The sequence below is a fragment of the Stigmatopora nigra genome, chromosome 3, assembly GCF_051989575.1.
Source record: "Stigmatopora nigra isolate UIUO_SnigA chromosome 3, RoL_Snig_1.1, whole genome shotgun sequence".
Taxonomy (NCBI): domain Eukaryota; kingdom Metazoa; phylum Chordata; class Actinopteri; order Syngnathiformes; family Syngnathidae; genus Stigmatopora; species Stigmatopora nigra.
This window is the reverse complement of record NC_135510.1, coordinates 12,472,670-12,616,848: the sequence shown is the minus strand read 5'-3', so window position 1 is coordinate 12,616,848 and position 144,179 is coordinate 12,472,670. Positions and strand designations below refer to the sequence as shown.

General features: G+C 38.5%; 6 protein-coding genes and 1 long non-coding RNA gene across 13 annotated transcripts; 3 read left to right on the top strand and 4 right to left on the bottom strand.

Moving 5' to 3' along the window:
* The first annotated feature begins 9,959 nt into the window (after positions 1–9,959).
* On the top strand, positions 9,960–30,920 carry dhodh (dihydroorotate dehydrogenase). The gene is made up of 13 exons (XM_077712819.1): positions 9,960–10,046; positions 10,890–11,102; positions 11,173–11,372; positions 12,292–12,374; positions 12,563–12,750; positions 13,768–13,881; positions 14,349–14,502; positions 14,574–14,733; positions 14,924–15,004; positions 21,294–21,402; positions 21,781–21,861; positions 25,837–28,384; positions 30,778–30,920. The coding sequence occupies exons 1-12, from the start codon at positions 10,029–10,031 to the stop codon at positions 25,993–25,995; spliced, it is 1,560 nt and encodes a 519-aa protein (XP_077568945.1). The 5' UTR covers positions 9,960–10,028; the 3' UTR covers positions 25,996–28,384; positions 30,778–30,920.
* On the bottom strand, positions 27,979–31,513 carry LOC144194053 (uncharacterized). The gene is made up of 3 exons (XR_013325820.1): positions 29,769–31,513; positions 29,477–29,577; positions 27,979–28,878 (listed from the first exon to the last, which is right to left on the bottom strand). It is a non-coding gene; the product is annotated as an uncharacterized LOC144194053 (long non-coding RNA).
* Positions 30,833–42,199, top strand: dpep1 (dipeptidase 1). 3 transcript variants are annotated; one of them, XM_077712818.1, is made up of 10 exons: positions 30,833–30,980; positions 33,587–33,647; positions 33,881–34,007; positions 35,074–35,206; positions 35,274–35,424; positions 36,135–36,204; positions 36,452–36,628; positions 37,210–37,294; positions 40,438–40,513; positions 40,599–41,917. In XM_077712818.1, exons 2-10 carry the CDS (start codon positions 33,622–33,624, stop codon positions 40,924–40,926), a joined length of 1,173 nt encoding a protein of 390 aa, XP_077568944.1. In that variant the 5' UTR covers positions 30,833–30,980; positions 33,587–33,621; the 3' UTR covers positions 40,927–41,917. The 3 variants fall into 3 exon arrangements, with proteins under 3 accessions (XP_077568944.1, XP_077568942.1, XP_077568943.1); XM_077712817.1 differs by lacking the exon at positions 30,833–30,980 and adding an exon at positions 41,945–42,199 and having other exon boundaries at positions 32,744–33,647; positions 40,599–40,734; XM_077712816.1 differs by lacking the exon at positions 30,833–30,980 and having other exon boundaries at positions 32,741–33,647.
* On the bottom strand, positions 41,052–49,955 carry slc22a31 (solute carrier family 22 member 31). 2 transcript variants are annotated; one of them, XM_077712815.1, is made up of 9 exons: positions 49,436–49,955; positions 46,956–47,059; positions 46,725–46,879; positions 45,375–45,543; positions 44,972–45,117; positions 44,474–44,582; positions 44,152–44,366; positions 43,960–44,071; positions 41,052–41,651 (listed from the first exon to the last, which is right to left on the bottom strand). In XM_077712815.1, exons 1-9 carry the CDS (start codon positions 49,823–49,825, stop codon positions 41,561–41,563), a joined length of 1,491 nt encoding a protein of 496 aa, XP_077568941.1. In that variant the 5' UTR covers positions 49,826–49,955; the 3' UTR covers positions 41,052–41,560. The 2 variants fall into 2 exon arrangements, with proteins under 2 accessions (XP_077568941.1, XP_077568940.1); XM_077712814.1 differs by lacking the exon at positions 41,052–41,651 and adding an exon at positions 42,469–43,730 and having other exon boundaries at positions 49,436–49,954.
* A 1,468-nt stretch (positions 49,956–51,423) lies between these two features.
* ankrd11 (ankyrin repeat domain 11) lies at positions 51,424–108,843 on the bottom strand. Of its 4 annotated transcripts, none has more exons than XM_077712579.1 (15): positions 108,412–108,843; positions 97,603–97,684; positions 72,454–72,599; positions 70,739–70,933; positions 70,015–70,147; positions 65,104–65,277; positions 64,191–64,391; positions 63,930–64,072; positions 63,536–63,683; positions 59,053–63,430; positions 56,316–58,974; positions 55,711–55,809; positions 55,355–55,498; positions 55,180–55,272; positions 51,424–54,946 (listed from the first exon to the last, which is right to left on the bottom strand). In XM_077712579.1, exons 3-15 carry the CDS (start codon positions 72,538–72,540, stop codon positions 54,761–54,763), a joined length of 8,640 nt encoding a protein of 2,879 aa, XP_077568705.1. In that variant the 5' UTR covers positions 72,541–72,599; positions 97,603–97,684; positions 108,412–108,843; the 3' UTR covers positions 51,424–54,760. The 4 variants fall into 4 exon arrangements, with proteins under 4 accessions (XP_077568705.1, XP_077568707.1, XP_077568706.1 ...); XM_077712581.1 differs by having other exon boundaries at positions 56,316–58,971; XM_077712580.1 differs by lacking the exon at positions 108,412–108,843 and adding an exon at positions 103,653–103,820.
* Positions 108,844–110,064: 1,221 nt separating this feature from the next.
* Positions 110,065–116,376, top strand: spg7 (SPG7 matrix AAA peptidase subunit, paraplegin). The gene is made up of 17 exons (XM_077713788.1): positions 110,065–110,382; positions 110,854–110,956; positions 111,056–111,145; positions 111,237–111,478; positions 111,580–111,719; positions 111,837–111,939; positions 112,036–112,161; positions 112,245–112,407; positions 113,244–113,417; positions 113,521–113,645; positions 113,766–113,868; positions 113,940–114,050; positions 114,185–114,300; positions 114,432–114,588; positions 115,245–115,408; positions 115,534–115,611; positions 115,693–116,376. The coding sequence occupies exons 1-17, from the start codon at positions 110,179–110,181 to the stop codon at positions 115,897–115,899; spliced, it is 2,406 nt and encodes an 801-aa protein (XP_077569914.1). The 5' UTR covers positions 110,065–110,178; the 3' UTR covers positions 115,900–116,376.
* A 3,502-nt stretch (positions 116,377–119,878) lies between these two features.
* cdh15 (cadherin 15, type 1, M-cadherin (myotubule)) lies at positions 119,879–133,541 on the bottom strand. Its single transcript, XM_077713453.1, has 15 exons — positions 133,254–133,541; positions 133,094–133,153; positions 127,045–127,197; positions 126,209–126,364; positions 125,662–125,806; positions 125,398–125,579; positions 124,271–124,399; positions 123,977–124,159; positions 123,493–123,737; positions 123,277–123,413; positions 122,629–122,859; positions 122,282–122,521; positions 121,935–122,083; positions 121,393–121,584; positions 119,879–120,639 (listed from the first exon to the last, which is right to left on the bottom strand). Exons 2-15 carry the CDS (start codon positions 133,142–133,144, stop codon positions 120,439–120,441), a joined length of 2,394 nt encoding a protein of 797 aa, XP_077569579.1. The 5' UTR covers positions 133,145–133,153; positions 133,254–133,541; the 3' UTR covers positions 119,879–120,438.
* Between the last annotated feature and the right edge of the window lie 10,638 nt (positions 133,542–144,179).

Below are 144,179 nucleotides of genomic sequence, written 5' to 3'. Positions count from 1 at the left end.
GAGGAGATATGCAGAAGTGCTCCATAATATTGCCTATTCAACAAGTATTACTAGTATTTCCTCTGGGGATTTTCTGACCATAATTGTGAGCAATGACATTGTCCAAAGTAAATGCCAAGGACAGACTTAATATTAATAATTGCTCACTGCAAATTATAATGGAAAACTATCTATAAAAAAATTGTCAAAAATAAAGGAATTTAGATAGATTACAATCACAACTTTAGAATATATTGATCTGGAAAATTCCCATTTTTTTCAAGCAGCACACCGTCACAGACTTGTGTTAAAATCATTATCACTTTCAGTCTCAGGAAAGCAGGCTCCCAAATTCCCTATGGACAATAATCAATAATTGCCTGTCTGTGGTCACCATTATTGTTGCATTTGAAATTATTGATTTCTGCCACGTGTATTTATTTGAGGATTTCATGGACTGCAAAACCCAAATTGTTGGAAAAACACTGTAAACCTGTCTGCATGTACACACTGTACACCACCAAACCCGCTGTTTAGCAAATTTAGTGTCAATGTCAGCATATTTTACGAGACACAACAACAAGGCACGAATAAATGGCAAAAACAAGGTGGAAAGCAGTTAAGTAGATTAGGGTTTGACCACATTTTGTCTGCCTGAACACAAGTCACAGTCAATAGAAGATGGGGGGAAGAGACACAATTAGCTCAAAAGATTAAAAGAGCAGTGAAGACACAGTTCTTGAGGGTATCCTCAGCCATATGGTGACTCCTCTTTTCATCCTTGGCCGCCACAATGTTGACCTTTGAAAGATTTACTGGTTAATTAGTCCTCTGAGTTCAGCGTTTTAAAGACTTTCTGCTTGGATTCACCCAATCACACTCTGATCACTGATACATATCGAATAGTTATTGTTTTGAGAGAGATAAATATATATATATTTTAATAAAACCCTGCTGAAGGCTTTGTAAAATTTTACGTTCAACTGTTTAGACATCATACTATTTAAATTTTGGCTCCAAAATATTTAGATGCTTAACAAAATAATTCGTAAAATGAGTTATACAGAAACTTTGTATCCAAATTTTTAAAAAAGTACAAATATTTCAAAAAGTTGTGTCATATCAGGGACCATTGGGAAGAAAAAAACGGGAATAATAATTCTCTTGTATTTAATGGTCCTCGTTTCTTCCATTTTGGAGCCTCTGGAGATATTTAATATACTGCAATCATTTCCCTAATATTGGCTGACCATGCCTTTTAATATCCTAGACACATGAATGATGATAGAACTGATTTATTATTTATGATAATCGTAGGGTTAGGTTAGGGTTATAATAGCTTTGCAATCATTTGTTTTCATACATTAAATTTCAGGACCATACTCAAAACACCAAGAAATGTATGGTTTGCTTATCGACTCAAAAATAAATATGCATCTTTTTGACTGAATATTCTGTCCTTTAACAAGCAGAATTTTGACACGAGACAGGAACGATGTCTTTGTTAATGAACGTAAGCGGAGGAAAAGAGCGACAGCGGTGAGCAGCGTTTTTACTAGTGAAGACATGCTTACATGAGCATGCCATAGATTACCTCTCCCAAGACAAATAGATTAGACGAGCGCAGTCTAATATTAGGATTCAAAGGATGATTAGAGGAGCAGTGTTATGTAATCATACCAGATTCATATCAGACTTTTTAAAACAGCACCAACACTTTGCCATCAATAATTTCCATTTTGAGTTTTCATGTTGTTTGAGGCACCAGACCGCGATACTTTTATAATATTAATACTGACCTTGAGACCTTTTTGGTCTTTTCCAATGGGAAATTGTGACATTTGCCATTTTTTTTCCACTTGCATGGACAGGAATTGGTGATTAACTGACTAATCTTCTTATTTCTTTTCGTGGTTGATTGAAAATTTTTATTTTTCTTGAATTATATTATGATTATAATCATTATGAATACATTTCATAAATATGTTGGCTAACATAATCAGCTACTATAGATTCAAATCGTGGAATTATTTTATTCTATTGTTCTTTAAATGACCGAGAAAGTCAAATTGTGTTGAGCATGTACATGAACTAAAGGTAATTTAGGCTTGGCTTTACCAAATTTGGGGAAGACAAATATTATTTCTGATTTAGCTGAGCTTGTTTGTTTGAACAAATGGTTCTCACTCCCATGTCAATTTTAGACAGCTCTTTCCCCTTTCCTTAGATACCATAATTTAGAATGATCCGTAAAATATTCCGAAACATTGCGTATTGTGAATCAATTTCAGTCTCATGTTAAACTTTTAAAAGCAGCAACGATTGTTTTTCACTAAGTTTGATCTATTTAATTAGATAAGAACTTTTTTTGTCCTACAATGATTTCTCATGGTATTGTTGTGTTATATATACACTAAGGCCCACCAAGCTTATGGTATTCATTTTGAGCACCTTAATATACAACAAATATAATAAGGGTGGCCAACTAGCAACTATCTCAAAAAGTTACATGGCAGATAAAAGGTGGCTTGTCCACCACATCCCAAGACATTACTACATCAATTCTTCCCAAGAGACTCCCAATCTGGCACACAGGAGTGTTACCATGGATCATGGAGGGAATTCAAGGATGATTGTGTAGAGATAAAGCGGGAGTTAAATCTGATCTGACCAGTGCTGACGGCAGCATTGTGACAGCAGCCTTCGATCAGCCCTGCCTTGAGAGTGTGTATCTGCACACGTGTGTGTGTGTGTGTGTGTGTGTGTGTGTGTGTGTGTGTGTGTGTGTGTGTGTATGTATGTATGTGTGTATTATATAACACTATGATAAATCTGTCTTTGGGATCTGACTGTGGAAACTGAGCTTCTTACCTGTACACCAAGTGTGTCTGAGAGCAGATCTTAATCTTACACATCAATCGACTCGGTGCCTGTTTACAAAAACAGAAATGTTTTATTTTATATTTTGATTTGTTTATTGTATTTCATGAGATCTGTCTCGTGTTGTAGAGGTTCACATGGCTGACTTCAATGTGAGCAGGTGTGGGCTCAATTCCTATACCGGCGGCGATATGATTGGGAGTGCGGGTGGTTGTTTGTCTCTCTGTGTGCCCTACAATTGACTGGCGATCGGTCTAAAAATTGTTGTTCATATTTAGTTCAGTAATGTTGCTTGGAGGCAGCCCAGTTCTAAGGTTCGATCCCGCTGAGTGGAGTTTGCATGTTCTCCATGAGGTTGCATGGGTTTTCTCTGGGTACTCCAGTTTCCTCCCACATCCGAAAAACATGCAGAGTAGGCTCTCTTTACGTGCCCTTAGATATGAGTGTGAGCATGAAAGGTTGTCCGTGTCCTTGTGCCCTGCGATTGGCTGGCCCCCGATTCAGGGTGTCCCTCGTCTTGTGCTTGTAGTTGGGTGGGATAGGTTCCAGCATCCCCCTTGACGCTAAAACGAATGAAGGTTTTTTGGCTCACTTCCAGCTCTGGGCCCCTCGACCATTAAGCTGCTCACAATAGTGCCAAGGGCCACCGTGTTTGTGTGTCAACTGTTGGCAGTGAAGTAGGCTTGGCTTTTGTGACCATCTCTTCCCGTTCTGACCTAGATTTTTGATAGTAAACAGCTGCTTGCTAAAGTGATGCCACCATGCTGCCATCAGCAGTAAAGTCAAGAGAGATACATGTCAGATTAGAGCATCGTTGTGCCTCGTGATTCAGATTTGTGCCTTGTGATTTGTTTAGGCCAGTGTTTGCACACACTTTTGAGCTGAAGCACAATTTTTGCAAAAATCTTAAAATCCACCACCATCCACCCAAAAAAGATTTCAATATCTAATTTTTCCACACCGACCTTATGTCGCCAGAGGAGGAAGTCCATTAACCCCAAATGTTTACATGATAAAAAGTCAAAATAAGTAATGTTTTAATATTGTATTTTTTCACTTTTTCTTCCAAGATGGCCTAATTGCACTGGAAAAGCAGTTTTGTGGTCACCCAAAAAAGTTTTGCATCGCCAAAAGTTAATGACCGTAAAACCAAACAACTTCCGATTCACTTTATGTTAAAATGAAGCAACAAAACCACTTAAATCTTGTAGCATTCCAATATGGACCTATTGTTTGTTATGTTTCAATTTTAATCTCGTAATTTTTTTCCAAGTTTTCTATTTTTGTTACACTGATTTTAGGATTTTTTTTATTCTAAAGGTATAGCACCAATTTCTGGACTCAATGCCAGTCGGCCCCTAATCCATGGCAGTGTGTGAGGATATATAATCATAATAAAGGTAATTGATAATAAGTTATAATTCATGGGTTAAAACAAATGTTCGGAAGAGTTATTAATGTTATGGATGACAACGTATACTGCACGTGTTAAATCCTCTGTGGTTAAAATGTCAATCATCTTAAATCGGTTTAGATAATCCTTTGAATGCCAAGTGTTAGGAAAGAGTCGGATTATGACTGCTAGGTTTGCTTATACATTTGCAAAGAGATCATGTTTCCAATTGTGCTTTTTTTCTATTGTTCCTTTGTGACTTGTGTGATCTGAACTTATTGATAGTAGGAATGAAGAAGAAAATCATGAACATTGGGTGCAAATTATAAATATAAATGTTGTAACATAACGCGGGACAAGTGTTCCAGCCCAAAAAAAGTAAAATAGGTTAGATGAAATACGAATTCATACATTTTTTGGCACAATTTTAAGCAATTCTGTCTGATCTGTTCGTCACCTCTATCCACACCACAGACTAATTACAATGTATGGCAGATGGCAATCACTCCAAAACCTAATTTACTACCTCAACCACTGCCACCACTGTTGCTGCTGTGGATTAGCACCAATGACTTCATATTGGGAACGAGCGCTGTTGAAATGCTGCATAATAACAAAAGTATATTCACTTATGGACATGTTTTCCAGTCAACAAAACATGGATGTTTTGGAATGTGAAAGGCATCTCTCTCAGTTGATGATTGGCTACGGAAGGTTCCATCCATCCATCTCTTTTTAACTCCTTCACTGCTATTGAAGCGATAGACGTTCCGTCCATTTTGACAAGCGGTGCACTCCCAAATTCAAATGAATGGGATCTCGCTAATCGTCAAAGGAAGCCAATGAGTTACAATTGAGATCCCGACCACATCAACATTGCTGTAATATGCATCCACCTGCCTCACCCCCCACCACCACCCTCTGGCTCATCTAGTGACTGCTGACACAGCCATTACTCGCCAGTTTAAAGCAGCTCTTTGGCTGTGCAGCTCAGCCGCTTCGTTAAGGTTTTTGGGGAGGGGTTGAGTGCAAAGGGTCAGGCCACTGGGCATCTGGGATTACCCCCAGCCACCATCTGCCATCCACATAATAATAATCAGCATGAGGAAATCAATTGCTTGAGTAAATATAGGCATTAAAATAGTTTGATGTCAAAACTGACCAGCTAATTACAGTGATGTTTCTGAATTCCATTTTTATCTTATCGAGGAAGTGAGCATCTCTTCAAACATATTTTTACCAATTGGTGATAAATTAGATATTGAACATGTGATAATAGTGGAAAAGGGAGATAATTAACAAGTCGGGAAGCAGACATTTTCCCATACTTACATTTAGATAACTATTAATAATCATTTCAATAAAATGGAAAATAGAGGGGGATATTTATTATTCCTTTGTTTACAATTCATTAAGGCACAATTAAACTTTGTTTCACACAATTTTCGGTCAGTCAATCCTTTTTTCCATTTTAACAAAAGCTAAAAAAATATCGGTATATAATATGTGTTCACGTCACCCCCTCCTCCTATTTTGAGGATAAGCAGTACTGAAAATGAATGAATGAATGAATGTCAATCCCATGAAGATAATCCTCCTCAAACTAGAATAACCATATAAAATGACATTTTGTTAGATTAAAATATAAATTGTCTTTCATCATTCATGGTAGATTGACCAATAATGATTCCAAATGGTCAGATGTGCTTTAAGAGGAGGCAGATGCTCCTCCATCTGATTCAAAAGTTTATAGCCAGTAATTGAAACAGATGCTCTGCCTAGGCACACTTTTCCCCCGTTTTTTTTTCTACTTAACAAGTCCAATACATTGTTAAATAATCGGCTCAAGGTTCATCACAGTAGTATTTCCACTGTTTTTGGCTGCAACTGTCTGAATCCTGCATTGAAAAATGTGCTTTAACACCGGTGGTATGCCAAAATGGGTCATTTTTGTACTAGAATTTGGATGGGAGTTAAAAAAATAAATAAAAAGATCCCTATATGATGGAAGGAGAACAAACCCGTCTATCCAAAGTGATTTCAATAGTAATTTATTGTCTGGATACAACGTCTAATGTTCGACAGAGGTATCAGAGAAGGATTAGCAAGTACCAGCACATGTTAGGGAGTGAGAGTGTGGGCCAAAGCGTGCGCAATAGGGCCCTTGTCATGGAGACCGTAGCCGGTGACACACGTCTAAGCACGCTTTGTTGAGACTCAAAGCAGACAGATTATGATTCCACAAAGACAGGCACATGAAACTGTAATCTGTGCGCATGTGACGGTGACTTGATTACACAGCAAACAACACGAGATGGTAATTAGACAATCTGTCATTTAAAGTGAACAACAAATAAAGCCGACACTTTTTCACGAGATGAACTCAAAGAAGCAAATCACCATTTCTCCCATAAATATTTTGCACAAATTTGTCTAAACCTGTTCTACTGATCTCTTTTCCTTGGCTGAGATCCATCCAACTGCACAATTGCGTGTACAAGAACTGTATATACATATTTTGAGGTATAATCATGATGCAACATGAATGAAAATAGAAATTGAGGAACTCTTTACAATACAAAATAGCAAAAATATAGAAACCGTGGTAAAATGGAGAACAATAAGCTCAATTGTTGTCTCTTAAAATAACCGTTTTTCACATAACAATAGCCTAAAAAAGGACAATACATGCATCGTTGATTAGAGAGGGAAAAAAACCCTATATAAGTTGCACTTTAGTTTTAGTCGCAGGCCTCGCCAAACTATGAAAAACATGCGACTAGTCCAGTAAATATACATACACATATATGTTTTTATTACTGTATTTGTGCCATGTTTATTTGCTAAAAAAGACCCATGTTTAATTCTAACGTTTCTTTGATTCTGAAACCTGTAAAATTACCCTAAAATCCCTTGAGATGAGACACTGATGTGTATACATTTCTCTCCCAATGCCGTATTTCAGGACCTCCATAACGCACTGTAAGTGTCATGGGTTTGTCATCTTCACCAGATATAAAATTTAGACATAATTGTTGGATTTTTAAAGCATTCATTGATCATTCATCTGTGATCTGAACATCCTTCCTTCAATTTGAATGCTACAAAAACACAGTGAACTTTCGGTGAAAAGCTAGCAGGGACACTACCAAGCAAGAATTGAACCTTGTCTCATTTTGCACTAAAATTCTCCTTCGTTTAATGGCTCAACCTTGAAACTGAAATCCATTGACCTTTGTTTTTGCTCTAAAGCCATTTGAATCATCAATTCAAAGCATTGCAGTTGAGCAGAAAGTGTCCTGATGGGCAGGAGTGCAAGATCCTGCCACATAATCAGGTAGGGAACATGAGCTGTTTTTCAGCGGGTTGGCGTGGGCCCACTCATTATCTTATCTTCTATTGTAACCCGCTGTAATTCCCCCTCTCATGATTGAGGATGTCGCTGTCTGATTACACCAAGACAAAACACTGCCACGATCACCTTTCGGCCTTGAATGCAGTTTAACAGACGCCATGAGGTCCGCCGTGGAAGGCTGTGTCATGTGGACTCCAGCAAAGAAACTACGATGGTCACAATCATGGTGAAGTAATTTAGAATCAGGAAGGGGATTTACAATGGTCTTTATCTCAAGGTCACCTCAAGAGAATTCAGGACATAGAAAAGCATCATTGAACATGTGATGAACTGAAAGGAACAATACCTCTTGTGGAAAAGAGTTTATTAGACTAATTTAATCAATGTTTACTACTCCTTGGATAAATAGTCATTAAAAAAGGGCCCGCTTTAAGGTCTTTGGAATGTGTCTGTGGCCTGTCAGCCCTCTAATAAATCACTTGTGCTGTTACTGTAACTTTTTCCATTCAGATAGTGAGCCTTGCTTCTCTATGAAGTACATGTAGACAGATGCCTCATTATCCATGCCAAAGAAGACAAAACGTGTCTTAGTGCTGATGCCCCCCACTGCTGCTGGCATTTGGTTTCAAGCGGACTAACACAAGGCAACCGGCACCAGCACCGCTCATCTCTGACCTCAACTCGCAGGTCGCTCACAGAGTCACATTAAACATGCAGCCCATCCAAAGGTCCCCACTGGCAGTGTTAACAGAAGCATTGTCCTGCCTCTACCTGAGTCAACTCACATGTAACAAAGCACCATCCAAGTGGTCACTGAAGACTCAGATAAAATAACACCCTTCAAATCCATTCGAAAGAGTCATTAGCAGACAACGCATTACTGTAATAAAAAAACCTTTTTTTCTCAGTAGCGATGAGGAATTGCTACTGTGAAATAAGACAAAATTGGAATTTTACCAGCTTCCACCAAATGAAAATATATATGTATGTATACAAGTGTATATATATGTATGTGTGTGTGTGTGTGTGTGTGTATGTATATGTATGTGTGTGTGTGTGTGTGTATATATATATATATATATATATATATATATATATATATATATATATATATATATATATATATATATATATATATATATATATATATATATATATATATATATATATATATATATATATATATATATATATATATATATATATATATATATATATATATATATATATATATATATATATATATATATATATATATATACACACACACACACACACATACACATCTATTCAATTCCTCTCTTTTAAACTTATGCAGACTGACATTTCAATATTACGATTTTAAAATATTAATAATACCATTCTATGAAATATAAGTCAATTATTGTTCTTACTGTAAGAAAAATATACTCCCTCAAATACCACCCCCACCGGACATCTTGGCTATAAATGCATCATACTTGTGACATCTGTTTCAAACAATAACTGCACCCACTGCCACAACTGATCACCAACTGTTAAAATACTATCATATAATAATTATCTGGGATTTAATACATTGTTGTTATTTGCTTCTTCTTTTGGGGAGCAATTAAACGTGTTCCAGATTGGATGAGATAATTTTGTTCATCTTTGCTAGAGCCATAACATGGATTACATTAACATGGAGATGTATGGAGGCACTTTAATTATTGGTGAATTTAATTCTTTTTTAACCAATTTATAGTCCACAATAAGAAACTAGACTATTTAAAGTGGGACTAAGAAAGTGAGCGCAAATGGAGCGCCTGCCTCTCTCTAGTGATGAAACTGTGAACTTCGCTAGTCAGATGTTACACAATATCGATTTCAAATGTTGTTTTTCAAGGTAGCAATAACTTTCAAACAGCAAATTGGTTACAAATATTTTGGGTGATTTAGGATGGATTTAGGAAAAAAAATGTTGATTTTAATAAAATTCTAACTGGCCAAACAACATATATTATCTATTCCATAGCCATTTACTTCTTGACTTCTTTATTAATGAAATGATGGTCTTTTTTCTAACTTAAAAAAATCATTACATATTGTAAATGTATTTTTTCAGAAATAGCATTATTCCACTGTGGTTTTAAAACTATATTTTCTTAATTTTCACACGCCTTTATGTTTCTTCAGACCTCCAGTTGGTGGTGCTAGTGCACCAAAAAGTCCCAATGAAAAATAATATGTGGAAATTTTTGACAGGTTGGCCAAAGTACCTGGTAAAAATAATACAAGTTTATTTTAAGATATAAAAACAAATAAAAAAAATCCCAAAACTATAGATACATTAAAGTATAGCGCATGCGCAATCCATCGCCCATTACGAAACACAAACTACGGCATTTACAGTTGGACAAAATTCACGTGACTTCTGAAGGACGGTTTGATTGGTGACACATGGCGAACGTTTTGAAGGTAAACTAAGCATCTTTTACATTTGCAATTCACTGAGAGGCTCACATAATCGCCAGACTTGAAATAAATCAGCATTTGTAAGACTTCATCTGACTATGCTGGTGTCGTTCTCAGTGGTTAGAATTCATGTGTTCTTGATTTGGTGTTCGTGCAGAAAGTACACATTCCATTTCAAATGAGTAAGTGAAGATTTTTTTTCCAAGCCTTAATAATTAAATGCTGCAATTCAATGAAGATTATGTAATTGAAGGAAAAATGCAATTGTGTAAAACGACAGTGTAAAAAAAAGAGACCAGAATATCCATTCATTCATTTTCTGAACTGCTTCATAGTCACTTGGTTCGCAGGGGGTGCTGGAGCTTAACCCAGCTGACTATGGGGACACCCTGAATCGTTGGCCAGCCAATCATAGGGCACGAAAAGACAGACAACCAACAACTCACACTCATACCTGGGGACAATTTGTCCAACCAGCCTACCATTCATGTTTTTTGGGAATGTGGGAGGAAACTGGAGTACCCGGAGAAAACCCTTGCACATCAATAGGAGCATCACATCGGTTCAGTGCGGTTGACATTACCTCTAGCACGTTTTTTAAATCATTTTTTTCATTAGACTCTTCTGCATACATACTGCATAAAAATTGTTCAAAATACACTTTTTATTCCTTTAAAAGTGGTTAAATGACCAAAAAAATGCACACATTTTCATACATTTATACTCTGAGTATGGCTCTCAAAGAATAATATTTGAAAATATGAATAGTTTATGGCTCTTTTTTGTCAAAAAGGTTCCTGACCCCTGATCTACAGCCCTGTTATCTTTTCTCCTGTTTTTGAACAGAAGCAACTGAAAGAGGCGGTAAAGATAATTGGCTCAGGTAGCCTCCTCTTTGCCTCTTACCTCACACTGGTGGGAGATGAGAATTTCTATGCCCACCATCTGATGCCCCTACTCCAAAAGGTCGTGGCGGCAGAGACCGCACACGTTCTGGCGGTCAAAATGATGAGTCTGGGTTTGGTTCCAATCAATCGCTATAAGGACCCCGAGTCACTGGTGAGTGCATCAACCTCTTTACCACCTCACAAGATGACAATGTCCCAAAACACTCTTCTGTTCTTATCAGGGCGTTAACGTTCTGGGTTTAAAGTTCAAAAACCCCATCGGGATCGCGGCGGGCTTCGACAAGCATGGAGAAGCGGTGGATGGCTTGTATAAGATAGGCTTTGGCTTCGTAGAAGTCGGAACTATCACTCCCCAACCGCAAGAAGGCAATCCCAAGCCACGTGTTTTCCGACTGGGCGCAGACCACGCCATCATTAACAGGTACTTTTGTCACTAAAGAACATCATTTCTTGGTGCATCAATATTCATGATAAGATTCACATTAAGACCATTTCAACTAAAAGAGTTTACATTGGATGGGTTAAAAAAAACTAAGGATTATTCAAGATGGTTCATTTTGAAGCTAAAACTGATTAATTCCAGTCCACACAAACTTTAATGAAAAAAACGTATTACCTGTTGTATTTTCTTGATATGAAGATGGCAAGTTGCCCACCAAGACTTGACACTGCCACATGAGGGGAGTTAAAGATTCATGCTCAAGAGGAGGCATGTTTACTTCATTTTTTTTATTTCCAATATATATACATATACATATTTTGATGTCTGTGGGCCTACGTGTTAACTGCAATGGTATTTTTGTTCCTTTTTATGACTCTGTTTCTCATGAGTTGGGTGCTTTCAAACTTATTTTTATTTGTACTCATTTTCAATGTTTTGCTGCACCAAGTCCTAAGTCCTCCTATATCATGGGTCGGAACCTTTTTGACAGAGACAGCCATAAACAATTCATATTTTCCAGTATTATTTCTTGAGAGACATTCTCAGAATGTATGAAGTAAAAATACATGAAAATGTGTGATTTATTTTTGTTATTTCACCACTTTTAAAGTACAAAAAGTCTGAATTCTTTTGACAACACTGTTATGCTTTTGCTAGTATATCAGTATCAATTATATCATTCCTGCAAAAGGGTAATAAAAAAAAATCTGATTAAAATTTTGGTAGAGGTAGTGTCAACACCACAGTGACGCTCTTATTAGTACGTTGGTGATTCAGCTCTCTCACCAGTGATTTCCATATTTTACCTTGCATTGGGGAGACTTCCTTTATTGCCAGTCTCTGTATAATGTGGTGTTGCAATAATTAAGTAGTGAGAATTCTTTCTTTCTCTGTCCAGGTATGGTTTCAACAGTTGTGGGGTGCAAGAAGCACAGCACAGGTTAAAGGCCCGGGAAGCAGCTCAGCACGAGCAGACTCAAGGTTAGCCATTCTTTTGTTTTAGTCACTTTTTTTGCATTTTTATTTTACATATTCTTGACTTTCGAGTATCTGAATATTTTATGATGTGCACATAGCACAGACTTCTTATTTAGGCTCATTAAGAGCGCCTGACCTGATGGAGTCACATGTAATCATGCAAATTTTTGTTTTTTTTCCCCCCTTTCTAGCCGGATGTCCTCTGGGCATCAACCTGGGGAAGAACAAGCAGACCCACGATGCCCAAGCAGATTACTTGGAAGGAATGAGAGTGCTTGGTCCGCTAGCTGATTATCTTGTGGTCAATGTCAGCAGTCCCAATACGCCGGGTCTTCGTGACCTACAAGGCAAAGCTGAGCTCCGACGACTCCTACATACAGTAAGTTGAAACATAACTCGATGATCCTATTTTCCGTACTTTAAATCGAACCAGCCAAACAATCCACAATGACGAGGAGAGATACATATACAGTGGTACCTTGAGATACAAACTTAATGTGTTCCGGGACTACTGAGCTTGTATGTCAATTTTACTCGTATCTCAAATCAACATTTACCATAGAAATAAACTAAAAACAATTCATTCCAACCTTCTGAAAAAACACCAAAAAAACAGGATATTGGAATGGAAAACATTTTTATTTGTTCTAATTCACCATCCATTAACCGAGTCATTATTAACTAGTGGTTATGGTGTTTAACAGTACAGGATTTTGCGGAGGAGACAGAGAGACAGAGTGAAGGGGAGAGAGAGATTTTTTGCTTCAACGCGCTCGTAACATAACAATTCAATTTAAATGAACTTGGATTGCGATACAGACACACTCATATTCTAACCTTGCTCTAAACTCAATTCTAATTTTGTATTAAATTTTACACCTTTCGTCTCTTGGCTCTATTTGCCCCGCCTCCTGACTTTCAGCTGCAACCTATCGAGGGTTGTTTGCTTTTGTCTTCCCTTCAAAATATTCCGAAAATGATGTACACAATTGTCCTCAGAATTGGATAACGCACGACCACTTGCCAATGAGAAGAAGTATACTCCTCTCGTATTAGCGAGAAGCTCCGCCATTCTGCACTAATGGAAAAATAAACACTGGAAGAAAAGCAACGCTCCGCCCAGTACTCGTAGAGATATTACATGAAGGAGTTACGTCGGTAAACATAGTGCCCATGGTGTTTTTATGAGCAGCCTCTCGTGTCTGCTGTATGCTCGTATATCAAAATTTTACTCTTATCTCAACTTGCTCGTATGTCGAGGCACTCGCATATCGAGGTATTACTGTGCTTTATTTATTTTAAGACATTAATACATAATAAAACACCGTTTTAATCAGGTATAATTTGTTGATATCACTTCTCGTCCGGTGATTCTTATGCTCTCAATAATTGGCAGGTATTAAAAGAGCGGGATGGGACAGCTGGAGGACATAAAACCCCAATCCTGGTCAAAATTGCACCTGACCTCACTGCACAGGACAAACAGGACATTGCCGATGTCGTTACTGAGGTCAGAAGTTTGATTTCAATCTAATGGTGTTGAGATAGAGCTTATTTCATTCATTGAATTCTCCTGACTGAAGAATCCATTCTTTTGATTCAACTCTCTCCAACTGGCCCTTCAAAATCTAAAATAGTACATGATGGTCTTTTCTTGCTCCACTGTGCCAAAAGTGCAACAGTTGACTAAACAATAATCTGCAGTCACAACTGCTAACATTGTCAACAGGTTATATAAAAATTGACCTATACACTGTGACCTCAGCACTACTTCTGGAAGTCTGTTTACTAAGTACACAGCCATGTTCTTGTGCTCAGCGGAGCGCAGAGAAGACAAACCTTAATGGAAGAAGCATTAGGAATGTCATATATTTTTACCGCACTATTTTTCTTTTTTTTTTTTTGGGAGGGCAGGTAAAGGGAGAAGTTGTGTATTACATCCACAGACAGTCTCACACTTGTCTATTGTTTTTCCAGCTTGGAGTGGATGGTCTAATGGTGTCCAACACCACCGTGTCACGACCAGACATACTCCAAGATCCTCACAAGTGTGAGTCCGGTGGCCTGAGTGGGCAGCCTCTAAAAGACATGTCTACAAACACGGTCAGAGAAATGTACAGCCTGACTAAAGGTACGTGCCCCTGCCCGGTCGGTGATCCCTAGCAAATGACAGCCCATCTGGGTGTGATTGTGTTGTCCTAGGCAAAGTGACAATCGTTGGAATTGGCGGCGTAGCCAGCGGAAAGGACGCCATGGATAAAATCCGGGCTGGTGCATCATTAGTTCAGCTTTATACAGCTTTAGCCTACCAAGGGCCACCCGTAGTCAACAAGATAAAACGGGAATTGGAACAGCTTCTGAAGTGAGTGCTTTTCCCTTTTCTGCTTTACGCTAAATGCTCGCATTAACTGTTTACCAACTTTGACAGAAATACAGGTTAACATTCTTCCATTTGTCTTGGATCAAAAGAGAAAAGGCATACTCGTTTAGCCAAACAAAAATATAGGAATTATTTATTATCACATTGCTCTCATACTGGATCTCATTTGCAGAGAACAAGGATTTAGCAACGTTTCTGAGGCCGTCGGCGCAGACCACAGGGGATTGGATGTCTCCAGTCACAAACAAAGCCGGTTTGTAAATGCAAGCTGATACTCTATCTTGATCACATCGACACCAGTAAATCCTCCAAATGGACATATATTAATTTTTGGTTACAGTGTAACAGTTGTCCGCACAATGCTTGGGTATATATTTTTCTTCATATATATGGTACACATGGGACATTCTGCCTGCCCCGCCCGGTCTGGTGTCTTGGAGACATCCATACAGAACACAAGTTGTATACCCTTGAGGAAGCCAATCCCATGAGACTTTGGCTAATAAGTGCAATAAAGCCCATCCATCAAAGTCTTGACACATTAAGTTACTTTCACACACGTGTTGTTGTTCTTGGTTAGTTTTAAAAAAAAATCTTTGGCAGAAAACCAGGGTTACAAAGTAACACATTGTATTTCTCCTTTTAAGTGTACTTAAGTTTTGGAGTGTGTTTACACCCTGATTTGGTAGCCATCAAAACCAGACAACCCGCTCATGCCTAAGGGCAATTTAGAGTCTTTAACCAGCACTACCGTGGATATTTTTGGGATGCGGGAGGAAACCAGAATACCCGAAGCAAACCCATGCAAGCTCCACAGTGAGCGCCGACCTGGGATCAAAACCTCGACCCCTAAACTTTGAGTCAGACTTGTTCACAAATGGCTTAACGGGCCCCCGTAAAATATTACTAAGTAAATGATTTTATTAGACATCATGTTTATTACTGATAACCAGGATATGAATCACATCAGTACTTATTAATATTGCTTTTGTATTCAATGTCAAAAGATGAGTGCAAAATTGCCCATAATACTTGGTGCGTTTGATAATTTTAGCATCAGTACGGCCCCCTGACCGTCTCAACCCCCCCTCAAGCCATCTGTGCCTTTGCCCTCACTTGAGCCAAAAACAGCGCTCAGCCACAGGTGGTCACTACATTTTATTGGTTGTGACACGTCTCTTGCCCTAAGTGCTTGGAGAGACAATTAAAAATGCAACAGTACGTTGCAATGAGAGGACACACAGCAGACAAAAATATGTAACCTTGCTGAGGCTATGACCTCTTATCCACAGGCTTTTGTGTTGCCTTCTGGAGTCAGTCCCGTATTTTCCGAACTATAAGTCGCAATTTTTTAAAAACATTTTATATAGTTTGGCCAAACCAGCGACTTATATATATATATTTTTTTCTCTCTGTCTCTGTCCACTGACAACCTGTAATGTTTTTGTTTTAGGGTATAGTTATCTGAAAAACTTCTATATTAACAAATGTCTAGCTACCCTGTTGTTCTCCATTTTACTATTGTTACTTTAGTAAATGTTTGTCTTGGTCAGGTGTGATATACAGCCCAAAAAATACAGTATATGCGCCCATTAGGTAGGCACTTCATTGTTTTGTCATCGTTTACAGGAAACAAACTATAAACTACCATGAAATACACTGACTTTATGAACCCTATGATGCAACACTCTCAAAGAGAGGAGAGAGTTTTTGCAGCGTTCTCCTTCACCACTTTCACTTTGAAAAGCAGTATTTTTGACACCTCTGCAATGATTGTTGCACACAAAAATCCTCTTGGTCCTGGTGAAGGTCATCCAACGTTAGCACTTCAATTTAATGGAAAAAAAAAACCTATTTCCTCTGACTGAATACAAAAGCATATTGTGCTTAAGATTTTTAATAGTTGGAATTTCACAGTTCTGAAGGTCTATTTTTTTTTTGCTTCCTTTCCTTTCCATTTATTATTATTATTTTTCTTTTACCGCTTGGGTCAAATTAAATTCTTCACAGCTGGCTTTGAGGAGAAGCTTGGCTGGGCACTGTGCTTGTCCCCACTAGACCACATAAAAGCAACATTTGCAATTTAGAGTCTTCTAATTAAGATACCATGCCATATTTTTTAGGGTGTAACGAAGGCAAAGTAAACCGAATGCTGCTGATAATATTAATTTCCCAAACCTTTTCTAAAAACACAAGACTTCTGTTCATTTAGGATTTTGAAACACAAAATGACTACTTATTAATTTAGTATTCTCTGTTATTCTTATTTATTGACTATTATTTGTGCACTTTATGGTGAAGATTTAAATCTCATTATACTTTAATAAGGACAAGAAAAACATTCAATTCTATTTTTAAAAGTCAGTAATACACATGAAATAAAACACCAAAGATATTCAAGTCCCACCGACACAGTTTTCCTTGTGGACATCACATATTAGTCAGGCGTGCTCACAAGTGGGGGTCATTGATGGGTCACAGTGTACACTTTTCTCACCCCTCATTACTACTCACATGTCATTCTGTGCATGTTAGGTAACACACCATTTCCCTCAAAATAGAAGCTAAATGACAATCAGGGCCACTTGCCACACTAAGCAAATTTAGGTTGACTCTAATTATGTGGAAAATTATTATGCTTAGGTGCAATGTGTGAAAAAATATTTTAAGTCATGTTTCTAACATGACAGATATGAGCTTTGTGTGGATTGATCCTAAAATGTAGGGATTCCTTGTTAATTTGACCCTATGTGCATACTCCCACTTTTTTTTCTTATTCAATCCAAAGGCTGTCATTGGACCAGCATTTTAGTCATGAATATAAAGAAAAAGAGCTAGACATTCAGATTTTTTTTCTTCTTAAACCCCCATTCAAATTTTCCAGTTTAAAAGCTTTCACACAAAGATTTTAAGCAGGAAAATTCAGCAGTTTGCTCGAGGATTTCTTTTTTTTTTGTTGTAAACTGGGATCCCACTATTATAAAAACTACAGTAAATATGTTGTATAGTATAGCTAGGGGAAAAGGGACTTGGTGCGTGAACAGGAGAATCTTGTCATATTTGCACAACTTTAAAAATAAATCTCTAAACATCAGCCTTAAATTCTGTGAATAAAATAGAGGGTGTCCATAAAGTCTTTTCACCACTTCCAAAATGTAATAAAAGAGCAATTGATTTGATATTTTATTCAGATTTGTTCTATTATATTTAATGTTTCTGTTTGTGAAAGAGGTGATTGTGAATGAACCCCCTACAAAATGGCTATGCCTCAAGACAAGGCGCAATGTGTCTCATGGTTTATTGAAACAAAATCGGATAAGGCAGACTCAGCGAAACTACAGAAATAAGTATGGAAGAGTTCCACATCACGCCCGTCAATTCATGCATGGCACAATAAATTTATGGAGACCAGGACAGGGTTAGATAAAGGAAGGAGTGGGCGACCAAGACCATCAATCTTCCTTTATCTAACACTGTCCCTGTCCCCATAAATTTATTTTGTCATGCACGAATCGACAGACGTCATGGTGGATCTCTTCCCTACTTCGTTCTGCAGTTTCGTTGGGTGTTGCCTATCCCATTTTGTTTTAATAAACTGTAAGACAGATCGCGCCTTCTCGTGAGGCGTAGCCAATTTTGTAGGGGTTCATTCAACATCACCTTTTCCATAAACAGAATCCCTGAAACACACAAATGCAGTGTGATAAAAACTTTAATAATCACTGAATACAATTGAACAAATCTGAATAAAATAAAATCTAAGCAATTGCATTTTTAATACATTTTTTGAAATGGTAAAGATACTTTATGAACACCCTGTGAAAGGCCATTTCTCCAAATGCCAACTGTAATCACCGCCAAGTGTCAAACTTCATTAACATCAACAGTGAAATATCCAATTATCCGATTTCTATTTTGGCTACAAATTAAGATAGAATCCATCAATTAGTTTTTCACGATCTAATTAGGGGCATAAGTATAAGAAGATGAACAGTAAATTTCCTCATAAGAACAATATTTAAAATAGAATCTGTACAAATGTGAATTCATGTGATATGTTCAACTTCAACTTTTAAAGTATTTTATTATAAACTGGGCAGTGTACTTCGATTGAACCTAGTTTACATTGTCTGTTATGCTCCAATATTCAACTTAAACAGTTATGTGTTCTTTTTCCTGAGAGATGTTCATAACAACACTCTAATTCACATAATTTATATATAATATTTTTCAGTCTTACCGGCTAGAGCACTAAAAAAGGTCACAAATATAACATCCAAACACACCAAACATTTATTTCCATCAAAATTCTGTACAATAACGAATATGGATGCTGTATATTTTCATTCATGCATTGTAATCACAGACATTATTACATGCCGAATGATAACTACAATAAGGTAGTTCTTGAATTAGGTACTTTTTCACATCCGAGAACTAAATAGAAAATTGCTTGCCGTCTTTACAACAAAAGGTAATCACCATGACTACTGTTCTGTACCCTGTGACCTGTTGGAGCCCAACTATTTCTTAAAAAGCTATTTTTCATTTTTTTTTATCCTTATTATGGCTTTTAATACAAAATTGTTACCCTGGTGACTTTTACAAGTCCAGAAAGAGCAAAAGAAAAAAGTCGGGCTGATTAAAACCATGGTGGAAAAGGAAAACAAATATTTTTACTTATCCAGTTTTACAATGCTAAATATCACTTAGAAAACAGGATAGAAAAAAATAGATTTCTTACTCTATGCTGCATGAGGTCTGAGCATTTACAGTACAGTTTTACAATATTACAGTATGTATGACTGGGGCTTTTAGCTAATTTTCAAGCCAAAAACTTTACCTTTCCTAGGACAAATGTTTTGAAAGTAGATTTCCTTGTGACAACAAGTGGTAGGTTTTGTTTGTGTGAGTGTGTGTGGAACCTGGCCAACAAATTATTTCCCAACAGAACTTAGAGAATCAAGACGTAACCTTCAAATGTTGAGCTGAATACGCCTTTTGAATTTGAGGGGGAAATACGGTTAAATCGTTTCTTCGACGTCTACGGGATGAAAAACAAAACTCACTGTTTGTGCAAGTCAAACCTGTACTCATGGGCTCATGGTTGCCAAGAAGCAGTCCATTCATAATCAATTACCATTGTGAGGGAATGTAGCTAATCCTTTTCTTTGAAGGGAGTATTCAAAGACCCCGTTTGGTAAATTTTCTTGCTGTGGCCTTGCAAGAATTTCCTACCTTAAATTGGATAACGTAACTAAAACTTCCCGTTGAAAGACTTCAGACACCCAGAAACAAACATAGTCAACCAAGATATCAACTACGCTGGTTGTCATTACTAAAATGCACATCTGAAATATTCCAGAGCAATCGAGTCCAGTTTACTCAACGAGTTCCTCAAGTTTTCTCCTCCTGCGGGGGGCAGTGATCTCGCTGAAAGAGCAGGGCCACCCCCTTTCGAAAGCGATGGTCCCTGACACTGTAGATGATCACGTTGCAGCAGCTGTTTGCCGTTAGAATCCAAAAGGCAACAAAAGAGAAATTGCACCAGGTGTACCCCACCACATTCCCCAGGACAAACACTGCAATGGGTGAGAAAGACGCGGTGAACGCGAACGTTAATATACTGATGGTCTTTGCGGCCTTAATGTCTGAAAATGAGGGTCTGTGAGGGCATGACCCCCCTCCGCTGTCACTTCCCCCTTCTCCGTGGCTCAAACTCCCCGCCGAGAGGAGTTTGCGTCTTCTCGAGTACTGCTTAATGCTGGTGAAAGACATGATATTGATGGCTAATGTCCCCCCGAGAAGAGTGAAATCAAACACCGGGAATAACAGCAGAATGTTAGCGTCACGCGGTAGCCTGTTGCCCAGCATCACCGGGGAGTAGTTGCACATACGGCTGCACTCGTTGTACTCTAAAGTGAAGTTACTGCTGAACACGAGGGGCACGAGCGCCAGGAGAAAGCTGGCGGCCCACGAGAGCAGGATGAGGAGCAGAGTTCTCCTTCGTGTCACCAAAGCGTCCTTGTGGAGCGGCCACAGGATTGCCACGCTTCGTTCCACGGTCATCAAGAAGATGGTGCTGATGGACACGAAGGTACAGCCGGCAAACACCGGTCCAATCAGCATGCAGGGTTGCCAGCGGTTCCTCTGGCCACTTACTAGAGATGCCACGCCCCCCTGATACCAGACGGGGGGCAAGTAAGTTACCATCAAGGAAACTTCGGTGTAAACTGAGAAAGGGACCACGAGTATGCCCACCATCATGTCAGCAATGGCCAGAGAGACTGTAAACAGAGACAGTTGATGTTCATTAGAACCATTTAACATGAACATTTTGTGCAGCTTGCTAAATTAACATTTCTGTACCACTCAAGGAAAGATAACGAATTGCATAAATCAGACATTTGTGAGATTTTTAAAAATACTAATAAATATAATTTGTATAAAACTTACTGTTGACAACTAATATAACAAATATGTTGCTGTCATTTTTTTTAACAAATGATATACAAGGCCATGTTGGATTTATTACCTTTCAGGTATCCTTGCGGTGTCCTGGACTGTCTCGTCTGCACGAATACAATCAGAGTGATGACATTCCCGACCACAATCGCGAAAGCCAAGCTGACCATGAACACGACTGCAAAGGTACGATTGAGAAAGCCGCAGCAGCAGACACTGCACAGAGGAGCCATGGACTGCTCTGACACAACTTCCGCCCGTTGATCTGGAGGAGTCAGGTTAAACTGAGGCTCGGCGGTCGCCAATAGAACCGCTGGATGGACGGCGGAATCGTTTTCGTTCGGCAGAGCACTCATGGTCTCGACTGGTGTTGATTATCTGGTAGGGTCAATAAGGAGATCATGTCCTGATTTCCGACAACAGCCTGTTGGGGGGGAAACATGAATTTGTCATCAACAACATGAAAATGTTAAGGGGTCACCATCTCCGCTCGTGGATTACCTAAATCAGATGATCAACTTCTCCGGAAGCCTGATAAGAATCCTAATTATGTATTTGTTTCAGGTGTTTTTTGCGGAAGAGCCATATGGAAAACAGACTGGATCGGAACCTCGGGGACCAGAGTTGGTGACCCCTGCACTAAAGGTCTGTGAACTATTTTAAAACCACCCCGCAATCCTTTCACTCATTTATTTTCTGAACTGCTTTATCCTCACTATGGTCGTGGGGGGTGCTGGAATTTATCCCAGCTGTCTTCGGGTCAGAGGAGGGGGACAACACTCTATATCGTTGGCCATCCAATCACAGGGCACGAGGAGACTTAAAACTATTCACGCTCATACTTGTACATAGGGGCAATTTAGAGTGTTCTGCCCGCCTACCATGCATGTTTTTGGGAATGTGGGAGGAAATCAGAGTACCCAGAGAAAACCCACACTGGTCCTGGGAGAAAATGCAAACTCCACACAGGTGGACCGATATTGATTTGAAACCAGGACCCCAGAGCCGTGAGACTGACGTGTCACCCATCATGCAAACATTTCAAGATATTTTTTCGTAATTGTGGAAACAGTTTTCGGTACTTTGTGGTGCTCGGAGTGCTTCTTATCGGTGACTATATTCATCTTGACCAGAATTACAGCTGACTGTATAATGCAGTATAATCAACACAAAATGTTGTTTATGCCTGTATATACAATACCGTCTGCAGATCTATTATCCTACTTTTAGAATATTTTGATGAAGGGCCCACAGAGATCAAAGATTAGTATTATCAATGCAGGCTGGGTATGCGCCACAGTGGAGCACGTGCACCTCAGTGCTGTCAGATTGCATTCGAAACAATTCTGCTCTCTGACCTGACAACAATGTGCACAGGTCCTTCAATCATTTATGACATTTGCTGGTCTGGAGAGCAGAAAGGGGTACACAAACAACAAAACAAACGGTAAGTCGAAGGGACACATTCAGACTCCTGACAATAAAAGTGGTTTATTCTCAAATCACAAACTTCATCATTCTATATCAAGGTTGGCCAAGGCCGGTCCTCGAGAGCCTCTATCCAGTCTGTTTTCCACGTCTCCCTGCACCAACACACCTGAATCAAGTCAACGGGATCGTTGACAAGCTTCTGGACAGCTTGCTGATGAGTTGGATCGTTTGATTCAGGTGTGGTAGGGGAGGGAGATATTGAAAACAGATTGGATAGGGGCTCTTGAGGAGCGGACTTGGCAACCCCTGCCCTATATAGTCTGTGAACCTGAGTGTTGAAAGGGAGTCTTTTTTCAAACCTAATATGCTTGATATGAATGAAATCAAAAGATTATTTTCCATAGATTCATAAAAGGGTGGCCCGGGGGCACGCGTGGGTTTCCTCCGAGTACTCTGGTTTCCTCCCACATTCCAAAAACAAGCATGGCAGGCTGATTGGACCCTCTAAATTGCCCCTGCTATGGGTGCGATTCAGTGTGTCCCCCGCCTCTGGGGGTTCTGAGTTAGCTGGGATAGGCTCCAGCCCCCCCTTCAACCCTAACGAGGATAAAGCCATTCAGAAAATGAGATGAGATTGGAGATGCATAAAAGTGCCAGTAAATTAAAAATGATTCATAGCTACAGTGTGCAGCCGAAAGAATGAAATTGAAATTTATCATATTGATCCCGCCCGGTCAAGGCCGACAGTCTTCACTTATATACATGTTACATAACAGTGCACAATGGAAAGACGCAATATAGTATGTGTCATATCTCATCGTTTCTATGCTGCTTTCTATTCTTCTATCCTCTATTGTCTTATTGGCTTTATCTTCAACCTGAACATGAAGATGTTCATTAATATGTATTGTCCCTTTATTAAATAGATCAAATTCAAAACATATATTGCATAAGATGAAATGACAGAGTAAAGGCAATACCCAACCTTATAATAGCCATACTCATTAAGGGGCTGGTTACCTTTAATGAAGACGACAGGCTAAAGTCCACCCTTTGGCTAGACCCCCAGTGCAGGGAAATCAGCAGCTGACACCCCACAAAACCCTCCTAATCCCCCACACACATGTAGTTTTAATAATACTGTATTTACTCGTGTTTAGATCAATTGAAATTCCGTTCACACAGTTCAATTTTCCCTATTGCGGTGTGTATAGTGTGACTTAACAACAGACCTTGGAAGGAGGGGGGGGGGTGTATAATCCCCATGTTGCCACACATCACTTCTTCACTTAGCTCATTTTTATTTTGCTTTTTTTATGAATATGGTTTGGAATGAAATGCCTGTTTAATACTAAAAACATAATCCTGTAATTGCCTGTTAATAGTTGAAAGTGTAAATATGCCAGAGAAGAAAATACTTGGACAATGTTAAAAAGTCATCTCAAAAATTGACTAGATTTTTTGATAATAATGAAAAATGGAAAACATATGTTCAACAGCTGTTGTCTAAACCTGGTAAATGACAAATTTTGAGGCAATAAAATAATTAGTTATGGTGATTTAACGTTATAGTCAGACTTTCCACAACCCAAACAAAAATTGACTATTGCCCAAAATACAAGGTTGGAGACGTATCCTATGGCGGCCCGGTGGAGAGAGTGGTTAGCAATTCCGCCTCACAGTGTGGAGTTTGTTTTCTCGGTGGGTTTTCTCCGGGTACTCTGGTTTCCTCCCACATTCCAAAGACATGCATGGTAGGCGGATTGGACACTCTAAATTTCCCTTATGTATGAATGTGAGCATGGTTGATTGTCTCCTTGTCCCCCTGCGATTGGCTGGCCACCAATCCAGGGTGCCCCGCCCCAAGTCAACAGGGATAGCTGCGACCCTAATGAGGATGAAGCGGTTCATAAAATGATATGAGATGAGGCATCCCTTCTACATGCTAATTTGACACCTTTCTTCCCAATTGGTGATTTTTCATCATAAAGGAAAGTGGCTCCGAACAAATGCAACAAAAATAAAATATCAAGGGTTTCTATGATGAGAAAATGAGGAGGAAAAGATGCTACTTCAAAAAATGAGATGCAAATTTCAAAGTAGCTGTAGACAGAAAAACATCTCACAGCCACTGTAGCACATTTAAGGACATATTGTCATCTTAATGTTGGCCACCCATCTTTTTCCATACCAACCTCATTGATGTGAATGCCTTTTATGGACTTTTTTACTATTGGGGAAAGTCAAGCTGCATTTTTAAAATGTAATATACAATTAAAATAGCTATAAGAATTGTATTTCATGGAACTTTTATGTTGGTTGCACATTCGATTTAGTATATGTGACTGAGGTCTCCTGCTCACTGACTGTGATTGACAGATTTGGTGTGTCAGGGTTGCAAAGCAGGGCCATGTTTTCTAATAATATCACATGTGAGGAACACAATTTCATTCCCTGTTGCAAACCTCTTCTATTGTTTCGACATGTGTCACAGGCTAAATTGAATCTGTGTTTAGGCTGCAGTGAAAATCGAAGACTACCAATGCATTATAAGGAATGATGTGCTAAAGCACAGGTCTTAAAACAGGACAATGGTTCAAATACAGCCAAAAAAGCAATGACAGAAGCACAACATTGGTCAGATTGAGGTGCAGTGCCTTCAATCTAATTCCTGTCAAAGGTTGGTAGATGCAGGTTCAAAATACCATATAACGAAGAGACCTGTCACATTTGTGACAAATGGAGAAATTGATCATTATAACTAGACAGTTATGAAAACTAAAAGTTGCTAGGCAAATACATTGATCATTTTATGCTCTCATTCTATAAAATAGTTTGATACACTTGATTTAGTGCACTGTGTACTTCATTCATCATTAAATGGCTGAATGGGCAAATACATCATTTCCCCCCAAAAAACTTGTAACATGATTTGAAAGCCCATTTAAGGTTCCTTTTTTAAGAATAAATACTAAATTTAAAAAAATACATGAAACAAAAAAAATGAAGACTTTCTTTCTTACCTGCCCTTATGAAGCTGGTGATCAAAGATTGAATAGGAAACGTAATCCAACAAAAGACGCTTGACTGTGTAACCTGGATTGATTATCAGTGAAACTACTGCTGTGAAGCAGGAAGTGGAAATGTTGCTTTGGAGAAGCATTCCCCATTCTCTCGCTCTCTCCTCAGTCCATCCTGGCTCGCTCTAAAGAGTGCTGGATGCGCTCTGCGGACGTCTTTCAGCTTCTGCATGGACGCACTCTTATAACACAGCAAGTTCCCAGCAGTCACAAGTTCCACCTCCGCAGCCTTCTTATCTTCCTCCTCTTCTGCCTCATCTGTTTGTAACCTTCGAGCTTTGTCAAATATTGAGGAAAAAAACTGCCTTAATGAAATCAATAACTGCATGATCTTATATCATTGAATCTTGATTTCACAAAAAAAACTTATTTTTTTTCTACCATTTTACCTATCAAACTACCCACCCACATTCCTACCCACCCACATACACTTGGCGACCTACCAACCCACACACCTACTTACCTACCTAACCACCTACTATTGGTGTGGCGTCAGGGCCTTCAAGGCCTTCTCTGCTGGCCTAAGAAATATCTCAATCATATATTATATTTTGTCCATCAATACTAGGGGCAGACAGGGTTCAAATCCCAGTTGGTAATCATTTTCCCTTAAATAAAAACAAACCTGCACACCACGAATTAGCTACAATTTCTTCTATCAATATTGGAAGGTCTTGACTACAAAAATATAGAAAAAACTAAGGGAAAATGTTTCTCAACCGGGATTTGAACCCCAGCCTCCTACATCGCAGTCAGTTAAGTGAACTTCTAAACCACGAATTGGCCACACCTTACTTTGTCATTATTGAAAGGTCTTGACCGCCACTCAAGGAGACAATGGCCAATCATGCACACTTACACCCATACTTTGGGGCAATTTAGAGTGTCCAATCAGCCTACCATGCATGTTTTTGGAAAGTGGGAGTAGACCGGAGCACCCGGAGAAAACCCACGCAGGCCTCAGGAGAACATGTAAATCCAAGACTCAAGAGCTGTAACGCCGACGGGCTAACGATTCACAGAATTAAACACTTTTAATTTAATTATTAAAAAGTAATTAAAATAGAAATATTATGTAAAAAAATCAAGCAATACCCGGTTTAACTATAATTTAAAAAAAAAGACTAAGACTTAGAAATTACAATTGAATTAACCCATTTTAAAAGGGAGAAAAATGGTTAAAGCCGAATCGTGGCAACAACTGTCTCCAGTCTATAATTTCTTGCTCTGTGGATCCTTTTTTTCCTGCATAAAAATACATTTAATATGTATGTCAATGATTATCTCAATCAATAGACATAATAACCTTTTTCATTTTTATCAGTGTGAGAAAATTACTATTTGAAACGCTGAATGTCATCCTGGGGGAGAGGCTTTTTCAGATAATGACCTATTGTCCTTCATAGGCGGAGAAAGTGAATGTTTCCAAAAAATGTTGTGAATAGCTAAACAAATTAGGGTTAAAAAAAATAAAAAGAATAAAGAGATGAATATATCTTTTGCCGCACATGCTGTACATGAACAAGTTGTCCTTTTACCTTCAGTCACCTAAACACTTGGCTTCTTGTGCACACTTGATTTGAATACAACCACTCTTAGAATTCTTGATAACGTGCTTAAACGGACGCTCCTCTGCAGGCACACCGATGGCTGTGTTAGATCCTTTTGGAAAATGACTACCATTCAATCAGCCTTGTTCAGTGTCGCAAGACTGACTCACTGCTTCTAGCTGTTGTACGTTTTCTGCATTCAAATTTCTATAGTGGCTGTTCAAATGCAACCCTGGGATAATTTGCATGTTATCATAAAAGTAGAGGTGCCATAAAGAGGCAGAGTGAAGCAAGGAACATCTGAAAGGAGTTCAAAAAGGGAAATTACATTATGTCAAACAATCGCTCAATCTGACAATATTAGTGACTCCCATATATATTACAGTGACATATTGGCAACGTCATGAAAAAGGCTAAGTTGATTTCATTGTGCAAGTCAAATATTCACTATAATTGCAGAATTAGATATGTTCTTTTTCATCATCCTGCTTTCCATTTGGAGGCTGTCTACATGGTCAAATTGCCACTAGTTGTTGGAATACATGGTCAGATAATTCAGTTTGGTCAGGGTCAGTCAGCACTTAATTGGAATAGCGGCTTACCTCCCAAAAATATACACATTTTTTCATTGAATATATAGCTTTTGAGCTAGAAGAGAATTTCTAATTTACAGTTCCAAAAACGACGAGGGTCAAAAGTAAGTCAAGCAAAATGTGGGAATGCAAACACAACTTTAATCGCAACTTTCCAGGTACGTTAAGGACTGATAAGACACCATTTTTCTATTAAATCCAAACATAAAGTAACGTGAGAAAGGTTCTCCTCTAGAAAAGCAATTTCTTGAGGAAATTATTGTGATTTAAATCATTTGTGTTTTAAAGCCCTTGTTCTTGTTTGCAGGGAAACTGAATTTTACCCCACCAGGCAGAGTAAACATTGAATTGGTAAACAGACAGACAGCCTTTCACTTTTGCACCTACGGCTTGTTTAGAGCCTTTGCTTCACCTAAGATGCATAATTTAGGAAGTTGAGATGAAAGAAGAGAAAACCCAACAAACCCGGTGGAGACTGCAGTTCCATAACCGAGATTTGCACTCCACATTGCAGGTAGAAATAATAACCACTCTGCATGCTCCCCACTTCTCGAGACTTTTCCACTTAGATGAGTTTCTATAAATGTAAAGGCTGCAAAAATAGCATACACCTACCTGTCAGTGTAATGACATAAAATGCCCAAATGTGCCGTGGAAATGATCCAAATTGACAACTTTTTAGTTGCCAAATTCAGAAGACAATGATTGCATAATTGGAACATTGACATATACAGGATACCCCAAAAGCTATTCACTTGCAGAAAGGATACAAAGAATGTTGGTCTATTTTGGTTATCCGTTGCTAGAACCCAAAAAAAAAGGAGCAGCTGGCTTTTAAAGAAGTCCTCTTTTAGCAGCTCAGCATCAGGGTGCAAGAGGGTTCGCCTACGTGGTCTCTAAAATATGAATATCCCTGTCAAAGCCATTACTTTCAAACAGTCTGAGAGTGGACTTTGGTGGCTCCATCACTCCTTTAGCACGCCTGATGCCGACAGTCTCGTTCTGCTGCTGAAAGCAGAATTATGTTTCGTATGCTTACAAGCGTCTTGTAAATAACTCAAACTTACATTTGGAAAGTTGTACTGTTTCACAAAACAAGAAAGTTAGTATACATTTCTGTAAAAATCAATTAAGTTATTCAATGGGAAACTAATTTTTACTATTTTTTGGATTTTCTCTACATACACTTAAGGAAAATGGTTATTTTAATCATCTGTTTAAACTATAGTCAAAAATGACCCATGATATTATGGAATGAATGTCTCACTTAGGCTTTGTTAAAACAAAACTTCAAAATAAAAAGGTTCAAACCCTTAGATCTTCCTTTAAGAAAGTGAAGGGATTACAAGCTCAGGGTAAAATGTATATATTCTGTAAATGCACGTATTTATTCCTTACACCTCCAGTTGTGGCCCTGTGTAGGAGAGTTATCCACACAATATTGCTATAAAAATCAACATCAGACCAGTTCAAGTGTGTTTTCATTCAAAACATGAATGTAACATTTTTTTTTAAAGCTGATTTAGCAAAGCCTTGAATACGGAACCCTGTCATTGAATTTTTTACACAAATAGATAAAATAGAAACCATTTAGAAAATGACTCACTTTACTGACAAACATTTTGTTATTGCGTCAACAAGCTGCTCTTTTTTGGGCGTTTTGGCCAAATTCTTGATGTTTCCCAGCAGTTTGTAGTCTTTGAGGAACTGAAAGACACGATGGAATGATTTCTTATTAAACATAAAGAGCTATAGGTAACGCAATGTAGCCAATTGCAAACATTTTTTGCTCTCCATCCACGTGGGGCTATAGCACATGATAGAAGGAAGCATGCTTCCGTCAAAAATCACTCTTAAAATGAAAACTGGGGCTTCAAAATCCCCAAATGACAACTTACCGAATGCCCTGCTTTATCAGGTATTTCTCCGATAAATCCTCACTTCTGAGCGGCTCTGCAGTCCACTACCGTACTGGCTGCTGGCTCGTCCGCCATTTTGAAGATTGGTGGCGGCCAATTTGAACTGTGACCTCGGTCATGCATATTAAAAATAGACACAAAATATCATTGTTTTCATGATAACGTGCATTTAAATCTGCAACCATATCCATTTCTTCTCCTCCACTATCAAATCAACACAACAATATATTTGCCTGTGCAGCTCGCTACAGATAGTTTGTTAGCTCTGGGTAGTCCGCTCTATCGCTAGCTAATCATAATTTGTGAAAGTGATGACACATCCCTACGCCTAAGAGAAACTGGTTTCGCCAACTCGAAATCTGATTGGTTAAAGCAACAGTTTAATGGACGCTTATTTTATACTGCAGGGCCTGCAGAACTGATTGCGAAGGCTTATCAGGTAAATTTCTAACCCTGGCAACAAATGATGGCTGAAATGTGATTGGTTAAATGCTTTAATATGAAAACACACATTTGGAAAAAGTGCAACCAGGGGAAAAAAATGAAAGGAATCTGACAGACAATTTGGAATGATTTCAGGGCCAAAATATAATTAACATCAGTCTGTGATTCCGATATTTTTTAGGCCAGCAGAGAATGACTTGCAGGCCCTTATGGTCCACCAATTTAACTAGCATGAGTTAATAGGCAAGTGATCTAGAAAAATAGAAGAAAAAGTTGCAGCGAACTCTATTTAAAGAAGCTCGAGAGTAATTTTCCAATTTTTAAACAGTTGTATGAATTGAAATGAAAGTGAGCTCTGGGCGAAGTGTGTTTCCTGTGAAGTTTTAATTTGATTGCAATCAGGTTATCCAGTAAAATTGTTCTGCAAAGGCTTTGGAATTGGGCATGGACTCGCAATGTGACGTCACAGCATGCCTTATTATATGATTCACAGCCCCCTGTAGTGGAATTATTAATCATCTAATCTTTCCACATATTCATCTAGCTCTGGTGAGGACTACATTCCACTACGATAGTTTTCTGAACCGCTTATCCAAGGGGGATGCCAGAGTTTGTCCCAGCTAACTTCGGGCACCGGGCTGAGGACACCCTGAATCGGTGGAAAACCAGAGTACCCGGAGAAAACCCAAGCTAGCCCGGGGAAAACATGCAAACTCCACGTGGGTTCAAAACTTCAACTCCAGAACGGTGAGGCCGACACGCTAACATACACATATGATTGCATCCTAAAACATAAGTAAAAAAAAAAAGTATTGAACAACAACTAAGAATAACTTTAACATTTTCAACAGTAATAAAAGAGGCTTACCATGCATCAATTCTTTTTCTTGCTTTTGTTTTTTAATGAAATTGTAATGTTGAAATCTCCGATAAGCGAGAGAAAATGAGTCCAGATGTTGCAAATACTCAGCATGTTTTACAAAGCCTCGTTTATTAATAGAACGTCACTTTTGCAAGTATAACAATGACAAATATAAAAGAAAAAAAAATACCTAACTGAGTTGTAACTGTCCTGGTGAGGACCGTGGGTCACTTCCATGAATCACACCTTGGACTTTGCTGTGAATGAAATGTTCTTTTTTCTATTCAATTCCTCCAATGGTGAGCGTACGCCAGCTGCAATCTGACTTGCATTGAACTTCAATTAAAGCAAACTAAGCCGACAATCTAAATAAAACACAAGGTGCTCTCTCTCTCTCTCTCTCTCTCTCTCTCTCTCTCTCTCTCTCTCTCTCTCTCTCTCTCTCTCTCTCTCTCTCTCTCTCTCTCTCTCTTTCTCCCTCTCTCTCTCTCCTTCTCTCTCTCCTTCTCTCTCCCTCTCCTTCTCTCTCTCCCTCTCCTTCTCTCTCTCTCTTGCTCTCTGTTACTCTCCCCGTTTCTCTCTCTCCCTCTCCTTCTCTCTCTCTCTTGCTCTCTGTTACTCTCCCCGTTTCTCTCTCTCCCTGTTTCTCTCTCCCCTTCTCTCTCTCGCTGTTTCTCTCTCCCCTTCTCTCTCTCCCTGTTTCTCTCTCCCTGTTTCTCTCTCTCTCCTTCTCTCTCTTTACCTCTCACTCTCCATCTCTCTTTCCTTCTCTCCCTCTCCCATTCCCCCCTCCCTTTCTCTCTCTCTCCCCCTCCTTCCCTCTCTCCCTCTCTCCTTCCCTCTCCCCTTCCCCCCTCCCTTTCTCTCTCTCTCCCCCTCTCTCTCTCTTTCCCTCTCTTTATCTCTCTATCTCTCCCTCCCCCCCCCTCTCGCCCCTCTCTCATCGTCTATCTCTGTCTCCCCCAGTCTCTCCCTCTCCCCACCTTTCCCAAACACTCCCTTTCTCGCTCGCACACTCTCTGACAATCAACAGCAACACAAGCTTCACCCTTTTGTGCCCTTCCCTTCAACACAAGCTGATAAATTGCAAGGTGCTAAGTGGCTTTGCACATAGTGTCGTGTCTTTCAATTGCCTGTGTACGTGTGTGGTGTTCTGGATAAGTGTAGTCTTATATTCACTTGTGAGAAAGCATATTCTTACACATTATGCACACAATACAAATTTTTAAAAAGTTAGCATATGTATATACAAATATATACAAATACACAATAAACATGAACTATAGAAAATATATACTTTTCTCTGGTTTCATATTTTTTTTCATTCATTTTTGTACCGCCGCAACACTAGTAAATATGAGCGTTAATGAACTGAATGAAGAAATGTTTTTTTTGGAGAAATACTGATAAAATTTCTGTTAACTGTGTTTGTGAAAATTTCAATCAGGATCAGACTCCAAGCAATTTAAACGGTGGGTCCTGGTTTGTTACCATAGTGACCGGGAACTGACCCTGAATTTTAAATAATTTTGGGATGCCCGAGCACATTCATAGAAGCGCGTGAACTAACGGAAGCAGTTACTTATTTGCAATGTTGTTTGCATATCGCGGATGGGAACACAAACAAAAACAAATAAAGTGGCTAAATTGACAAATGAATGGATGTTCGTTATACACTTGAACATAGTGTAGTGCAGACATTGACAAACTACGGCCCGCGGGCCACATACGGCTCGCTAGGCTATTTAATCCGGCCCAGCGACATTTAATGTAAATGACATTTAATGTCAATGACATTGAAGATTTGGGGGTTATCATCCTGTGGCATTCACACATGAACTCTGGATTTATTTAATCTGATAACAGAAATAAGCAATCATGCACCTTGGGAGTAAAAAAAATCTCATCATAAAACAGCTCTGAATGGAATTTGTACAGTCCCTATTTCATAGCAATCAATGTAATGACCTTTATGTTGACTTTCTGGCTACCCAAGCATATTCCAAATGAAAAAAGTGTCACGGGACTCATTAAAGTTACCATATGCACAAGGAGGGCCAGGGATTTGTGTTGCATTGGTAGGCAAATGAGGGTCTTTAGTCCCCCAAATACTTGGTTACAATCTGTTGGAACTAAATCAGAAGCATTGCTTTTTGAAGATTCTTTACGATGACAGTTTCACGACAACATTAACCAACATCTATTGTTTTATGGCTGTAGAAAGGTCTACATAGTTAAACTGCTATGCACTTTACGACAAACAACACTATAATGAGAAACATGAGAGAGGAGGGGCTCTACATTGAAGTTGGATAGAGATTTGACAAAGACTACAGAGGTTACACGACAGCTCTTGAGAACCACTTGTTGAGTAGTATTTACTTAGTTGACAAGGGGACGCACGTTTAGTTTGTTAATAAGTTTGCTCTGTTTTGCAAAATGTTGCAAGGTCTGTCTTTGCTTTTTTTCGCATGTTGGTCCATCTCTTCAGCCAAGGACTCGTACATCAGCAGAGCTTTGAAGTTGATGTCTGAGACGCCGCTCATTGACGGGTGAAATATTTCCTCTTGTTCTTCACTTCATGAGAAATCTTTTGACTTTGACGCTCTTTGCTTTTCAATACTGCTAAACATTTAATCACTTTTTTTTTAACCTCACTTCATTTTTATTGTATATAAATCTTTTTATGACTTCTTATGTGTGCACTTTAAAGTGAAGCTTTAAATCATATTGTAATTGTATAATGCTAATAAAGGCATTCCATTCAATTCAATGATCTTTTCAGCCACAATGATCTGCCTTGGCAATTGCGTATACAATTCAACAACCAACTCAACAAAGTGGATCTAAACACCTTGGAGAAAACACATACCAATATACCAAAGATTAAGATGGGTCGTCTGGGAGCGCAGGTAATACTTATGTATGTTTTGACTGATTCATTTCAATCTGTACATTTGCAAAATTGAATGAGAGCCACTTCAATGGCTGACAATGCTGAAATGATTAACGTGAAGATTTTTGAACAATAAATTGTACAAAAAATTAAGTCGATTTTTAAAGATGATGAGCACAACTGAGTCTATGGCGGCCAGAAGCTATGAAGTTTTCATACAAATCTCGATTTGGAAATAGAAACCTCAAAAAAAAAAAGGTCTACCAATGAAAATTCCATGTTTACTTATTTTGTTAAATTACAAAGTGCTACCATTAAGGATGCAAGGAAATCAAATATTTATTTGCAAGAGGCTCAAAGATAAACATGTAAACAAATTTTAGGTAAGCATTGTTTCAGAAAACAATTTATGGACTGCCAAATTAGATGTTGCTTGGTTGGAAAACCAATTAGTAGTTGTAATTTAGTGGTTTAAACATTGCAGCCTGAGTGTTTTTTGTGAATGTTTCTGATATGTTAATTACTCTAACATTGTTTTTGAGTCCTGTTCAGTGTTCTTTGCTGACTGCATGATGACACTCTTAACTAATAACTACTACTATTAGACTTTCTGATTGTCCTGTTTGGATTCAACATTATCCATTTCACCCTTTCCTTTATATCATCATCCCCAACACTTTCATGTTCTCCCCGGGCCTGCGTGGGTTTCCTCCGGGTACTCTGATATCCTCCCACATTCCAAAAACATGCATGGTAGGCTGATTGGACACTCTAAATTACCCCTAGGTATGAGTATGAGCGTGAATGGTTGTCCTTTGTCTCCTTGTACCCTGCGATCGGCTGGCCACGGATTCAATGTGCCCCCCCCCTCCGGCCTGGAGTCAGCTGGGATAGGCTCCAGCAACCCCCGCGACCCTAATGAGGATAAAACGGTTGAGAAAATGAAACACCTTGAAAAAATATCAAAATTTTTTACCTTGCTGTATTGCTTCACGTAGTCAAGCTTTTCCAATGCAGAAAAAAAATACTATTACTATTAACATGCATGTTTTTCCAGTTTATTCCTCTTCCTTCCTTTTCAGTTCTGGTCAGCCTATGTGCCATGTGAGTCCCAGTACAAAGATGCAGTACGACAAACTCTGGAGCAGATTGATGTGATTCACAGAATGTGTCAGAAATACCCCGACGTATTCATGTTTGCCAAAAGCAGCAGAGGTCAGGTGACATTTTAGAACATTTTTTTTAAATATCTGCTCAAGTGGTCCTTTCCTATTTTACACAGACATCATTGACGCGTTTGCCCAAAATAAGACGGCCAGCCTGATTGGTGTAGAAGGAGGTCATTCTATTGACAGCAGTCTCGGGACACTTCGCACAATGTACCAGCTGGGAGTCCGTTACCTTACACTCACCCACTCGTGCAACACACCCTGGTAGGTAGTACATGTGTACACAAAAGTACACCCCCAACAATATACCCACCAATGATGATAAATAATACTATGATAAGGCAAGCAAAATAAATTCCTACAAACTTTGGCTCAAAAATATAACATTGAAAGGAATAACCGGTTAGTGCTGAACTCTATTGACTACTAGTAAAAATAAAAACAACAACAAAAAGGATAACTACCTTTGCTGGGGCTGGTATTTCTTGAAGTTAGCAAAACTGAAACAAGACCTGCATGCAAGCAAAGATGGGTGGAGTTCTAAATTTAAAAAAAACCCATTATTGTTCCAATTGCATTTCATTTGCAGATTACAGTATTACTCATGATAACCCTAAACATATACAGTGTTCCCTCGCTACTTCGCGGCTCAGCCACTGCGTACTCAGAGCTTTGCGGATTCTTTGGGGGAAAAAATAAAAATACAAATATTACATTGAGACAACATATTTTACTGTTTTTGTTTTTTGTTATAACATGAATTTCACTCCCTCTACTCGTATTCTATATGGTGTACTGTATACAGGGGGGTAAAAAAAATAAAATAAAATAAAATAATTTTTGGAATTAAATTCAAATTAAGCATTTTTGAAGGGGAATCCCTACTTGGCGGAAATTCCCTTATCGCGGGTGGTCCCGGTCCTCATTACCCGCTATGACCGAGGGAACACTACTTCATACGATTTCTTCATCAGGGCTGACAACTGGCTTGTGGACACTGGATCGGAACCATCTGAACACAACGGCCTGTCTCCTTTTGGCGAGGTAAGTTACCATGTTCATAAAACCATTAACTGAGTTACATGATTTCAAACTAAAAGTCCAAATTTACCACCCATGATGAAGTAGCAAATGTGGGTTGATCTGCCCGTCTTGAATTTCGTTGCCAAACTGCATATCCAGCAATATTTTAATCAACATTTCAAATTTGACAGCAACACCAAAATAATGGATGGACATGATGTACGTACTGTGTTGAGAATGAACATTCAATTATTTTACCCCACTTCAGCAATTGATTGAAGAAATGAACCGTATCGGGATGCTGATCGACTTGTCCCATGTGCCCGTGAGCGTGATGCATGAGGTGTTGTACATTTCCAAAGCCCCTGTCATCTTCAGCCACTCATCCGCTTTTGCGGTCTGTCCACATAAAAGAAATGTGCCCGATGAAGTCCTCAAGAGAGTGGTGAGTGCGAAAGTCCACGTTATACACTCAAAAGATGAATTACAGCATAGATTAAGATGAGGTTTAGCTGTGTGCTCATTCAACAATAGTAACTTCACTTAGATTAGATTAGAATTTTATTTCATCCCGTATTCGGGAAATTTCTCGGTTGCAGTAGCAAGACATACACAAGACACACAAGACATTGTAGATCTAGCTAAGAAACTGGAGCTACACACAGGAAGTCCACAAGGTGGGGACCATCACTAGATTGAGGTTACCACACAGTCCCCCAGTAGTCTGGCGATTTTAAAGATCATCACCTTCCCTGTGTTTTTCACGACAAAACACCCATCCAAAAAAAGACCTATTATTGTAAAAGTCTTTCCAGAATAGTTGATAGGAAGCTCAACAAAAAAAAATAACCATGCATTTTGAATTCCTCATTGCATTTCACAACGTAGACATGCCTTTAGATGACAAACATTCTTTTCAGTTCAGCAAACCAGCACATACTGTAGCAGTATATTACATTTTTATGGGCTTTTATGTGCATTATTAAATTTTTACTTTTGAGTGACGTTCCTTATATGCCTGCACAGAATGAAACGGGAGGAATTGTCATGATCAACTTCTTCAACGATTATGTGTCCTGCTCCCACACTGCCACAGTTGCCAATGTTGCCGGTAAGTTATTTCAACAGTCCTAGATTTTGGAATACACAAAGCTACTTGAGTTTGTGTACTAGTGCACTCTTTGTTTAAACCAGTAAGAAAACTGAGTGCACGGTCAGACTGACCAGTGCTTTGGTTTTGGCAGATCAACGTCATAATGCAAGGGGAACAATTACTGTATTTTCCTCACTATAAGGCACACTGGATTTTAAGATGCAGTTGTAATTGCGGTGGGAGTAGTATTATTGCTAAGGGATTGTGTTACAGTGTTCCCTCGCTACTTCGCGGTTCAGCTATCGCAGACTCAGAGCTTCGCGGTTTTTTTTGGAGAGAAAAAATACAAATATTACATTAAAACAACTTATTTTACAGTTTTTTTTTGTTAAAACACATTTTAAAAGCCTAACTATACATGGTTATTTAAAAAAAATCCCTTACTATACTTGGTCATTTCTAAGAAAAAAGGCCTTACTATACATTGTATAGGAAAGCTTTTTATCTTAAAAATGACCTAGTAATGGAATTTTATTGAAAAATGACCATGTATAGTAAGGCTTTTAAATAAAATTACCATGTATGGTAAGGCTTTTTTTCTTAAAAATGACCAAGTATAGTAAAGGAATATCTCTTAAAAAATGACCATATAAAGTAAGGCTTTTAAAAAAAAATATCACCATGTATAATATGGCTTTGTTTTTAAAATGACCATGTAGAATAAGGCTCTTTTTTTAAGACCTTTCTATATATTTGTAGTCAAGACCTTCCAATAATGAACAAAATAAAGTGTGACTGATTCGTGGTGTAGAGGTTAACTCGCGTGATTCCCATGTGAGAGGCTGGGGTTCGATTCCCAGTTGGGACACATTTTCACTTAGTTGTTTCTGTGTACTTCTTGTCAAAACACTCAAATGATTACCAAGGAAAGTCTAGTCACTTGGTGGCGTAGGGGTTTGTTCACTGGACTTCTGCCTGGGAGGCCTGGGTTCAAGTCCCGGTTGGAAAACTTTTTCACTTAGTTGTTTCTGTGGACTTCTTCTCAAGACACTCAAATGATGACAAAAGAAAGTGTAGTCACTTGGTGGCGCAGAGGTTTGTTCACTGGACTCCCGCCTTGGAGACATGGGTTCAATTCCCGGTTGGGACACTTTTTCACTTAGTTGTTTCTGTGGACTTCTTCTCAAGACACTCAAATGATTACAAAGAAAAGTGTAGCCAGATGGTGGCGCAGAGGTTAGATCACTGGACTCCCATCTGGGAGACCTGGGTTCGATTCCCGCTCTCGTTTGGCTGAAAATAACTGGAAAGAAGAATTGGTCAATGGAATAAGAAGAAGAAAAAAAAAAAGAAAAACCTTTTTAATTTATATTAAACACTTAGTCATATTTTTCAGCAAAAGGTTATATTCCGAACTGCCTTCGGCAGACAGTTGGAGGGACCTGTCTGTGCACAAGGCGTTCTCGGGTCGGCCTTCGGCCGACCCTCGACCGCTTGCTTGGTCAGTCAACCGGCGACACCGGGGATCGAACCTTCGGTCTCTCCGGTCGAAGGCGAGTGAGCAACCTACTACACCAACTCGTGCCCCACTTATACATAGGTGTTGAAACGTTTTATCCAGGGAAATGGGGTGAAACACTTAGTCATTTTTTTGACAAAATCTTTCATCCACCACTGAATACTTATACACTTAAACACTTAGGCATTAGAACTTGTTCTTTTAACTGAATAATATTGTGAAAATCTTTGCCTGCACTGGGATTTGAACCCAGGACCTCACAGGCGACAGACTGGTGACTTAGCCACTGGGCCACCACCCTGTGAGAGAAAGTAGTAATACTTATACTCTTGTCTCATTCATCTCCCTCAATAATATTGTGAAAATCTTTGCCTGCACTGGGATTTGAACCCAGGACCTCATAGGCGACAGACTGATGACTTAGCCACTGGGCTACCACCCTGTGAGAGAAAGTAGTAATACTTATATTTTTATCTCATTCATTTACCTGAATAATATTGTGAAAATCTTTGCCTGCACTGGGATTTGAACCTAGGACCTCATAGGCAACAGACTGGTGACTTAGCCACTGGGCCACCACCCTGTGAGACAAAGTAGTAATACTTATACTTTTGTCTCATTCATTTACCTGCATAATATTGTGAAAATCTTTGCATGCACTTGGATTTGAACCCAGGACCACTGGTGTGGGAGACTGACGACTTAACCACTGGGCCACCACCCTATGAGAGAAAGCAGTAGTACTTATACTTTTGTCTCATTCATTTACCTGAATAATATTGGGAAAATCCTTGCATGCACTGGGATTTGAACCCAAGACCAAAGAGGTGAGAAACTGATGACTTAGCCACTGGGCCACCACTCACAGGTCGAGGACGAGTGAGCAACCTACTACACCAACTCGTGCCCCACTTATACATGGGTGTTGAAACCTTTTATCCAAGGAAATGGGGTGAAACACTTAGTCATTTTTTGGACAAAATGCTTCATCCACCACTGAAGACTTATACGCTTAGACACTTAGGCATTAGAACTTATTCTTTTAACTGAATAATATTGTGAAAATCTTTGCCTGCACTGGGATTTGAACCAAGGGCCATAGAGGTGAGAGACAGATGACTTATCCACTGGGCCACCACCCTGTGAGAGAAAGCAGTAGTACTTGTAAATGTATCTCATTCATTTACCTGAACAATATTGGGAAATTTTTTGAAGGGGAATCCCTACTTCGCGGGAATTCACTTATCGCGGGTGGTCCCGGTCCCCATTAACCGCGATAACAGAGGGAACACTGTATATATCAACTAGACGGCGCTGGGAGTTTGGCGCTGGGAGCCATTGTTGATGTTTTGGATTTTTTTTGTATAAAATGTTGCAGTGGGGGAGGAGCTATATGATGGAAGATTTTGTAAACTAAGATGGTATCTGCATATTTAACAGTATTGTTTCAGTTCAGGCGTTTGTGTTTTTTTAATATCCGACAGTGGTGGTTTTTGGTTTTCTGTTTTTTCCACATATAAGGCGCACTGGATTATAAGGCGCACTGTCTATTTTGGAGAAAATTTAAGACTTTTAAGTACGCCATATTGTGTGGATTATTCTTTACAACTTCATGCAATTTCAAAAGTTTTTTTTACTTCAGATCATTTTGACCACATAAGGAAAGTGGCTGGAGTAAGGATTATTGGTTTTGGTGGTGACTATGATGGCGTCGATAGGTAATCCTTCAACACGAGTCGTGATCAATTTAATTGTTAAAGAAATGTAATGATCAATAAAATCTTTTTTTTCCTTTTGAGCCAGACTTCCAGAAGGTCTGGAGGACGTGTCCAAGGTCCCAAATCTGGTCGCTGAGCTGCTTAGACGAGGGTGGTCTGAACAAGAGATAAAAGCTGCTCTGAGTGAGAACTTGCTTCGTGTTTTCAAACAAGTGGAGGGGGTAAGTACCACAAACACAAAAGATATGCAGCCATTTCAAAATCTCCAAGTACAGAGTAAACAGGCTTTTTATATGGCACTGAAGTGCTGGCTCCCAGCTGGCAGCAGTAAGACACATGGCACAGCTGTGACTGGTCGCTATTCAAACACATGGACAAAGAAAGCCCTACATCCGCAAAATCTAATTTTATAACAAGTTTATATTTTTTGGATTGGGCCTGATTGAAAATGTATTAGATTAGAACCTTATTTCATCCCGTATTCAGAACATTTCAGACAAAAGACACAAGACATTGTAGAACTAGGTAAAAAAAACTGGAGCCACACACAGGAAGTCCACAAGGTGGGGACCTTCTGCAGACTGAGACTGAGTTTACCGCAAAGTCTCTCAGTAGTCTGGAGGTTTTTAAAGATTATCTTCCTTGCCTAGATCTCCTAACATGCAAAATTCCCACTGCGGCAACTCTGACTGATAATAACTCCAGTACTCCACTACGTTAGCCAATGCAAAAAAATCCCGTGTAAAAATGCAGTGCTCTGCAGTTTACTCCTGGTTGATAGTTTCATAAAAGTCTAAACAAGTCACAGGACCACATGCCTTGTGAAACTCTTGCATAAGATAAGATAAGTGCTCCAAGAGAATTATCTAAGGTGTGGAAGACTGTAAACATCAGAGTTGAAGGGTGATGAAACAGGAAAATATAAAATAGGTATTAAAGCAGATCCACCATGGCAGATGTTAAGACTTCCATCTTGAAATTGACGACCTCCAAGTTGTCTAATGGAAAAAAAAATCTATTTTGTTGGCTAATATGTTTGCCTCACAGTCAAGTAGTCGTAGGTTTTAAACTGGTTACATTTTCTAACACCCACACCCCAAGAACATCCTTGTACGCTTGATTGAAGAATGTAATTTGTCTGTGAGAGTAAAAAAAGGGGCTGGGTTAAACTATTCCACAAAGGGCTTTCGTGGGTTTACACTTTCATTCCAACAGGTCAAGGCGATATCTTTTCATCAATTTATGTTTTAGCATTATAATTGTCATCACTCAGCTGATTGCAGTCAAGCACTGCCTAATTAGATGAATTGTATGTGCTGGATTAGTTGAAACAAAAACATAGCAATATAACTTCTGATGACTGTTTTTTTACCGCCATTGGAATAAATAGACAATCGCCCTGCGAATGCCTGATTATTTATTTTTGGTCAGGTCGCAGAAAGTCTAAGCAAGCTGAGCCCAGATGATGTTCCCATCCCATACGATGAAGTGAAGAACCCATGCAGGACAAGTGTTGGATACTCCAATGATGGAATTTCTCCCCCACAACTCAGCAGTGCAGCTATTATTGTAATTCTGGCTCTTCAGAAACTCATTTTAATGGGTGTTGCATAAGAACTCTTCCATATCAAACAAATGTGTCAAATGTTACTAAATTGAAAAAGTTTATTAAATTAATCACCAATTCGTTTGGCTGACTTTGTCATTGCGAGATGCTCTCTCAATACATAGACAAAATATTTCAGTTAACTCGGTGACATGACAAAGACGAATGGTTGTATTTTAAAGACAAGGTCGCCATCTAAAGGATAGAATTATACACAGCTCACAGATGTTCTTTAGAAAAGTTATATTCATACTCATACACATATACACACACACGGTCACATACAACCAACCCAACACACACACACACACACACACACACACACACACACACACACACACACACACACACACACAAACAAAAGTACAAATAAAATAGTTTCTCCTGCTACTGTCATAAAGTCAGCCCAGAAATGTGGTGACATAAGTATATAAACACAGAAAATGGAGCATGAAAATTAATATATTCATTTTCAGTACAAGACACAAAAATCAGTGACTGGTCCAATTCCGAGCCTGAAGGACACATGAGGTAACATCCCAAGACATTCCTCCTCAGTTTAACTCTTCCAGAATGCCTCAGTCAAATCGAATCCGAAATACAAGTATGGTTTCAAGCCATTAGAGCGATCCTATGTAAACAACATACTATATTGGTGAAACCTTCAATGGATTAAAGAATATCTGACTTTTGCGTGTCATCTAACGTCCTCATGCAGCCACCAAAAATTCCAGACAATCATAAAACTGGCCAGGCCTCCACAACTATTCTAACCCCCTTAGTGTTCTCATTAGTTCAACATAAATCGTTTGATGGAAACGCAATGAGGCTGCAACGAAAACACTAGTGAGTCACACTGTCCGACTTAATGAAAAGTGCATGATTTGCTCACAAATGGACAAAGTGCTGCAACTCACATGACGGACAGCACGGACACTGTCCAAAATTCTTCAGCGGAGAGCACAAAAAGAACCTTTGCTGACACACAGATGTTATAGTATGTCATGTCACAGAATAGCCACAGCAAATACAAGGAGAGGTCAACTGGAATTTTTCCCCCTTGGAAAACAAACGCTGTGTTATTTCAATTTCAATAATTTGCTTCCACTGTACAGTATAAATTGGGCAGGCACAAAGATTCTTTCAAGCGTTATAAACAAGTGGACATGGCGGTCTTTAAAGATGACCACTCAATCTTAGGGCTCTTGCCTCAATGGTTCACTCTCCTCTCCCCGACGAGTCGGCACGGAGATTCTATAAGGAATGCTGTCTCTGGTCAGCATTTTCCTGGTGGCAGTGACAAGTCGGGAGTAGTTGTCAGGGTTGTACTCTGACAATTGCGTTCGGGGGCGAAGTAAGGGGAGATCCACCCGGTCCACCTGGGACGGGAAGAGCGGCGGCCGACGCTGGCTCTCGCCTTCCTTCAGCGAGTCGGGGAGTGGCTTACGTTTACTCTCAGGCAGCAGCATGATGCAGAGCACGGAGAGGACGGCGAAAGAGGCAAAGATTACGTGATGGAGGAAGTAGCCCCCGTTGTTCTGGAGTTCCATCAGGGAAGAGGCGGCCATGCCCACACAGCCCGCTGCCATCACCAGGCCGAGGCAACCGCCTCTGATGTGGATGCAGGAACAAAGATGCAATGAGGCCAGTCAAACAACATCTCCGTTACACTTTTGCCATTACGAATGAATGCAGACAAAAAGAAAAATGCAGATTTGGGGGAATTTGGAACTGCTAATTCACATATGGTACAGACTACACATTTCAACCAAACCATGGCAATCTTCTGACAAGGCCTATATTGGTAGCTATTTCGCTTGAATACAAATGGAAGACTTACCGCACGACAGTTGGCATCACCTCGCAAGCAAAGAAGACGCTGAGTGTGGCAAGCGCTTGAGAAAACAGCAGCCCCACAATAGAAATCACCAGCACCAGGCCTCCTTGCAAATCTGACAATGAGAGAAAAGATGCCGTATTGATTACTTTTACCCATAACATCTGTGATGGGAATAAGGATAAATGGACATACACTGAATGAGTGCCAGCAGAAGCAGCGATGACAGTCCAGTGATGATGGCGAAGAACAGAAGCATACCGCGACGACCGAAACGATTGACTGTGGCACAGATGAAGATACAGGCTAGCGTTCCAGTGGCGATTCTGACGAAATAGCTGAAGTAAAAGTTGTTGGTAGCCGTGTGCAGGTTTCTGGTGAAGCAGTACTGGATGCCTGTTCCAATTAAACTAGAACAGAAGGAAGGCAACAATCCTCTCAGTAATCCAAGATGTTAGCACAGAACTTTTCTAGTACATGACCCCCTCTCCTCGATCAGTCCAAAAACAAAACTTACAGGGTGAAGCTAAGGATGAGGCAGTTCTTCCAGATAACTCGGGTCCGACGCAGCTCCAAAATGGAATAATACTTTGGCTCACAATCTTCATTGAAAACCGATTCTATCTCTATGGGCAGAAGTACAAACAATATACTTCACTCTTGGCCACAAGAATAATGCGATGCGATTCAGGCGCTTTTGAAAATTCAGTCCTTACAACAAACAATAAGGCTCATTCAGTCCAAAAGCTATTACTTTTCTACTTTGCTGTATAGTATTGAGTTTAAAATTGAGGCAAATTATAGATTAGAAGCATCTGAAGAAAATCAATATCCTTAATATACTATAACTGAGGAAATATGAATTGTCTGCTGTATATTTGCAATAAACACTATATAGTGTGCCGAGTAAACATCCACATAGTTAGTTCATTTTTCACTATACTATTGTCAAGAAGATCTCATGGGGTAACTTGTTGATTTAGTGGCTCTGTCAATGGCGTGTGGGAGGTCTCACCTGATATTAATATTTCACCAGGAAAGAGCTCATCCGGCAAACACACGCCATTGCGAGTGGAAAACTCCTGGAGGCTCCTTTTCACTTCAGAGATCTGAGCTGTGGCCAATAGCCAACGAGGAGACTCAGGAAACAATGATGCACAGCTAAACAAGATAATTATGCTTCAATATATACATTGTGGTCACACAAGGCATGAAAAAACACAACACAGGTGCTTTGGCTTTTACATTGAATAATATAATTTGTGTGAGAATGAACTTATTTTAAGTTTTGTTATAAAAACCTTGTGTATTTCATGTTCTCACATGTTACAGATAGCTAAAATTCTCCCCAATATAAACATGTCGCAAAATTGTTTCCTACATTTCTGCCGAAACGTGGCTGTCCTTGTATGACTCACCACCAATAGGAAATGAGCAGGAGCAGTGGTAATGTGTTAACAGCCTGCAAAACCGGCCAATCACGACAGAGAATAGCGACACCTGGCAACAGGATCTCTGCAAAGATGGCGAAGAAGCCACTAACCATGGCAACCATAAGACGACGTGGGGTGTCGCACATCTCCAACCCTGCGAAAACAGATAATAAAAAATAAAAAAATAAAACACTTTAGAATTCGGAATAGATTTAACAGGAAATATAAAAATATTCAAACAAAGGTCTATAGGGGAGTTAATACAACAAATGGAAGTACCAAGAGGTTTTGCATATATGTTGGGTTTAAATGTGTTTTAAAAAAATGCAGTAAATGTTACAGTGTAATTCAAACAGCAACAATACAGAACATGTTCCTACCTGGGGATAAAAAAAAAAAAAAAAAAACATGTTCAGAGTAAACAACTAGGAAGTACAGGTTCGTCCATCAATGTCACCTTGAACTCTTTTGGACCAAGGCGGTTAAAAGAACAAAGAAAATTAGAAGTTCCCTTCCTGCTTACATTCTGGCTTTAGTGGTGGCCTTGCTATTGTTTCCACATCTCAGTGGAGACACTACACTACATCCGCAGGACATCAGCCATAAATGTTTCCCTAACACTAACACAACATGAGACTAAAGACTGACAAATGTGGAATCAGTGTAGAACTGACCTTCTAAGAATGAGGCGAGTATGTGTACAGCATGTCCAAAACAGAGATGGGTGTGGATAATAAAAAAGCACCACATCAATGATAAGCCCTTTAACTCCCCCAAATAGGAATGTAGAAAGACTAAAACATTTTCTACGTGAATGCCTGCAAGGCAGAGACATCTCTGAACGCTGATGCAATTCCCTGTTATGAAATATTACCATGTCTGTGAAATTATACTTATCATACACATGTGCAATTGTGTCAATTCATGTTCTTAATGTGGAATCATATAAACATTACATAGGGAAAAAATATAATAGAACATTCAATTGATTATATAATGATGGTACTTTTTTAAGTTAGTTAGTCTTAATCAAAAGCAGCAAAGATAGTACTATAATGTCCTGTATTTATGCTCCAGAATCCCCGTCGACCCTTGTAAGGGTAAGCTTTGAGAACCATGAATTTAAAAAAAAAAACTTTTCTGACCTTTCAGTGAGCAAAGAGTTCCCATAACTGATCGCAATTGAATATTTAAATGAATACCTTTTAAAACCACCCATTGCTTTTTAACTAAAGGGTTTGTATTGAGAGTTGCATTGCACCTGTCCTGCTTCTGCTACGTTGTGCCAACATAAGAAAATTACAGACTTTGTCGTGTCATGGAACGTATACTTACTGGCTACATATGAGGATAAAAAGATGCCAGCTAGCATGACACCTTGTGAGAGGCGTAGCAGCAGAAAAACTGCAGCACTGTTGGATATGCATACAGCCACTCCAAACAGACTTGACAAACTGACAGACACGAGAAAACCCCTTCGACGACCGACCCTGAAAAAGGAAGACATGTCATGTCGTTGACTTCAGCCAAAATCACAAGAGCACTAACGTAAGAATGAGCCTTTACCAGTCACACAAAGAACCGATGACGACGTAACCCACAATCCATCCTGTCATGAAGCAAATGTGTTGTAGAGGGATTTTCCAGTAGTCATTGCATACCAGGTTCCACTGTACACAAAACAAATCACACAAATAATTGGAAGATGATTAGTGATGAAAGTGAGACTAATTCTTGACTTGAAAAAAAGAAAACATTATTTCTGCAGTGGGAATTTTGGTGAAAATAAAAATGAAAGAATAGCTGAACATTTGAAATCATTACAGAATCTCAGTAACATAAACTAACTGCCTACAACATGTTTCATTAGACTTTAGCTTCATCAGAGCCCATCACAGGCTTCCTGTAAAGTCTCAACCACTGATGCGGGCAGGCGGGAATGTAGATCATGTTGTGCCTAATTGAATCAAGATGCCTGCTGACGGGCAGCATTATTACATTAAAATGAAGTAGAATTCAATATAAAGCCTGTCAAGACATTCTTTTCCATTCATCCTTTACCCTCCAATCTATTTGATAGATATTGTATCATCCTGTAACTGCTAGATGTACAGCATTGAAACTCCACTGATCAATATTTAACTCTGTATTAACTATTTTCCATGTTCTAAAACACTGCACATGGATCAACTTTGAGTACAGTTCAGTGAAATGTTGTATATTCTTATAGAATTGTTACAGAACATATTTTAAACACATTTGAAATGTTAATGAATAAACGTGGCATCATGGTAGTCTGCCTCAAAGTTCTGAGATCGAGTTTTCTGACCATTGTGTGCGAAGATTGCATGCTTTTTCCGTGGGTTTTCCCAGGGTACTCCCGTTTCCTTCCCCATCCCAAAACATGCATGGTAGGCTAGTTGAGGACCTCAAACTTAGTAAATGATAGACTGGATTAAAAATAATTTCATGGCATGGCACAGGAGCTCTATAAATGTAAACGACACTATCCTTTGTGTTGTAACTTGACATAAATTATGAGAAAACAACAGTTAAAAACCAGTCAAGCAATGTAGTCATGTTGCACCAGTACTATTTGCACTAGCAGAGAAAGCTAAAACTCAATGTCAATGTAAGAGTAATGACAAGTGCTGCCCAACAATAACTTTTCCAACTCATGTTTTTCAACATAGCATTCCAACACTTAAGGAAGGAAAACACTTTAAAATATAAACACGTGAAAACATTTACAACAGAGGATCCCGCTTTGCTTTTTTTTACTCTCCATCAGGTAGAAGACATTTTAATTAATATTTGCAGACTGGGATGGATCGTTATTTGTATTGCACACAACAAGATGAGGATAAACCTCAAAGCAAACCTACTATTCCACGAGCAACAAACCCACACTAACAATGTTTTCGCCTTTTGCAGCTGTATCCTTTTCGTCTCTTGACGGGTGTTGTGATATCTTGTGTAATTTCTGCGTAGATACTAGTAATACGACATGCATCTTAGCTCATTAGGTGCCATTGACAGTGGAAGACGTCCAATCCATGTTGACTGGGAGAGGCTGGCAGTGATCATTCACTGCCTGTCCTCCACATCAAAATGGAGTGTACGTCCAGTGCTATCAATGGCACTGTAACGTGAGCATTCACACACAGTCTTCCAATTGAAATTATTTTTGTCTGTGATTGTCAACAGCAGGCAATGAAAAATGAGCCAAGAGCCTAAGGAAATAGAAATCATTCAAAAATAGAATCAAATAAATGAAATAAAGAAAGAACCCTAAAAAAACTGTGTTGTTTTGATTAATATAGGTCTTGTAACCTCATAGTTTAACTCTGGCTGACATTGACACCATTGACTCTCTTTTACTACCTACCTAAACTAGTGATGTCCTGATCCAATTCTCAGTAGTATCGGTGCCAGATACGATTAATTTTGGGGGATCGGAAAGTATCCGATCTGCTCACAAGATTGGATTCTATCCTGCAGTATATAGCAAGTTTTTTTTCAGTGTTTATTGAGCTTTAAGGCTGGTGTATATCAAACGAATAGGCAAACATGTCCACTGACATCTCTTTAGAAAATAATGACAGAACATATCATGGTGTAATATCGTAAACAAAGCATTTCTTTGCTTGAAAACAAAGTTATTTATCATTTACTGGTTACATTTTGAATTTATTTTACTGGCCTAACAATAGTTGCAATGGTATCAGCAAAACTGTGAGAAATATCGGATGGGATTAGAAGTCAAAAAGTCAGTATTTGGATATGCTTAATATATTTATAATGACAAAGCAAAACAAAACAATTGCAATTGAGACCACATCGAATTGTTATATGGTGGATCATCTGTTTTTTTTTTTTTGTTCTTTTTTGTAAATTACAACTTGAACCGCGCACAAAACTTGAGTACATTTTTGGTAACTGCATTAATATAGCATTTAGTTAATTTAAAAAAAAGTTTAAAACGTCACCATTGCGTTACAATAAAAGAAAAAAAAACTTGAATATAATAAATATCAGCTGTTTACCTCCGTAACAAAGTTGCTCTGGAGCCCCGACATACCAGCATACTCCCAACCATCGGTGCAGCCCACCTTCTGCCGGGGGGCGCGTTCGGAAAAGTCCGATGAGTTCTCCCGGTACTTGTAAAGCTCGCAACGGCTAGGCCCGGTACCGTTGACCCACGGGATGGTCAGGTTCAGATAAGCCGACTTGGAGAAGTTAGCGAGCAGGAAATCGGAGGGAAGAAGCCGCGGGTCCGGTTTGCAGTGATACGCGTCCGGGATGGTGGTGTAAAAGACGTCGCTGAACAGGTTCAGCATGACGGCGAAGCTGGGGAACCAGCTGAACGCCACCACCGTTCGGTTGTAGCGTCCGTACCCGCCGCTGTGGGGAAAGACCTTGGCCTCGTAATCCATTCGGAGACGTTTAGGGGGCCGATAACCACCGACGCCACGGCGGCTCTGACCACGGCTCTGTGGAGCACAGCTGCAGCCAGTTGCTGCGAAAATACTTGCTCAAGTCAGAAACCACGCCAAAGTCTGACGTCACAGTTGAGGGCCTCCCTTCGTCGCACCACGTGCTCAAAACACACCTGGACTAACTCACACAAACACAAATGCATTTCTATCATTAGTCAAACTAATACACAGTATTTGTAATTTATTGATTTATTTGTGAATTTCATGGTAAATCTAATCTCATTTTCTGTACCACTTTATCCTCATTAAGGTCGCGGGGGGTGCTGGAGCCCATCCCAACAGACTTTAGGCCAGAGGCAGGGGACACCCTGAATTGATGGACAGCCAATCGGAGGGCACAAGGAGTTAAACAACCATTCACGCTCATACCTTGGGGCAATTCAGTGTCCAATAAGCCTACCATGCATGGTTTTGGAATGTGGGAGGAAACCGGAGTACCCAAAGAAAACCCCCACAAGCCAGGCAGAACATACAAACTCCACTCATGTGGACCACCCTGGATTTGAACCCAAAGTCTCCCACTGCGAGGCCCACACACTAACCACCCTCACACCGGGCCACCTTGACTACTTATGTAGTATTGATTATTTAAGGGTTATTTATGTTTATTTGTTCCCTGTGTGGTGAAGCTTCCAATCTTAATTATACTTGCATAATGACAATAAAAGCATTCAATTCAAATAAATAAAATTCCCACCGCAAAACACACTTTAAGACCAAATATTGTCCAAGAAGTTGCAATTTTGACCGTTGTCTAGCTAAATGGTCATTGGGGTTAAACAGGGAGAAGTGGGGCCATCTTTTTAGTGTTAAATTATACATCTAAAATATTCAAGTTATTTTTCTCCATCTCACTAACTCTTCTTCCATGGAGCCCCAAAACAAAGTGACTTGGGTGGGGGAGTTCCAGTAAGGGTTGGATTTCCACAGAAGCTAAAATTGGCAGCTATGTCAAAACAGCTATTTTAACCATAGTCAGCAGACCGTTTTAAGAACTAATTGCCTCTCTATTTTCTCTTCTATTATTGGCATAGGAGTTTAGAATCTATCTATAAAACAACCAAATCTTACACATGACAAACACAAAAGAAACGGTCACTGCCTTAATATTTCAAAATTTTATTAACGAACATAATCTCTGAGGAACAACAGCAGTTCTCGCGCTCTCTGTACATGCAACTGTAGAAAATAACAATTTTGAGTTTTTATTTTTCTATTTTAGTCTTATACCCACCCATCCTCATGATTCTCGCATTTGTTTTATTTCAGGAAATCATAAACAGCTAAAAGGAGAAAGTACTGGATTTCTATTACAGCACTGACATTAGCATCACCAAGCCCTCATAACCCCCCCCCCTTCCCCTGGCCCCCTCCCTTAGCTGCTCCAACAATATGTACACAAATTTCGTGGTACAAAAAAAAACAAAAACAAAATAAAATAAAACATTGTTACAGATCCACCTGCAGTGAGCATATTCTGCTCACTTCCATTAGAAGCCCACATTCTACACAACTTTTCAGACTAGTACAAAGAAGAGGGTGCAAAACGTCCTGGGAGGTTTTATTTACAGATCTATTTACAGTATGTCTCTTTCACGCATTACAAGGAGGAAAATTTACACAGCGGAGACCAACTTTGAGCAAAACATACCACAGGTGCCAGGAAAAGAAAAAAAAACAATAATAAATACGTTATTTCTCACCATTGAAAGAGTAGTTCTCAATGCTTTGTATTAGTCATTGTCCATTCTAAAAAAAAAAGGAACAAAGAAACAGCTACAATCTGGGTTTGAATTAAAAAAAAAAAATCGACAAAAAAAACTAGAAAAAAGGCTTGAAATCGTGACACCGTAGAAAAAAAGCAATTATATACCTACATCGATTGCGAAAACCGAAAGAAATCAAAATAATGAATGAACGTGAGTAGAGGTAATCTGTTGCTGACTGAGGTGGTGTCAGGCTAACTAACATCTGTATCACCACTGCCAAGTGCTCTACTGTGCATTGGACAATGGATGTGTGTGCACTCAAAAGGATGTGGGGGGGTCACATGGCATGGCTGATCGTTCAGGAAAATGAGGGGGGGGGGGTGTTGGAATCAACCTGATTTACTCTATTGCTCTGATGTGCAGGAGGCGCCGTCGGCCAACAGAAATATTTCCAATTAATTGCAGTGTGCCACGGTAGAAACCATCACCATTTCAAGCCTTTGTCGTTCATATCAGTGATTGATCACACGAGTAAAATCAAAGGCTGAAAAGGAAATTAAAACAGAGGATGTCTTGTAAACAATATCGAGGGTATCAGCGGACAGGGCATAGTAACGGGTTTACATTCTGCTTGATAAGCAATGTGATTGACATGCCACTGGTGTTAGACACAAAAACACCAATGTGATACATAACATTACACACAGAGTTAAAAAGACAACACACACATAAGAACTCCATGACCAAAACACAACCTCAACTTGAAAGAAACCAACACAAACCAAGAACACCAAAACCAAAGTGGGGGTTTAAAAAAAATAAAGCAATAATGAATGTCAATGTGTACCAACACGGTGGTGTGAAACCAATTTCTAGCCACTTTGTCTGCACAGTGTATTAGCGCTTGACTACATATCCCAAACAAAGCAATGACATGTTTGACTGACAGTATGCAGAAGGCCCTTGAGTGTAAAGTGTAATATGATGGCATTTTGGACAATGAATTGAAAAGCTAATCCATTTTACAGTTCAATTCCATGTGCGTGCTCTCGTGAAAGTAATAACATAAATCAGAGGAAGAAACCAAATTGTAAAGATGTTGATTAAACTCTTTGGCTGGACTGACTTATATATCAGAACCATTGCGATCCAAATCACCTGATGGTTGTGTGTGTGTGTGTGTGTAGGGGGGGGGGGGGATACACTAAAGGCCACATCCTGCACAAGAGTAGATACTTAGTGTTCTACCTCACTGATGCCATCCAATGGGTAAGTGTTGCAACGTGTAGGGTGACGGAGCAATGAGGAACAGAAGCGACATAAAACATTTCAAAAGGACAGCCAGGAACAACCTCTGCCTCTGCAGACTTACTCTTAATTTGGACATGCTTGAACATAATACGATGATCTCAATGTTTTCCGATGATAGTGGACGAGTAAAACATATTTCATGCCAATTATTGAAAATGAAAACACAAATACAGTTGGAAACATTAAACGTAACCACAATAGTGGATTACAAGAGTGACATCGCGTATGCTTTCATTTAAAACAATAAATATCTATGACTTTGCCTAACAATGAGTACATTAGTTTTCAGTTGAAAAGGCATTTTCTTGGTTTTGAGACTTCTCCGATATAGTTGTGTAGTAAAGCAATGAGTAATATTCCTCTATTTGTTAAATAAGTCCTCATCTAGTCTGCTACATGTGTGGAAACGTGTGGGTTGGCCTTTGGGGGCCTGTGAAATCCAAAAGTGGTGTCTGTCAGCCATTTGTGTAAATTATGGTGATGTCACTTTAGGTGGTAGTGATAAGTAGGACTAAACAACATTGCCTTTCCAATACTGACATATTTGAGTACATATTTGGCCCAAAGATATGAGGGAGGGAAAGTGCTGCCCAAAAGTGAACTGTACATAAAAAGATAATTTTTATTTCTTTTATGGTTTTCTTTACACTTACTTGAGTGATATTACAGTACATAAGTTATTTACAACTGTGCAGTAATGTGTGGCAAAATAAATTATCTAGAAGGCAGCAAGAATACATTGGTTAACGAATATAAAAACTGTACATAATTTACGGAATACAACTTTTTTTTATGTTTTCTTTCATTTCTTTTTTTTCCATTAAACTAATATTGGCTCTGTAGTGTTGTTTCAAGTCACTTTCTCAGAAACAATGAAATGCCCAAGTAAAGAAATAGACAAAAACAATAATTTTCCCCCCATCGCCTAACAAACCACAATTTGTCAATAGTCTCTTTGAATGTCAACATTCGTTATGTTTGTTGCTTCTTCTTGTCCTGTGGTGCTTTGGCAGTCCGAGGCGCTCTGATGCTTTTGTGGAGCGAGCGAGGTGGCTGAGAACACTCCGGTTTGACCTCAGGGACCCACCGCGCTCTCTCTGGTCTCTTTTGCATGGCTGAGAGGCGCACTGACAGTTACTTCTGCCGCCTTTTGATCCGTCTCAGATCTGGCCGCACTGTTAAGCCAAGCCTGGTGCAGTTTTAACAGTGTGTGTGTGTGTGCAGCCTAGATGGACCAGCACCAACGTCTGAGTCCTCTGGCAGTGGATTCTCACAAGATCCAGACATTGCACCGGGACTTTATTGACATCCTCTGGGGAAGCACCGACGAGTGCGCCCCTGGGCGCATCAGAGGGAGGATTCTTTTCAGTTCCTCGCATTGGTACCCAAGCACCAATGTTGTTGGGAGAGCCTCACTTTGACACTGCGCTCCAGTGTTAAGTCTTACGAAGCAAAGCCCCAAAAATGCAGAAAATATATCTCTATCTCTCACCTTGTCACAGGTGGGAACAAGGGAGTCATGGGCCAGTGCTGTGGAAAGCAAAAAACAAAAAAACAACAAAGGTTTTTGCTTTTCATGCTCTGATCAAAAAGGAGTAAAAACTTTTGAGAGTGAAAGTGCAAGTTTAGTATTTTCTTTCCCCCCCAGTAAAAATAAGTTTTCCTTCTTTGAGGAAGGGAACCAAGAGCTTTTTTTTCCTTTTTAAAATCTGCACTTGTCCACTCTACTTGCTTTCCTTTCAGAAGGCCCTTCTCAATTTTGCTAGCCCTTTCCATTTGTTCGGTTCAACAAATTCTCTTAGAGAAGAGGATTCGGATAAAGTTTGCTTCTTTATCACTGAGCCAAGAGCTGTCATGCCGGCAGAAGGACAAAGTCATCGTTGACATCGACCATTGGGACGTAGAAAGACGGCACTTCATTGACACAGAGGGACTTGTGTCCAGCAGGATCCAATTCCTGAACCTTTAACTGCCATTCCATCCTTTGTACCGCATTGAGGGCTGCTGCTTCGTGCTGTTGTCTCATCAACAGGCAAGTCTGGGAAGGAGAGAAAATGTACATTAATCCCAATAACTAAAACGTGGAACATCTATAGTGGTTGGTTCCTTAGAGTCGGATTCTCTCCGTAATCAAGCTCATTGATCAAATCAATTTAATCTCCAGTAAACTTACTTTATTAAAAATGGGAGGAAATGTCATGATGAGAAAATGGAGGCACTCCTGACACAATGTACTACTCCAAAAATAGGACCCGTTTACAAATGTTTTACCTTCATACGATCATATTTATCGTCGACGTCCTGAATCCAGGAGATGAATTGTCGTGCGTTGAAACGATCTCTGACCGATTTGTTTTCATCACCCTGGTCAAAGACACCACGTTAAGAGCAAAGTAAAACAGAATAATGCATCATTTTTCATTGTAAAAATCTGTATATGTCCTACCTGGCTTTCTGATGGCATATTGTATACTTCAGAGTCTAAAAGCATGGTGCAGGCACTAAATGGAACAGCCTGATTTGCTATTGTCCTTGCAGCTCTGCAGTGGACTCGTAAAACTTCTTGCTCACAAGAGACAATGAGCTTTTCCTGTGACAATGGAGTGAAAGAATCGGTAAACGAGATTTAAAAAAGAACAAAGGTGAATTCAATGCTTTCCAGTAGAGACTTAAACCTTCTACTAATAAAGCTCCCCGTGTGAATTTGGCCGCCTTAGTTAAAGAGTGTTTCTAAACACAACACATACAAAAATGCAATGGGAGAAATCATTGCTGGTATATCGAGATGAGGTTCTTTCTTACCCGCTCTATACTGTGCTGTAACCGCAGCTTTCCCCTCACTGCCTCCTGTTGTCTGAAGAGATCTTTTAGAGGCTCAGACAATGACGGTGGTGGGGCAATCTGTTTAAAAAAAAAAAAACATTTCAATAATCTGCAACCAATGACATGAGAAAACATTTTCATTCCCTAAACCAAAGACAGTGTAAAACTTTGTGAGTTGTCTCCTGCATACTACCCAATTAGGTGGGATTGGCTCCAGCACCCCCACAAACCTCGTAAGGATAAGCGGCATGGAAGATGAATGGATATACATAAGAAACCTGTGTCATTATATCAGGTTTCTAAGAAAAATTGTGATGAAGCTCAGGGTCTCCATTTTGAAGCTATTTTTGGTTTGTTTTTTTGCTTGCCTCTGCAGAGATATGATTGCTCATATTAAAACTTTGCGGTTCCATAAGCGTGTGGCTGTACAGCACAGTGTGAAACGACACCCTCACTGCTTTGATTTATTGTCATTTGTAGAATGATACGACTGTCGAGAGAGAGATGGCAAACTTCAACCAAGCCACCCGTGTTTTTATCCAGCATATGCAAGGAAACAAAAAGTTTAGTCTATTTTAACTTACCACAGGTATATGAAGCTTGCTGAGTGGCTTCCCATCCAACAGATATGAGCCAGTATACGTCACATACTCAGCATAGCACTGTGGCGCCTGCGGGGTGATGTAGCACAATATTTTCCTCTTTTCCTCAATCTTTTTCCTAATCTGAAGATAATCGAAATAAGGATTGGAACGGTCACTGTGGTAAGGCTCAATGTCATCCAACTTTATGGCATTGACAACCACGGCCAATGTTTGCTGAATCATTTCTCGAGTCTGTTGCATGGCCGTGTTCACCAGCTGCACTTGCACCTGTTGCCCCGTTGAACGTGGAAACTTTCTTTTACGTGGGTGCTGGGTCTGAGAATCATCATCTTCTGTCGGTAGTGGACGCCCTTTACTTGTTTTGCTCAGAACCACCGTAGGTGACGTGGTCAAAGAACTTGGTACAGATAGAGTCAGAGTTGAATTGGACGCAGGAGTTGAGATGCTAAGCAGAGAATCTTTTTCTTTCTTCAGGGATGAAAAGGCCAACACTGAAGTCGGAGTTGGTGTTCTCGTAGGAATAGGGTTAATAGTGACTACTGGACTAATGGTCACAGAAAGGGAAGTTGTTGAAGGTGTTATGCTGGGAGAAGGAACTACGGCAGAAGCATTGTTCTTGGCTCGGTTGCGTGTCATTCTCTGTGGGATTTCATCCACCTTTTTGGGAATATCTGTCAACACTGTGCTTTGGGGTACTGGAGCTGGCTTTTGTGTTATTTCTTGAGTGTCTAAATGCTCCGGGAAACTGGGAGGGGTAACGGCCACTGGGGGATGCGGAACAGGATCGTGCGGTAAAGATTCTATTGGGGGATCAGATATTTCCTCCTTTCTCTCCTCTGGTTTGTCAACTGACAGGTTTTCGTTTGATAACTGCAAAGACTCAGCCATGGGATGAATTTGGATGTGATGTAGCTGGCTGCTCTCAGATTTTACAGATGAAAACAAAATATCAGGCTCAGACTCATGCGAGGCGCCATACTGCATTTTAGTTTCCAATATGATGCTCTGTTGTGGAAAAGTCAAAGGGCTATTGACTGGAACACTCTGAGGCTCAGGGTCCAACTCCTGCTGAAAGTTGTCATGGGATGATGGTACAACTAAGTCTTGTCCAGTGGGTTCTCCAAGCCTCTGATCTTCACCGGGGCATCTATTGTCCATAAGACCTGAATGGTCCACCTGCATTAAATCATGATCATCAACATCCATAATTGTATGACGAATGTGAGATTGCACAGTCTTTGTAAGATCACAAAACTCAGATCCTCGATGATCAACTTCTTCTGACTTTTCTGGCAGCGGGAGGTCTGGTAATGAGAAAGGTCCAAGGTCATCTAGCTCATCTGCATCAGTAGAAAAGGGATCTGCCCAGGGCACAACTGGCTCAGGCGCAACAGCTGGAGTCAGGTGTCCCTCAGTGGTAGGGCAGAAGGTATGTGAGGTCTGCGTGGTACCTGGCTCGTCACAGGCAGGCTCAGGCTCCATCTCGTGAGTCATCTCAATATTTGATTTGTTGCAGTCTTGGAAAAAAGACTCAAGTCTTGTGGAGGATGAGGAAGTATTTAAATAACTGTTTTCAACCTCCAGAGCATTGTCAGGTCTCTCTGGGGAAGGAATGTCAGCCACAGCCTCTTTCTGCTCATCAAAATCCTCAGGGTCTTCTTCTTTGTGCCACCTATTCCAGGTGGCATAGGGAGGAGTAACAGATGGGTGGCCAGACAAGTGCTGCAGCTCATTGTCTGAATGAGAATAAGGACTGGTTATTTTAGACACTGCAGCTTCTATCTCCCCGTAAGTTCGGTGGGGAGATTTAAGGTCTACATCATGGTTCCAACTCATGCTGTGATCGAAACAGTTTTCCTCATGGTTGGGTTCTGAATGCTGTGGAGAAAAATGATGAACTACTGGATCTTGTTGATCTGGTGACTCAACATGCCAACTCTTTCTCAAGGGATCCTCAACTTGAACGGGGAATGATGATTCCTGTGTTTTTTGTGTCTCACCCACAGCACAATGGTCATCACTTGTTCTATCATCAAAATCAAGGTCTTCGCCTTCATCCTCCTCCTCATCTTCTTCATCCCTTTCCTCCATAACTGAAGGGAGATCTGAGAGAACCAAGTTGGGCTCACTGTGGTGAGGTTCAGCTATGTCATCAATATCCAGTGGAGGCAATGCTGCAGGCGCTGGTGTTGGTGGTGCAGCAATATCGAAGCAGGGCTCCTGTGGATCTGGCCTGTGAACTGGTGTTGATGGCTTAGGCAAGTAACTATTGTAAACACTATCAGGAAGATGCTCATTACTCTCTGCGCACGTTAGCATCGGTGTTGCCAGATCCGGCGTAGGCTGAATCGGCTCCTGCCGAGGAGACAGCAACCTGATCGGCGAAAAATAGGGCGAGGGCAAACGCTCGAGTCTATCCACTGAGGCCAATTTGTCTTCTAGAGAGTGTGAAGCAGTCGTAGGATCAAACTCAGCTGATGTATCACTATGCTGTCGCAAGAACTTGTCAGCCTCAATTTTAAACTCCTCCTCCAGAGGCCTGCGAACGTCAGAGGAAGCAGAGCGGCCGATGAGTGGTAACTGGAGATTCTTTGCCGGGGTTGGGCAAGTGCCTTCCTGAAAACCTTGAGAGTACCTACTGGTGGACATAAAAAAAGAAAGAACATTAGAACACAATTAAGGATAACAGTAGATAAACAACTAAGTGACAAAATACCTTTCAAAAAAGGATGGTGAGCATGCATTCATAGACATCGTCATTGCTGATGAGTTCTGGCAATCTAGACCATCAAGCATAATATCAGGGTAATCTTCGGCACTACAGGATGGGGTCCGTGGAGTCTGCATTACTTCCTCATAACTGGGGCAAGAGATGACAGATGTTGGTGTGGGGACACCAGTGGGCCTGTTTTGCTCGGATCTGGGAGAAGCTGGAAGATTCTCTTTCGTTTGATGGCCAGGTAGCCAGTCTTTTGAGTTGTGACTGTTGTCTGTAGGCTGTTGAAACTTCCTACTAGGGGACATCATTTGAGCGGGTTGACTAATGTCCTTCGACTTCTTCTCTTTAAGCCCAGACTCGACGCTGTTTGATTTCTTAGAGGACAGCTCACTGCGGTTCTTCCTCACTTCTTCAGTAGACTTTGTTTTGTCCTTAAGTTTGGGATCTCCTGACTTAGGTCTCAGCTTCTCCATTTGTTTCATTCTTTCTTTATGTCTTTTATGGCGCTCTTCGATTTCTTGATCCTTCAGACTCAACATCTGGCCAAAACTAGTCATTTGATAATCACCATCCACCAGGAGTTTTTCACGTGGACGGTTATCTTTCCGCCCTGTATCTTTGGACTGATTAAGCTTTTCATTTTCGTCTTTAATTTTGGGCTTTGTGTGATCTAACCTATTGTCTTTGTCGATTATATCCCGATTCCTTTCTTTTTTAATGTCAGATTTGGGGCTTTCTTCTCTTGATCTTTCTTTCAGAATGGTGATCTGAGGGCTATCTTTCATTGCTGACTTTGAGCCGTCAATATGCTTGTTTCTTTCATCCTTTATTTTATCTTTGTGCTTTTCCTTTTTCTTTTTGTCCTTAATTCGATCACTGATGACAGCTGTTGATTTGTCCTTTTTAGACATCTCTTTTTCAAATTCTAACGTTTTATCAAAGTCGTCTTCACCTTCCCCTTTACTACCATATGGGAAGGTATAAGGATCTGCCTCGAGGGGCATGGGCTCTTTCTCAAATGGTAAACTTTCCCTGCGACTGTACATGTCTCTGATTTCTTCAGCTTTATCACGTTTGTCCCCTTTGTCCTTTTTGATTCTTTCCTTATCTTTGTCGTGGCTTTTCTTGGAAGAGGACGAGGAAGAATGTCGATGTCTTTCCTTCTCTCGGAATTTATCCTGGGGTGTCGATATAGAGAGACAGTCTCTCCTGTCATCAGTTATATCTGCAAGGCTGATAGAGTCATAGTAACTTGTGAGGATGGGTTCTTGACCTCTGTCAGTGAAACTGTCCAGGGAAATGTCACTGTTCTTGTCATTGGAGTCATCCTTATAGTCATTCATAGCTTCTTCTTCCAATTTTTCAAGGAGGGACTTTTCATTCTCACCACTGCCCTTTGACAGTTTTCTTTCCTTGGGGTTATCCAGTTTGTCTTTGTATTTGCTTTTTGATTTATCATCACTGTTATCCCTTTTGTCCAAGAGCTTCTGTTTATTTTTCTTCTCTTGGTTTGAATCCATTGACATTCGGTCTTTTCTCTCCTTGTGTTTGACATCAGCAGATTCTTTCTTGTCTTTGTTGTGTTTCTCAAGGGAGCCCTTCCGCTCTTTACCTGTGTCAAATGTGGCCTTCTCCTTCTTCTTCTCTTTATGTTCTTTGTCTTTAGCCTTTTCAGCATTGTGTTTAGTCTCAGATGACATTTTCCTCACTTTGTCTGGTGTGAAGTGATCCAGATCATCCTGTTCAGGAGTTAAGTCTTTTCTGATAGTATCAGAAACTTGAGAAATAGAGCCATTGTAACTGTCCTCATCATCACTTTCATCAGTAAAAATGTCTGCTATCTTGTACCATGTTTTTTCCCTGATTTTCTCTGGCTTTTTCTCCTCTTTCTTCACCTCCAAGAAATCTTTCTCTCTGTCAGTATGTTTGTCATGGGAGGTTTTCTCTTTCTTGTCCTTTGCTTGTTCTGATGACATCTTTCGATCTTTGCCATGAGAGTCTTTGTGTTTGTCTTTTGCAGCCTCCTTCTTGTCTTTGGCTGTCCGATCAGGTTCTTTTTCCTTGGCAGATTTCTCGGTAGAGATTTTATCACTCTTATCCTTCTCTTGATCATTTCCTCTATCTTTAATTTTGTCTTTGTGCTTTTCAGTTTTTGTTTTTTCTCGCTTTTCTATTCCGTCAAACTTTTTTTCCTTCTCCTTACCAGCCTGGTTTCTTTCACGGATGTCAGCTGATTTGCAGACAACATCCATTTCTTTGAAGAAAGTATCATTGACATACTCATCTCTAATAAAATCTTGTTTTGTCTTTGTTTCCTTTCTCTCCTTCACAAAGTCATATGAATCTTTGCGATCGCGGCTGTTGTCCTGAGAATCTTTGTCCTTTTTGTCTTTACTAAGTTCCATCATTTCTTTACGCTTTTTATCTTTTTCAACAGAGTGACTTGAGTTTAGTTTTTGCTTTTCTGACCAATCTTTTTTCTTTTCGCTCGTCTTTTCTGAAGAATCTTTGTCTTTCTTTTTAGACTGGATATCTTTTTCTGACCTTTTCTCACTATGATCGGATTTCTTGTCTTTTATTTTCTCTTTTCTCCTCGTCTCCTCCTTGACTGTTTCAACAATCAGTTTAACAGAATTGTTGGCTTTGTATTCCTTGTATTCTTTAACTGGGGCATCCCAGCTGTCCTCTCCGTAGAGGGAAGAGTCCGACGACATCTCTGAACCCCATCTGTCATGATGGTCATCCGAGGCACTAAGCTTTGTGTCATCCAGGTTGAGGAAACGGTTATTGACATCATAGCTTTCATACTCTGACTCTTCCTTCAGAACTTTGTCCTTTTTACATTTCTCCTCCTTGGTGTTTTTGTCCTTATCAACCTTTATATGCTTTTCCTCTTTCTGCTCACTCTTTTTATCTGGTCTCGACTTCTCCTTGGATTTTTTCTTTTTCTCTTCTTTGTGGTTTTTTAGTTTCTCTTCCTTCGATTTTTCCTTGACAGATTTAACAGACTTTTCTCGCTCTTCCTTATTAGTTTTGTCTTTGGTGGAGTCCTTTGCTTTCTTATTTTTTTCCTTGTCTGCTGCCCTATGCATGTCTTTGCCAGATGACCAATTCTCCTCAGACTTGCTTTTTGAAAGCCTTTCCTCCTTTTTTGAATGGTCTTTTTCGTGTTTTGATAATTTGATCTTGCCTTCAGTTTGGGATTCTGACTCCACTATTACGGACTTTTGTCTTGAATCATCGAAATCAAATGAATAGCTTTTTACAAATTTTTCATTCATGTCTTGATTTAGCACAAGACTAGGTGCTTTATCCTTTTCTTTGCTTTTGTGCTTGTGCTTCACCTTATGCTTCTTGACAACTTTACCATCAATATCAGTTTTGGAGACTGTACTATCTGTATTGGTATTTTTGTAGATGTCTGAATTTTTCTTGTCAATCGTGTTGTTGTGTACATTGTTATTCTTCTTCTTGTTCTCTTGTCCTTTCCTCTTAACTTGCTTGACTGACTCAACACTAGACTCACCAGAGGAATAGTCAGATTCACTGGACAGTCTTGTTCTAACAGAGTCAGACAGAGAACTTACTTCGGACCAAGTTGGAGACGACACAGTCTTCCACCCATCAGTCCGCCACTGTTTTGGGTGTTGTTCCGCTAATGATGGCGCTTGTTTCTGGGAGTTCAAGTTTCCATGTGAGGAGGAGGACGTGTTGAATACCGTGGAATCTTTTACAATCAATGAAGAATCCTTAATGCAGTTTGATCCTTTATCGTCTTCACTCTCCATATCACCACAATCAGAATCAGACGTGCATAATTTGTCATTTATCTTACCAAACCGGACTTCTTTGCCAAGATTGTTTTTGCTTTCCTTCTTTCTCTTCTTTTTAACTTTATTCTTATCTTTTAGTTGTTTGGAACTAGGATTTCCAGAGTCTCTCGTCTTGGCATTTGTTTGAAGGGCTTGTTGTCGTGGTGTAGGTGCTGGTGTGAAACACAGCGTTCTATCATCCTCATCGGAACTGTTACTGTCCGAGATGATACGCCTGACGGCTTTCTTTGGTGTGAGTGAGTTGCTTTTGGAATAGGTTTTGACCTCCATCTTGGGTATGGAGATGAAGCTGTTGGCCTTGGTGACTGTTTCTTTGCGGAAGTCTTTTTTCAAAAGGTGCTTGTCGTCCACAGGGGGGATTCGCTCCTCTTCATCATCTTCGTCAAATTCGTACTCATCTTTAACAGGCGTGACAGCGGATTTAGCTTGGTCTAATGTTTTCCCTTTTAACTTCAAGCCTTTCTCAAACTCTGAGTCTGTATTATTGCCATCAACCGAGCTAGATGGGGCACATGAAGGTGCATCCTCCTCTTCTGAAGATTCTGTATGGAGAAAAGAAATTGAAGGAAATGTTAAATCATAATTAAATTTGAAAAAAAAGTACTAAAACACACTATTTTTTAATATTAACATTAAAAACTACATACCCGAGGAACTCTCTTCACTTGAGGTGTATGTGCCTTTCCCCAGCAACAAATTGAGCATGGTTGGAGAGTTGGCCACATTCAAAGGCGTTTCACCTCTTCGGTTGCTCTGCCGTGGGTCCCCTCCATACCGCAAAAGTAGCTTAACCACCTGGAGATACAAAAAATCAAAAATCTTATTCAGAATGAAAAAATAAATAGGAGAAAATGAGAATGAATAGTAACTTCCGGTAAAAACGAGAGTAAATTTCCATTTCTGCACTTACAAACGAGGGGTAACACAAGCTCATGAATGACTAAATAGCAAAGTTATGAAGCTTGACAAAATGATATGACAATAACACACAGGACGCGCATGCACATGTGGTGACATAGGAAGGTTAAAAAAACATCTTACCTTAAAATGTCCATTGTTAGATGCATCGTGGAGAGGGGTGTCATCATCTAAACCCTTGGTATTGACCTCCGCTCCGGCTGCCAGCAGCTGCTTGGCCACATCATAATACCCCCTGTTACATGCCTCATGCAATGCGGTCCAGCCTAAGTACAGCGGGAATGAAATATTTGTTATTCAACATCCTGAGAGTCACTTTTTTTATTAGACTAGTATATTAGTTTGTGAGCCAAAAGACAAAAAAGATCTTACAGAACAACTCACCAGCAAAGTCTTTAACATTCACATCAGCTCCCTCGTTGATGAGTTCCTTAATGCGGCGAACCTCACCACGGATTGCTGCCCTGTGCAGCCGTGTCTCTCCTCTCTCATTTCTTTTATTCACTTTATCTTTGGTTTTAGATGCAGAGTTTGGCGTTCCCTTCTGACCCAGACTAGACTGTGACTGGTGCTTTGGTGTTGTGTCTGTTGAAGGGAAAAGAACACATGATTCTCTCCTTTAAATAGAGCGTGTCTTGACGTAATAAAAATTCAATGCAATTCTGTTGCTAGTCTTTTTGCCATTGGGGGGCATCCTCACTCAAAGAATGGTTTTGAATGGATTTTTAAAACACTTGGTTTGATTTAAAAAAAAAAAAAGTTAGTTTGCCACCCACACACACATTGGAACATGATGTAGAATTGAACATTTAATTTGGTGATTTTTGATTTTTATGTGTGCAGCACTCAAAAGAGCCAGCATAGTAGCAACAAGGCTGGCTGACAAGGAAGGGAATTTGGAATGTCGTTCTTTGCCAATTCCAGAAAAAAAAAATATATGCATCCGGACATTAAGCAAATAGTTATAAAATCTACGCAAGTTCAATATTGCGGGCGAAGGGAAAATGACAAATTTCAGACCCGAAACACATGGCCACCAACTGTGACGATGCAGAATATATAGCTAGGTTTAACTAGACGCTGCATCAATGTTTCCACTATCACAAAGTATTTTGATCATAAAGCTTTTCTGATTCTCTGTTTATCTCAGTCCAAGTAATCATTTCTGGACTAAATGTTACATTAATAAGAAAAATACCAACTGGCCTCCCACCCAACTTTAACTGCCTTCAGCATTTCTCCTATGCCTCTTCCCTAGTGTGCAACAGAAGACGTGGTCTACATGGTAAGCACGCACCTGGACTGTTGACGGACTCCTCAGCAGTCATTTGCATGAGCAGGGCCACCTGCTGCCGTTCAGAGAGGGGGTACCCTGCCCGGATGCCGGGCATCCCCATTCCAAACGCCATGCCTGTCTTCCGGGTGTTTGTGGGCTCCTTTTTAATTCGCTTCCTCTCTGGACCTGGTTTCTCTGTGTTTCAAAAAAAGACAAGGACATTTAATTAAGAACAATTAAAATACATTAAGTTAATTAAATACATTAACCTCTCCGAGTTATGCCTGACGCCTTATGTCAAGCATGATGGAGGTAATATAATGGTTTGGGTTGCTTTGGTGCTGGAAAAGTAGGTTTGTACAGGTTTGAGGGCAAATCTATTCTTCTAATCATGATGGAGTGGCCATAACAGTCACCTGAACCAACTATTTTGGGAGCAGCTTTATCGAATGGTAGCAAGAAGTGCCCAGATAGCCAATCCAATGGATGGCATTTGAGGAAGTGTGGGAGGGAAAAATGCAAATTTTAAAAAAACATTATTTCTAACCTTGTCAAAGTCTTGACTATATGTTCTATTAATTTTGCTGTGTAATGTTGCTACTTAAAAAGTATGACCTTTTGGATTTCATGGAAAACAAAAAAAATGTCAGGTTGCCCCCAAACCATTGAACTGTAGTGTAGCATTTGAAAGGGAAGCCTCTACACTCCACCAGGCTGTGTTGTTTGTTTTCAAGCCAATCAGTTCAAGTAAGGAACAGGGTGTGACTTGGCAGACCTGCAGTTATTACAAAATAGTTGGTTCTCATTCAATTGGACACAGCCTTGCCAAGGTCACAAAATGCCTGCCTACCAGTCTGACTGGGGAGTGCGATGGGACAAAAGCAGCTGCTCTACAAAGGCACACCCAGCAATTATTTTGAGCAGCAACATACCATCTGATGACCCTTAGCTAGGCTACAGCTAGTCAATGATTGTGGCATCTGGCGTTTAAACAGATAATACAACACATTGAGAAATATGAACCGACCACAATGTCAGAAACATTTCAGTATTAAATACTCATCTATAAAAATGACAGTGAAAGAAGTTTTTTTCAGAATCTTCTTTGTTGTGCCACAGTAAAATTAAACCAGGGACAAATACCGGAGTGTTCAGGCTACGTAGGCATTCATACTTGGAACAAATACCGGTCACAAGTTAAAACTGATGAACTTTCAGCAACATCTGTGAACACTTTCAACTCGTGTCCCCACCCCCCTTTGATAAATCCCCGTATGCACGCCGCAGCATTTGCCATTTAGACACATTCCATCAGCAAAGACTTGAACAGGGAGAACCGCAGAAGCAGTCAAAACATGTTTTGGGAGCCGCGGAAGAAAGTGCTACCCTTGCACTTTCAAAGTATATTTACAAGTTGCTACAAAAAGCCTCAGAAATTACACAAATGGATAGAAGATAAGGGCATCAAACTAGCACAAAACTTTTTTAATTTCAAAATGTAAATGAGTAATCCAATTCTGCTCATATTCTGGATATGACTGCCATGAAATATTTGAACATAGTGTAAATCTACAGTAAATGTATAATATGAATCAGTTAACAGCATTTGCAGTGGCTTGGAAAGTGATTCAAATTGTATTATTTTTCTCTTATTCATTATTAAATGTATAACGTACTTTGTGTAATGTAAAACTTTAATGGCAAGGCATTTATAACAACCATACGTAACGCCGCAATGTAAAATGTGTACTGTATTTCCTAAGTCAAATTCCACAGGGCATAGAATTTGTACCCCAAGTATATAATTTCCATTATAGGGTACATTTTCGGTAACACAGGATAAGGAGCACCGTGAGTAATAATTGTAATAATTTCCCTTTTCCCCCCAATATATAAAAGCACATTAAACCTACTGTTAGTGTTTAACAGTTCATAACAAATTACATTCCTGATCAGTACAAACCTTTGTGACATGAAGAACTGCCATAACCAGCTTGACCACATACTACATGTTTGACCGTGGCGCTTCAGTGAAACAATGCTTGGGGAACTCACATTGTAAAAACAGGAAGTCAAAGCAGAAGAGACAGGAAATGGCTAACAGGATGTTTATGTCAATGTTTTGCACTGACTTTGCAGAGACTCATTTCACATAGAAATATACATCTAACCATGTGGTAAATGTTACTACAGCTTTTATCAGAGCAAGACCTTGGGAAACAGAAAAAAAATAATGTTTTTATGTCACAGGGGCGACTGGGCGGACTTAGCGCGTCAGCCTCGCGGTTCTGGGGTCAGGGGTTTGATGTTCTCCCCGGGCTTGTGTGGTTTTTTTTCCGGGTACTCCAGTTTCCACCCAAATCCCCAAAACATGCATTTAGGCTGGTTGAACACTCTAAATTGCCCCCAGGTATGAGTGCGAGCACGAATGGTTGTCCCCCCATTGGCTGGCCACCAATTCAGGGTGTCCCCTCGCCTGGTAACCGAAGACAGCTATGATAGGCTCCAGCACCCCGGAAACTCGTGAGGATAAGCGGTACCAAAAATGAATGAATAAATGTATACCACAAGCTTCTAAGGCAACGACGGCACTAGGAAAAAAAATATAAAGAGTATTTCACATCTAACACCAAACCTGGCAACTCTGGCCTTTGAGGAATGTGTAAGATATCCATCCCCACTGCTTCAAGATGTAACTATCATTTGCAGAGAGTACATACAAAAAGTAAAACAAGCGCAAAAGGAAGCCACCAGCCTTAGATGTTACGTCACTGTCATCGCGGTTAGCTCTGATCCGGAAAATTCATTCTCTAGCGGAAATTTCCCAAAAGAATGCGGAAGCTTATTCCTGCGATTTGGAGAGGGAACATACTGTAAACAATGGCCGTGGAAAAGAAATGACATTTCTTTGTGGACAGAAGAAGTGGTGTTGCTGTTACTCAAAGGAACAATTGACTATGACAAGCAATTCCAAATGTGAAATAAGGAGAAACAAGGGCAGGTCTGTGTATTTCGCTTCAATTATCTATAATGTGGTAGTCCCACCGAATAAGGACTCGGCTACTGTTTGCCTATGATGCTTAAAATTTGGTAATGCTACACTAAATAGGGCAATGGCCCGCACTAATAGAAGGAGGAGTTGTTAGTAAACATAGAAAATGACTACATAAGTTCACATGAACGTCCACATGTAATATAAGGGGCAGCAAAGTCACCCAATTACTGTTCGCCTCCATTGTTTCCGAAAAATCATTGCCACACCAACGATGGCGATGGGAATCCTTCCCCCCAGTGCATACAATTGGTAATGCCACACTTCAGATAGCGATGCTGCACGAGGAGCAAAGAGGTGTTGTATTTTCTCAAACTAACAAATAACTGCAGACACTCACAAGTGCTTCCATATGTAAAACAGCAGAAAGAAAAGACACGTATGTACTGTTTGCCTCAATCATTCACAATGCGGTAAAGACGAAGTAAAGATGACGATGTAACACTGAAAATGACATCACTTCCTTTGTTTTTTTATGTTTAAACGGAGGCTGATCATAGAAAAGGTGGCATGGTCTAGAGATCCTGAAAGTAAACAAATGCCTCTAGGTTAGTGTAGCTGACACTGGGTATAAGACTAATAAATAAACATTTAACAACTAATCTGTCACAATGTATATGTAGCCAATGTGGACAGTGTGTGGAGCTGTAGATCAGTACAGAGCACCTTCTCAAAAACTCCACCAATGTCTTAGCTCACATCTTCCTTCAATAGAGAATTATCACATCATGAGCAAGTTCTCAAGACACATCAAAACATAGCAATCTAAATAAATAAGTTTGATGAGTAGGATGAGCAGAGGACACTGACACGGTGGAGAAAAACTTTTCTCCTACAACACTTAGGGCCCCTTTACACAGGCACCCTCTGATCGAAAACGTTTATCCTCATGTCATTCGTGTTCATTCGGTCATTCAACAATGCCTCAGCTCTGGTTGTTCAAAATGGACAAAAATGGAAATTTAATAAAAAAACTGAAAAAGCTGTGGAAATTCAACACAGTTGCTGCGAAGGAAACAGATGTAGTTTGAGGAAGAGAGAGGAAGTCCATGCAGAAAAGAGTTAGCAAGAATCGAACGCTTATGAGGAACGATCATGCCGAACAGGGCAAGCCGAGTGGACTTGTGATACTTTGGTTCTTAGTGCAACTAAAAAATTACGACACAAGATAGAACAATGAAAAAATGACGACACAGGATAGCACAATGATAAATTTGCAAATTGATAACGAACGTGATCAAATATGAACAGTGCAAAGGATTTGTGCGGACACATCTAGGAGTACCGACAAGAATGGAATGCTATTTCAAAGTGTTTTTACAGAAAAGTAGCTATACTCAGCCAAAGCAGAAAATGAAGGCAGTCAATAAAGCCCCTGAGCTGGAACATTATTAGCAAACTAAATCCTGAAGCCACAAAATCCCCAAATCAAGCCAAGCACAAGTATTAGTCCTTCATTTATTTATTACTTATTTTTGATCATTTATTTGTGCACTTCATGGTGAAGCTTTAAATCTCATTATAATTGCATAATGAGAATAATGGCATTCAATTCAATACCATTCATTTCCTAATTAGAGAAAACACCCTTATGGAAGCCAGGACTTGTTTAGCGAGGACATACATATCCCCTCTTATGTTTTTCACCTGAAAATATTTTATATTAAGATATTCTCTCCCAATCAAGCACAAACAGGAAGTCCTGGTAAAATTGATTTTCCACCCTAACTAATAGTTTGAAGTTCAGTATACCAAGTTAAAAAATATTTAGTTCAATGATCATAATTCAACATTTTGATTCCAGGTTCCTAGTTTAAAAAAAAGTGTATACTTATATATTGGTAAAAATACACAGGATAGTAATACAAATGTAATCTCACCTGAGTCAGAATCTTTCTGGTCTCCATTTGCTCCAGTAGTGAATGGCAGTTTCCTTTTGGAAGTCTTCTCTTTCATCTCTTTAACTCCATCACTACGATCCAATTTGGGAGTCTTGTTTGACAACACTTTTTCCTATCAATGAGAACAATCAGATCATTGAAAAACTCAAAGAACAAGACCAAACTTGATTAGAAACAGTCAACCTCAATTTCTCAAATATAATATTGTTTGTGTACCATACTTGGAGTGACATTTAGACACTTCACAGGCTATTTGATAAAAAATCTGAGACAATGTGATAAAACTATGCCAAATATATTAGGATGCATTGGAGACCATCTTGAAGAAAATATCACTGGACTTTTAATGGGAGTTATATGACTGGGTAATCTACACGTGCACATAATAAATAGACTTTCTCTGTACCCACACGGTATGTTTTCATTTAAGTGACACCCAGTTGAACCCCCCCCCCCTTTCCCCACCTCAGTCAGAAAACCATGAGGTCATAAAACAAAATGGAGAAACTTTTCCGCTTGTGATCAATATCTGTCTACACTCAGCAATACAAAGTAATGGTCAATGCTCACCAATAAAGAACCATGACGTCAGAACATGTATTATCAGTATAAACCCTACTCCTCACCGACTGCCTTTTAGAGATATTCTTATTTTTAAAAGCCGTTATTGTATGCTTATCTCAGATGTGCCTTCATATAACACCTTGCTGTCTTTTTCAAATTGTATTTCTCTCTGCTTTCCACTCGCGCTTGTGTGCTTCACTCCCTCACTTCCGCCATGCCAGAGTCTGATGCAATCCTTTGCAGGCGGCTGTAAATCTATGCCTGCATAAGCTGCACCTCTATGCCTTGCTTCGTGTTGCTGCTGCTTGTATCCTAACTTTGAGTACGCTCTGCTCTAAGGAAAATAACAAGACTGTGTAAGTGTGCTAAATTAGGAGAAAGCTTCCTGCTCCTACTTTCGTCACCGCACACGTCACATTGAGCATTTGGGCAACATGGCATTTTTTTTAAATAATTTGAACAGAAGTTGTAAAGGCAATTACATAACAAACACATTCTTAAGAAGGAATTCACAATTTAAATTCAAACATAAAATACATTGGTACCTCTACATACAAGCACTTAATTTGTTTTTAGTTCATTTCATTGGGAAACATTCGTTCAAGTTATGAGAAAATCGACATACAAGCTCAGTCCCGGAACAAATTCAGCTCGTATCTCGAGGTACCACTGTATGTATATATTTAAAATAGATTTTTGAGGGCAATAAATAGATTTATAACGGCAACAGCGTACAATTGTGATTCTATATTTTTACTTCTTACTAAAACTCTAATGATAGTACCTGCGGTGCCAAATCATTATTGGAAGGGACAAAATGGGAACAAAAAAAATGTCTTTGTATGTTTATCTGGGCCAAGCTGTAAGGGTTTATGCAGAAACAGATATTGTAAAAAATACAGTACCTCTACTCAGGAATGCTTATACGTATGAAATTTTCAGGTTATGAAATCCTTTGATATACAAATTACAGTTCCAGTATACAAAAACAAGATCCAAGTAATGAAATGCCCCAAAGCATAAGTACATCTCCTACAATGCGCTGGCCTCCCATCGTCTGTCTAAAAACAGCAACTCTCCGTTTGTCGGCAGAGAGTTGTAAGAAGGTTTTTTTCCCCCGAATATGGTTAAAGCAACTTTGTTCTTTATTTAAAATAACTGGTGCGAATGGAATGCAGAAGCGGGCCATGTTATTCATCCATGACTGATATTGTAAGGTAGTACGGCCGTAACCCACTTACCATAGCTACGATATTGAGGCAGAAGGAAGCATTAAATACAAATACTCTTTGGTATTGGCCTCTGTACTGAACAGCGACATGGAGAATGTTACTCCGATGGAGTTCTATTTAATGTTACGCTGTTTTGAATAATTAGAAGTTATTTAGATATGTGATTATATGCACTTGTGCTTGTGCTTTGTCTCTCGCAATGATAGCTTCCTCCTTACACTTATGCACTTGCACGAATAATTTGAATATTTTTGCCTGATTTTGTTTGTTATTAATTTTAATACATTAATTCATTTTCTCTCATTTTTGTCTAATTCTCTCATCTTTTAAACAAAATTGGGGCACCTTGATCGTTTTTAAAAGGTTTAGTTGAAATTTTAATTGAGGACAGTGGAATTAATTATAAAATTTACATATAACCCTTTACTTGAAAAATTCAAGTTACGTAACAAGGTTGGGAACCATTTAATTTTATAAGGGTTACCTTTGTATATCGATCTAATGGTAATTTTGAATCCATATAGAACATAACTAATATAATTAATAACATCCCAATCCCCCAAAAGTCATATTATATCACAAAACACAGGACAGTCTGAGCATGTTCTTTTATTTAACTTACCTTCTTCCCACCCTGCTTTTCGACCATGTCGGTGTTATGTGGGAAGTGGTCCAGTTGGGGGGTTTTAGAACCCCCACCTTTGGGCATCGTTCAGCTCTCCCCACGCCAAGCTTCATTCACGCTGCCATTGCATCGTCATCAACTGTCTGAAAGTGTGAAAAAAAAATACATAACTATAAAATTCAAATAGCAATGGTTTTAACCGGTGCATTGATTTCAGGTAAAAAAAAAAAAAAAACAAGAGTGAAGCTTCACGTCTACACTTTCAAAAGAGTTGTACCGCTAGCACGTGTTTAAATTATCACATTTGGAAAACGACATGCGGAGGAGTGGGTAATTTTAAAGAAAATGTATTCACTAACTCATTGCAGTCCGTATTTTGGCCACACCACAACACTGAGAGCGTGCTTTTCAAAATTAATTCATCTATTTCCCGTACTGCTTATTCTTGAGAGGGTCAAAGGGGTTGCTGGAACCTTACCAAGCCAACTATATAGGGAGCAGGCTGGGGACACCCTGAATTCTTTACAAACCAATCCACCACGTGAACAACCAATCACGTTCACACTCATACCTAGGGGCAATCTAGAGTGTTCAATCAGCCTGTGATGCATGTTTTTGAGATTGGGGAGGGAACCGGAGAACCCTGAGAAAACCTATGCAGGGACAGCAAGAAAATGCAAATGTCTAACAGAAAGGTCGAAACCTTGTGGAGGGTAATACATGATATTTGTTGGAATAATGACGTGTAAACTGGTATTGCTGGATCTCAGTGGCACATTTGGCATAGTTGACAACAGCATACTACTCCGCTGACTGGGTTCAGTGTTTCAAATGTTATTCATCGGATAGGTATTCACAGGCCCCTTTTATTCAACATCTATACACTGCTACCTTATATTAAGGAGCATTTTGCAGATGACAATACAACTATACAGTTCAGTGTGCCGACATAACTATAGTCCCTTACTCTCAGTGAGTAAAGTTTCTCTAGATAAATGCAGTAAAGTCAGAGGTAATCATTTTGGGCATATTAGGCCAAAGATACATGCCCCCCTTCACTCTACATAATTGACATATGAAATAAACCCCAAAATCTCAGTAGAATTATTAATTCAGCCTTGCCATTTAAAGATGATCACAGAATCTTAACTATTACCACATAAAAACATAGCCAGAATTGAAGGGATGCTGTCGAATCAACACATGGAATATCCAGTAATTTTTTGCTTCAATTTGTAATTGCTTAATTATGTTTTATATGCTGCTTTTAAAAAATCAATCAGGATGCTGCAGCTAAAATCCACACAAAAGCAAGGAAAATGAATCATAATACACCAATCATCAAAACTGCACCAGCTTACGATAGCCTCGGCAAGCCAGACGGTAGTGCCGGATTCCTTGATTGTCTGCTGAAAATGAAATCTTACTGGTGGTCTACAAAACACTTAATGGGCTTGGTTAAAATAGGTGTTGCATTTCCTTGATCCCCATGAAGCATTCAGACAAATAAAATTGCTTGCCCTATATATAACTTTCCTTCATGTGGGGAGGAGGTCTTTGGCTCCTCGGGGTCTTTAATTAATAATGCATGCCATCACTCAGTCTCTTCCTCCAAATCACGCTTTCTCTCTTTTGACTGCATTCAGCTATGATCATCCTTGTGACTGAAAGACTAGGCAAATGAAACAATTGCTGCATAAAGTTTTTTTCACCTCAGCCTCAGAGACATGCCACCCTAGCTTCACTGGCGCCCTAACATCTCACTAACCCCACCCTCCTCTTCTTTCTGCAGTTATCCGATTCAAAGACTGCTATTTATACTCTCCACTACCACCACCACCACCACCACCACAACCAAGTCAAAATAGCCAGCCAGCCAGGGGAGGATTAACAGCGACATAGTTTGAACAACTCCCCTTTTGCGGGTACAATAAAGAACAGCAACAAGAGAAATCATCTGTACTATAAAAGGTAGAAACTTGAGAGGCCCCGGTCAGAAAACACTATTGTAAAGAAGGACAAGGAAGAAATATCAGTATGCTGAAACATTCACCTTCCCAATCTAAAACAGATTCCATTTTTGTTGTTGTTGACACTTGCAACCAGGAGTGGAAACAGTAAAAAAATGTTTTTAAAATATCTTCAGTTTTAGAAAAATACACATAAAACATTATAAAGAACAAATGAGGGAACTTATGCTTCACTTGGTAAATGTACATAATTTCTGAAGAGTCTGCTTCCCAGTTGATTATTTTATTTATTTCATATTGCACAGCAACTTTTGGTTTGAAGGCAAAATTATAATAATATAGATGTTTGTGAAAAAATCTGCAGGTTTTATTATTAAGTACTTTTCAGAATGTAAGGAGGGAGATGTTTTGATAGTCTTTTTTAAAAATGAGTTAATGTAGTTAATTTCATAATTGAATAACGAGGAATGTAATTGAATTACCCGTTCACAGAAGTTTGAAGTTTCAGATTTGAAAAGACATGATAGTTTTTTTTTTTTTTTTAAATCATGGTCAAAATTTTTGTCATATCACCCAGCTCTACTCAGCCCTAATGCCAAATATAGCAGTCAAGTACATGGATTAATTAATTCATTTAAATGTTATTTCAGGGTTGCAATATTAATCCAATTTGAGGTTTAGCTCTTCCCTTAAAAAAATAACTAGAAGAAAGGAGGTGGGAGCTGGGGAGTTATGATGCACAACTTTTTAAATGTTTTAGGCATGAAATGACCAGCAACTGTTTCCAAACTGCAGAAAGGTGTCAAAATCCAGAAATCAATATATCTCTCCTAGGCCTTTTTTTTTTAAATAGTTTTTCTTCTTCACATACACCACCCCCCAATTGCATTTGCTCATCTTCAACAGCCACTCCCTCTGCGGTCAGACAGAGGCCAGCGATTCAGCATATTGCAGCATGTACACCTCTTGGGTTTAGTAGCAACCCAGTTGGTCAAGGCTTCAAAAAACAAGAACTAAGATGCAATAAAAAACAATAGCAGAGCTAAACTTCAATTGGAATAATGATCATGATCATTTGAAAATATAGGCCAGCTTGTTTCTGGAGTTTTTACCGACCTACCTCTAAATTAAACCAGCTCCTTATAACTAGCTGGTTTTGATGTTTGAAAAAATGTCTTACATGTGAAAAAATCTGGCGAACAACATTTGCAAGAGATTTTACTTTTATGTAAATGCATGTCAAAATATCAATTAATCAATTCATTACAATACATCCCCTGAAAATCAAGTTGACAGGCTTGAGTTGTGAGTCAAAACTTGTCTTGACTTCATTCTGGAGGCAATGACTTGAGATTAGACAAGATCACTTGGAAAAGCTTGAAGTAGACATACTGTGGCACATAGCTTTTCCCTCCTGCTGCCGGAATTTCCTTGAGGATTGCAAGTGCTTCGGTTTTGGAGACTATCACAGCCACAGTGAGTTCTGCTTTTCAGAGTAATCCATTTTGCTAAAAACTTCCATTCCATTGGAAAGCGCAGAAAGGCAATCCGAGCAGTGGATCTACGATTAACATCCAGAAAGGTACCATGTCGAGCTTTGTTTATCGATTGAAACAGTTATTTAGTCAAATCCGGATATATTACCTAACAACTAGCATAACATAATGTGCGGCAGGCTGACAAAATTGTCCTTTTAATCCCCTTTTCCAATTTTGTGTCCGAGTGCTTAGGTAGGGTGTAAATGCAGTGAGTAGTGATTTCTTTTTTTCGTTTCTTTTTTACCATCAGAATTTGCAGGGGTTAGGATCATCTGCTGGATTGCACATTCCGAAAGTGTGCTGCCTGCACGTGGACAAATTCAAAATGGAAATCACGTGAGCAGTACAACCAGGAACTGTGTCTGTAGCAGTCTAGTTTTCGGCAAGTTTCTGGGTTCAATAATATAATCCGATACACATTGTGCAGGTATCAAAGCTGATATTTCCATGATAGACCGCAAGACCTTCGATCAGCCTTAACAACTATTGGGATGTGGTGACATGGTAAACACTACGAACACATGTATTAAGGATACTCACACCTGGCCAGTCACAGCACATTTAACTACAGTAAAATAGTGGCGCCTTATGAAATTTTCAAGTTATGAAAAAAGTTCTAGAACCAGTTAATTTCGTAAGCGGGTGTACAAATGTAGTATTAATACTACAAAGTAGTAAAGTAATTATGTTTTCCAATATTGCACTGCGCTAGGGCAAATCAACACCAATATCACAAAATATAATCTAAATTACATAGCTGAAAACTGCAGTTGTTTGTCACTGTATGTTCGTGCACACCAGGCAGCTAAGAAGCACAACAGTTGCATACAGGGTCAGGCTTGTAGATTTCTAGGCACATGTGCCGTGGTTGCGAATATTGTGTGCAATTGCAAACACCATGGCACAATCCGATACACTTTAGACGTGAACACAGGCAGTAAACATGTTTCAATATAAATTGTGTCATGTTTAAGCCTACAAAATATTTACATTCATGAAGAAGCAACATGGTGGAGGGGTTAGGACTTCCCACAGTTTGGATATCAAGAGTTCAAGTCTGGGGTCCGGCCTTCCAGTATGGAGATGGTATTTTCTCCACGTGCCTGCATCTTTTCTTCAGGTATAGGTCATCCCATATCCCAAAAGACATCCATGGTAGGTGAGTTTAACGCTCTAAATTGTCCGTAAGTATCGGAGACGGATTCAGTGTACTCTGCCTACTGCCCGTAGTCATCTGGGATAGGCTCAGCCAATCAACAGAACCCGAACCCGAAACTCAGATCTAATCTTGAGAGTATTCATTTATATTTCTTACAAAACCCTTTAAAGCAGTGGTCTCAAACCGGTCCTCAAAGGGCCGCAATGGGTGCAGGTTTTCATTCCAACTCAACAAGGATACCTTTTGCAAGTGCAATCAGTTAATTAAAGTCAGGTGCTACTTATTTTAAAGACACCTGATTGGTTAAAATGTCGGCACTGGATCGGTTGGAACAAAAACCAGGACCCACTGCGGCCCTATGTGGAACCGGTCTGAGACCACTGCTTTCAAGGAACACTGCAGTAATTTTGATGATGTTTCCAAATAGAATAAATATACCTAAAATAGGTGCTGAAAACACGTTCATGGATCGAATAGGAAGAATTGACCGTTGCGTCTTGGAGATAAAGAAATTCTTGTCTGCTCACCTTCCAGGATTTTTTGGACGGGTCTAAAAAGAAGGTAATGTGACATGACGAGAGCTCTTGCTTTTTGGCCTGGCCTTACTGCTGCACAAGGTTTAGCACTACCCTCCCCCTCTAAAATGTATCACCACCATGTAATTTGAAAACTTCCTGATCACATAATTTTCAGAAGACTTGAATTAAAAAAGTCAAGGCTATCATGTTGAGATTGTACTTTTCATATTAAGAACACCACCAACAAAAAAGATTCCAATGTGCTCTGTTTTTTTTACACACACATCGGTACAGGTTGGTGTATTCCTTTCTGAGAACATTATCTGTAAATGCATTCATGGTTAAGTGCAGGCATTGTCATTCTCCCAAATGCTAAGCACATGATACTACTTTGCAGCTGTATAATACCCAAAATAATTCAAAGTAACATCTCCCTACATTTTCGGCAATTGTCTGTACAATGGATAGACCGTTTACTACACTTCCAAATTATACATTAAGATTCTCTCAAATCCAAGTTATTTTTCTTCCTGTCTCTGTCTTGTTGGCAAAGTGGGGAGAATACGCTACAGAGAGAAAGGAGGAGCAGAGAGCTCGCCTGTTTGGTGTGCAAATAGAGGCAGTCAGGCTCTGCTGCTGTATCCAGGCAACCAGAGCACAGCTCAGTCCCTGACCTGGGCCCATTCATTTCACTGTAGACCTGTGCAGACAAATAAAACCAAGGCTGACAAATGAGCACATGACAAAACCTACACAAGCGCCGTGCACGGAACCTATAGGAAGAGGAAGGCCAAGTTAACAGTGTCATATAGCTCTGATTGGCTGTAAGAGAAATTATGCTTTCAATATTTTACCACAGCAAGTCATTTTGACCAATACATTAATTGGATCAAAAATCACTGTAAGCGCTGGTGTCTATTGATGCACTGGTATAAGTGATTTGTTTGGATTTGATGTCTGAATGGAAATAAAGACAATCAAATCCCTTGGTCTCAATTTTCTATATGGACCATGGCCGACTCTCTTTTTCATCAAATAAGTGCTCAGTGCTTGTTGCCGCTTTGCTCGTGACCTTCCTAAGGTGGTGGCAGGCCCATATATGGAGTATGTATGTATATATGCAGCAAGACTGCAGTAAGGCAAGAGGCAATTTAAGTGCTTTAGGCTTTCTCCTCTCGAGCAGCGCTCTGACTCAACTCCCCCTCATTTCTTCACCCTCTCCTCTCTGAGTACTTTTCTCTCATCTGCCCTTCTCTATTCTGAACATCTCTCCACAGAAACATGTGAGCACATACACACAATGGCTGTTGCTTAGCAACTCAGGGATGAGACAGATGCAGACCTCTCTGATAAGCTCGTGAAATAGCTGTGGATGAGGTGAGGAAACATCTCAGAACAGTGCTCTAGCATTACAGACTGATAAGTAAGTCATTTTAAAGCTGGGCGATATAAAAAACAAGTCTCACAATTGTGGTACGGTGAGAAACATTATTTGCACAATTTAATGCATTGTAGTCAATGCCCCTGTGTTCTAAAGTTACTTGTGTCAATATCATATGTATAGTGTAAATATGAAATGACTACGATTATTTAAGGATATTATGTGGTCAAATGAATGGGAGGTTGGGAAAATCTCAACCTGAACCTCTATACCAGTGGTCCCCAAATTATTCCAGAAAGGTCCGCAGTGGGTACAGGTTTTCGTTCCAACCTGTAAGAGGAAACATTTCCACCAATCTGGCATCCTAATCAGTGAATTTGCAGTTGTCATGTGCTTCTTTTTTTCGGGAGAAACCTCATTGGTTAATTGTTCATGTTGAATCGGTTTGAAAAAAAATCTGCACCCACTGCGGCCCTCGAGGACCAGTTTGGAGACCCCTGCTCTACACCATCATGCGACTAGCCAAAGATTAAGAAAAAAAGGTACTGGAAACACCACTCAGAGTTCGGCCCCTTGTGACATGATAGCATCACAGAGTTGTTGTAGATTTGTCGGATGCACACCCAAGATGTGAATCTTCTGTTTCACCACACCCAAATAATGTGCTCTATTGGATTGAGATTGGGTGACTGAAAGGTTCTTTGTGTACAGTAAAGCCATTGTCATATTGAAGTAACCAGCCGGAGATGATTATGGTTTTATGACATGTTTTCTTGCTGAAAATAGCCATTAACAGGTAGTCATAAAAGGAACGGACAAGGTCAGCAACAATACTAAGAGAATGTGGTATCTCAACAATGCTTAACAAAATCAGTTATATTCTACATAAAGCCATACAAATAAAAACACATTTTGATGTTTTATTATATATTTAGGGCTAAAATATTTCTTTCAACCTTTGAATTACTCATTAGTTGCAATTTCCTTATGCAATGTGATAACTACAATTCCTTGTTATTCCCCCAACTCTGATTCCGACCATTGCTATGCAATTTGGCTATGTATCTGATTGTGGACACTCTTGTATACATCACCAAAAGGTAAATGACCAAAATGTTTGACAAAAAAAGACATGGGCAAAAGCAGTGGGAGACATACAAGCCAATACCACTCAGTGGCATAGAGAAGATTTTGAATGTTTTTTTGGTCACCTTGATCACAAAATCCTTGAAATTGCCACTAATCCGTCCAGTGAGACCTCCAGGCAGCCCCATAATGACTTTCATAAACACTACACCATTTGAATTCATGTGTGGAAAAGGATTTAGACAACTTCACACTTTACCTACTGTCAAATTCCAGGTAGTTGCTAAAATAATTTGAATTAAAAAAAATCCCTCATCAACGTACATGCCTGCATAAAAAAGACAAAAGATCAGTTTAAAAATAAACAACAACACCTATTAAAACACACTAACAAATGAAGAACAGTTAATTCAATAGCACAAGGTCAAAACCTACATATTGTTTAAAAAATTCTGAGTGAAAACAGCACCTATGTGACTTTAAGCATACCGGGATTACTTTGTATAATCCAGGATGCAGAGGGTGAAGGGCGAGGTGCTGAGTTGGCACATATGAAAACCGCGGTAACCAGCAGCAGATATTCAGAATGGCAAGTTATTTACAGTCTACTAAATGGGTGACCAGCAATATAAATATGATACCAAATATTTAAAACGGATCCTTACTACGCAGCCTGCACCGAGGTGGATGCTGCATAGCTGGGGTCCAAACAGAATGTTAATTCTGTCCTGGTGCAGAGGGGTGGAGAAGAGTTAGGCTCCGAGATGAATTATAAATCACTGGGCAGGGAAGGACGGAAAGATGGAGGAATGAAAGGCCATTCACTGTAGAGCAAAGATAGGACAGTTTGGCAAGGCTCCTCATTAAAGTGGTAGAAAATACAGCAATGCCATAATTAATGAAGAGGTGCAAATAGTAATGTGGAATTTGTGTGGAAATGTATATTATTGTCATACAATTTATTCACCAGTCACTACTCAAATATGTCCACTTGCTAATTAAATTGTGATCAAACAAGTGATACAGGGGGCTATATGAACCTCAACCGTGCATGACTTGGAATCCCTCTTTTCACGGATTTACAGTAAATCTTATGGACCCTTTGAATGTGGAAAGCCACTGCCGCATCAGCCAGGACTGGCCAGTTATGTTGAATCCAGTTGGTCACACCAAAATGCACTTCGTTCCTTCCGACCTCCCTCATGATAATTATCTCAAAACAATATATTTTTCTCAAAACTATCAAGACAAATTTTTATTCAAGAGGCCCTGATCTGATCATGTGATTGGGGGCCCTATTTCCGAGGTTGCTGAAACGATTGAATTAGTCTTCTGATCAGAACTTGATGAACAGTAAAGGTTATTTGCATAGCTCTTTATTAGATTTGGAATCACACAGTGGCACAGAGGGAGTCCTCAGAGGTAAGCATGAGGAATGACGTCACTTTGCTAGAGTCATACTATTGCCAGGATGCAAATCATAAAAATAGCTACTATAGTGCAAATATGTTGGGTGTGTTGAGGTATTTTGAAAAAAAAAAATGGTATTTGGATTGGCATTTCAAGAGGTGGTGAGGTAAAGGCTGCATTTAAGACGATAGACCTGATCCATCAACTCAAAAACAAATGGACATAATAAAATGTATTTATTTAATTTAGTCAAATTAAAAAGACAATATGACAAGATTCTGAAGATGCAAGGAATTACACCCAGCAAAGAGTGACTTGCTAAATTGAACTGTAGTCCACCCCGTGGATGTACGTGATTCTCAAGGTCACCATCCCCAAAAGACAGCGCACTTGTGTAATCCAAGCACAACGGCAAATGTACTCAATCGATCATCCCAGTGTTTGCAGTTTCACAACTAAAATAAAATATATTTTGCCCATTGTCATAATGCCAAATAAAATTCAAATTCAATTTAACACAACTACTACAAGTGTTGTAGCCAACCACATGCATTCATGAGTGAGTAAACATCAGTAAACAAGCTAGTAGAAATGAGTCTACTGTGCAGTTTGAGCAAGCGTTAACACATTATTTACAGTATAAGGCCACAGCAAGCACTTCCATATTGCTGGTATCATCAAAATACTAAACATATGTGAGGAATAGAAAATGTTAGGGACTTGAAGTAAAACTGGATCTGATTTTGTTCAACATTTTCACAATTTTTATTAGTCCAGTGTCATGTGTCACCATAAAGGGGAATGAAATTGACTTCACTTTAATAAAATTGAACAGCATTGTCTCAGCTATATTGTACAATTGCTTAATGCCTGTAATGCTTGAATGACTACTTATGAGTACAAAGCTTTTGTGCATTATGTAAAAATAATGTTAACTATAGTCTATTTTAAGTGATCCTGACTAGTCATAGTACAAAAAGGCATTAACCAGCATACAAGACTGAAATAAATTGCTAAACAGCACTACGCAAAGTTTTACTAAAAACACATTTTCACATGAACAATTGGAAAATATGTATTATGATTCTCATGATACAAGACTAAATTTATTTTATGACAACCAGCCTTGTGATAGCAATGAGGTCTGTGAGGTAGTGTAATTCAGAGGACAAGGGCTACATTGAGCCTCGGGAGGTGGGATAGATGATATAGCTCCATGAATGTGCAGCATCCGAAAACCTGGCCTACTTCAGTTTCCTATACAAAGCTTCCATTTTTTAACAAGGTGAACCCAGGCCTCCTCCTCACCAAGCACCCATCCATCACATTGTATAATATCTACAATTGCTTGCAGTGTGTCTTCTGATAGTGTAATTCTTACTGTATTTATTCGCATATAAGCCTTGGGGTACGACTCGAATGCCCATAAAAAACGAATACACGAAACTGCAAGATGACAAAGACAAAACGACATAATGCAAGAGAATATGTCCGATAAGGTCATTTAGTTCAAAATACAGCACTAAACTTCTGGTAAGATAATTGTAATTTCTGTCATTAAAAAGCATCAGCTTCCCATCAATATAGACTTCTTTTTTCAAATTGAATGATTTGACATTTTGCATTTACAAAGACAGGCCTATTAACTTTCTTATGATATTGACCCTAATAGTGTGCCATGATAGGGGGAAGAAGGCAACACCAAATCATTGTATGGTGGATTTATCACCTGTGCATCTATGCAAGACAAATGAATGCACAAAGGGTCATTGGGAATAGTGTTGAAATTGTGTAGAGTTAAGCAAATACATGGTAGGGATGTAGAGATAAAAATATTCACGATAATTGTATATTTGATTCATGGCTTAAATCACAAAACATTACAAGTGAAATGTATTGAAAGACGCACTACATTTTCCATTTTCAACAGTATCATGTATGAGAAGGGTGTAGAGCCTAGTTGTGTAATCTGTGTAGCATTATTTGCCGACCCCTTCAAAGTAATTATTTTTGCATATGGTATGTTTTAAATTAGTCACAGTGTGTCATCAGAGCATCAATTGAGTACTGAGTATTTGCCCTTTTTATCTTTGCTGCCGAATCCACAATATCACAATATCACGAGCACTGACGACTGACAAAAGACAACTGGAGGTTGTGACTTTCTGTTTCAAAACTAAGCCCCAATAAACATACAGCAAGATAAATAAATAATGCAGTATTTCTATGCATTTGCTATGGTTTATTATTAAACTTTGTCACAAGACCAGTTCCTGCCTTACGAAGTTTCCTTACTGCATTCTGGTCACAAATGTTTCAATAATTGTATTAACGCTAGACAAATTTCTAGAATGAACTGAAATTACTTTGGGATAAAAACTGCAATACAAAACAACAAGAAATCTAAGGCCAAAGCATTTCTAATTCTTGGATCAGAAATCCATACCACATTTTTTTTAATGTTTGTATGAATACACAAAATCAAGTAAAATGTAAATATTATAGTGAAAAAGAAAAAAAAACCTAATGCATTTCTTTTACAACTCAGAATTTGGAAGAGCTCCAGATATAGAAACGGAGCAGGCTTTTGAAGCATAAACCAGTGAGTCATGATGACCTACATAGGCAGAATGGAGTGTGTGTGAAAGAGAAAGGGGGTGGGACTATAAAAGAGCTCTTGCACATATCACTTTGGCAACTCAAGCAGCTTCACTCTGTAAGTCTGTGAGAGAAGGGAACTAAGAAAGGTGCGTATGATGCATGATTGAAATAGAGAAAGAACAAAACACTCGGATGCAGCTACTCTAGCGCTCCAGATTAAATACAGACTGGCGAAACCTAAATTTGAAACAACATTTAAATTTACATCAAAACAAGAAACCAAGAAGCCGGCCAAAATGGACACCATTGCCGCTAAAACTGTTCCCTACATCTTCTCTAGCAAAGTATCCTTGATTGCTGATAACGCAATACTTCTCTACTGAGGGAAGGGTGAGAATTTAAGGAGTCCAGGCTACTGGAAAGCGCATGAGAAACAAGGACTAAAATGTAGCACAGAAGCAACATCTTTCAGAAACCGGACGACTGGATGTGTTATTCAAGTTTTTTTAGTTAAGTTAGTAAAGGTATACACTTCATGTTAACCTTGGAATTTGTGGCATAGGAGCATTACTGATCCAGTACTGCTTATATTTTGTTTTGTGCATCATCACCAGTTAATTTGGCCATGAGAGCTTTGCCAAAAATCTCTGAAACAGTACAGAAAACACCAATGGGCTTTTATTTTTTTAATTCTCTTCCATTCAGTTGCACATTCTGAACAGGACATCACATATACACATGAAAAGACAACATCAAGGAGGGGGTAAAGGGTATTTGTTGGTAGAATAGAGTCACATGAACCTAGTAGGTAACGAAGGGTGCGGTTTAGAAAATAGGTAAAGGGGGGAGATGAGGTGATTGCGAGAACAGATGAAGCAGCTGGGGGATGGGTTGTTGTGAGGAGAGAAACAGAGAAAAGACTAGTGAATTATTGATGAGAGCCAGCAGGTTGGCCCTCACTGCTAATGCACACGCATACGCACTTAAGTTGTGCACATGCGCATATAAGCTATCACATAGATTGTAGATCATGTTTCACATTACATCAGCTGTGCCTAGTGCCTAGCCTTTTCCTGTTTTCCCCCTAGCCAGCACTACTATATTCTCGAATTACCTTGATGCTGCTCTGTGCCATACAGTGTCCCATCACAATATTTAAAAGACAACACCCACTGTCACAACATTTGTGGAAATATGAACAAAACATACTGCTCAGTCAAGTGTCAACCAAAACTGTATAAAAAAAATAGGTCAAGGGTAAGATAGTTCATAGAGTTCATATAGAGGCTAGAAGCAAAAGAACCAAACCCCCACCTTCCTCCGTCCAGTGGACATATTGATTTCATGACAACACAAAGGGTGAGTTGGGGAATGAACCAAATGGACTGCTACCTCATATCTTAAGTGATGCATAAGTGGGCTATATGAAAGATAAATAGGTAAAACATAATATGGCTCTTTGTTTAGGGAAGTGGCAAGACAAAATGGAGGCAGAAGCATTTTGTGAGAAAAACAAGAGCCTAGGCAGTCAGCCTGTCTCCAACAAATGTTCAAGTACTTGATCTGCTTCTGAGAAGATATTCATGTTGTACCTATAATTTCAATTTTTCGCATGAAGCGTGGTTTGATAACTGAAACCATGTTGTTCGTAAAATTGATACAATATAATAGGAGTGGGGGGAAGAAACCTAAATTCACAATAAAATATAATAAAAATAACTAAATGTAAAATATGTTGATGTCTGTTTTTGACTGTGCATGCATGCCTTGCCATACAGAGACATACAAGCCTGAACATCTGTAATACAAGTAGAGCATAACTGAGCTGAGCTGCATACTGAGTTGCCTGGCTCTTCCACAACGTTGTTTTTGCTTGTAGAATCCTAGTCTGCCCTTCCCCCATTCCTCTCGCTCACCCATCCCCCAGACTGCGGCAGGGAGGAAAGCAGGGCAGATGGTATCCTAGCAAGCAGAATGACCCTGGTGTTCCTACCCCTTGTTTTGATCCCGCAGTCCCAATTGTCCAAACCTAATCCTACACTAGCCAGAGCTGCTGGACTGATGCCAGCACTTTTATTACAACCACAAAGGCTTTTCATTCCAGCTAGGGTGAAAGCTTAGTCATCAGCAGAGTGAGCAGACACACACCAGTTCTGTTCCATCACATGGCAGACTTCAACCAGTTGTAGCTCACACTCTTACCTTGCTGACCAAATGTTCTTAATTTGCATTCCTGGGGAGCAGCCTCATATAGAGCTGGGCGATGACAAAAATTGAAATCACGATAAAAAGAAGTATCGGTCAATATCGATAAATGACAATAACTAACATAATTTTTGTTTCAAATTTGAAACGTCAAACTTTTGTGAATAAATCTTTTTTTCCCTCAATATTCATTATGAAAGTACCTTACATTGTAAGAAAGGAGAATATTAAATATGATTTCAAAAAGTATTTGTTGTTCTGTTGTGCAATAAAGATAAGACCACTCCTTCCTTACACTATGAAAAATAAATAATGAAACCTGCAGAGATTTTGAGAGACATCTTTATTTTTTTTCAAATTGCCTTCAAACCAAAAGTTTCTGATGAATATGAAATAAATAAAATAATCAACTGAAGACATCATCACCAATGGAAAACAGGCAATTTTCAGCATCACAAAAAGCAAGGTAAATTTATCTCACATGGCAATTTCCCCAAAAATTAGGCAAAAAATTTGGATGGACCTAACCCAGTTTACTAAAATAAGTTTTAGATTTTGCACCATTTTCAGAACATTTACATAAAGTGGGAAAGCATATTGATATCAAGTAAGAAAAATATCTTAGGCTGTCCTCAAGAGAGGACAGAGGGTTAAGGATGTTTTCAATAAGGCTGCTCTTAGTGCAGGTACAAGGAATTTAAAATTTTTAGTTGGCCCTGCATCTAATAATCGCTTATTTTTGCCTTGTTATTGTCCTTCCGCTTCTCCTGAGCATTGGTCTGGAACTAGCGCTCATCTCGTAACTACTGTTTTAGAGAAAGCAATATCCTCCATATCAAGGCAGACGTGTAAGTAGGGAATGCTGTCCGAGCGATTGACTGTCGTTCAAGTTACGCCACAATTCAGAAATGGATCATGTATAATTGGACTAACATGCTTGCTAGCACTGTTGTTCTGTCACATACTGTCGCCTGCAGTCACTTTGTCATTTCTGCATCTGATGGAGCCGAAGGAGCAGGGCTATGTGACGCATTAGATGTGCCCAAATTTTAGGACAACTGTCACAGTCAGCAGTTGTCAGACTATTGCTTTGCTTACTGCGGCTACTTTCATTAGCAAGATTTACTTCTGTTAGAGCGGCGCCAAAGTGATTCATTGTGCAAAGTAGGTGTGTTGAAATTCTGTGTAAAAAAAAAAAAAAAAGGTTGCTCACTTCCATCTACTTCCATGAACAATATATGGGTTATTTACGTGTTTCAATAAAAAGGTTAATTTAACATAAGACACTGATCATTCTAATTTTGCACATGAGTTTTTTGAATGACATTCAAACCCCTACTTCAAATTGGTTTAGTTTATGTGCATACATAGCAAATATGTAAGGAAAACATTAGATTTATTTTGAATATTACATGTTACTACATAAAGTTTTGAAAATCAAAGCAGGTTTAACTAGCCAACTGTAAAAGTAACCTCTACCCACTGTCTCCCCTCTCTTCCCTGCCAGTGACATCACCACCACGCCACAGCATGCTCTATATTTAGCTGCTCACTCTCCTGCTGGGTCTCACTACTCTGTCTATGCCTCGCCTGAGCTTCTACTCCCTCGCTGTCAGCCTCAGAGGGCTCATCTAGGTCTCCCAGCAGAAAAGGTTGAAAGCCTTAAAAATCCGAACGGGAAGAAGGAAAGCAGCAGAATGGAAGACTGAGGTAAAAAAAAAGAAAGAAGAACAACCAGGACAGGATTGAGTGGGAAAACCTAATAAAAATAGCCACGTTTTGCCACACTGTCATAATGTGTGCTACACAGTACATGCACATTTCAATAACCCAAGGGCTTGCGAGCTGTGCGTTACTAATATGCACTCTTCCATCGCAGCTCAACAGCAGATTATGAAAGACTGCGTGTGTGGGAGAGAGGCTGGGGGATGGTGTGTTATGTTGGTGACTAGCATTTCAAACATCCTTCCTGCACAAAATAACATCCTGGGAAGATAATCCACAAGCGTGTGACCATTTATTTAGGATCATATTTCTACAGATTATACATTGGCTATGATGCACTGGTGCCCATCATGTGAGTTAATACATTCTTCTTTGAGTCGAACCTACAGAACCTTTCTGAACTTAAAAAATAATAATAATAATAATTAATAGCAGAAAAAAAATGTGGTTTGGTTACTCTCTTACTGGCACTAACTACCTGTGCTACTTCTCACAGAAAGGGGATGCGCGCATAGTGTTGGATGGTAATATTTTTCCATTCATGCTTCTTTTAAGACAGGGGTTGAGAACATGTGGTTTGCGAGATCTGGCTCTCCACAAACTCTTTTGGCTGCCCATCAACAATACCTGAGATCTTAAACGTGGAACTGGCTGCCTCCCCTGACATGGACAGGGTGCAGCGAGCTGCTTGTAAGCCTATCGTAATATGCAAAAAGTCACTTAATTACATGGTAAATAAATACAGGTCTGTAATTTTTCCAGCAACTTAATTTGTCTAAACCAGTCACATAAGTCACCCAGTTATGGTTTCCAGTTCCATCAAATATACACAACGCCACATCACATTTCTATTCGCTGCTAGCCAATTGTTGCATGGCCAATGCAAAAACTGATTCCAAATCAGAGTTGTTGGATTTTTTTTTAAATTCCGACATTTTACTGGTAAAGTCAGTGCATTAGCACTGCAAGGCAAGGTCAGAGTCTAAGTTCCACAGAGCTAAAATCTGTACCGACCCAAGGGACAACATCAAGATTTATTGGCGACTGCTTGCAAAGGCAGCTGTTCACAATCTCACAATTGCTCCCATGCACCAAGTGGTGCGTTCAAGAACAGCACTGACATAACAGTGCTAACAAAACAGGTAAGACAAGCTAGAAGCAGCATGCACACATACATACTTATATACACCTACCTTTATGTAAATTATATATTATATACATTAGTGACTAAATTAAGACAGTGCAAATGCATTATATTTATATGGGAACAGAAATATTTTGTCTGTAATTGTGGCTCCTTTTAGACTGCCTTTATTGCACATTATCCAATTTTTACTATCCAAAATATTTTTTTACCCCAGTTGGCTTACATTCTTGTGTAATAAGTAACTGAAATACTTTGAGATGGAAACTAAAACAAGCTTGGTAGTGTTTGCCCTAAAAATAAATTTCACCACGAGAATAAAACTTTAGTGATGTTAGCATATGGCAATCAAATCAAATCGTTAATTACCTCGCACTTTTCAAGCATAGAAAATGCAGTACCAAGGTATTTAAATAAAACTGAATTAAATACAGAGTAGATGCTATAATTGTGCACATAGAAACATGCAACTGGCACTTATTTTGTTCCAATTCAAACAAGTCTACATCTTCAGGAGGAATAAAATCGATATAACAAAGGACATTTCTCTCTCTGAAGAGTAAAATATAATGAGAAAGCCGGGCAATCAGGCTCCATCCTGCATTAAGATAGAAAATACTGTAATATTGTTGAAAAAAATCCATATTGAAATGTTTTAGAATTAGTGATGCCACCATATACACAGAGATAATTATTGACATTCCATTTCATAGTTCTTGGCCAATAATTATACAACATCACAGGTAAAGGGAAGTAACTGTCTTTGGTTTGCAAACATGGTCCTGCTCAGGCTTTAGCTCTCTTTTCACAAAATCAAGACTAACATATTTTAACGTCCATAAACAGCACCATATCAAAGGTGATGTCTGAGCACTGGGTGCAATTTCTGTCTTAACCATACACAAGATGCTCTGGGTTGATGGACGCATCATTAAGGCAGTACATACGCAAACTAAAATATGACAGGAAAACATAATACACTGGCTGCTAACATCAAATTTACACTACCATGGAACAATATTTTTATGAAGGTAGCTGGAGCAAAAGTGAATTTGGTTGTCCATTGTAATAATGTACAGTGTGCACCTGATAACTCAAGCTGAAACATTTACAAATCCGTCAAAGACAATTTTCTGTCCTCGACATGAAGAGTCCAGCAAATTCAATACCAGACTTTTGGGGTTACCTTTCACTGTCCTAGCACAACAATGCTAGCAGACACGTTAAGCCAGGTATGCATAATCCATTCATGGCTGCTTTCATGGCTCAGATTCCTCGTCCCTTAGCAACTAATGGCCAAACAGAAATGCATTGCAGCCACTCAAAACAATGCTTTGCGTCTAATAAAAACATTTTTTTCTCTTTCTTGTTTTTCTATTTTCTCTGTCTTTCTCTTTTTCACTTGCTACTTCTTCGGTGCTCGTTTTAATGCCACCCTTCCTACTAAAAAAACAGCGGACCCCTGTGGCACACCCAAAAATCCATCCAGTCAGTAAAGCGTAGAGTACGTCAAAGTCACACAGAAAAATCTACAGACTGTATAATTTAGTGCACACACGAGGCGCTTTACCTGGCTTCACCTTCACAAGGTAGACTTTCCATTTTGGAGAAAATGTTCAACTTTTAAATGTGCCTTATCATCACGAAAACACACTAAATCCAAGTCAGGCAGAATAATTTAAATCAGAAAAAATATATACTTGTCATCTCCCCTTGTTGGTCAAACCATACATACTCTGAATTGTAATCACAAGAGCATATGTCTTGGAGATTATGGTGAGTTCTATTTGGATAAACTATTTGGGAAAAATGAGAAACAATCACTAATTCAATAATTTGGAACGTTGTGTATGCACAAAGGCAGGAGGTTTTGCTTTAGAATGACATTCATTACAATGGTTTCACAAATTAAATCACTGGGTATTTTCAGTGATCGTGCTAACCAAGTGTTGTTCCCCAACATTTCTAAATATAACCCACTAACTGGGTCAAATGTTGAATAATGAAGCTAAGAGAGCTCCTTAACATGTAGTCAACTTCAGCCAGTAAGGGTCATGGATGCAAGGCTTGAAAAGTGAATAATATACAACAAGGACAATGTTTCTTAAGTTTTAGTATTTGAGTCATTAAGATTGTCAACAAAGTAAATTTCTTTTGATATTGAACAGTCTTAAAAGTTGTTTTGTCTTTGGAATGGAAATCTTATATTTTTGCTTTCTGATTTCACGGTCACGGAGGCGAGGCCACTCTGCAACACGATCGTTTGGGGTCGAAACGTCACCGTCAAATCGGGGCCCTGAAACTGTATTCCTAATGATTCTGTATTCCAGGGGTCACCAACTCCGTATCCAAGGGCCCCTTATCCAGTCTATATTCCATCTCTCCTGCCTCAAACCTAGCAGATTCAACTTATCAACAGTCTTTCCAGAAGCTTGATAACGATCCTACTTATTTGTATCAGGTGTGTTGGAGAAGGGAAATGTGTAAAAGACTAGATAAGTGCCCCGAAGACCGGTGTTGGTGACCCCAGCTCCATTGTATGGACTCATTTACATGCAGCCAATGTTTGGGTTTAGGTCAATAATATTATTATTTTTCTTAAGAAATCTGTAATTTCTTATTTACATGTGCAAGCACACAGAGTTGTGAAATTAAATGTGTTCATTTTGCCCGGCCATATGATTTTGCAGCTGCATTATCTGGACAAGGGTTTAATGAAGCCCTTGTATAATTAGCCATGAGTCAAAACTCATACCTTAACCTGACATACTGATTATGCATTATGAACACTGATTTGATCTAGTAGGTTCTTTGACGATAATGTTAATTGTTGGGATATAAAAAGCAGGCACCTTAGACCAGTGTTTCCCAAACATTCGCCGTGGCACACTAGTGTGCCGTTACAGATGGTCATGTGTGCCATGGGAAATTACAATTCATACATTGTAATGTTCTGGGAGGAAAATCGTATGAGAATAAAATTATAGAAAGATATAGAAACTTCTAAGAACTTAAATAAATGGTATGCTCATTAAAAACCCTTGATGAAATCACATCATGCAAGACAAGGTTATTTGGAAGTGATGGTTGCTTTGCTACACACGTATGTTGGATCTGTGTAGCAGTATTGCTTTTTTCGGCAAGCACATCTTGTACTTAATACTTTAAGAAGCATTGTTTTTACCTTCCCCCACTAAAGAGTCACAACCCTGCCTTCCATTCTTCAAAATAGCCTATGGGTTGGAGGAGGGTCGAGAGGATAAAGTGGCGTGGGAAGGGTTAAGCCAAAACTGCTCCATCTGCTTCCTGTTCTATTTCCCTGACTGACTGTTGGCCCTTGCCCAAATCCTAATCAGACTACTGCATGACGCAATGTATTAAAGCCATTCCAGGAGCCGAACATAACAACAAAATTACAAAACTCATAACTTGGAAAATCATCGATGTAACCGCTGCAATTTACAGAAAGCAATGTTTTAGTTACTGAAAAAGTCATCAACACTTAATTTGGCTCACGATAATGTGGAAGAAAAGTGTGGAGATTTATAATGTGAGAGACAATAAGATCAGTTGGTCCCAGCAGAGGTTTGGGATTTCTACCAGAGTACAGTTACTTGAAACCAAGGTCAAAAGTTGGCGGTTCTAAAGAAGGCATGTCATGAAGCACCAGTCAGGGTCAAAGTATAACAGGATTTTGTTTTTTATAAATGTTGTATATGTTGTTTTCAGATATTATAAATGACTTTGCCAGTATGTCTTCAAGAACATGTAGGACTAAAAGGAAAACAGACAGACAACATTTTTTATCTTATCCTTTCCTCCTCGAAAGTCGTCAGCCCCCATAATGCAAGTAATCACAACTAAACGGTGTATGGTGGTGGCCACATTTAACTGCGACTTCTGGCTCATACTAAACAGTCCCAAAGAACACCCTATTCCAAAAAATAAATAAGAGAGCTCCCGCGTGATATGAATTTGATAACAGTCCGAACACTGCACTGCAGAATGGAATACAACGTGTAATATTTGAAATGTAGTCACAAGAAATATGAACAATACAGCCTCAAAATTATAGTAAATTTCAAGAATAATAGCAGTATTTCAATGATTTGGTAATAAAAATGCAACAATATAGATCTATATATACACACACACATTTATATATATATTATACTTTTATATCATTTATACTTTGGATTAATAGTATATTTATTGGATATAATATAAGAATCCCTTGTTTTAAACAATTATGTACTCAGGTCTCACATAAATTACATAACATTCAAATCGGTTTACCTTTGAACCTCTAATAAGTTTTATACTCTAAGGGACTAAGGAGACTCTGGAAGAGGAAGGAAGAAAATTTACAATCTTTCAGTTCTTTGGTCCTGTGCTGCCAATATATGAACAAATTAATAAATAATGGTGGCTTATAGTCAGGAGCACCCGATAGGTAAATTACTAAAATCACTATATGTCAGAACTGGTTAGTACCAAAGTCATTCACGTCAACTGAGTGACCTCGAATAGACCTAGGATTCATTTGCCAAAGATTTGAGAGCCGCATCATACTAGTTGCTATTCGCGCTCTTCCACTCTAGGTCACAGTGCCTAGCCTGTTTCCTGAAAACAGACTCCTTCTATAGAGTATCAATGTGCAGTCTGCCTGAAGTGCAAGAGGAGAAGCCGAAGAGGGGAGGAAGAAGGGAAGGTGGGCAAAACAAAGCCCCTATAGTCATCTCTCCAGCCGGGCAAGGCTGAGTCGCTCTACCCGGAGCGAGTTATGTAACATGACAGGAGGGCCCAGTTCTGAGCTCAGAGCTGCTGCCCAGTGCACACATTAATCTCCAGAGAGAAACAAGTCCCAGTTCAGAGATGAATGATATAAAAGGGGCAAAAAAAGAAGAGTGAATGATGTGATTAAAATAGTTTCAGCTAGTTGCATTTTCAAATAAAAACAACACTGTTTAAAAATTCAGATCCAGTCCCTAAGCAAGAATATCTGTTGATACCAATATCTTCCAATTGCAGGTCTCATTTGTTTTATTAATCAAGCATCCCTGCTTCAAACAACCAGGAGAGTCATGGACATTTCCGCTTAGTGTCAAGGAGAGAAATCTACCCCCCCCCCCCCCAAAAAAAAAAAAAATATATTTCCATTTACAGTATACAAAGCAAAATATACAAGGTGGGGAAAAACAAGGTCAAAACAAACTGTTGTAATATAGCAGGTAGGACCCATAGTTCTGAGATCAATGGTTCGAACCCAGGTCTGGAGATTCCTGTGTAGAGTTTGCATGTTCTCCTCGGGCTTGCGTCAGTTTTTTACGGGTACTCTGGTTTCATCCCACATCTCCAAACATACACGGTAGGCTGGTTGAAGACTCTAAATTGCCCCTAGGTAGGAGTGCAAGCGTGATTGGTTGTCTGTCTCCTTGTACCCTGCGATAGGCAGGCCACCAATTCAGAGTGTCCCCCGCATGATGCCTGTAGTTCGGTGGGATATGGACCAACACCCCTCACGGCCTTTGTGATGATAAGCGGTACAGAAAACCATTGAATTAACTTGTATTGTACTCAGTATTTGTGTGTGTGTGTGTGTGTGGGGGGGGGGGGGGGGGCAAGAGCCACTATGGGAGTTAGTAGTTTTCTTTGCCTTTCATAGGTGGAATAAAGACATTGGGAGTTGCTACAGGAATTGGACTGGACACTGGAGTCCAGTAACATTCTTTTACAGAGTCTGTGTTCCAAAATATCCATAAATGGGTGAGTGCCCTGCTTGCACTCAAGACTAACACAAAGTGGTGGGTTATCTTTGGTTGTTGTGTGGTGTATATAATGCATTTGCACAAAATGGAAAGTCTGAAGACTACATGTACTATGACTTCCTTGTATCAAAATGGGCATAAGCTTGTCTAGAACAATTATAATGAAGAGTTTATCAATGTGTTATTTACCAGCATGTAGCCAGCACGAGCTGTGTGTAAAAACAATGTCTGCTCGCACGGACATTACCCAAATTCTTAGCAGCCCAACACCCTAATTCCAAATCTGGTACATTTCTGGTCCGCTTTATGTTAGACAGCAGCAGATTAAGTTCAGATGTCTCTCTCCTCGCAACTCCCTCGTGTAATGTCTCTGGTCGCAACTCCCTCTTTGTAATGTCTCTGCGAGCACTGGGCTTAGCGTTGCATTTTTCCAGTGTTTTTTTTCTCCGTTAGTCAGTGCAAATGCCATATATACTACTTCTTGTTGGCAAATGGTCATGCATTATCCTATTGTGAGGACATTTGTGTGCATCATTTTGGGAATATTTTGAAGGTATTGCAAACTCAAACAATTCAAGTGTTCATGTCATATATTCTTGTTAACATTTAAATTAAGACAATAATTGAGGACATGTCCTTCAATTGGTAGTCTACAAATGTATGGTCAGATTGGTAAACTACCAATTATTTCTTCACTGAAATCTAAAAATCCGTTGTACATAATCATTTTTGTTGTTTGGTTAGGGATAGGCTTTGTTGCGTTTTTTTCCTTGTGTGGCTCGTACCCGTGATTGGCCATTGCGTTCATCTGTCATTTTCCCACTCGTAGTCTATCTCCCGTTTGTGATTGTCTCGTTAACCCATGTCTTTATTTAAACCCCGTGTATTGGTCTGTCTTTGTCGAATTGTCTCTTGCCACGCCCTGTGCGCTTCATTTCCCCATGTTTCCTCAGTCATTAAAATTTTGTCAGTGCACTCTCTCTTTTGGGTCCTACCACGCTTCATGTTCAGCAAAACTTGACATTTTTCATGTCAAACAACAACATAGATTATAGAACACTTTTGAACTCATGCTACCAATTGCTTTCTTTTCTCCGACTTAATGTTTTTATAATGGTAAGCTCTCAAAATCCCAATTGCATTGCCTAGCTCTAGACAGAAGCAAGCCCTGATCTAAATTAACCGAGGATTTTCACATGACAATTAATGTCAACAGACACTTTTAATACTTGCGCTAACTGTGTAGCCCATGTGAAGGACTTAAGGTGTTTAAAAGTTCGAATCTGATCTACTGAGCTGCTTGCCTGGAAACCATGTGACTGGCATCACATGAGGGAATGGTGGAGGGTGGTGCATTGGTGTGCGTGTAAGTGCCTGCGTGCCCAAAGGCATACTGTGTATTCCACTCCTGGCAACCATAATAAGCTTTGTGATCAGTTTCCTTGGTTTCCACTGACAGTAAGCAGATATAGGGAGCTCAGGGAAGTAAACAGAAACAGCTATGGCTGGTGCAATGCCACAAACACAAGAAGAGCTGCTGAGAGTGGGAAAATACAAATAAATGATATATACAGGAGAAAAACGATCACAAACCACCAATGTAATTGTGTCGAACACCTTTTTTTGTCCAGCAAGTATCCAATAGACATAGCAGCTTTAAAAAAGAACGATGCGCACAAATAAGATCTTCAAGCTGCATTTCAAATGCACAATATGGCCATCACTCACATTAGGTTTTATTGGGATGGATATAAACAATAAAAAAAATCTGGTATCCATGTTTAGTAAAATACTTGCTAATAATGAAGCAATTTTGTTGGAACTTGTCTGGAGTCTGCATTAGTGAAACAGTGACCTATTTTTCCTTTGCAATACCACAACCTCTGACAATGGACAGCAATACACAGGTTTAGTATCCACTAAGCACTGTACTTAACACATGCATTCCAACGGATAGAACAGAACACTAATGTGCTTTCAGTCAGCCAGACGTGCTTTCAGCCTTCTGCACACATAATAACAGCCTGGATGTCTGTTGCTTGCATTATGAACATGTATGCATACAGAAATCTATCCTTAAATATTACCCTTACGTAGATCAACAAAAGGCTACTCTATGGCAGGAAAATTTGGAACGCATTACTAAATTCAGTATAACCTCAGGAACAATTTTTTGAAAAAAATAAAAGACAATTAAATATGTCCCATAACTGAGTTTTCTTTCCAAAGTGGCCAAAGAAGGTGCCTTGGAATGCCTCTGAAAGGGCCGTCTTTTGGAGGAATTGCATTACAAAAACTGATTTGCCATGGTGTGACATTCTGTGATTTGCAACAGCAATGACTAATCAGTGTTCAGCATTTCCAAAAGGTATAGAAAAAGGGAACTCTGTCCCCCTGAACCTAAGCAGTTACTGTGCCTTAAAAATAAATAAATAAGTCAATAAAAAGACAAAACCAGCAAGATATCAGTGTAAAAAGCTCAACAGCAGGACTGCAAAAATTAGCTTCACAATGCGAAATGAGTAACTTTTCATTTGTTTATGGCAAAACACATTAAAAAAATACCTAAGAACAAAAGATAAACAGATGCATCCTATTTCATGATACAAGAAGCAAGTTTAGTGAAGGGACTTCAACATACCGATTCCATGGCTGTGGAAGAACGTCAGTAAGATAAATCCAAAAAGAGAGGGACCAGTTTATTTTCAGGTGTCCACGGAATTCTGAAACATGACAGAAAAGAAAAAATGTTTATTGAGGGAAAGGCAAAAAGGCCCTCTTGACACAATTTAATAAAGAATAATCACTGAAGTATTTTTCTGACCTTTAAGTATTCATGTGACTATTCAATTAGATGCTGAACAATAATTCTATAAGGAGAAACTATAGTGACAGGCCTACATGTCAAAATCAAGGGTGCACACGACAGGGTTTTGCCTAACAAAATTTGTATATTCAGTTATTAATTCCCCATTCTGCTTATAAACTATTATTATTATTGTTAGGGGCCCAATGGCATTTGAGTCTATTCCAGCAAACTATGGGCAGTAGGCAGAGGACACCCTAAATTGGTTGCCAGCCAACTGGTGGGCACAAGGATACAAACACAATCACACTAGGGGGAATTGTATATGTTCTAATAAAATTAGATCACAATTAGCGAAGGTATTATTTGCACGGGTTGGCTATAAAACAAAATAGTTACTCACAAAGCAAAACCTAACCAGACAAGACAGTGGAACAAATGAGGCAAACTGGTCCTAACAGCCTTCATAGCTGTGCTCATGTTACCAACAATTCTGGACAGATACCCATCCCCCTGCTCACTTCCAAGTATGAGGACAAGGGTTTATCAGGATTTCAGAGGCGGGACATGGGAGCAGATTCAACAGAGGCCCAGTGTTGGGATAAATAATATTCTTGTCCGTGTAGCAACTCGATGCAATAAGACCACAATTCAAAATTGGTAAAATAACATTAAAACGTAGCTTAGTAGTAGTCCGTGGGTTAGTGAACAACAATGTATTTGGAATTGATATTTTATAATGTGTATAGAGAAGAAAATGCTTAGTCCCTCTGTCTTCCTATCACACCGCATCATTAAGTAGTAAGAAGCAGCATAGCAGGTGGATGCGTAGGAAAGGATTAAGGCCAGACCTCACTGAGATGTCCTACATGGCAAGACGGATGAGACTGTAGGTATTTGTGTATTTACTGGCATGTAACCTATTACAGATCCCCAGCAGGAATCGGAGGATTGATAGATTGCAATAATCCATACAGTAAACAGAATACGTCCCCCCAATACACAAACAAAATGTCAGTAGAGGAAATAACTAGTAGTTTAAGGAGAGATGGGAGAAATGCACAAGTGAACATTAAAAAAGGGATGTTTGCACTAATGGACTTGAATTAAACTCAACTGAAATGAGCTAGTACCTGACTTTAGGGTGAGGTACTTTGGCCATATGGATAGCCGACTGCCCAAAGAACAACATAGCCTTGTAACCTACCCACCGCTATGGTTTAGGTATGACAGTACAAAAATAGTCCACCCACCACCAATGTAAATGATCAACACAGGTGTAGGTGTGCCCTTTGTACTGTTCAGTGTAAAATAACACGTGGAATATGATACCATGTAAATAATTTCACACGACTCGCATTGGAGTAGAAGTTGCACACCCAGCCAAACTATTTAAAAAAAATGCAATTTATAGTCCATGGTTTGCAATCTGAAAGGTTTGCAGTTAGCCGAGACACAAACAGTTGCTTTGTTGATGATGTAATGGACCACAACTGGAAAATATACATTTGAAAGCACAAGTGGCTATGCCTAACAAGTGTGATTTGGCCTGAAATATATATACAAGAAATAGGAATTATAACTTGTTGTAATAACGCTACTACTTAGATGTAGTTAGCTGATTTTTAATGCAACAACAATGGTGGAGAAAGCAGACACTGGAGGGCTCGTGGGATATAACATAGTTTACAAATCACTTCAACAAAAGCGTAGATATTATTGATGGGGTCAGGGAGGGACCCAAGGAAAATGATCCCCTATCCAACTCAACACAATAGAAGATCAAGAAAGAAAAATGCAAAGAGCAGGTCAACGAGAGTTAATAAAGGAGTAATTATAAGGCATAGAGCAAGAAGTCAGGTAGAGATATATAAAATAATGGGAAAATGTGCATTTGTCAACCAATAAAACAAACTTTTGTTACAATAGGTTCAGGGCCTTATTTTATATAAGCGGAGTTCTCAATTGTGGCATGACAGATAGGAGGGGTAAAGCTGCAATGAGGAGAAAGCAGTGTTTGTGACACAGTTAATTTTTTTCTCAGCACAGCTTTGCCATGGTTACTTCAACATGCGCACACACAAGTACAACAGCCCTTGATAAAAATGTTCTGCTGTTGTCAAGGTAACAAGCTCACAGAGATGAAAAATATCTCATTCAAAGAAAAAAGACAACATCTTCAAATGGAATGTGATGTGTGGTAATGCTTTGCAGGCAAAGCATTCTACCTATATTCTGTGTTGCTCTACATAATGAAAATATAGATATTTTATGATTGAACAAAAGGGCGGCCAGGCGGATTGAGTCCGCCTCATAGCTCTGGGGTCCTGGGTTCAAACCCAGGTCCACGTGTGGAGTTTCCATGTTTCCAGACCTGCATGGGTTTTCTCCTGGTACTCTTGTTTCCTCCCACACTCCAATGACATGCATGGTAGGCGGATTGGACACTTTAAATTGTCCCTAGATATGGGTGTGAGTGAGAATGATTGTCTGTCTCCTTGTGAAAAATGATTGAAAATATGTACAATATAAACATAAATATATGAATACACGTAAACACACACATACATGCACGTACATTGATAACGGTAAAAAGTGACACGCCAGAAAAAGGGGTAAACACTCTGTTTCAAGCTCCAGGGTCACACTGAATGCTCCTCACTGTATGAAGTGCTCATTTTCGGGAAAAATTCTATGAGCGTGTACACCAGTGGTCAAAGGTTTCGAGACACTTTCTCATCTTACTGAATGATTGAACTATGGCCGCCATGACAGCCACGCATCAAGGGTCGTGCGAATGTATGGGCTGACCGGCTTAACATTGGAGATGCCGGGCTTGGGGTCAATTCAACAAGCAAGTACTGTGACAATACCCAGATTACATCAATTAATACATTCGTCAGTAGGCATTTTAGTCTGTGTAACATTTCATAAAGAAAATTCATGTTCAAAAATAACTCTTCGGGCAACTTCACAAGCCGAGATAGGGAGTGGCTATATGCACAGCACGAGCCTTGACATGTGCCACGTAGCCTCATAAAAACCTGCTTACTACTACAATGTTGCATGTCTATTATGATTCAAGGTCTTGTGCATGAGGAATAAGCAAAGCATATCCTGTCGTTTGGAAAAGTCCAGGAGCGCCATCAACATTACTCCTGGATACCCTCCCAAATAAATGTAATTTGCAAAATATGTCATTTCATTGCGTGATCAACTGTTTATGGTTTTAATTCATCTGTATATTCAGCTTACTTTTGTGATGCTTTTGACAGTTGGGTTAGTATCAATGAAGCAGTAAGCAATAAACTGTATTACTTCACCATCAAAATTGTTTTGTTTAGAAAGCAATGCTCTTTAAAATCTCTGTCAGAATGCTCTTGAAACCTTTCCGGTGCTAGAAAGCATGACACATTCAGGGGAATGTGGTAAACTAATTGATAACCTATATGGTTTGCCTTGAGAAAATATCACTAAATGAGGTATGTATACCACAAATGCAGAATTAACAATAGGTGTATCTATGTGTTGTTAAAATGAGCTAGACATGAATCACATGGTATTTCTTTAAAGCCAGCGGTCTGGCTGTAAATACAGAAAAGAGCTGACGTCTGCACATGCACGCAGTGGTCAAAAAGGGCGCTTAGATCCTTTGTTATGGTTAGGTATACTCCCCCACAGCAGGCTATGGAAAAACAAAAGGTAGTTGGCTAGACATGTTAGGAACTGTAATCATAAACTGATGCACCTCCTCTCTTTAGTATTAAGGTATGTCTTTACATTTCATTCACATCCAACAAGCACAGACACACACCTCCCAATTCTCCTTCCCCCTTTCCTGTTGTTGCATTTCAATGTAAATGGTGAGATGAATGGCTGCAGCTGGCCCATCAAAAGGCCAGCCCCACTAAAGGGCCTTGATGATTGAGATTCAGCCAGGCCATAACATCTCCACCCTCCCCCACCTAGCACTGCAACATCCTCTCACTTTATGGTCTACTGCAGAGGCTGTTTGTCCCAAGAACGTTCGAACAACTCTTTTCTGACAAAGACCACAAAAAAGTCTAAAATACGGCTGTGTAATTGTAAATGGCCGATCAATTTTTGTGGGTCAGCCATAAAGTACTTAACCAAGAATAATATGATGCTGATAAATGCTGACAATATTGGCATATTGTGAACAGTCCTTACAGTTGACTAACATTTAACACAAAAATAAAATTGCCAGACACTTAAATACAAAATGTTGAATTTTTCTTAAGTCTGATAGCTTTAGGCTTATTTAAGAGGATGCACATCCCAAAGAAATAGTAATGATAGCTAGAAAATGAAAAACACTTTCAACGGCGTCTAGTTTTCAAATGTTTTTACTACTACATGCATCTCCCCTGAAAAAATTGTGGCCTTTATTGTTTTGTATACATTATATTACTGAACAATTCACATGACAAATCGCCATCTATATCTTGTTCATTTATTCATATTCCATTCCCTTTGTCCCCAGAAGGGTCGCAAGTATGCTGATGGTCAATCCCAGCGAACTGTGAGCATTAGCCAGGCAGACTGAATTGGTTGCCAGCCAATTGCAAAGCACCCCGGAACATTTACACGCACTCACCCACTCATACCTGTACATTATTTGGAGCGTTCAATGCGGAAACTATGCTTGCTTTTTGGGATGTGATAGAAAACTGGAGTACCCAAGAAAACCCATGCAGGCACGGAGAGAAAATGCAAACTTTATACAGGATGACCAGAGCGCAGGATTGAACCCCTCCTCACAAAAACTTTGATTAAGGGAGCATCATTTGCAAAAGTTTGGCTTTGTATCTTCCCTTAATTTTATGACAGAGGTTACATCTCCATGTTATATATGGACATTTCCCAATTAAAATAGGTAAATGAACAATGTGGGCGCTGAAGATGGAATTCATGGGCCAAATTACTGAATTTCTATTACATATTCTATGACACTACCATGCCGTGCTTCGTCCGCCATTTAGTCCCAAGGTCCAGGGTTTTTGCTTAGCTAATGCAGACTTGTCTGCTGGGGGAATCTTTGCCTTTTTTGCTCTCCTTTTTCCCCCATATAATGGCCCCAGAGAAGAAAACTGTCTTTGAGCAATGCTGCTCGAGTAAAAAAAGCGATTACCAAGGAAAAAAAGTTGTTCATAAAAAGAGCTGAGAAAGGAGAAAGATTAAGGTAAATTAAGATATCCGAACTGCCAACCTCCGAAAATGTTGGTCCAATTGGAGACGGCTTCAACATGGGATATTTCGTCGAATACGGACCAATAAACTTCTGCGAGTGTCTAGCTTCTTTATTAGAAGTTTCATCCAAATTGCCATTAATTTCGCGGTTATCCGAAGCAGGCATATTGATCAGGCTTACCAGTGCTGTGTACTCCTACTTTATTTAGAACAACCACGGAAATGATAGGATTTGTTTCAAAACAAATGACTGGTGGTTTAGTCAGCCTTAATAATACTTACTTCCCTTATGGAGAACAAATTCATCTGGTTTACAGTGCAGTTGAATCTAGATGGCGGAAGCCGCAACAATGGTGTGAATTTTGATTTAAATCGGGAATTTGGTACTTCTCCAAAATATTTGCTGTTTGACCAGCGCTTGTTTCCACTGTAATAGCTCTCTTTCCCGTGGCAATGTTATGTTTGTGTCAAAGTTTGCAAATGTAAAAGCTGGTAGACCTAACTTTGTGCTGCTCTTGATGAGCTTGATACGACCGCAATGTACAGTATTCAGCATGGACACTCCACTCTTACTCAAAGTCCTGACCTAAATATATGCCGAGTAGGGGTATATAAAGTGCAGTCTGATAAATGAGTTAGTGGTATAGTTAAAAAAAAAAGTTAAAATCACTCACCTTACCATTATTTTTCGTCATACTAAGTTAGAGACCTATTTATAAATCAAATAAAACTCCAATAAACTGGACAGGCTCATCTTGGATTTCATAACATAGCTTTTTGTGAGATAGCGTTGCCATTTGCATTTCACTTTTTCTCACATTGTATCTGACTCTACACTTGCTAGTGAAGTTATTTGGAGTAAAAATATTTCCAGGCGCACTAGTAGTCGCATCCACTAGAAATTCAAAAGATAGTGTCGTAAAGCAACACAAGTGTCGCTTCCAATGTCGTAAAGCATCAAACAACTTCTATGATGACTAAATTGTTGATGGCAGAGTTGCTGTTTGTCCCATTACATTTTAGTGATAAAGCAACTGCAACCTGTCCTTGTTCTTCGCCGCGTGTAAATTTTTCAAGCCAGCAGGTAAATCAGAATTGCTGAGGCAAGCAATAACAAGAATTGTCACTAGTCATGCAAGGCAGAACTGAAATAATGTACAGTCATCTCTTAATATTGCAACTATTTTTTTTATAGTATCACTAATGTATGACTAATATTATGACCTTCTGGTAGGGCCTTTTCATTTTTGTCTTTGTTTGGCCTTAAAATTCAACCATACAGCTGAACTTTAGTTCACCGGATGTTGAGGCAGGGTTACAGTTCTGGCAGGAAATTACATGCCAACTAAAGTCACGTGAATGAGGCAAGGCATTGGCTACTCCTTTGCGACTGAAATAAGTAACAGAAAGCTAAAACCAAGCCATCAAAAGCCATAAGGAAAAAATATTAAAACGTTAAAAATCTAACATGGAGAGTTTATACCATCACAAATGATTACGAAAATAAGGTGAACATGACCAAAGTAGATGTTTTTCTGCATAAATATTTAACAATTGCAAAAACAAGATTCCCTTTTTAGATGAAGATTACAAAGTACCCAGCCAAGTCAGACACGGCACTCTGGAAAAGCAGTAACATGCCAGAAATGCAAAGCATACTTTTTGAAAATAGTGAAAAAGACTTGGCAAAAAATATGCAGTTATGCAGTGGTAGGCCAGCACATGAGCACAACCTAAGAGAAGTTAGGACGACATAATACTGTTTTTATTTAAAGTGTCACCTTTCAACCATAAAGATTGCATTTTGGAGAATATTGCCATTGGTTCATAGCCGAATAAGTCGGTTCGTATGTGGTTTTACACCATTAGCCTCATTGTAGCAATGCTAACAATGTTCAATGCATAATCGAGATGCGTTTTCAGGTTTTTTACGACTGAACTTTAGTTCTGCGTTGTGTTGATGACCGATTAACATCTGTGTAACTGTATTCTCACATGCAATCAAAGGGTAAGGTTTTAGCATGCATGAAGCAATAAATTGCAGCTGGGAAAATAAATTTTTGATTACCACACAATTTATGGACTTATTGCATATTGTGACAGGCTTGCTAGTCTATAGCATTTGCAACCTATGTGAAAATATGAAAATTAAAGACATTTAATAAAACGTGTTGGGAAAATACAAGTGCACTTTTTGTTTTGAGTATAAAGCTTACAGTTCGGATCTCAGTGTGCAGACTTCCGGTGAACATTTTAAAATTAAAAACAGGAGATCGCCTCTTAGCAATAATTTATGCAACAATGCATCAGACGAGGAAATGTGCTGTCGTAACAGGCCTAGGAACACAGTCCCATGCACTCTCTATGAACAGGGGTGGGCAAACCGGTCTTCAAGGGCCGCTGTGGGTGCAGATTTTTGTTCCAACCGATCCAGCAGAGACAGTTTAGTCAATGGGGTTTCTACTGAAACAAGAAGCACCTGAATGCAAGCCACTGATTGCACTTGTAAGACAGCAGGTTGGTGAAAAGGTGTCCGCTTTATGGGTTTGAATAAAAACCTGCACCTACGACACCCCTTGGCGGAATACTTTTCCCACCCCTGCCATAGAAGCCACAAGTAAGCCCAATGTAGGATGAAATATAACATTATAAAGACGGAATGCTAAGAGCTAATAAAGCGCACATTTGGCAGATAAAAGCATCTAATGTCAAAATACATTTTTGATTAAGTTACATGTAAGGACTCTTAAGTTCACAATTTTAACCTTAGTCATGGCCAATTCGCATCTATCATGAAGGAACACCAAGATCACAATAAAAGTTGACTCATCCAAGATGGTGCCCACCTGGTACATTGGCGTCAATAAAATGCTCTCTTTAGTGAAGTGTCTACGCCTACATGTCTGAACTGGCAGCAAAGAGCTAGCCCAAGCAACCACACTAGTTTACGTTGGCCAATATTTTAGGCACAGGAGCTTTACACTAAAATTTGTGATTTGAGTGCACAACTACGTTGCCCAGCAAGTACTCTATAAGTTCGCCGTCAAGTTTTTTTCGGTCTTTGAGAATAATCACAATACTTTTCTGAATAATTTCCACGCTTACGTACAAATTACAATTGAGTTGTTGTATGCTACTTTTCCAGATTGAAATTGTTGCTTATTACATTGCTACAACGATAGCGACATTTTCTGTCATATTCAAGTTCGTCATATCACAGTGTTATAATAAAATTCATATTACCACCAAAAACCACCATGAATATTGCACGTTAGTATGCTATAGCTGAAACCGCCGTGGCACTATCTGATCTGGAACCCCGTTATTGCAGAAGTATCGAATGCAGACTTGATGTCTGTAATTTCTCAAACTTAGACTCCGGTTAAAAAAATATGTCAACTGTTATTTCTAGGATTGTCATGAACTTGGTGGTGTACAAAGCAAAAACAAAAAAAACGTGAACATACGGGCAAATGCGTTTACATACACAGAATAGCAGCAAACAAAACAAAGAGGGCAAACAAAATCTCATTCAGATAGGTTGGCTTTTTGTTACACGTACTATCTTCTTGCTCAATTTTCCATCGAGGAAGTTGTAACTGACACTATCCGTCGAATGTGAAGCTTTCACAACGACTTTCATACTTGCCTAACAAAAGATCATCAGGTAATCAATACGGTTAAGATTTGCACAAAATAAACACACAAATGGATTGTTTTCTCCCCCGTTGCACTGAAACAGACAAGTTGCAAAGAACGTAAGAGATCCAATAAGTCTTAAGACCAGCAAGGATTTTTTGCGAGCATTTAAACTGTTTAACAGAACATAAGACATTCCAAATATCAGAGAAAAACAACATTTTGAATTCTTAAGCTATCAGTACCCAGAGTTGCCAACTTCAAGAGTTTTCTCCGGACAAGCAACGTAAACTCCGGGACTCTTGACAACCTCCCTAAAATGCAGAAATCCCCCAAAAATGACGCCAACATTTCTTGTAGCAACCATTTCGGAAAAGTGACACATTTCCAATTTAAATGTGTTAATTAACACCAATGCTACGGCTTCCGTCATCTTCCTTACGCATTTGATTCAACTGCAGATTAATTCTGTAGCACAAGTGAATTGTGAATGATGATGATAATAACAATTTGATTTAAATTGGCCGTTATTTTTTTTTTTTTTTTACATATATGAAATTCTGATAAAAACATAAAACTCCTGAAATGGGATGTGGGTATTTCTGAAATGGGATCGACGGAGCTTGCCAGCTCTGAGAACCATTAAGAGTGTTCGTTTTTTATTTAAATATTTGACTATGACAGCAATTGCTCAAATTCCAAATGTAGCAGATATAGGGGGGGATCAAGCTCCCACCCAAAAAGGTTATAGCTCATACCTTCTGAATTGGATTGGATAACTTTATTCGTCCCCTATTCGGGAAATTACATTGTGGCAGTAGCAAGAGGGTGATTAGACAGAACTGCAAAGCAAAAGCACAAAGTACAAAGCAAATCAAAGTAAATGGAATCATGAAATCATTAAAACATAAAAGCAGCAAAAACACAAAACGAACAAAAGTGGACAGAGCTAAAGTGGGAGGTTTTTAATCTGGGGGTAAAAAGTGAAAAATGAGTCAGCATTATCAACATGTATACTCAAACGCTAGATACAAACCCGGCCGGGTACCTCTGTGGAAAATACCAGCAGCAGCAGCACTGCAGTGTTTTCCTCGCCATTGGTCCTGCACCAAAGGGGAGAGCTTGCCTAACTACTCAGCCACAACCCCACCATATCTTACCATAGCTTAACCCTTTCACAAACAGTCACATGCAGTTAAACCACTTGAGCAAATACAGTTGACATCTAATGACAAACCACACCTCTTACCATTACATGCGAAAAAAACAAGTTGAGCTTAAAAAACATCTTCATGGAAACTGTTACATTCCATTGGTTGCTATCCTGCTTTTTAGTCATGAAAATGGTTTATTTAAAAAAATAAAAAGGGGGGGGGGGGGGGGTATTATGTGACTGTGTCGTCAGGACTATGAAGTCAAACCGGTAAATAAGTAAAGGTCGCGGGCCTTGGTTAGCCAACACAACAACGTGTTCCAAAATAGTTTGATTATCAAGAGAATAGTGTACAAGATTGCTACAGTTTAAAGAATTCGATCGCGTTTAACACATGCTACAAAAAAAGCTAAATTAAATAATTAAAAAAAACAGCAACAACAAAAAGCAACACGCTTAAAATGCTGATTTGCTTTCATACGTATGTATGCTCACAACATGGCTAAACAGTGGTGCAGTTGACCTTTGTTGCTAATCACAACATTTAGTTTAGCATACAATACAGCTATAGCCAGTTTGTTGTTGGTACCGCGAAAACCGTGTGAACCAAACACAACAAAAAATAAAATAGCCCCACTTACCTAATTATGAATTTCCTTAAAGGGGGATCGCAATGATTTATTAATGCCAGGGTGTGTTCAGCCAATGCTAGATGTTCCCATTTGTTGAGTTCGATTTAACATAAACTGTCTCTGAGACATCCGCATAGACTTGCAAGCGCCATGGCAGCTAAAAGCAGCCCAACAGAAACTAGGCTAGCGCTAGCTTGTAAAAAGCAATCACACCAACAAGAAGACAAGAGGAAAGACGACTCCGATATCCACAAAAACACGATTGCAACGCAGTTAATTCGTCTTCAACTCCGAGTGCAAACCTTTATATGTCCAATCGTGTAGCGTCGGGTTTGTTTTGGGAAAAGAAACACATCAAAAAAGCAAAGAATGCTCCGATAACGTCCTCCGTGAAGCCATTCGAGCGATTTTCAAGCGGCCTTCGACTTCGAGGCGCAGGACGGAAACGCTTGGGGGGATGAATGCCGCCTTGTGATTGGTCGAAAACGTCACCCTTCACTATGAAACCATCGCCATTTTGGATCTAGACGTATCCCTGCCCCATGTTTATCCGTCGAGAATGCCCCAAGATGGTGGACCAGAAGCTGAGTTTCATGTCTACAGCCCGCACTACTCTTGCAACCCGAGGACCAATCAAAACATTGGTAGTGTAGAAACATGAGTGCGTTCGAATTATACGCTTTAAATCCTGTTTACGTTTTATTTTAAACCATTCGTGGGTCACATATAGGATTAATCATGTCTTGCTTGACCTCAATTTTTATCCATATGGTACTTAAAAACAACCGTACCTACAATGAAGCACTCTACACGAATACAGTTCAGAATACAGCCACGGGTTAACTAGTAAAATTAATAACACTAAATCAAAATCACATTATTGTGTTTTGATCTAATTTGCCTCAGACATGAAAATATATGACATAAGATATCTATCGTTGATGCACTAACATACGTTCGACATGTTGGCGTTTAAAAAGACAGATCGAAAAATGAAAATTCCGGGCAACGCTTGAATATAAAACAAGCGCTTCCACCAGTCGACAAGAGACGGGTTGTGGGTAGAGAAATTAGATTTCCAATTGGATGGAATGAATTTGCTGTGATTTCATTGGTCAATTCTGATGTCGATCAGAACAATAATAAGAATTTCAGGGTATAAAATTATTCTCCACAATCTACCTGTAAGTGGAAAACATTTCACCACATTTTGACACAAAAGCAATAGATACAAAATATTGTATCTCTTGGAATGGGACCCTTTGACGTCCGAGTGTCTTTTTGTGACACGAGGAAACATCAGCCATAAGTAACTTAATGAAGCGCGCCCCCTGGTGGAGTTGATTAAATAATAATTTAACAGTATTACTCACGGTTATTTGCATAAATAATGGTATAAAAATTTTAAAAAAATAATTCACAACACTATTTTGTGATAATATTATTTTGTAGCAGCAGTGTCATTTGTGCGCGGTAAACGGCGTCTAACCTCTACAATGTTGAACAGTATTAAAAATGAAATAGACCAAATCAAATCATATACATGTATTATCATTTATGGATTACTATTTATTAGCGAAATGTACGATTCAGGGTATGTTGTTTGTAGTACTACTACTTTTTGCAAAGCGTCACTCATACACATTTCCGGGAAGTACGTCACGCAGTTGAATAACATTGCAAACTAGCAAAATGCGACTTGCATATGCTGACAATGACATGTAGTATTTTGAATGTTTATCCAGTTGTTTAAATAGCTCGCTACCAATCAAGGATATGGCGGCGGTGCTGTTAAAGAATCTTAGTCTTTGTACCAACTACGCAAGAAGATTAGCGTGGACATACTCCAAACGAAATGGTCACATATTAGCCTGCAAAACGGCGTCCACTCAGATTGTCAACAATGGGCTCTTAAGAAAGGTGCTTGTTGCAATGTACCAGAGGAGGACTTTTACTGGACAGTCTCGAAAACTAATCCAGGTGAGGATCTGTTGTTTGAATATATAGTCATGTGTAAATTGCCACATTGGAAACAACAACAATAGGTGTTGCGACTGATATGGACTTGGATTGGACGTCTATCACCGCCAATGGTCGCTAATCAGTCAAGGACGTGCCACGCCCACTTTATTTTTATCTATTTATTTTGCCTTGTTGCACATGAACATTTGTGATTGGTTGACTTAAAAAGTGTATTTAAATACAGCTGTCCTAAATTACTCTTTAGTTATTGGTTGTTTTGGTGTTAGTCTTAGAGGAAAAGGTAGTTATTACAGTATTTTTGTCAGGAAATAATCAATGTCTACTTTGATTACAGTGAGATTAGTATTGATTGGTATTACTACTAGTGTGTCAATAATGTCATTATGCCATTCACTGTAATTCTTTCAGTCCTGTAAAAATGAACAGTGATGTATTAAAAAAAATAAGTTGTCAAATCTTCTATTTCAGAGTCTTCTCCACAGACCATTGAGTCCCACACTGTCATGCCTCAGCAGAGACTTAGTCATAAACAACTTGCTTAAAAACCCAGTGGGTTTAGCTAATTTATTAGGTAATCATTTAAAAATTGTATTACCATTTTCAATTTCTACAATTGTAAATTCATTCACATTTGAGCACTATTTGCTTGAAAATGAAATTTACTTTTCAGGGTCAACTAACTTCTTCAGTGCATCCCAATCAAAACAATCAAAAGATAAAGGCAATCAACAAAAAGGAAAAACACCAGAAGAAGATGAAGGTATGAATGAATAGGATTTCCAATTACGACATGCCACTCTATCTTCATTGTGATATTTAAAGTCTAATATCTACACAATTGTCCTTTTCAGAGGAAAAGAAACGTCGTGAGCAGGAAGAGCAGCTGTACCGCGAGCGCTTGCGGACCCTCTTTATCATCGCATTAATCATGAGCATGCTTAATTCTATTAACACCAGCGGTGGTAACATCTCTTGGAATGATTTTCTCAATGAGATGTTGGCTAAGGGCGAAGTGTCCCGCGTTCAAGTTGTCCCCGAAAGTGACATTGTGGAAATCTACCTTCACCCTGGAGCTGTCATCTTTGGCAGGCCGGTATGCATGACACTAATATCAAGAAAGATTCAATTAAATACTTCAGTTTTATGAGTACTCTTTAAAAAAAAAAAAAATCTAATCTTTCTTTCTTTTGGTAGAGGCTTGCACTCATGTTTCGAATGCAGGTGGCCAACATAGACAAATTTGAGGAGAAGCTGAGGGCTGCTGAAGAGGAGCTAAATATTGACATAAAGGACCGGATACCTGTCTCCTATAAACGTACTGGATTCTTTGGAAAGTGAGAAAATTGTTGTGATGTGATGTGTACTAGTGTGACTATTTTTTTTCAAGTGAAAACCGTCCCTTTAAAGTCAAATGTAGTATTTTGTATTGTTATTCTTTGTGTAAATTGCAGCGCAGTATATGCCCTGGGAATGGCAGCGATTGGTGTGGCTATTCTCTGGTACATTTTTCGTCTGGCAGGAATCGGTGGCAGAGAGGGTGGCTTCAGTGCCTTTGTAAGTGGGAAAATGTCAGATTGACAGTTGTCATTGTTCGTTTTTTTGATTCAACTTTTATAATTCTTTGTACTCTGCACACAATCTGTTTGACAGAATCAGCTTAAGATGGCAAAATTCACCATTGTGGATGGAAAGTCAGGAAAAGGTGTCAGCTTTAAAGATGTTGCAGGCTTACATGAAGCAAAAACAGAAGTGAAGGAATTTGTTGACTACCTCAAGGTAAGAAGACGTTACTTTGTATTATTTTGGAACACTATTTGGCAGATGAAGTTGTAACGATGGTGTCATTGTTTTCTATTCAGAATCCAGAAAGGTACCTCCTTCTGGGAGCCAAAGTTCCAAAGGGGGCATTGCTGCTTGGTCCTCCAGGGTGTGGAAAGACTCTGTTGGCAAAAGCTGTTGCCTCCGAAGCCCAGGTACCATTCCTGGCAATGGCCGGCTCGGAATTTGTCGAGGTCATTGGAGGTATGATTCAGTCATAAGCCGATACATATTTTGTAGGTATTGTTGGTTACTGTCTTTCCAAATCTTGTTTTCATACTGGATTTAATGTGTACTTTTCTTTTCCTAAAAATGCAATGATTTATGGATTTCTAACTTTTTAACTCATGCCAATATTCATTAGAAATGTTTTATAGTGTAAAACTTAAGTAAAGAATGGAATTCATTCTTGAGTCAGAGCACTCTGTGCTGGACAAATCTTTTGATCACTTTTTTTTTCTTAAGATGGGGTACTGATTTAGCGTCCTTATAAATCAGGGGTCGGGAACCTTTTTGAAAGAGAGAGAAATAAACAATTCACAATTTCAAATGTTATTCCTTGAGAACCATACTCACAATTTAAAAGTCAAAATACATGAAAATGTGAGCATTTTTGGGGGGGAATTTTCCCACTTTTTAAGAACAAAATGTCTCTGAATTATCTTGACAACATTGTTACGCTGTTGCTAATCAATTAATATCAATGCGTATCAATGAGAGAATGGATAGAGAAGACTCTAATGAAAAAAAAAAATAATGCGACGTTCCAATTGGTCCATTAAGGACTCGGCTCCCTCACCATATTTTAGCTCAGAGCCATATGCACCCATCCAAAGAGCCACATGTGGCTCCCGAGCCATAGGTTCCCTACCCCTGTTATAAATGAACAGTAGTCATTGTCTAGATATCTTCAGAGATACTCACTCGTCCACATTGTGGTTTAACAATTGCTGGTAAACATAGAATGTGGATGAATGTGTATTAAGAAGATTCAGTAAAGCTGCCTGCTAAGATAAAGAGAATTCAAATAATGCACATAGGTCTGGGTGCTGCCAGGGTGAGAAGCCTGTTCAAGGAAGCTCGTGGCCGAGCACCCTGCATTGTCTACATTGATGAGATCGACGCTGTTGGAAAAAAGCGCTCAACTAATATGTCTGGTTTTTCCAATACCGAGGAGGAGCAGACCCTCAACCAGCTTCTGGTTGAAATGGACGGTGCGTTCCAGATGAGGATTTTATACCAATTATTTTGCTTTCAAAATGTATGACCTATATATAGAAGAGAAACTTAGTTTTTTTTTTGGTTTTTGTTTCTTAGGAATGGGATCAACTGACCATGTGATTGTCTTGGCCTCTACAAACAGAGCAGACATTTTAGATAACGCTCTGATGAGACCTGGTAGATTGGACCGCCACATCTTTATCGATCTTCCAACTTTACAGGTTATTTTGTGTGTCATTTTTTAACTCGAATATAGCACCAGCTTAAGATGTCCGGTTTTATATTCATGCAAAATCATCAATGACTTTAAATCTAACAAGTGCAGGTGTTTTGTTTCTCAGGAGAGGATGGAAATCTTTGAGCAGCATCTGAAGATATTAAAGCTTACCCAACCAGCTAACTTCTATTCATTGCGCCTGGCTGAGCTCACTCCTGGCTTTAGTGGTAATGAAATGCATGGTAAATATGGCACATTAATATTATTTTCTATAACGGCCTCTATGTAATGTTTACAGGCGCTGACATTGCTAATATATGTAATGAAGCTGCCTTACATGCTGCCAGAGAGGGCCACAAGTCAATCGACACTTTCAATTTTGAGTATGCAGTGGAGAGATTAATCGCAGGTATAGTACAAAATCATTTGTTTTCTCCATCCATTTAACTGTTACTAGAGTTTTTATCATTACATGCTTATACTTGCTTTCCCACTATTGGAAAGAAATATTGCATGTGATGCTCAGCAAATGTGTGCTTTTAGGAAGTGTGAAGAAGAGTAAGATCCTCTCTAAAGAGGAGCAGAGAGTTGTTGCCTTCCATGAATCGGGCCATGCTTTAGTCGGGTGGTTGCTTGAGCACACAGAAGCTGTCATGAAGGTAGTAACAAAACACATACCTATCATTGATTTGAGTTGAAATATTATTGATTTGCTGTGTAACAGTCACAATGTAACTTACTCGGTCAATGAAGTTCAGAACAAAATCCTCTTTTTTTTTTTCCGGTTCAGGTGTCCATTGCCCCTCGGACAAATGCAGCACTGGGATTTGCCCAGATCTTGCCTCGTGATCAGTACTTGTTCACCCAGGATCAGCTTTTTGAGCGCATGTGCATGGCTTTGGGAGGAAGGGCTGCAGAAGCAATTATCTTTAACAGGGTTACAACAGGTACACGTCCAAGACATTCCTCTGACATGAATTTACTTCCTAGATTTTTTAGCATTTTTTTGAATAGTGCTGTGTGATATGGAAAAAGTCTTCTAGCACAAAGTAGGCCATTTTATTCCACAATTGCCAAGTGCCACATTATATTTATTTTTCTTTAATGACATGATCGTAAATTAGACACAAATTATGACAGGTTTTGAACTGACAATACATAACCTAGTGTATTCTTTCTCTAGATTAATGGCCAGAGTGACCCAAAGTGATATGTAGAGGCTAATTTGAGATGAACTGTCCTTCTGTGACAATAGACTTAACTTAACCTCAACCAGAGCCAACGAATAATGATATTGAGCATCTCTTGCAATTTTTACGAATGACTTTCTTGATATCTATGGTCATAATATGCCAATATCAATAAATAAATCATTTCTAATAATACATTTGGTGTAAATTCAACAAAAAATACCCATTACAAAAAGATTTGAGGGGTGGATGCAAGTTCACATGTTCAAGCAAGAAATGGGGGAGGACGAACCACAAGAAAGAATTGAATGAAATCTAAATTAAATTTGTTGAATTATTCTAATGGCAGATTATGTTTCGATTTAAATTATAATCTTGGTGAAAAGATTGTGTGTGTGTTTTTATGTTCCCAGGAGCCCAGGATGACCTGCGAAAGGTGACCCGCGTAGCCTACTCGATGGTGACAAAGTACGGCATGTGTAATAGCGTAGGCCAGGTTTCATTTCCCGAAACTGAAGATCAAGGTGCTATTGGGCGGAGACCTTTTAGCCAAGGATTGCAGCAACAGATGGACCATGTAGGTTTCTAATAATGTAACATTTGTTTTCTTCTCCCCTTCACATTTGACTTTACACATTTTCTTGACTTTGTGTCATTTGGATGATATTTTGAAATGCCACTCTCACATTGTTATGCTTTCAGGAAGCTAAAATGCTGATTGCCCGTGCATATCGGCATACTGAAAAGCTTCTAATAGACAACAGAGACAAGTTGACACTGGTATGATCTGTCTTTTGTCTTAGTACCATATATTTTCCTTGTTGTTGTCGTATCAGTTTGCTTGCAATTTAATATTTTCAGTTGGCCAATGCACTGTTAGAGCGGGAGGTGGTGAACTACGATGACATAGAGGCTTTGTTGGGTCCTCCTCCCCATGGCCCAAAGAAGATGATTCTTCCTCAAAGCTGGTTGGAGGCTCAGAGAGACAAGCAAGACACAGGTGAAGACGAACCACAGCCACCTTCACGTAAACGCGATGAAGCTGACATGAATCCGGAGTTGGTCTGACCAATTGATTAGACTTACTTTTCAGCTGCTATCTTTTTTTTTTTTTTTTAATGTAATTGTTGAGTAAATACACGCTTGACATATGTGCATAGAATTCTCAGATTATCTCATTGAAAACTGTAATACTTGGTTAAATCAGTTTTGGAGATGAAAGTATTGCTGAAGTTTGCACATAGATGAATTACATTATGTGAATTGCAACTGAAAAGATTTCCTTGGATTGTTTTAGCAACTAGTGAATGTGTTGGGTAACAAGAGAGAAAGGCTTCTTTATGTGTGCTTGAAACTTCAAAAAAACTGTCTAAAACTTTAAAATTTATTTAATTTTAAAGTTATGTATCTCATTTAAGGCTCTATTCTAAAGTGCTATCTATAGGCATTGTTCTACTTTTCTAAAAGAGCCTTTACTGTCTGCTTAAATATTAAGATCTCTATTTTATGGTGTGAAAATAAAATGAGTTACAATGAGTAAAACAATTCTCGCATTTCAATGCTTTTTATGTCTGTCTTTAAGGTCTATTATGCGTCTTTGGGCAATTTAAGTAATACACTATACGACCAAGTGACCATATGACAAAGTTTGTGCGTACCTAGGGTGAGCAAACAACATGCCTTATTTATTTGTTTGACATACTTTTTCCATCCAAACGACCTTAATTCTTCATGGCATATATTTAATTAGGTGCTGGAAGCATTTGTCAGGTAAATTGATCTATGGTGACATAATAGGGTCACACAATTTGATTTAGATTTTTCAGATGGAGGTCCAGAAAGTGAATTTCCTCTTCTTATCCCAAAAATGATCTATTGAATTGAGATCTTCCACTTGAGAAGAGTGAAATAATTTTCTTGTTCAAGAAATCAGTGTTATATATATGACCGTTTTCATTCTATCAGCTCTAGCCATTCTGCCTACTTATCTATTGTCCTGTGCCATCATGAAGTTATTTTTGCCCACTAACTCGCTCAGTGGATGTTTTTCACTATCGTTTTCTGTAAACAGTAATGGAGTCTGTTTGTGAGAATCAGTATATAACTTTAAAAGAAAAAAATCCGTCAAGCCTCTATGGCCAGCATCAACAATCATGCCGCCTTCAAAATGACTTGGAACCACCTTCCTTCCATATTCCCATGGTCATGCTGAACAGCAGAATATCCTATTCTCACATTCTTAATGTATTTAGTTGCTGCCGCTTAAGTTGCTTGAGAGGAGTTACTAATAAAGTGGCTGATGTGTGTAGAATGGAATTTAAAAAATGTGGCTCATTTCTGTCGCTGTACATATGATTGCAATAAGAAACATGAGCTCACTAACTAGCCAGACTTTGACCTATCTATAATCTCATAATTTCTTTTTATTTACCCCATCCATTTTGGAGTGATGTCTATATCGTCGAAATGACAAATTTGAGTGAATGAGAAAATGTGCGAACATATGATAAAATAATTTATTGAAGGTGAACCTGCTGGTTGCTTTTACATAAATGATGCAGAAATAATTGTATAATTGTGTGTGTGCATGTGTGTTTTTATTTCTTAATTTAGCAGTACTTTGTGCTAGAGCTATTGGTGTAATACCTGCTGGAAGGAAGGTTTATGAACGAGGAAAAACATCAGAGCAAATTCATTTTACAAAATTATTTAAAAAACAAAAACAAAGAAACTCAACAAACCCAGTCTATGGATAAATCAAAGCCTTCATGGACTTTAACATATTTACCTTGCAGTATGCAGGGGTACTATTTACCATATATATATATATATATATATATATATATATATATATATATATATATATATATATATATATATATATATATATATATATATATATATATATATATATATATATATATATATATATATATATATATATATATATATATATATATATATATATATATATATATATATATATATATATATATATATATATATATATATATATATATATATATATATATATATATATATATATATATATATATATATATATATATATATATATATATATATATATATATATATATATATATATATATATATATATATATATATATATATATATATATATATATATATATATATATATATATATATATATATATATATATATATATATATATATATATATATATATATATATATATATATATATATATATATATATATATATATATATATATATATATATATATATATATATATATATATATATATATATATATATATATATATATATATATATATATATATATATATATATATATATATATATATATATATATATATATATATATATATATATATATATATATATATATATATATATATATATATATATATATATATATATATATATATATATATATATATATATATATATATATATATATATATATATATATATATATATATATATATATATATATATATATATATATATATATATATATATATATATATATATATATATATATATATATATATATATATATATATATATATATATATATATATATATATATATATATATATATATATATATATATATATATATATATATATATATATATATATATATATATATATATATATATATATATATATATATATATATATATATATATATATATATATATATATATATATATATATATATATATATATATATATATATATATATATATATATATATATATATATATATATATATATATATATATATATATATATATATATATATATATATATATATATATATATATATATATATATATATATATATATATATATATATATATATATATATATATATATATATATATATATATATATATATATATATATATATATATATATATATATATATATATATATATATATATATATATATATATATATATATATATATATATATATAATATATATATATATATATATATATATATATATATATATATATATATATATATATATATATATATATATATATATATATATATATATATATATATATATATATATATATATATATATATATATATATATATATATATATATATATATATATATATATATATATATATATATATATATATATATATATATATATATATATATATATATATATATATATATATATATATATATATATATATATATATATATATATATATATATATATATATATATATATATATATATATATATATATATATATATATATATATATATATATATATATATATATATATATATATATATATATATATATATATATATATATATATATATATATATATATATATATATATATATATATATATATATATATATATATATATATATATATATATATATATATATATATATATATATATATATATATATATATATATATATATATATATATATATATATATATATATATATATATATATATATATATATATATATATATATATATATATATATATATATATATATATATATATATATATATATATATATATATATATATATATATATATATATATATATATATATATATATATATATATATATATATATATATATATATATATATATATATATATATATATATATATATATATATATATATATATATATATATATATATATATATATATATATATATATATATATATATATATATATATATATATATATATATATATATATATATATATATATATATATATATATATATATATATATATATATATATATATATATATATATATATATATATATATATATATATATATATATATATATATATATATATATATATATATATATATATATATATATATATATATATATATATATATATATATATATATATATATATATATATATATATATATATATATATATATATATATATATATATATATATATATATATATATATATATATATATATATATATATATATATATATATATATATATATATTTTAAAATTATAAATGCATCAGTGTACTGCATTAGTATTTTTTTTCCATATCTCTTAACATTGTAATGATTGCCTTTATTAATTTATGAGTTTGATAAATTACAAACTTGTGTCTTCAGATCCTGAATGGAACTATAAAATACATTTAAGCCCCAAGAAAATATGTTCGAGGTCATTACGCATAACCAGAATTCATGCACAAATTGCAGTGGGCTATAAAGCGCACCATTAACTTTTGTAGAGCTAAGCGATTTTAATTGTACCTTATGGTCCCAAAAATATGGTATTTATTTCCTGAGCATCTCTGTAAAGGTTTTAAGAAGTACATTCAGTGTGTTTTACTGTGTAGTTGTATCAAAATATTTACAAATAATTCTTTGGGACTATCTCACGTTTAAGATCAATGGTAAAATATGTCACCTTTTGGCACACAGTGATGGAAAAATAATATCTATAATACCTGTCTGGTGAAACACTCAAAAGCCCAGTGTTTTGTTTTTGTTTTGTTGATGGTATTGAATCACTAAAATCCTCTCTCTAAAGATCAACTTCCCACTTAACGCGGGTCATACATGCTTGCCAGTTTCTGAAAGCGTGGGCCCCAGTTGTTGAGATAGTCATAGTCCTGGTCTTCATCCGAGCTACCAGACGCAATGGAGCTGAGGCTACCTGCCACCGAGCCTTCTCCCTCATAGTCATAGATCAAGGCTGTGTCAAAAGGGGGCATGTTAGGATCCTTATCTGCAGCCTCCAGACCCTGAGAGTAGAAATATAAAATTAAGAAAAGGCAGGAATCCAAACCTATTTTGATGAAAAACTACACTTGACAAACTTAAATAGTAGTAGTACTAGTAGTACTGTTACTGTTGTAAACTGTACTGTTTACACAACATTGTATGTCCTGTTTGTGGGACATAAAAATTCAAGGCATCTATTTAATACCCACTCATCTGTCTATCCATTACCAATTATCTTGACTGACTTTTCTACTGGGCGCTAAACATTCAAAATAATATTTGTTTTGTAACTTTAAACTGTATTTAGGACCCAAATGAGTTAAAAAAAAACATATATATGTGTATATATATATATATATATATATATATATATATATATATATATATATATATATATATATATATATATATATATATATATATATATATATATATATATATATATATATATATATATATATATATATATATATATATATATATATATATATATATATATATATATATATATATATATATATATATATATATATATATATATATATATATATATATATATATATATATATATATATATATATATATATATATATATATATATATATATATATATATATATATATATATATATATATATATATATATATATACATACATACATACATATATGTTTTTACATTTTTGGTTTTTTCGCCCATACACATGTAAAACATGCACATGAATAACAATTATTGGTTTTTGGTAGGGTCTACAGAAGTTTCGAAGTGTCTTACATCACTGATGTATTCCTCAATATCAGTGGGATCTGCTGGCGGTCTTCGAGGGTAGGTGGGAGAAGGCAGATTATGTGGCGCATCTTTCCTAATAGGCTGCCTGCCTCTAGGAGCACCAGAGACTGGGTAATATGGCATTGGGGTCAAGGGCACATCCAAAGGATTCCACAGCAGGTCAATGTTAAATGCGTTCTGCAAGGACAGTGATTGGTAACAAAGTAAATTGGTTTACTGTATAAGCAACCCTTGCTTAGATGCCCATACTCTTTTTTTTAAACACTGTAGGTCCTTCTCATCTTCATGACCATTACTATCTTCATTGTACTAATTATCACCACAACTGTTTTTTTTCCTTGCAAAGTGGAACATGAGGTAACAGTTTTTGTCATCCTAATCAACCAAGTTACATGAATTATGAGACACTTTCAGGTCTTTGTAAATATATTAGAACATACTAACAAGGTTTGATGGAATTATCTTTGTGAAATGAATCCACAAATTGTGTCACCATTGATTGAGAACAATGGATTAGAAAGACTCACCTCATCTTCCTCACCCCCTCCTTGTTCATTGTAATTCAGAACATTGTCCCGGATGTCATCTTCTGATTCCCCATGAAGCAGCCCAGATCCTTTTTTTATATTATGGCGTCTACCACAGGCTCTTATCACCGCAGCTAAGAAGAGCAATACTGCAAGACAACACCTTTATGTTGGTTGTGGACGTATGAATTAAACTTTATATTCCAAGGCATAAAGTACAACCCTTACAAGCTACCGCCATTTGTCTTTTGATACGAGGAACCACTACAGTAGACTTAATTCCATCCTTTTAAAGTATTGACAGAATTTAGTAATACAAGAAATGACATTTTCAAAGCGTTACTTACATACGAGGAGGCCAATACTGGCCATGATGATAATAAGAGCAATTAGGCTTATCCCCATACTGGTGCCAAATACTGCCCCAACCTCAGATTTACAGTCACTGAACGAGTCACAGGGACACACTGTAACGTTAATGTCCGCGTAAGAGCTGAGGGTTGGATTTCCAGAGTCGGACACCAAAATTGTGACGGGATATTCTCCTTCCTCCAGATCTACAAGAGGCTGTAAAATTGCGTGGGAGTCTGAAGTAAGAAAGGACACACAAATGGAAAAAGGTCAGATCAATTTAACCATGGTCGTTCAATTGTCATTGCTATTCCACATTCTTCCATTCCACCACCCTACCTACCATTTACTCGAGTGACAGTCCAGTTGAGTGACACCTCCTCCAATATTTCAAAGAAGAATGGCGCAGCGTGTGGAGGAAGGTCGCCATCTTCAGCGGTCAGTACCAACCCGGTACCCACCCTTCGTGCATTGCTACACACAGTGCCAATCCGTGGACGGAGTTCGGGGGGAAAGTCATTGGTCTCCTTAAGTGTGATAGCCACATTGGCAGTGGTTGACACGCCATCATTGTCTGTCCAGTTAAATAAATCATAAGTGTTACATATGTTAACAACAGAATGTAATTATTGGTAGTTTATTCTGTCATTCATTTTCTTCACTGCTTATCCTCACAAGGATCATAGGGGGTGCTGGACACTCCCCAATGGGGAGATGGACAAGTCAAAGTCAAAAGCCTTTATTGTCATTATACAACAGCTGCGTATAACGAAATTAGTGGTGCTACCCCATAAAGTGCGTGTTTCAATAAAAACATAAATAAGTTTCAATATTGCACAGAAAACGTTTGCCTCACAGATGTTCGCAAATAACAATAAAACTAATCTAATATTTCAATTGTTTATTTTAGATCTGGTGGTTTCCCACCATATGGAGGAGTAACAGTGAGGTAAAACGATGAAATGACATACACTTTAAACACAATTCTGACCTGTAACTTTGACCGTAGCAACATAGATCTTGTTTTGAACATAATGTGATCGCATGTTGAAGGTTCTCTTTGCGGTAATGTCTCCTGTATGTCGGTTGATGTCCAGCCACCTTTCAGGATCTCTACTTATCTCATATCTGCAGCACAAAGAGCAAATGAACTACCCTCAATGTCCTAAATGAATAAAATGAGACAATAACAATGATGTTTTTGTACCTCAAATCTGAATTATCAGGGTCAAATGCAATGTTGCTCTTCAAAAGTGTTCCAGGAGCTATAGACTCAGGCACAACAATACGTATTGGATCTTCCCTAAAACGTGGAGCTTCATTCTCATTGACAACTGTGATTACCACGACGGCACTGCTCACTGGCAAGTTAGGAGCCTTGTCACTCAGTGGATTTACATTTTCCACTGTCAGGTACAGAATGTGTTCATTCTGCGTTTCATAATCCAGAGGCTGAAAATCAAAGAATATTTCACCTATTAATTCCATTTGAGAGTGCATGTGTCTTTTGTGTTCACGTGGTGAAGCAAAAACTGAAAAACTGTGCATTTGTGTGTGGCTCCCACCAAGAGAACATAAAGAATACACTCTAATGTGAATATTGTATCTCTGTCAAGCCCAAACTATTTGTGAATATTGCAAAACTTGCATCCATCCCTTTCCTCATTCAAACCCCGTGGAATTAAATTTACCTTCACCACCATTAAAATGCCTTGGTTGGTGACACTGTCTGTTGAAACAGCAAACCTCCTGTAAGGGTCGTTTGAGATCAAATATGTTGCCTCCCAGTTTCCTGTTCCACGATCATCGCTGTCTGTCACATTGACGCGACCAATCTCATAGTTAATTCTGTTCTCCACTGCTGTCATGCTGTACTAAAAGGGTGGCACAGAAAAAGCAAAGTTCATAAAAAATCATTGTTTTCATTGTTTTATCACATGCACGATTGACCTTTTGTGTCATCTAACTTATCTGTTGAGGCTTACCATGGTAGGGTTGAATTGTGGTGCATGATTGTTGATGTCAGATATATGAATAATGGCAGCACCTTCACTCGTCAGCCCCATACCACCCATATCAGCAACCTTTAGCGTCAACCTGAAGGATTGCACCACCTATAAAAAAAAGGACAATCATCCAACTGGAACAATCATTTTAAAAACACCGTGCTGTGTGTCTTAATTCATTTAGGTGAAGACTAAGGTCATGTAATGTAAGGTTTAAGTCTAAGGTTTGAACTCACTGGTATAAGAGGTTACATATTTGCTTTAGCAATGCCCTGACAATTTGGTGACTTCCAGTTTGCATTTAATTACTAGCTATTGGTGGTCTAAAAGAAAGTTTATGGGTCTGATTGTAGTGGATAGGCAGACAGAATGATGAATTCAGCAGATATGTTATATTTTATGAATATGTCAACAGTATTCATTGAAGCCTCTGACTCTTTTTGGAAATTAATTAAGTAAATGTATGTCATGTTTGTTGCAATATATTGTACCAGTATAATTTCTATACACTTTAACGTTATGGATGATGTGGCACGGAAATGCACCTTGCCATCAAGCAAAAACTGTGAAAACACACATACAAGGTAAATGTGGTGGAATTTGGAGAAAATGGTCCATGACAAGGCCCCATCATGCAAAGATGTGTCAATGGCAATTAGGGAAAGTTGGACCTAGATTTATGAAGAGCATTGTGTCATTTAACTTCAAAAGCCAACCTCTTATGAAAACCAGAAGTGAGGCAATGAAGTGTAAGTTTTGAATTTGCTTGATCATTCCATATTTTTTATCCTCAGAATGGAGCGATTCCATATGTTCTTCCTCTGCTTCGTCTGCTAAAGTAATTGTTACTAGCAACCAGGTTCTCCTAATTCATTTTTTTTTTTGCTTTTCTCGATGCTATAAAGTTGCTATTTGAAATGAATATTGTGTGAAATATGTCTTGATATAGTTTGCTTTTTTCTACACCATTTAACAATGGTAATCATACACCAAGACTGGTGATTTTTTTTTTTTGCCAAGGGTTATATATCCAGAATCTTACATAACAGTTAAGAGGATGAGGAATTCTATATTTTGAGTTGACTTGAGTTTTTGGGGTATCTTACCTCTCTGTCAAAGCCAACATCCCTTGTGTAAATAGTTCCTGTCTCATTGTTGATGCCAAACATTGTCTTGGTAACAGCATTGGCTGGAATGCTCTCTTGTCCAATGATAGAATAACTTAGAAAAGCATTTTCTGTCATAGGGTCATCGGCATCTACAGCTGACACTGACATTACTGATGTACCTGTTCAAAAAAAGGTCACATTTTAAAATGGTTCATTTATGTGACTCTCTGACTTGATCATGACTTTTGTAGGGGAATTCACCTGGGATGGAAAACTCCGCAACAGCACCAGTGAATTGTTTTTGGGCAAAGGCAGGTCTGTTGTCATTCTGGTCCAGCACTACAATTTCTATGGTGGTAGGGTTCTCCAGTCTTTGTCCACTGGGTGAGAGCGCAAAGGCTTTCAACTACACACACATACACACACACACACACACAAACACAGATTGACATGATTTTTTTTTCTCTCCATATTTGTGTTACTTTTCTGGGAAAAAAACATGTAGTATTGAACATGCAGTTTTAGCTATTTATAGTAATGATGTTTAGTCAGACATGAGCAGTCACATCACAGCCATCTTGTCTAAAACATTCTGATGCAGCTCCCTTGATAACCGTAAAGGCCTTAAGACGCTGACCTATGTTGGTCAACCCTGAACCACATTTGTCATTAGGTAACATAATACGGAGAAGCTATGCTTTGGATGGTATTTTAAGACTCAATAAAAAGACATGAGTGAACTACACTTTTGTGTTTTTACTACTACAGTTTTTTTCACTTCATATCACAGCAATAAATAATTTCCTACCGTGAAGGTGTTGTATTTCTCTCTGTCCAGTGGACGCTTGCTTCTGATGATTCCTGTTTTGTCATCAATTTCAAAGAAATTTTTGGGTGCCTGATCCACGCCTGGACCCTCTAGTTTGTAGATCACCTCCCCTTTGAAGATTTTGTCTGACTTAATCTAAATGGAGAGGAGAAATCATGTTGGAGGTCTTTGCAAACTCAAATAAAATCCATGTGTGAGTTTGTCTTTATTGGGTGTTGGGAAAGGCAGTCGGTTTAAGGGGGTTGAATCAAGAGGGGTCTTTTACTTGAGATTGACCAACTTGAACCAGGATAGAAGGTGAGTCATGTTCTATTATGTGTTTTACATGGGTTAGCTTTTATTTCAGATTCATTCATTTTAACTTGGAGTATCAATTTTAAAATAAAAGAGTGAACATACTAATCATGAGGAAAAAGGAAACATTGGAAATACTCCAAGTTGAAATGAATGAATCTGAAATAACCTATGTATAACACATAATATAACATATATAATATGAATGAACATAGTAACTAATATAGAAATAAAAAAAAGTCACGCCCTGGCAAGATAAATTCTAAAATATTGCACAATCTAGGATATTCCACATTGTTATAGGACACCCCGAATGTGGAATATCTTAGATTGTGCAATATTTTAGAATGTATCTTGCCAGGGCGTGACTTTTTATATTTTTAGTATTAGTTATTTATGTTTTTTACTGGGAAAACACACTTTGTGGAGTAGCACCACCAATTTTGTTATACGCATGAAAATAAAGGCTTTTGAATTTGAATTCAAATTTTTTTCCCCCTTTTTAATTATCCAAATGTTACCTGAACCAGGTTTTCTGGGACCTGCTTGCTGTTTTCCAGAACTCTGATTGGAGGAATGATCCAGTCCCTCTTCACCCTGATCACCACTCCCGTGTCTTTAGTCCTCCAAGGGTGAATAACTTGAATATTTCTGGGTTGCTCTGAACTCCAAACCTGCACAAAGCAACACGCATATGTCACAATTGTAGCGAGGGCATGGATATTTGAAACCAATTCAAGAAACAAGGCTGTATGACTGATGGGAAATGTTTTGCATGGTAGAATGCAGAAGTGTTTGAGCGTCAAAGCGTCAGGTTTCACTCACTAAACTACAACGTTGTCACTATCCTTTGAACTTGCTGTAAAATGAATTTCCGAGTGAGGAAATGCAAGGAGGCATCATGCAAGCCTTTCATTCTCTGGATTGCTGTAATGTCCACACTCACACACAATGAATCTCTTCCCACACACCAGCAGCTGTCTACTTTGGATTTAGATTTCGTGCTTCCCCAGTGGCACACTCACAAATTCCCCCTTTATTTTACACTCTGCACCTGACTGGGAATTTGGGGTCACCTTATGAATCCTCTGGAATTCATCAGACACGCTAACATGAACACTTTCTCACGCATACACACACAAGATGTCTCTCGTGAATATACACATAACACCCACTCACATATGATCATCCGTTCACCGTACAGTGTTTCTCTGGTCTCTGCGGGAAATTACTGTATCCAACGTGACTTGACATATGTTTAACCGTTCAAACTTCCTCCTCAGTGCCAATTCTTTTGCAAAAAAAAATCTAGTTTCCGCCTTAAAATAGTACCTTGGCTATACTTACAAGCCAAACAAACCCATAACAATATATTTCATGCTCACAGGGACAAATAAATCCCAGTTCTTACATTTAAACACATCTGTTAACTGCATGTCTTTGTAACAACTGGTCACACATAATCAAAAAGCTACTTCAGACAATCAGAAGCTCGAAAAAATGGGGACTTTTCTGTCAAAAACACCGTTTCTCCCATTTCTGTCAAGCAAAACAGATTCATGAAGACAGCTGTTTAGAAAACTTCATGGAAATGTTGTAATAAATGTCCTTGCAAAAGTCTTGGGTCAGTCTGACCGTATAAAAATGACCAAAGAGGGTCAGTCACAGAGCGTATCAACATCGAACCATTTACAGTAAAATCCGCACCAATGGATAATATTATATTCTCAATAAAACTGGAGTACTCAGTAAACCCACGTAAGGCAAAGTAGTAATCATATACAAGTAATATGTTTTTAGTTTTTCACGTGGCATCAATATTACCTTTCATTCTTGCCACTTTCCAGTTTTGACTTTGATTTCAAATAGTTTTTTGACTCAAACTAGTGATCAAATAACCCAATTACCTGATTTTTAATGTGCCCAAGACAAATAAAAGTGATGGCTGGCATCCTTTGGCCATGTTAGGAGGCATACTAATATTAGACACATCCATACAATTCATCCTGTCTATTTATGGCCATTGTCATCGACACTCGGAGATGCAAGTTTACACACGCATTCCTGAAGTGCTTACCATCCACACAAATCCATCCCAAACACCATCTGCAGCAAGCCAATACTAAATCCCTCAACTCTCCGATGACAGAGCATACCATCTTTATTGTTATTGCACAAAGTCACAGCTTATAAATGATTAATGAGTGTTTTTGGGTAACCTTTGTAGAAATTGTAGAAACACATGAAAACTAATGCAAAATCCAACATTAGTAATAATAGTGTACAATATCAACAAAATCGACTACTTATCAAGCAACAGAATAAAAATGTAACACTACTTGAATGAAAATGTCCCTAAAAATGAAATAATCTTGAGTCAAGTAAGTCAAATGAAACAATGTGACACTTTTTCTTTGCTTCAATGTAAGACAGAGAGAAACCTGCTGTTTCACTCATTTTTCTAACCTCAATAATTATTCTCTTTCCCCAGCAATATGGCTTTTAGATGACTGTTATTGTGATATTTTGCTTTCAGATCCCTCCCCTTTTGAAGTAAATGTTCTTCCAGATCAGTATGCAGTAGCAGCAAAGTGTCATGTTACCAATTAGACGAACGGGTGCCCTTTGTCAATGGCTAAGTGATGACACCACACACCATGAAACTGTTTTGGAAGCTTTTCCCAGGTACTTTTACAACTTGGCCTTTGACTCTGGGTCCTCCTATATGTTCAAACAGCTTGTTTGGAAATGATATTCCCCAAAGCCAGGCCTTATTAAGTGGTCTTAGTGTTGACATGCTTTTTGGGGGAATGTGAGGAGGGCACGACTTTCTCGGACCACAAGAATACAAGTGAAGAGTAGAAACTAAATATTGCAGCGGCCAGTCAAGGATATATTTACTCACTTCTGGTACAAAGCTACTTACTGCCCTAAAAGACGATAATGGCTCTTGATCATATCATGTACATTCATTCATTCGTTCATTTTCCATACCACTTATCCGCACAAAGGTCGCCATGGGTGCTGGAGAAAATCCCAGCCAGTTATGGGCATCAGGGAGCAGTCACCCCGAATTGCTGGCCAGCCAATCGCAGGGCACAAGGAGACAGACAACCATTCACGCTCACACTCACACATAGTGGCAATTTAGAGAGTTCAACCAGATTACCCTGCATGTTTTTGGGTTGTCGGAGGAAAACAAAGTACCTGGAGAAAAACCATGCAAGGCCAGGAAGACCATGGAAACTCTACACAGGAAGGCCTAAACCCGGGATTAAACCCTCGATCTCTGAACTGTGAGGCCAACGCAGTAACCACTCGAACACCGGGCGTTTACCTCATACATTTTTACTCTTGAATACATGGAGTATAATGACCACATAGATTTTAAACAATTGATTTCCAATTATAAAAAAAAGAAATGGACATTTTCTAGATTAATCCTCACTTGATTAAAACATACTTGAACAAATAATAAACAAGCCAGGTCAAGCAGGTTATATTTAGCATGGCTGGGGAAAAACAATCCAGCCCTCACTTGTATTAATGTATATTAGAAGTGCACCAGTTGAACTGTCAAGTGTCACTGTTTCTGCAGCTTAGCAATACTATGAAGCGTCTTTGAGCAAAAGCCTGAAGGTCACACAGGTGGCCGTGGGTCATTTCTGGATGACTCCTTAGATATGCATGTGCACACCAACACACAAAATTGAAGCACAAATTGACTGCATGGCATGAATGCACTATTTTTGGCACTGCAACAAGTGTCAGAGTGGATGTCAACACTGAACAAATGCTGAACAATATTTAAAGAATAAGATGTACATACACTCATGAAACAGCCATACAAAGAGTGTGCATAGCGCCTTTAAGCATTACGTTGAAAATAATTTATTTTGGTGTAAAAGTTAATTTGCCTAACTTCAGTGCGGGTTGGTGCGGGCTCAATTCCTGCTAGTGGCGGTATGATTGGGAATGTGGATGGTCATTTGCCTCTTTATGTGCCCTAGGAATGACTGGCGACCAGTCTAGGGTGTAGTCTGCCTTTCACCCGAAGACAGGTGGGTTAGGTTTCCAGCACCCCCGCAATCCTTTCTAGGATGGATTGTATGGAATATGAGAGAATGAATGAACGAGTAATTGCTTTATGAGTCATTTTTGACGCAGTGGTTCCATTACCTGACTTCAGTTTCTAGTAATAGGGTGAATTATGCAAACTTAATATGTGACCAATAATTTACTGATTGACCAGCGCAGAATCCTTAAATCAGCTTGGATAGGCTTTGTCTTCCAGCTAAAATGATCCTAACTGCTATAGAAATGAATGGAAAATGATGACTTGTTATAGAGTAGTACATTAATCCTCCTCAAATAGAACATTTGTCTTGATATAGTCTCCTTTACGGAATCCATTGTTAGGCATCCATTCTGATGCTGACACTTTGTTTTCACAATTTAAAATACTGGCACAATTTGGCAGTTTATTTTCTGTTTTCAGAATGGTGTTTTCCCCTCAGGCTTGAAACCCTTTGACTGATTGTTTCCGATGAATGAGAGCTATGTGCCAGCTGGCTGTCGCTATACGCACTCTTAATTTGTACCCGATTTCATGGTCCAGAAGCGGCCCACTCCTCTTTCCGCAAGGGGGATTACAGAGCGGGACAAATAGCATCACGTATGCATCTGGGAACAGCTGTGACTTCTGCCCGTTGCTCCCCAAACACCCACCAGCCAGTCTCAACACCACTCAGAGTAAAACAGCCGGCATTAAAAAAAAAAAGAGGGACTGCATTGAAGCATAACTAAATGATATCAGGTAACATTTAAAACTACTTTAACTGCATTGAGGCATTTTTTTTCTCTTTTTCTTTTCTTTTTTTATTTGATGTCAAGTAAGAATGGTTTAGCATGTGGCAGAAAGTCCCTTTCCTTGAGATGTAAGAACCAATCCAGTACCCCACACTTGATGATTTCCAGTCATGTTTGCACTTTATTTAAACAAAAATGACTGTTTTGGTGGTGGTGACACTTTGAGCAGCACTATTTGAGATTGCTTCAAGTGTTTTGAAGCATTTATCAACATTATTTACTTTTTCAACCAGACGGGTGGAGCAGCAACAGGTGTCAGTAATCATCAAGCTATGTGGAAATATTGTCTTCATCAGTTTACTGTCAGTTCTCGTGTCATTGCTTGTTTTTGTTGCCTGATCTTCTTGTTTTTGCTTTCGGACCACGTCTCCTATTCTACCTCTCTTACGAACCTCACGGCTCTCAACTTCCATACTTCTGTCACCTTCGCCAACAAATTAATAAAGACTTATCGTCACCGTCAGACTTGTCACTCTTGATTTGGCGCCCTCGTCCACGATTTTAACTATTACACTTAGTAGTTACTCTTATAGTATTGAGCGTGAACAAATTCCAATGTTCTGTAGAAATATTCATTCATTTATCTTTTGAACTGCTTATCCTCACAAAGGTCAAGGGGGAGTGCTGGAGCCTATACCAGCTAACTATGGGGACCAGGTAGGGGACATCCTGAATAGGTGGCCAGCCAATCACAGGACACAAGGAGACGGACGACCATTCACACTCAAACTCTTACCTTAGGGCAATTTAAAGTGTTCAACCAGCCTACTCTGCATATTTTGGGATGTGGGAGGAAACCGGAGTACCTAGAGAAAACCCACACAAGCTCAGGGAGAACATGTAATCTCCACCCTGTGAGGACCGACCTGGGATCGAACCCACACCCCCAGAACTGTGAAACCAATGCGCTAACCACTTTGCTTCTGCAGGAATATTACAGAGAAATTAAGATAACTATTGTATGACATTAGCAATAGATGTAGATCTTTAGCACACGCAAACTTTGTAAGTTTTCCATGGAAGCAAACTGATTTTAAATGTTACAGTTGTTTATACCCAGATGGAGCAGGATAGACCATTTTGAAAAATCTTTTCTATCATCTTACTGGAGGAAAACTCACTCACTAAAGCAACCTGGGCTGCATTACTTTTACAAACACATAGAAAGATTAATGGTGGCTGGAGGTGCTATTGGTAATATGTCAGTTTACATTCTCATCCATTTTCTTAATGGTGTCTACTGACAGATGCTACAAATGATGCCCTGAGTACATGCCCACATCTGGAGTCATCCTCTTCCCAACTGAGGTAAAAATGTTTACATCAACTTCAGGCTATAATTGCGCACCGGGTTGTGTGTGTATGTGTTAAAAGATGCAAAGTCCCGGCAGACATCACTCAGATAAGAATATATAAACTGTATGACTGGCTAAGCCGGATCAGCTAAAGGCCAGTGCAAATAACCAAAATCAGGAAAACTTTAATTCTTAACCATGACTTCTAAATGGTAAAGCAGAATCTTAAAGCAGACAGTAGTTGATTGAAACTACGACTATTCCATACAAATACGTGATCTTCATAAGATAGTATGTATAAAACCCCTGAGGAAATGACTAGATTTGGCAAATTTCAAGAAAACTGTATATTGATTTAAAACTGAAGTGCCGACATGTAGCCCAATAAATGAAAATATTCTCTTACCTGACAAATCACAGCGGCCAGGACACAAGATATCAACATCCCCACAGCCATCTTCAGCACCTAAAGTCAGAAGATCAGCGTCAAACAGACCTCCTCTGAGAACAACTTGGCTTCGGAGCAAATCCGTACAATTGCCACACTTGGCAACCCAAAAACCTACCTTACTTCTCTCCTAACATTCGCCGTCTCTCCCTCTTTCCTTCTGTTCGCGTCCGGCCCTGAGAGCTCCTCCCTGCCCATAGCCTCTGTCGCAGGGTAGGGGTTAGAATTTCAGTGCTGGCCCTCCCATGTACCCCAGCACATGTGCTGTCACTCACAGCACTGGCAACCAGCAGAAGGATGAAGCACAAAGTAGGCAGCTGTTTGTGGGGTAGACACAAATATTTTACCAGACAACAAATTGAGTAAGACTTGCTTTCTCACTACTAAACAAAAGAACCTTATGGTAAGAAAAATCTTGGGAAAAAATGATTTTATGAGCTTTATTGAGGGGCTTTTTGCTTTTTGACAACCGAGCCACTGTCCTCTGTCACGGTTCTTCTCGTTGAAGTAGGGTTACAGTTAACATAAGGAGAAATTGGGGGCTCTGTTTCATGCTTATTAGGGACTACAGACACTTTGAAATGTCGCTAAGCGTGAAAGGTCCAACTAAAGAAAACCAAATTTATGTGTATGCACATCAATATGTCAAAAAGCGACACATCAAATCAACATCATGAAAATGTTAATGTGAAATTAATTGTAGAATGTAACTGGAAATATGAGGTCATGCTTTTTTCTTTCATTTGCAAAGCAAAATAAGTCATTGGAGAAAATATTTTGGATTGAACTCACAGTAAATGTTCTCAAATTAATTTTAGTCTTAACAAAGGAAATTTAGAACAAGCAATTCGAAATGTTTTGGATGTTTATATTAACTGGAGTCTTTTACATTAAGATTTAACATTGTGACAAAGTTATTTCAGAATGAAATATATACATTTTTAATGGATTTTTTTAAACTCCACAGCCCTCTATATGACTAGAAAGACATGTTTAGTGTAGAATGTCAACTTGCGTTCTGATAAATCACGTCTGGCCTCTCCAAACTCAAACAAATTGACCATCCAAATAAAACCCGGGGACTCATCAATCCGCACTAATGCTTACATAAAACACTATGTCAAAAAGCCTCCTTTTGAAAGTAAATAGAGCAGTAAGCTAATTGGATGTGTTGGCTGGATGAGGGTGTGTATACTACATGTGTGAGTTATAAAGGGTTCATTTTAACACCACCTGTCGCTGTCATTTTAGAAGCTCACAGTTGGCAGGAGTCACATTTATGTTTCTCTTTCTTCCCCGCCTAACAGCACACACTCATCATTGACAACAGGCTCATACCTCACAACTTGTGTGTGTGTGTGTGTGTGTGTGTGGTGTGTGTGTCCAATGCAGACAATAATCAGCGCTTCAAGAGTGAAGCCAACAGGCTGCCAACATCAGAGATGTGTCACATGAGCTAAGCTCTTGCATTCCTTTAAGATGGACCAAGCCTAAATTGATGCTTAAGTTTGAAAGGGGGGCCAATAAGGGTCCAAAGTTATCTCCTCTGAGACACAGAGATGATGTTCTGCTCCTCAATCTATTTGGATTCGCTCTGGGACACAAAACACGACATTAATGAAGAAACTGACTGGAAATTCTAATTGAAACCAAGTAGTTAAACTAATCCAGGTACTGGCCTGATTTTTATGGCTACTTTCGGAATTTAATGAGCTAAAGTATTCTACAAGTTCGCAAAATGATGCCTTAAAGTTAATGATGTAGCAGAGCACTAGTGTATTGCCGTGTAGTTTGCAATGGTGTACAATTACAATGAATCATACTGAGAACCATTTCAAACTTTGCGCTTTCCACATCGGTGGTCAATATAAATGACAATTACAAACAAAAATAATTACTACAGTAAATCCCTTATACCAGTTTCAATATAAAAAAAAAGATGTGCCCACCGCTTACGGGGGTGCTGGAGACTGTCCCAGCCAACTGTAAACATTAAGCGTGAGGCGCTTACTTTTTAAAGTTTGCTGGGATAGTCTCCAGCACCTCATGTAAGCCTTGTTAGGAATGGAAAGCTAATTAATGAATAGGCTTGGGCAAAGATTACTATTGACTGTAGTTGTGTAGAACAAGGGGTTATGGTGAGGGTCTTCTTTTTGTATTTTTTATATTTTTATAGTTTTTTTTAACATATGCTGACAGAACCTGTGATGTATAAATAATGCATCTTGATGGACATTAAGTGACTCAAAGGGAGTATTATGGGCTGGCACTCTGCAGTATCTCTCAGCTTTTATATATGAGTTACGTCATTTAAAAGAAAAAAAAGTACTATGTCACCCATATGGAATTCAAACAGTGAAAAGTAAAAAAAAAAAAAAAAAAAAAAAAATGCAATGCCGGACCATAAACCTCAGGTCTAACTCACAAAAGCAGAAAGGGAACATTTGACATGAATTACTGTTCAATTTACTGACATTCAGTGTCGGTTTGGGAAATGAATGAATGTGTTACTATCAGTATAAATTAATTTACTAATTGAATTGAATGCTCTTATTGTCGTTAAACAGATAAATGTAATGACATTTAAAGCTTCATCACGAAGTGCACAAATAAGAACAGCAACAAACGAACAGAAAAATATATAACCAATAAATAATACTAAATAATCGATAAATAAAAAATAAAGTAGTCAACACAACAACAAACAGGCAAATAATCAATAAATAATAAAAATAAATAATCAATAGAAAGTAATACAAAATACATAATCAATAAAAATAAGACAAACAAATAATCAATACATATAATGAAAATAAATAATCAATAAATAATAACAAAAATAAACCATCAATAAATAATAATAATAAATAATCCATAAATAAGTAGTCAGTTATGATTCCAGTTAAAACAGCTCTTGAAGACCATGCCATTCATTTCCCACTAATTAAAGTTGTGCACACAACCACTCTCTGCACTTGTATAAACTACAATTGTGATCATTTGTTCCTGGAGAGGGCAGTCTTGTACCATAAAATAATCCTAGAGCCAAGAAAGGACAAACGCTCCTACTAAACAGCAGACACACACAAAAAAAAAAAACATTCCAATCTGTATTCTAGAAAAGAAAACAAAGGGAGGTAAAATCCATCAACACAACTCTATATTTTCCTTTACCACAACAACCTCAACCTTAATTTGCATTTCAATACATTTCTTTCATTGTTTGCTTTCAAAGCTCTCAGCAGACATGTTTTCAAATTCTTGTCTTCATCCTTTGCAGACAAATACTAAGGAATACATAGAAGTTGTACCACAAAAAAAATATATATATGTGTGCATGTGTGAGAGGGTGAATGGAGCAAGAGTTTGTGCTGCAGTGCACAACCCATTCTGGCTTCACCAGGGTGTGTTGCCAATTAGAGCCAACAAATATGACACACTTGACTCCCCCGCTTGAACCATGGCTGGAGATAATAGGCCTCTTCCTGCAGCCCGATCGATGACATTGTGTCCCTGGGTGCAAGTCTGCCTCCGTGCACACATAAAAAAAAAAAAAAAACCTCTGTGAACGCACACTATACTTCCCTCACTCATCTCTTACCTGTCAGGGAGTAAAATGTCAGCCTTCTTTTTCTTTCACAGAAATATACAACTGAAATACCCGAAAAATGGCTTTCAATGGACTTTCTAACCTGATTTTATCCATTGTTATTCAATACCAAAAAAAAAAAAACCTAAACATTTTAATCTCTCTTTCTCTGCACTTGACGCCAACTATAAAAAGCATTGCAAGAAGCCAATGTACATATACAGCTAGTTGTTATATGGCTAATCCATCATCTGAGCAAAATATGCCTCACTAACACCACAGGGGACGTCTGGCTATGTGAGGACACCTGAGTCATGGGGATTACACATATTACAGTAATATATGTCTGCTCTACTAAGAGAAAAGTCGGAATATTTGTGTCCCTGACTTGCATGGTGATATGGTTGTTAATTTATGGCTGGGGTCTTGGTGGTTTAGGAGCAATGTAAATGTAATGTAATGTGTGATTAGATTACATTAGATAACTTTATTCATCCCGGGAAATTTCAAACCCACCCGTGAAATATAATCCTAAAGCTCTTAAAAAGCCTACAATAGTTTCTATAGGTCCATCACAAGGAGGGATCAAGAGAATATATATTATTAAGGCATCTGTATGGCTTTTGGGTAGATGGAAAGGGGGGAGGGGGGTTGTAGCTAAGAAGAGGAAGGGGGGGTGGAGGGTTTGCGGGTAGAGTTGACAGTAGTATGCATGTGTGAGGCTAATTTGCCTCCATCAGCTGTCACAATCGAGGATGTCAGGGCTAGTTTGGCTCTTGGTCTTCCTCTTTCTCTCTGCCTCCTTTTTGCTGGCAGTGTCATCTTGTCAGCCCGCATATGCTTGTCTGGGGTGGTGTTGGTGGGGGGTGATGGGGGGTAGGGAGGGAGGGTTTTGGGGGGTGCCTTTCTAATGTGGGAGGCTCCGTCTTTTTCCTGTCGCTGTCGACACTTGTCTTCTTGTTTCTGTGCTGCTAACAGTGGTCGCTTTTAACCCCATCAAATGTCTCAGTTTGGCCTCCCTGCTGCTAATCCCTCTATTCGCAGGGTAACATCAATGTATGTATCTCCCTTAAAATCGAATCACATTTTCTTATCCTGTTGCATGTAATTTAGTGATAGGTGCAAAAAAATAAATGTCCTTTGGAAAGGTAGGAGAGCAGGGATAGGTGAACGTGCTTGCATAAATAAAGGTTGTATTTTGGAATTATATTCAATTCAAAAATGATCAAACGGCTGATTTCTTTATAAATAACACTTTAGTTGAAGGGCAAAATGGAAAACAGCAATCCATCGTGCACCCCAATTCTTAAATTGGGGACCTTAATGAATAAAAGGCAGAACAACTTATGAATGCAAACAACTTAAAAGTGTGTCTTCTTACCTCTTAATGCACTGAAAGAAGTATTGAGTATTTTTCCGCTCTATATGACGGAAATAAAACATTAAATTTTTGCCAAAAATGGACGGTGCGGCTGAAAATCAAGTAAACTTGGAGCATAACTGTATTATATTGCTCAATTAGTCTTCAAAATACACCTTGGTCATCCATCAAACCCATTAATAAAACAATAATGCTAACAAAAAATTAACGATTAAACAAAAAAAACAAACCTTTTTATAAGATAAGGAACAAATGAGCGTACATTGATGCTCTAATGCCCTCTTTATCAGTATAATAGTCCCAAATAATGCAAATATATTGCCAGAAAAAGAAACGCATTCACCCATGAGTCATTTTCAAAAATCCATTAATGTGCACGTCACCATTTACCATCATGTTTTGGCAACTGTAAACAAGCAGAGCTAATCTACCCACTTTGACTATAAACCCTCTTTTTGTGCCCCAAATTCTCCCTCGTACACTCTGAGCACAGAGTACTCTTGCCTCAAGTGCTCCCTTGCTGAAGTCTCCAATCCAGGCAGGGAGACCGCCTGAGTACTTTGCTGTAACACACACAGTCATCACTGTCAGAGCCATTGATTTGTCAACAACATTGTGATACACTGTAGATAGATAATAGCTCATCTTGTGTACAGTTGCTGGAAGTTGCCGGACAGCCAAAAAGCATCTGTTGTTGTTTTTCTTCCTCCCTTTCCTTCTCTAACTCCCTACCACACATATGCAGTTTAAAAAAAAACAATAAAAGGAGAGTAATGTATCTTGTTCTGCCCGTGCAAGTAAATATCTGTCTGCTTTGTGTCTCTGCAGGTAGCTACAAATCCGTGACTGGTCCACCTATCACACACAGCATGGCCAGCAAACATCCTGCTATACGGATGATAAATACCGCTGCTTCAGAAGAGGACCGATCGGGGGATAAATGGATGGATATGAAGGGAAATAAACACTTTTAGGTATTCAAATAGAGAAGAGGGAACGAGATAGAACTGGACAGAGACCACATAAAATTGAGGAGGAAATGAAGTCAGGAGTTGCAAAATGATGCAGAAAATAGAAAATTAAGTGCACCTCAGTGTGTATATAAATCTCCTACTCCCTTTCCTTTCCCTATTCCGTACCTTATCTGGAATGTGTCTGCATGAATAAGCAGACAGACAGACTAACTCCCTGCCGCTTCTGATAGCATTTCATTTTGCTTTGGTAAATAGAACCTTAACTGAGGTGAGATAATTTAAATGGTCGAAATTTTAGAAAAAAATAGGCCCTGTGTAGAAGAACGTGTGATTTTCCCAACAATCAGAGACATACTTTTATGTGATATTGTGCACAAAGCAAAAGGATATTCCACAAAGTCAAAGAGAAACAAGCACAAAAACACACAAAAAGACAGAAAGAGAGAGAGAGAGAGAGAGAGAAGGAGAGAGAGAGAGAGAGAGAGAGAGAGAGAGAGGAGAGAGAGAGAGAGAGAGAGAGAGAGAGAGAGAGAGAGAGAGAGAGAGAGAGAGAGAGAGAGAGAGATGAATGCTTTTATTGTTTTGCTGCTATGGTGCCCTTTGACCAACAAAAGAACCGTCTGCAAAATGTCGCACAAAAGCATACGCGTGGCTAAAAATGGTACGAGACAGACAAGCAGGATGGACCCGGGGATATGTTTCCGCACGGACACCCGCGTGCCAGTCCGGCCCCATTCTGCCCACAGGCAAGCCCTGACAGTCCGCTCGAGTGAGTGGCCCTCCCTGACTCTAACATCGTGTGGCAAGGGGACCTCCAGACAGATGTTCCCTGCCACTGGCACAGTGCCGAGAGGACATGCTGGCGATTTGTCGCTGAGATGCAGAGGAACAAAAAAAAAAAAGGAAAAAGAAATGGAGCGCTTGAATGGAGAATGAAGAAGAAAGAGGAGGGGCTTACTGATAGAAAATTTACAATGCAAAAAAAATGTCTGAAGCTTCTTCATGACTGATTCACAACTATAGACTTGATTTTGCATTCTAATAACAGTATCATTGTTAACTTATTTTCCTAAATTGGTCCTGGAGTGAAAAATTAAATAGGAAAAAAAATACATAAAACTAAAATAACATTAATAAAAAAGATAAGTTCTATGTAATAATAAGTTGTTTTGAATTTATCATTTGAAGTTGTTTAAATGTGTTTACGTGCATGTGTTTGTGTGCTAACGTTAGTTTCCTCCTTACAATGACTGCAAATAGAAAATGTTTTTGCATTCTTGTTATTGATTTTAATACATGAATAAATCATTTGCTTATCATATTCTCTCCCTTTTATGTGTTTCTCACACCTTTCATCCAAAATTGGGACACTATTCATTTTTAAGTTGGTAGTTTTTTTTTAAGGACTGCGGAACAAATTGGAGTATTTACATAAAAAATACTGCTCTATTTACAAGCTACGAAACAAGTTCTAGAAGCAATTAATTTTATAAGTAAGAGGTACACCACCGTATTATTTTTTTCTCAGCACGGGAACATACAATAAAATAATCCATACATGTTGAAATAGAGTCCATTATAAAGTTAATATAGTCCCAACTCCATTCTGTTTGTATGTGATGATATTTACTAAGTATCTTGTATTACACATGCAGTTGTACAATAAGATTGAAGTGTGAACACTACATGCAGGATAATGCTGCACATTTTTCCTCTCAGCTGCCACTTTAATGAGCAGTCAAAATGGCCACACTTGAATAATTAATATGCGGGTCCATTAACAAGGCATTAGAATGCATTCTATTTCCTATTGATTTTTTCTTCCTATTTTTTTTTCTCCTCAGTTGAAAACTTTTACTCTGCCCGTAGACCACTGCGTGCAACACCGAGAGTGAAATATGGCTTCTGCTGTTTAAATGTCAGCTTTGTAATTACACATGGAGCCTCGAGCCGGGCAATCCCCCGGCCTGAGGGCTTCTGATTTATGGTTGGCCACGGATGGACACGGCACAGACGCATAAAGACAAATGCATTCACACATCAAAATGACGTCATCAAATGAAACACACGCACACGCTCTACTCCTTATTATGGGATGCACAAGCCCTTTTATCCATTTGATTGAGTCAGATTTATGATTTAGCCATCTAACACAAAGTAACTGCAGGGAAAAAAATGTTATACAGAGGCACTTGGCAAAAATTGGAGTTTCGCATTTTACTGGAAGTAGACAATAGTAGTGTACAGCACAGTCAGGGGCGGAGGATGGAGGTGGGTTACGTATGGGCGACTGCCCCCAAGCCCAGACCCCGAATAGCCCGGGCCAAAGATGCGCTCAAGAGCAGATTTCGCTAGGCCTAATCTATGCATGAGGCTGCATTTTTTGGTTGTGCATGACAGAAAACCAATGAAAGTAAAAAGTAAGGGCCAAAGTAAGAAAAGGCGAGAAACAATGCCATATTCCAGATAGAGGGCACATATTTTTTGGGGCATCCTGGAGTCGAACCCGCTGATCTTTGACAGCCATTCACACAGAACTGAGCTCAATTTTGGATTTCGCACTATTTAAATTGTGTACATTACATAGACACAAATCAGTTAAGGGGGCTTCTAAATCTTGTCTTTTTCAGGCAGTGTTGTGTACTTTTGTTCATTCCAGATCATTTAAAATTTTAAATGAACAAAAATTTAAAAAAAAAAAAAAAAAAATACAGGTTTGACAGTTTTTTGACAAAATTTCACTTTGTGTGTGTGTGTGTGTCACAAATTTTACGCCTTTTTTACTAAGTTGTCAAACTCATTGCTGAGGCACGTGTAACACTGGTTCAATACAACAACCCCTCCAATCACACAAACACACACAGACACACGCACAGTCCATCAGCCAGATTGTAGGCAAAGATACCTGCTGGGAAAACCAATCTATATGTGGACGAATGGAGAAGTGAGGCTCAGATCAATGGCCAGATATTGATACACGCAGCCACGCGAGGAAAGTACAGTCCTTCTTAAGTCATTCCCCCCTAAGTGAAAAGATTAGAAATCTAGATGAGATGCTGAGTAAGATATAGTTGTGCCAGCAGGCACATGCGCAAGGCAAAAAGACACATACTAGATAAGGTCAGATACAAAGGAGGAGGCCGAGGTTCATCCTTGAAATGGACTCCCCAGTGTAGAGTTCGGGGATGTCGAGAGTGGTGAGCGTCCATAATAAATACCTTCATTACACTTGGGCGAGGCGACTTCCCGACCCCTGCCGAGTCACCCTCATCCACCTTCAATCACATGGCATCAAATAAAATGGACCTGCCTTAAATCACGTATGCCAAGCTGCACAGTACATTTTGGTGGGAGACATATTTCAGTATTGCAGTTTTTGCAAGCTTCTAGCCTCTCTTGATAAAAGACGAGGCTGGACATCCAGGTGTTTTATAGTATTTGTGCCTCTGATCATTCATCGAGCTGATCGATCACTCTCCCAGAGGCTCTTATTAATGATCTTGTCAACCGGCCTGGTCTCGGGTGCAGCCGCATGTCCAGAATGATCGATCATTAGCTAGTCCGCCTACTATTTATTCTCCAGCGACCTTGTCTCTCTCTATTGCGGATTGGGCCGACTTATGAGAGGTCGGGCGTGGTAAAATCCACTATTGATTCTCTGGTTTTTGGAGTAGTGCTCAACTGGGAAGAAGTGGTACATTAATACTCCCCTCTTCTCTTCATATTAAACCAATGCTGAGTAATCATTTTTTATGCTAATAAAAAAATGATAGGTAGCTGAATTTCTCAATTTTGCCTCAGAAACATTTTATGTTCAGTCACACATGTATACAATGACTATTGTATATGGTTATATAGTGGTAATTTACGTAAATTGTCCCTCAAATGTTTGTCTCTTTGTGCCTTGCCTTTGGCTGGCAACCAATTCAGTGTGAACCCCCCTACTGCCCATAGTTGGCTGAATAGGTTGCAGCACCACTACGACCCTGGTGAGGATGTATAGGATGGAAAATGAATGAATGAAGCATGTCTAAAAGAGGCCACTACTGATGTTTCACCTTTTAATTGATTTTGATTCGATAGCACTTAGGTATATCTACCTAGATCAGTGCTTTTCATGTATTTTCTGTTAAATGTTTTGCAGCCCTTCCTATCACTGTAAAAAAGTATAATTTTTAGTATTTCATGTACACGTCTGCATAAGATTGCATCCTTGTTAAAATTAACATCACTAATAGTGAACCTGCCAATGCCATACACTTAGTGAATGTGCAATTAGACTTTATTCTAGTAAAAAAGTGTTTTTTTTAGTCAGTACGTTCAATCCATTATAACCAGTAATTGAGTTAAAGCTGAAATACAGCTTGTTCATATCATTTGAAACCCACTATAAGTGTTAAGAGGCACCCAAAATCAAAACGGTGTTGACATCCTAACATTTATGAGCCTGTCTGTAAGGAGAGAAATGAAGCAGTGTAAAAGTTCACGAGAGAAGGAGTGGGAAAAGGTCAACTGCGGCGAGGGAGGAAATAAAGAGAGTGAGAGAGGGAGAGCTGAATCCTGAGGCTGAGCTGCCGATGTGAGTGTAGCTGTAGAATAAACATGAGAGCTTGTAAACAACAAGAGGCCACCTACAAGCATTCAGTATGCACCCACACAGGCCTTCTGGGGTTCTGTCTTCACCGTACGTGTATAGACGGACCGCGGGGGTCCCCGAGGCCTGTCGTGCTCCCATCTTTCCTCCTCTCCTCATACACAACTCCAAAGAATAAAGCCCCCTCCCCTCCCGAGGTCATTAAGTAGCTGCAGGCCTAGAGCCTTTTGTGAATGTCAAATGTGTGCACGAGCTTTGACTGCTTGTGTGTGTCTACCATATATCAGCAGGAAGTGGTAGAGCTGTTGTGAGACCAGAGGCTCTTCTTGATATTGTTTGTTAGTCTATATTTGAGTGGTGACAAAAGCGACTTTGTGACGAATGTTTGCCACCCTATGACTTCAGCCAATGGCTTTCCTAAGACGATGCACTAAAATAAGCACCATGGTGAAAACAATATTGAATCATCCTGAGAGGTGTTTCTAATAAATGTTAATGAGCTGCGT

Excerpts from the sequence above, each read along its gene's own strand:
- dpep1 (XM_077712816.1), top strand. The coding sequence starts at position 33,535 with ATGTTGCAAGGTCTGTCTTTGCTTTTTTTCGCATGTTGGTCCATCTCT. Across the intron at positions 36,629-37,209 it reads ATGAAGTCCTCAAGAGAGTG|AATGAAACGGGAGGAATTGT; the intron begins GTGAGTGCGAAA and ends ATGCCTGCACAG. Across the intron at positions 37,295-40,437 it reads CACAGTTGCCAATGTTGCCG|ATCATTTTGACCACATAAGG; the intron begins GTAAGTTATTTC and ends TTTTTACTTCAG.
- ankrd11 (XM_077712579.1), bottom strand. The coding sequence starts at position 72,540 with ATGCCCAAAGGTGGGGGTTCTAAAACCCCCCAACTGGACCACTTCCCA. Across the intron at positions 63,684-63,929 it reads CTAACAATGGACATTTTAAG|GTGGTTAAGCTACTTTTGCG; the intron begins GTAAGATGTTTT and ends TTGTATCTCCAG. Across the intron at positions 55,273-55,354 it reads ATATGCCATCAGAAAGCCAG|GGTGATGAAAACAAATCGGT; the intron begins GTAGGACATATA and ends GTCTTTGACCAG.
- cdh15 (XM_077713453.1), bottom strand. The coding sequence starts at position 133,144 with ATGGCTGTGGGGATGTTGATATCTTGTGTCCTGGCCGCTGTGATTTGT. Across the intron at positions 126,365-127,044 it reads TCCCAGAAAACCTGGTTCAG|ATTAAGTCAGACAAAATCTT; the intron begins GTAACATTTGGA and ends CTCTCCATTTAG. Across the intron at positions 122,860-123,276 it reads TGCTACGGTCAAAGTTACAG|ACAATGATGGCGTGTCAACC; the intron begins GTCAGAATTGTG and ends TTAACTGGACAG.
- spg7 (XM_077713788.1), top strand. The coding sequence starts at position 110,179 with ATGGCGGCGGTGCTGTTAAAGAATCTTAGTCTTTGTACCAACTACGCA. Across the intron at positions 111,720-111,836 it reads CGTACTGGATTCTTTGGAAA|CGCAGTATATGCCCTGGGAA; the intron begins GTGAGAAAATTG and ends TGTAAATTGCAG. Across the intron at positions 114,589-115,244 it reads CTTTAACAGGGTTACAACAG|GAGCCCAGGATGACCTGCGA; the intron begins GTACACGTCCAA and ends TTATGTTCCCAG.
- dhodh (XM_077712819.1), top strand. Across the intron at positions 12,375-12,562 it reads TCAGCACGAGCAGACTCAAG|CCGGATGTCCTCTGGGCATC; the intron begins GTTAGCCATTCT and ends CCCCCTTTCTAG. Across the intron at positions 15,005-21,293 it reads TCCAGTCACAAACAAAGCCG|GTATCCTTGCGGTGTCCTGG; the intron begins GTTTGTAAATGC and ends ATTACCTTTCAG.
- slc22a31 (XM_077712814.1), bottom strand. The coding sequence starts at position 49,825 with ATGGATTACGAGGCCAAGGTCTTTCCCCACAGCGGCGGGTACGGACGC. Across the intron at positions 46,880-46,955 it reads ATCGGTTCTTTGTGTGACTG|GGTCGGTCGTCGAAGGGGTT; the intron begins GTAAAGGCTCAT and ends TTCCTTTTTCAG. Across the intron at positions 45,118-45,374 it reads CTGCTCATTTCCTATTGGTG|CTGTGCATCATTGTTTCCTG; the intron begins GTGAGTCATACA and ends TATCTTGTTTAG.